This window comes from Syzygium oleosum, unplaced genomic scaffold, assembly GCF_021117445.2.
Source record: "Syzygium oleosum isolate NSW1041296 unplaced genomic scaffold, Sole_v2.1 Sole_v2.34, whole genome shotgun sequence".
Lineage (NCBI taxonomy): Eukaryota > Viridiplantae > Streptophyta > Magnoliopsida > Myrtales > Myrtaceae > Syzygium > Syzygium oleosum.
In genome coordinates, this window is record NW_026607518.1 from 2,021,844 (window position 1) to 2,166,022 (window position 144,179).

The 144,179-nt window shown below is 40.5% G+C and overlaps 10 protein-coding genes and 1 non-coding gene across 11 annotated transcripts; 8 read left to right on the top strand and 3 right to left on the bottom strand.

The window, feature by feature from the left end:
• The first annotated feature begins 31,924 nt into the window (after positions 1 to 31,924).
• Positions 31,925 to 34,097, top strand: LOC115661614 (cold-regulated 413 plasma membrane protein 2-like). Its single transcript, XM_030583843.2, has 4 exons — positions 31,925 to 32,294; positions 33,045 to 33,152; positions 33,238 to 33,308; positions 33,761 to 34,097. Exons 1-4 carry the CDS (start codon positions 32,116 to 32,118, stop codon positions 34,012 to 34,014), a joined length of 612 nt encoding a protein of 203 aa, XP_030439703.1. The 5' UTR covers positions 31,925 to 32,115; the 3' UTR covers positions 34,015 to 34,097.
• Positions 34,098 to 35,064: 967 nt separating this feature from the next.
• Positions 35,065 to 41,226, bottom strand: LOC115661612 (probable CoA ligase CCL6). Its single transcript, XM_030583842.2, has 19 exons — positions 40,853 to 41,226; positions 39,668 to 39,731; positions 39,329 to 39,418; positions 39,168 to 39,224; positions 38,877 to 38,925; positions 38,652 to 38,728; positions 38,530 to 38,566; positions 38,345 to 38,439; positions 38,060 to 38,224; positions 37,715 to 37,825; positions 37,543 to 37,630; positions 37,345 to 37,411; positions 37,184 to 37,259; positions 36,988 to 37,105; positions 36,625 to 36,870; positions 36,345 to 36,484; positions 36,061 to 36,243; positions 35,858 to 35,977; positions 35,065 to 35,410 (listed from the first exon to the last, which is right to left on the bottom strand). The coding sequence occupies exons 1-19, from the start codon at positions 41,005 to 41,007 to the stop codon at positions 35,363 to 35,365; spliced, it is 1,986 nt and encodes a 661-aa protein (XP_030439702.1). The 5' UTR covers positions 41,008 to 41,226; the 3' UTR covers positions 35,065 to 35,362.
• Positions 39,787 to 39,860, top strand: TRNAI-AAU (transfer RNA isoleucine (anticodon AAU)). Its single transcript has one exon. It is a non-coding gene; the product is annotated as a tRNA-Ile (tRNA).
• Positions 41,227 to 61,841: 20,615 nt separating the features above from the next.
• Positions 61,842 to 62,261, top strand: LOC115661627 (uncharacterized). The gene has a single exon (XM_030583855.1). It carries the CDS (start codon positions 61,842 to 61,844, stop codon positions 62,259 to 62,261), a length of 420 nt encoding a protein of 139 aa, XP_030439715.1.
• Positions 62,262 to 70,634: 8,373 nt separating this feature from the next.
• Positions 70,635 to 82,231, top strand: LOC130135549 (uncharacterized). Its single transcript, XM_056305012.1, has 2 exons — positions 70,635 to 71,022; positions 82,224 to 82,231. Exons 1-2 carry the CDS (start codon positions 70,635 to 70,637, stop codon positions 82,229 to 82,231), a joined length of 396 nt encoding a protein of 131 aa, XP_056160987.1.
• A 2,775-nt stretch (positions 82,232 to 85,006) lies between these two features.
• LOC130135550 (uncharacterized) lies at positions 85,007 to 85,504 on the bottom strand. The gene has a single exon (XM_056305013.1). It carries the CDS (start codon positions 85,502 to 85,504, stop codon positions 85,007 to 85,009), a length of 498 nt encoding a protein of 165 aa, XP_056160988.1.
• A 5,281-nt stretch (positions 85,505 to 90,785) lies between these two features.
• Positions 90,786 to 91,274, top strand: LOC130135551 (uncharacterized). Its single transcript, XM_056305014.1, has one exon. It carries the CDS (start codon positions 90,786 to 90,788, stop codon positions 91,272 to 91,274), a length of 489 nt encoding a protein of 162 aa, XP_056160989.1.
• A 5,469-nt stretch (positions 91,275 to 96,743) lies between these two features.
• Positions 96,744 to 97,232, top strand: LOC115662752 (uncharacterized). The gene has a single exon (XM_030584858.2). The coding sequence runs from the start codon at positions 96,744 to 96,746 to the stop codon at positions 97,230 to 97,232; it is 489 nt and encodes a 162-aa protein (XP_030440718.2).
• Positions 97,233 to 101,475: 4,243 nt separating this feature from the next.
• On the top strand, positions 101,476 to 101,964 carry LOC115664251 (uncharacterized). The gene has a single exon (XM_030586201.1). The coding sequence runs from the start codon at positions 101,476 to 101,478 to the stop codon at positions 101,962 to 101,964; it is 489 nt and encodes a 162-aa protein (XP_030442061.1).
• A 21,496-nt stretch (positions 101,965 to 123,460) lies between these two features.
• On the top strand, positions 123,461 to 123,949 carry LOC115664258 (uncharacterized). The gene has a single exon (XM_030586211.2). The coding sequence runs from the start codon at positions 123,461 to 123,463 to the stop codon at positions 123,947 to 123,949; it is 489 nt and encodes a 162-aa protein (XP_030442071.2).
• Positions 123,950 to 129,863: 5,914 nt separating this feature from the next.
• Positions 129,864 to 134,250, bottom strand: LOC115664257 (uncharacterized). Its single transcript, XM_030586210.2, has 11 exons — positions 134,081 to 134,250; positions 133,755 to 133,854; positions 133,061 to 133,186; positions 132,812 to 132,928; positions 132,285 to 132,725; positions 131,641 to 132,050; positions 131,243 to 131,342; positions 131,069 to 131,128; positions 130,900 to 130,986; positions 130,656 to 130,784; positions 129,864 to 130,264 (listed from the first exon to the last, which is right to left on the bottom strand). Exons 3-11 carry the CDS (start codon positions 133,139 to 133,141, stop codon positions 129,971 to 129,973), a joined length of 1,719 nt encoding a protein of 572 aa, XP_030442070.2. The 5' UTR covers positions 133,142 to 133,186; positions 133,755 to 133,854; positions 134,081 to 134,250; the 3' UTR covers positions 129,864 to 129,970.
• Positions 134,251 to 144,179: the final 9,929 nt, after the last annotated feature.

Consider the following 144,179-nt stretch of genomic DNA (forward strand, 5'->3'; position numbering starts at 1 on the left):
ACGGCAACAATCACAAAGAAGGCAACCACAAAACAAGCATCGTAAGGACACAATCAACAGAGTTCTCGCTCTTACCTTTAGTCCTGCCGCACCTGCAATCAACAGTAATAACACGAAACCACCCAGCACTCGCAAGCAAATAACCACGAGATATGGATTAAACACCCCACATGATGCAAACTCAAGCCTATTAACCACAAGCACATAATCTCGAGACATGGATAACGCAATCTATTCATGTGATCAGCGAAGGTCTCCCTAACTAACTACCCCAAAGTCATTGTCCTTATCACTCCAGGTCTCGACCAAACTTGGATCGAGTTAACCTTGCTCTGATACCAATTCAACGGGGATGTCACGCCCCGAACTCCACGAGCGCGCGATCATCCCTCCGTGGTCGTAATGTACGCGACATTCCAGGACTTGTCGCCGACCCAATCGAAACACTAACGAGTAACGCATGCGGAAGCAACCTTGAACTCTCCGTATAACATATAGACAACGGGATAATAGAGAGACAAAGAATACACATCAACAAGACACTTTTATAAACATAACATCGATTACAACACATACATTTGCAAGCCTTCTACGAGGCCATTATCTACGAACCACGCACAATAACAAGGATCGGATGGTTGGTAAGCTTAACTCCTCTACAAAAAAGGGCACTCAAAAGATGGGGTAACTCAACCTATCCTCAATCCCCGTAGTATCCTGGCAGCGTCTCCGGATCAATCACGGTCGCGGGTCTGAAATGGTTTGGTTATGCAACCATGAGAACACTTCTCAATAAGTAACTACCTAAGCCTCGCTTAGGCCAAAGCGTACTTCCGAACAATTCTAAACATGCGATTCAAACAATCAACGTGCCATAAACAATCACAGGCGTCCTTACCTCGCCTTGGCGCATACACAAGCCTTACACGTTAGAATATCGCCATAACATGGCCAATTGCCCATCAAGCACGCGTAAAGTAATTCATGGCATGATCAAGCATAACATGGTTAATAATCCAGATGTGCTCATCAATTAACTCAGGCAAAGCATTCCCCAATGCAAATCGCACTCATTAAGTCCATATTATTAACGACCCCTCGGGCCATCGAACTCCTGTCGGTCTTCTGGCGTAACCAGGCATCGTCCCGCTACTTCGGCGACGGCAACGTTCGGAACCCCCGCCCAGACGGCATTCCACAAAGGAGCATCAATCCGGCCTCCACCGCGATCGGCAACGTCTAGAACCCCTGCCTAGACGGCATCCGAACCCCCGTCGGGCATCGTCTAGAACCCCCGCCTAGACGGAACGTGTCGTGACCATGCACACACCTCAGCAATCATTACCAATTCTTATCTTTATAAATTAGTCCAATGTCAACTAAATCCGTCAAAACGCCATGATAACACCGAATAATTCTCGAGAGAGAGAAAAATCGAGAATATATAAAATCGGGCCCAAACTGGGCAGTTGCGCAGTGAAAGAAATCCGTTTAAAATAAATAGTAAACCAATTCCAAAAATTATGAAATTTTGGATATGTCGTATAAAACATCTTGATAAACATTTTCCATGAAGAACTCGAAATCCAGTTCCAACTGTAAACACCTCTTTTTGTCACTTGAAGTCAGACGAAATTCAACCTGTCCGATCAGGCCGCCTGACCATAAAAATGCATCTCATCCAGTACCCAAATCACTTTGGAAAGCCTTGAAATTTTTATATGTCATAGAAACGAATGTTCTTAACAATTTTGGTGAAGAAAGTTTGTTGAAAAGAGGTCTGGAAAAATTTATAGAAAATCGGAAAGACCAGAAGGTCGGGTGAACAGTAAATCCGGCGGACTGAATTCGGTCCCAAAAATGAACTTACGAACGGCATTAAATGATCTCCAAAAATTTCAGATTTAATATATGTCATACTACAAGATGTCATGAGCAACTTTCATGAAAAACACTTCGTCAAATTCGGCCCACACAAGTCACAGTAAAAATAGTAAAATCCAGCGACGCGGCAGCAACTTTACCGGAAATCAACCAACAAGCACCACCAAGCAAACCAAGCACAACCAGCCACTAAACCAACTATCCACAGCCCTTAAACCATCCCTAACATGTCCATTAGTCACCCCTTAGCCTAGTCAAGGGTTAGGAAGCCACTTACACTTAGCTTAAGCAAGAAAACCCGGAAGAAAAGGCAGCGAAGCAACTCCGGCGGTGAGCCGAGCTCACGGTGGTTGAACGGCGTGGGCTGTGGTGGTCGGCGAGGGCGTGCAGCGGGATGAAATGGAGAAGCAAGAAGCCGAAGCCAAAGGAAGCAAAATCAAAATGAAGGAGCCGAAGAAGCAAAGAAGAAATAGAAGGGAAGAAGAAGTAGCAGGAGCAGCAATTGAAGGACAGAAGCAGCAGCAACGTGGGGCAGAAATGAAGCAGAAACAGCAGCAGGCGTGGAGGTGGTCAGCAAAGCAGCAGCAAGGGACAGCAGAAAGCAATAATTGAGCAGCAAGGGAATGAGTGGAAGTCAGTCACAGCAGAGGGAAAGCAGAAGCAGCAGCAGCAAGCAACGTAGGAGCAAAAGCAGTCAACCAACATGATCAACAAGAGCAGAAGTCAGCAGAACAGAGGCATGGCAGCAGTAAAGCAGAGGTAGCAGCAACGTGGGGGTTAGCAGCAACGTGGGGAGTCAGCTGAAGCATGGGGAAGTGATGATGGCTGGTGGAGTTGGTGGAAGAAGTCAGCAGCAGCAGCAGCAAAGGTAGAAACAACGTGGGGGAGGGCAGCGGGGAAAGAGGAGGAAGTCAGCGGCGTGGGGCAGCGGCGACGTGGGGGAGGAGAGAGAGAGAGAGAAGAGAGAGAAAGTCAAACGCACTTGAGTGCGATCCGACGATCCTCATTCAAATCCGAAAACGATTCAACGGCCCACGAAAAACCCTAATTATAAATTAGGAAGAAGGCCAAAAGATAATAACTTGGTTCCAATTTTTCAATTTTTTTTGTTGATTTTCCAAAATTTTTAAAAATTTTATTTTGTATTTTCCTAATTTTCGGCATTTTTATGAATTTTTTGAAAATTTTTGGATTTTTCTAAATTTTCTGTATTTTTTTTTGAATTTCTAAAAAAATTCTAATTTTTTATGATTTTTTTATGATTTTCTATTTTTTTTCGATTTTTTTTATTTTTGATTTTTTATTTGATTTTTGGATTTTTTTTTATTTTATTTTTATTTTTTTTATGTTTTTTTGAATTTTCCCGCCGGGGAAAACAAACAGGACCGGTCCAGTTCGACCCAGTTCTGCCTGACCGAACCGGGCGTTGCTGGCGCCGGTCACCCCCTCCGGCGGGCACGGCACGCCAAAACGGTGCCGTTTTGCCCTATGTTCATTGGGACATTTTCACAAACAGGTGATGTGCACAATTTCCAGTTTAGGGTTCTCAAGGCCGCGACTTTGGGCTCACCGTCGGTGACCTTTCGGCGACCTTTTGACCTTTCTGATTGATCCACGATGAAGTCCATATATTCTATTTTCAACCAAACATATTCGGAACGCCGGCGGACGTTCACCGGCTGGCGAAAGATTCGGTCAAAAAACCTAATTTGCAAACTAAACAAACCTATTTCTTAGACATTCAAATCAACATATCGATCGCCCTAACCGTCTAACTCGAATCTAATGGTTATCAAAACATCAAACAAGGTTAAAGGATGCTAACTTGGTTGGCCTATGGCCACGGTGAAGCTCCGGCGAGGACCTCTGAGCTCCGGCGAGGAGGTTTCAATACATGGCCGACTCGGTTTATGCCATTTTTCATCCACAAATGCAATCAAATAACATAAAGCATGATTAGAAACATGTTTTTTGACATCAAAACGCTCGAAATCGGCAAAGAAATCGCTTGAACATTCACTTTTAACTAAAACTCAATTCTGGAAATTTTGTAAAAACCGTGACGATAAGCGATCTTTACCTGCTTCATTCGACGTCCAAATGAAATTTTTGAACTGATCTCCGCCACAAGGATTGTTCCCTGACACCTATACTTCCTCCCAGTGGTCTTGGATTCGCCGGAATAGGTCTGGACTGGTCGGACGGGGCTCGATTTCAGGCGTTCCCGATCAGCCTTCCTCTGGTTCACCCGAGGAGGAGATCCTTCTCGACGGTCGATTTGCCGGTGCTGTTCAATCGACCGGCGCCGATCACTCAACCTGGGGATCTCCACTCCTCTCTCTCTCTGGACTTCGCACTGTTTGTCTCTCTTTCTCTCTCTTCTCCCTCTTCGAAATTTCGTCGAACAGGTTCTCTTCTCCTTCTTCAGTTTTTCTCATTTTTTGTTGATTGATTTTCCGCTCAAATTCAGTTGGAACCGAATTCCAATCGGTTGGGGTCGTTAAACGGTGCCAGCTGGACATTTTCCAACTGGCACAATCAATCAAAACGTGCTCAAATAACTAGAAATGATCGATGAAGTCCCGGGTTTGAGTCAGTTTTTCTGGGTTTATAGCGGGTTGGGTTAACCGGGTGAAGAAGATGCACTGTTCGAGTCGGGTCGGGTCGGATCGACCCGCCCGACCCGGCAGTTCCGATTTTATATAAATTTGCAAATTAAGCCCGATTTCGACCAAATCTTCGAAATTTGACCCCAAAATTGAATTTCCCATCACATTTTGAACCTAAACATATGTTTTTCCCCAATTTTTTACATAACCATGTCCAAAATTTTCCAAATTTCATATCCGGGTTATTCGGATTTTTCTCAATTCGACGTCCTAATGACCTAATTAGGCAAAACCAATGACAAAATTGAACTACTCAGGTCTAATTAACCCTAGAAATGATAGTCTCATATTTCGACAACTTCATTTTGGGCACGATTCCCAATTTGGGTTCAAAATTCTTAATTTTCAATCAAATTTTGGGGATTTTTTATTTTTATGTCAAATTATGCAATTGGACTGACCATTATGCAATTCAAGGTCCCAGAATCAATTGTTGTGAAGAAACTATGATTTAAAAATGACTAGAAAAACTTTAATTTCATTTTTGGTTCAATTCGGGTTTAATTTTGCCCAATTTTGGGAAAAACATATACCCGATTGAGATTTTCGAAAATTGACAATGTATTTATGAAATTGGATTTAAAAGAAGACTAATGACTATTTTTATGGAATTTTCTGATTCCATTTACTATTTTCCTTGATTTTCTTGCTTATTTTGACTAAAAGAAATTAAGAAAAAATGCAGAAAAATGCTAAAAAATTATTTTTTTTGGTTTAGAAATAGGTTTCTAGGCTTGGCCAAGATCCCTAGACCTAATTTTGAAATTTTTGAAAATATGACAAAAATGAGCTAAAAATTAGATGTCAACAGCTGCCCCTCTTTGAGATTGAGGTCGTTAGAGGTTGATCTCAAAGATAAGATGACACCTAAATTTTTTGTCGACTCACTAAACAAGATAAAATGGAAATTTCACAACAACTGATTAGGGTCTTTGCTTTTGAAATTCGTGATCTAATCCAAAAGTTCTCTTTTTGGAACACATTTTGAAAGATTCTTAATGATTGAGAGAGAGAAACTTACCTGTTTGTGAGAGTTTCTTTGTTGCTCATCCAAGGGCATGAATTGATAGAAGTGATGATTATGTTGATTATTCTGATTTCGCAATTTAAGGACGAACTCACGGACCATGAACGCCCGCGGCTCTTCGCCTTAGGACTTGAATTTGTCTAGTGGTTCCTCACGAGTAGGACTTTGGATTTGCCTAGGGGCTCCTCGCCTATAGGACTTCGTGCCTAGGGGCCCCTCGCCTATAGGACTTTGAATTTGCCTAGTGACTCCTCGTCAAATAGGACTTTGGAATTTGCCTAGTGACTCCTCGTCAAATTGGACTTTGGATTGCCTATTGACTCCTCGTCAAATAAGACTTTGGAATTTGCCTAGGGGCTCATTGCCAGTAGGACTTTGAAATTGCCTAGTGACCCCTCGTCAAATAGGACTTTGGGATTTGCCTAGTGACTCCTTGACAAATAGGACTTTGGAATTGCCTAGTGGCTCCTCGCCAAATAGGACTTTGGAATTGCCTAGTGACTCCTCATCAAATAGGACTTTGGAATTGCCTAGTGGCTCCTCGCCAAATAGGACTTTGAAATTGCCTAGTGGCTCCTCGCAAAATAGGACTTTGGAATTGCCTAGTGGCTCCTCGCCAAATAGGACTTTTGTAATAGTTTTCTGAAGCTACGGTTTGCGATCACTTACGGAGGGTCAATTCTCCGAGGCTACGAATCTGTGATCACTCAGAAGAACTATAACGAGGTCATGCTTTAGGCCCAAAAAGTCATCCAAAGCTACAGGTTGCGAACACTTAGAGGGTGATGGCTCCGAAGCTACAAACCTGCGAACACTTGGCAAGACCATAAAAATCACCATGAATAGGCCATTCCATGGGCCAAAAAAAAGTCATCCAAAGCTACAAGTTGCGAACACTCGGAGGGTGACAGCTCCGAAGCAACAACCTGCGAACACTAGGCAAGACTATAAAAATCACCATATTCAAAGCTGCAAAATCGCGATCACTCATGAGAATCATCACTCAGAGGCTACGAAGTGCAATTTGCTTTAGAATACCTATTTTGCCTAGTGGCTCCTCGCCAAATAGGTCTTTGGATGAGGCCATGCTTTGGGCCAAAAAGTTATCCAAGGCTACAGGTTGCGAACACTCGGAAGGTGATAGCTCCGAAGCTACAGACCTGCAATCACTTGAGAAAACTGTAAAGATCACCATATTCAAAGCTGCAAAATCGCGATCACTCATGAGAATCATCACTCAGAGGCTACGAAGTGCAATTTGCTTTGGAATATTTGTTAAAAAAACAATGCGATTTTAAGGATAATTTCACGAAACTTTTGTATGGTTTTTTAGCTAACCAAAAACTATCTTGAAACGTGGTTTTTTTTAGATTACCACAAACTTTTTGAAAACTTGATTTTAAGTTGACTAAAAACTATTTGAAACCTGATTTTGAAATATGCATTCTTTGTATTAAATGCATTTCAGGCAATCAAATTTTCTTTTAAAGGAAGTATTTGAGCAAAATGCTTGCAAACTTTCAAGAAATGCTTGAAATAATCATTTGGAAGACCTTCATTAGAAAGGATTTGTTTCAATCTATGAATTTGGTCTTTTCTTCATTTGATTGAAAGGGGACTGATTTGATATCCCTCAATTTTATCTCTCTTAACCAATCCTTAGGTGTTCGGAGATATTCGCAATGTATACAATCCGATTGATCCGATAAGGTCTTTCAAAAGGTTGTGATGTTGGCTTGGTCAATGGCTATTCAAAGGATAGGCATTCTGAGGCCAAGAAAAGGATTTCATCGTATCTGACTTCGGGTCTACAAGTTAAGAACCTCGAGGATAAGATAAGACAATATTGCATACACTTCTTTGAGTGATGACCTCTTGTCATGAAATCATATTTTCACTCTCAACATCCCAATCTGAAGAGTCTTTGGGGAGAGGTTGTAATGTTAATATTGGGTATGCTCAAAAGGCTCAATTGTTTTTGAATTCAGGGTTTTTGTGATCTTCTTGGCATCACCACCCTTTTTCTTTGTCCACTGGGGATCTTTTCTTATCATGAACACAAAAGTCCCTTAAACTTTCACCGAGATCTTTTTCAATCACTGATTTGTTGTGACTTTCGATTTTTCACATCTTTTGCTTTGCTTTTGACTTGACTTTTGTCATTCTTTCTTTTGAATGTTTTTCTTTCTTTTCTTTTGCTCATTTTTCTGGGCATTGGCCTTGCTTTTACTAGGTACACTGCTTTTTCATGCCCCAGACTCCTTTGTCCTTGATCTTTTTGCATTCTAAGGACTCTGTGTTATGCCCTTTTCCTTTCTATTTATTAAAGTGGATCATATGCTCATGCTCCAGTGCGAAGAGATGATCACCAACTTGGGGTTCTGAAATGAATATTCAGGCTCAATTGGGCTTTGTCAAAGGTAATGTGTTTGGGTATAAGAAATGAAGTGCTCTTCTTTCTCTTGGGATATCGTGAGCTTCCATACAAATTCACACAAAGTTATCACAAAAAGATTGATGCCAGAGTATGCAATAAAGTCTTTCTTAATCCTATTCTCCATAGCTATCAATCCACAAATCTCTTGATTTGCCCCAATGTGAGGTGGTTCTTAACAGGGTTATTTTGGGGAAAACTTTTTCCACTATTTTGGCTCAAATTTGATTTGCAAGGGATAAGCATGTGTTTGGGATAGTGAAATGATTGCCTTTCATCATTTCAATCCATGTAATCATTGTGAATATCCCCTATTTCCTTCGGATGAGTTTTTCTCACTCATTTCAACACTTTGACTTTGAGTGTATAGGGGACGTGTTTGGATATGGCTTACCTTTCATCATTTGAAGGTCTTTCATTTGATTTTATCCAAACTTTTTCTCTGAAATTTTTCATGACTTTCGTCAAAACTTCCTTTTTAAGGAATTCTGATGCATAATGCATGCTCAAAGAATGTGTATTTCAAAACTTTTGTTTAAAGCACTTTTGAGGTAATCTTTGAAACAATCTTTCATGTTAATCCGTTTGGGGAAAAAAAGTTTCATTTTTCCAGAAAATTAACATCTTCGAGACCCAAATTTATGAGTTAGGGATACTTACCTGATCGGCTTGCCAGGATCCCTGCAAAAGTTAAAGCACAATATCAAAATAGGTTCTTGTTTTGTTCATTTCAATTTGAAACGATACAACCAACCTCTTGATTGTTCTGATTTGAATATCCACGAAGGATTGTTTCTTCGATCTCTTGTTTTGATTTCTCCCACTTGGGGAGGTTGAATTTCTTTTCGTAAGAATGAACTTTTTAGGGTTCGAATTCATGAGTTCGGGATACTTACCTGATCGGTTTGATGAGATCCCTGTAAAATTAAAACCCAGTGTTAACATTGGTTCAAGCATTGTTCATTTCAGATTGAAACGATACAACCAACCTCTTGTTCGTCTTGTCTTGATCATTCATGAAAGATTATCTCTTTTGATCTCTTCTCCCAGTTTCCTTGGGGATGATAAAAGGGAAAAGTACGTTAGAAAGCAACATTGAAAAAAGTGAATTTGTGAATGACACTTCCCTTTTTATTTTCCAACTCCATTGAAGGATTTTAGAAGTCTTGAGTCATCTCAGATTTCCTTTTGACATATCCTGCAAAATGAACGAACATGTTCTATGGAATGCATGATATGCACATGTTATAAAGGGTGTCAATCTTGTTTTTTGAAATGTTCAACTTCATTTCATTAGTAGAACATCTTGACAGCATTTGGAATGAATTTGATACATGAGGCTTTATGAAAAACCATTTTGAAAAATTATTTTGAAATCAGTTTTGAAAGGACCAAGAGGATAGAGCTAGTCCTCATATCCTTGGACATCATTGCTCTCAAAACCGTTTTCACAATTAGGAGTTATATAGAAATCCAAAACCTCACGCCTCACGAGTGAAAACGATATTCATCATCGGTTTGGTTTTGTTTCCATATGTCCTTAACAAAACATCAAACACTTTTATGGAATTGAAAAGCATGATCACAACTATACTGACAAGAATGAAAATTGCAACTAAGCCGAAATTGCAAACAACATCAATATGAAGCAGAAAAATTGTAAAAACAACAATAAGGAAAGGATTCAAGAGAATCTTCCTACTCCAGTGCGTAGATGTCTTCGTCTTCAGTTATAACGACGCTGATAACGTCCTCTTCAAATAAACCCAACAAGATAGACTCTGCTTCTGCATGTAAATTTTCTTCTGAAAGCAGTTTGGGAGGCCCAGGAAAGTTTTCTCTGATATGAATCTGATGATAGGGTAACTCTCTAGCCTTACCCTTCCACATTGATGGATTAATAGTTCGATCACTTCGGCTTCTATGGCCTCCATGATTCTTTTGACCTTGGCCTCGGCCTCCATGGTGATTACTAGTGACTTCATACCCCACTTCATACTTTTTCTTTGTGCCAAATGGGATAATGGGTTCTTTAATTCCTTGCGCTTTTGTCCTAAGTCCACCATCAAGGTTGAATCCATATTGGCATAATACTTTTCCAGACATAATAGACAATGCCGAAAGTTCCGGAGACTTCATGACGCTACCAGCGGGAATTTGTATCATAGAAATCATCTCAAAGGAATGATAGCTGGGCTCTTCTTTTATCTCAGGCTCGACATAAGGTATGGCACTTTCCTTGTAAGTGGTGAAGTCCGTCTCCCCGTGCACGGTAATCATTTTACCATTAATAACAAATCTAACTTTTTGATGAAGACTAGAAGGAATGGCACTAGCCATATGAATCCAAGGTCTCCCCAATAGTAGGTTGAAAGTCCTTGGAATGTCTACCACTTGAAAATTGATCAGGAAAGGCACAGGGCCTATATTTACTTCCAGCTCGATGTCATCGATAACATCTTTCTTCATTCCATCGAATGAACGTACAGTCACCTTTGAAGGCTTGACGAACTCTTCATTAATTCCTAAACGATGCAGCGTGCTTAATGGACACAAATTAAGTGCGGAGCCATTATCAATCAGCACGCGAGATACTTCCTTGCCCCGGCATTTGACGGCAATATATAAGGCCTTGTTATGTGAACGGCCATCCATTGGAAAATCTTTGTCAGAAAAAGCTACCTGATTTTTCAAAAGAATAGCCCTAAAGAAATCTTCTAGTTGCACCTCGTTGATCATTTTGGGAACATGTACTTCATTAAGAAGCTTCATAAGCACCATCTTGTGGCTTTCTGAGGTTTTGAAAAGATCCAGTAATGAAATTTGTGCTGGCATCTTCCTCAATTACTCAATTACCTCATATTCACTTGTCCTCATGACTGACAACAACTGCTTGATATCTTCTTCAGTTACTCCTTTCTTTTCGTGCTCACCTTCTTTTGGGACATAACATCTTTCCGATCTAGTTATTGCATCAACTTCTTTAGACGTGTAGTCCCATGGTACACATTTGGTATCAAATTTCTCCTTTGGAGGCAAAGTAATGATCACAGGTTGAACATCTTTCTCTTCGATCTTTAGTTGACCAATTGAGAGCTCAATGGTAATTGGTTCAACATGATCTTTCTCTTCATCAAGCCTATCCACTTCATCAAGATTAATCAATAGTGGTGTAATCATGGACACCATGCTTTTGTCAACTTCAATAGTATCCATTCCACCCTAACCGTCAGGCACGATATTTTCATCTTTGGATGCCCATGAAGATGGTGTGTATTTGACACAGTAGTTATACCGGCCACTGTCTTGTCCCAGATAATCCACAATTTCGTCTTGTTTTCGTGCTTTGCGAACAAATCGTCTGTCTCCTTGGCGAGCCTTTTTCTTCATTTTCTCGTCTTGATCTTCTTTCTCCTCAAGACTTAATTTGTTGATTGGGATTTCATCTATGCCTCCCCATCCATCAGGCACAATAGTTTCGTTTTTAAACGCCCAAGGTGGAGGTGTGTACTTAGCACGGAAGTTGTATTTTCCACTGTCTTGACCAAGGAGGTCTACAGTATCACCTTGCTCAAGTGATGCTTGGGTAAATCGTCTTTCACCCCGCCGAATCCTTTCTTTTTGCTCTTCAAATTGATCCACTTCATCACTGGATGGAGTCTCATTTTGTCTGCTGAGCTCATCGTCCATGCCACCCCAATCATCGGGCACAATCACTTCACTTTTAAAAGCCCACGGTGGTGGAGTATACTTTACTTGGAAGTTGTATTTGCTAGAATCTTCTCTCAAGTTGTCTATAATTTCCCCTTTTAAGAATGCGTCACGACGAAAGCGAGCATCTCCTTGTCGAGCAGTCTTTAATTTGGCCTCATATTCATCATCATCATTAGGCCTTATTATTTCTCCTTCTGTAAGGACCATATTTACCACATTGTGCTCAGGAAGAAGGTTCTGATGCACATTTGGCTCTGGCTCTTGAAAACTTAATATCTTCTTATTTATGAGTTGCTGAACTTTGTATTTCAAGACTATACAATTGTCCACATCGTGTCCTCTTTCTCCCATATGATATGTGCAAGTCTTTGACTCATCGTACCAGGGGAACTTTGCAGGATTATCTCTTGGAACTTCTTTGGCCACCAAATGCCTTTCCAACAGCATCGGTAGTAATTTCGATAGGGGCCGTGGCAACGGAGTGAATTGCCTTACGGGTCTTTTCTTCGGCTCAAACTGTTTTGGATTTCTCCAAGGGACGTTATACTGTTTTGGGAATGAAGCCTGATTAACATTGGGGCTAGATGTCATAGCCACGTCACGTACAGGTTCTTTATCCTTTCTTCCAGGGTCTCCGTGCTGTCACTTCTTGAGATTTCTTTCCTTCAATGTCCATTCGATTCTTTCACCGACCTTCACCAACATGGTGAATGTTTGGCAGCCCGATATATGCAGCTTGTCGTAATACTCAGTTGGTAACGACTTCAAGAAGAGTTCAATAAGCTCATCCTCACTTATGGCTGGTTTAACTTGTGAGGCTACAGCTTTCCACCTTTGAGCATAGGCTCTAAATCCTTCGCTTCTCCGTTTCTCGGTTCTGACTAAGTCCTCCCGGGTTGGGAGTACCACTCATGGTATACCACTCTCGACATTGAATTTGTATTGGTATACCACTCTCCCGCCAAATGATCCCATTCGGTAAAATCTTCTATGTCGAGAGTGGTATACCATGCCAGGGCTGCTCCCTTCAAACTATCTTGAAATGTGCTGATAAGAAGTGGCATGTTGTCTGAATATCTTTCCATCTTGCGGAGATAATATTTCAAATGACTTTTAGGACAGCCAGTTCCATCTACTTGCTCATGAACTCCGGTTCTTTGTAATTTTCTGGAACAACCACCTTCGCATATGGCGAGAACTTGTCGAACCTTTGAAGCTCATAGCCCTGACTTGCTAGGCATTCTTCAATTTTGGCCAACTTGGCCTCTTCTTCATCCTTTGTTTTGGATGCTTTCTTGGTTTGATCATCCTCTTCCAAATTCACTATTTCAGGCATAGTCTTTGGACGATTTTCTTGAACCGGTTCTTTGTTTCTGACTGGGTCTTCAACTGGTGTTTCAGTAGCATTTGAAGTTCCTACATTTGGAGTAGTAGGATAAGACCCTTGAGATACGAGAATAAAGGCCTTCATTTTCGCCATCATGGTAGCCATTTGCATCATCTGGTTCTCCACTTCAGCTAGTTGAGTGCAAATTTCTTCCTCGGCCATTTTAATTTGTAAACGGGTTCGGGGTCTTTTGCCTTCCGTTGCTAGAAAACCTGTCTTCATGAGAACCGTCGGGATATTAGAATTGGTGAAATGAATATGAAAACCCACATTCTTTTAATTGTATGGTTTCTTGTGATTAACAAGGATAAGAACTTTTACACAAGCCCTAGCCTTGCATAAAACTTCTCATCAATGTTTTTCTCAAGCGATCATACCATTCAAAGAATTGTAATCCATAGTGATCCTTCTTTTTAATCATGTCTTTGAATTTATCCAAACGGATTTTGAAAAATGAGTATTTCATATAAAATCCAAGATTGCTTTACAAAATGATTTTAAACTCGAATGGGAATTCTAAATCATCCAAGTCTAGGTTTCTTGCTAACTAAGGTAGCTTCCGCCCCGTGATAATCCTTCCATTCTTTGATTTGAGATTCCCATTCTTCGACATCGATCAAGACTTCTTCGGGGATGTAAGGCTCAACTCCAGGCATGTGTGGGACAATGTATTCTAGGATATACTCCTCCTCGGGATCTGTTATAATGCTCAATGGAACGTATGGCTCCACATGAATTGGTTGTTTACTTTCCATCCACTTGATGTATTCCTTAGATGCCATATAATCTCCATGTCTCCTTCCAAGTTCTTTGGCCATTCTACTACTTGTGAAGGTGAATTATCCAAAGAAAGGATAATTTTGTGAACCTTGGCTTGAAGGTCTTTCTTCTCTTCTTCGGGTATAATTCCACTTGGGATGTCAAAGGCAAACTCCTCAGGGTTCCATGCCGGTGGGACTTGTTGAAGCATCCCAAATTGTCTGACAACTCTCAAGGGACAATAGGCGGCTCCTCCATTCAGCTCGAGTAATGGTATCGCATTCCCTTCTTGACTTATAATCCTTGCCTTGCTAATCTTTGGCCAATTGATCCGCCATTGGATTTGATTGGAAGTTAAGGCTCTAATGAAATTGGCACAATCTAAGAAAGATTGTTTGGGCAATTTATGTTGAATACCAAGGTATCGTTCTATGGGATTTATCGTTGGGCAAATCTCACGAATACTCATGGAATGACACCATGGTCGAATATGTGAAATGAACCATAGAGATAGGAGACCCGTAGAAGCTTGAAAGATTCCCTTCCCATGATTTTGGTATGTGTTTAAGGAGATGACGGTTTGGGCAAGAAGCATATTAGAAAAATCCCATTTAAGACATGCTCGTCTAGCGATCACAGCCACTAAAGGGTCTAATCCCGCTCTAGATACGGGGAATAGAACGAAGCCAAAGAAGGCTAGAATGAAAAGCCGAGCCGAAGTGTTTCCCATTTCCCTAGGAAGTTTGGAAAAATTGGCTATTAGAAAAGATAATGGAAATCTACCCGTGTTTGACTTGATTAACTTTTCGATTTTGGAAGTTTTGAGGTTAAGGAATTCTGCAAGAATGCTTATGGGATTAAGTCCAACGGGTGGCTCTATGACCCTAGGCTTGGAATCAATTCCAATGGCGGCTTGATATTCTTTCAAAGTCGGTGTCAATTCATACTCTCCAAATTGGAAAGTGGCAGTGGAAACTTCCCAAAAATGCGCCAATGCTTGGATCAAACTAACTTGATGTTCCACATGGATTAAGTCTAGAAGGTATCCCAACCTATCTTAGACATAAACTCGGTTATCATTTGTCATGTCCTTCCACCAAGCCATGAGCTCTTTTCGTAGAATGGGAACCACCTGAATGTCTAGTTTTCCCATCGAACCTAATTATGCAAAAAAGTTCATTATTAATCACCATGGATTACACATCAATTTTAAATGCCCCCATTTTAATTATATGTCCTTTTATGGAAAAAAAATGGAGGTAAAGTACATTTGCATACTTATGACGTAATACAAATGCCACTTCTAATCCATTTATGCCTTAAAAGAGCATATACTTGAAAATGTGAATAAACCAATGTTTAATGCAAATGCCTTTTGTCATGCTCCACTTTGACCATAAAGTCCTATCCTATGGTTTACAACTTCGAATACATCGAAAATAGACTTTTGGCAAATGGGATTGTACGTGTCACATCTTGAGCATTTAATCTACTTGAATTACATTGAAAATCACCATGGACCTATACATTCCATCTAGAAATGAAACATATGACCAAATGGAGCATGTCACCCTATTCATTCATTCTAGTATAAAAAGGCATTTTGATCAATCATGAGATCACATCTCAGTAAGTACACCCCTAAACCCCACCTAGGCTATCACGTACCTCCAGATAATTACATAAACACAATCACACAAATCAAATCATCACATAGCAGGCATATCACATGCAATCACAATCGAGTATAAATCTCATGACATGCACTCATTCCATTCTCATTATCTCGTTTCCACATGCCTCGCCAGTGACCCGCGTTACAGTACACACCTCAGGTACACTGCGACCTCTTTCCACAACACTTCCGGGCCCGAGTAAACGTACACGCCTCAGGCCATGTTTCTTGCCTGCGTTGAAGTACACGCCTCAGGCTCAACATCTACCACCTACTGCGCAACCCGCGTTGAAGTACACGCCTCAGGCTGGCAGTCTTCCGGTAATACCGAGCATCATTCCGCGTAAACGAACACCCCTCAGGACGGAACAATTTCCACAAACACATGTCATACCACATTTCTTTCTTACTCGTGCACATGCTCAACAAGCATTTACCACACTCAACTGGTCAATCACATGTGGCCCATACACGCATCAATTACACACAATCCATGCTCACTCAGCATTTGACATGGCCAATTTTAACAATTAAATCAGTCTGGCCCAAGCGTGCACCCAACAGGCATATTTCAATCATTTAACCACACAACCACGCACTCAATTTAATCACCACAATTCAGTCATAGATCAAACACGCATTAAACACATGATTTGCCATTTTTCTCCAACCAAATGGCGTCAAATCAGTTCCGGTCCTTCACGACACTTTCTCACCATTAATTACCGGTTCTAAAAATCCAATTTGCGTCCCGATCGGCCCATCAGAGCCCACTGTTGTCCTCAAATATTCCACCAAAAATTTCCAAATTCAATCCTAAGGCCCGCCACATAATTCCTCTCCTAAATCATGCAAATTCGCACATAATTTAAACCCGATTTCACTCAAAAATCACCCGTCGATACCCGAAGTCCTAAATTGGGTTTAGAGCACGACTTACCGAGTTCTAGACTCACGTGGCTAGAACGGAAAGCGGCGGCACTTAATCGGGAATGGCGGCGAGCGGCGGCGCGGCTTGGCGGCGAGAACGGCGACGGCGGGGGCGCGGCTTGCCTTGGCCGAGACCCACGGCCACACGGGGAGAGAGAGGGAGAGAGAGAACGGTGGGTGAGGGCTGGTGGTGGTGCGGCGGCGTGGACGGCGCGGCACGGCGGCGGTCCGGCGGGCGCACGGACGGCGGCGATCGGCGAGGGGAGGGACGGTCGGCCGGAGGGGAAGAGCTCACGGTGGGGGAGGGGGGAATTTTCGGTGGGGAGAGAGAGAAATGGAGGACAGAGAATGGTCATTTGGACCTAAATAGTGTAATTTGACCCAAAGTGGCAAATTACCAAAATGCCCTTCTCTCACATTTTGATCCAACGGTCCAGATTCGATCTAATCTTGAAATCGACGGCCCAGATCGAATCTTACCAAAAATATCCAAGGGTAATCTTGTAATTTCTCAAAAAGTCCAAGGGCAAAATTGTCTTTTCCAAATTTGAGGGCAAAATGACCAAAATGCCCTTTGCCCATAAAACTAACCCTTTATTAATTCCCAAGGGTAAAATGGTCACTTTCTCCGTTTCTCGTCGAAATCGAACTTTTCTGAAAAATCCGAAGAAATCCAGAGTTGTACGTTCCAATTACAACGTCGTCCAAAGGCCCTGCCGTGACTTTCCAAATTTTCTTATGCTCGATTTGGTCTCTAATCAATATTCAAATTATATATATAACGTAACTTGAGCGTTTCTCAGACTAACGGGTGGCTTTTGGGAAATTCACCTGTACAACCCGTGACTGATACTAAATCGAGTCACGTGCAATTTATTCAGACCGTAACGACTTCGGTTGTCATTAAAATCGCGGGGATCAATTACTAGATCCGAGGGGTACGATCGTTCGGTATAGGTTCAGGATAATTCATCAAGTCATTTCGTGGTCCGGCGGAATCACCCGCGATCCATTACTATGACAGTGGCGAACTAACCCCTAACTATCCTTGGATCGGCCAACAGTGGTTCAAAATATTACCTCGACGATTTCATGGTCGAAAGTCAATTCACGATCGAATTTTCTTTAGTCGTACGAATTTAGATCCCTTACTAGCCTTTCCCTAACGGTTAGTATCCCAGGAATGATCAGTTCCGGGTGAGAACTAACTACAAGTACATTAATAAAATAATTCATTTCATAAATCCCAAGTGAGCAAAATTGCGGAATGTCACAGTGTGTGCGAAAAGTGTAGTGCTAAAGCAATTTAAAGGCAAGCACAACAATTTATAACCAAATAGCACTTCTAAAATTTGATGGAATCACATTCAATCTCAACACCATCCTGCAAAACAAAGGTAAGCACAGACTACACCCCTTATACCTCCCACCTGCATCACCATTTAACACGTCATTAGTGGAACGTACCTGTGATCCTTGCGAGCACAAATACATGCATATCGTTCTATTTTAGGCTTAAGTCCACTTAGAAACCCAAGGTTCCCGAGCGGAGTCGTCAAGCCTGTCGCGCCACGCTCTCGCGTGCTAGAATGGAGGTATTTTTCTACACGGGTCTCTCCCAAACCATACCTCACGTGACAGCGGGGTTTATTTGATCTAAACTTGAACTTGGAGTCGCCACTAGTCATTTACGGTAGGTTGACTAGAAACCTAATTGAGGTACGGGAGAAGTACCACAATCCTACGAACCACAGATTCTGAATAAGGGACTTGGTTACATTAACGGTCTCAAATTGAGATCATTAACGCCCTTTTGGTACCTAAGAACGATATGGCATGTCTAACGCGTCACACGGATTCCTAAGGTCAATTCACTAATCTAATCATGAACAAACAATTAAGCACCCCAAGAATTAAATGTGAAATCAACGGCAAATCAATCATAGCAACCCAAATTTAGCCATTAAAAATGAAAATCAAGTAAAACACCCAAACCTTAATGAAGCTCTAATAACTTGTTCATTTCATGATTTACACATTTTTAGGGTTTTAGGGTTTTTTAGGGGTTTTGATCCTTAAATTTGGAATTTTTCAAAAATGCCACTCAGGCACTTCCAAAAATTCAAATTTCAATTTTTATGATTGGCCACGATGATTTTGGACCTTTCTGTGAATTTTCAAATTTTTTGAAAATTTTTTATTTTTTATTTTTCGGAAAATTTTTTTAAATCGAGAACTGATTTTTTTTATGATTTTCTGGAAATTTTATGAATTTTCCAATTTTTCAATTTTTTATTGATTTTCCAAAAATTTTTAAAATTTTTTTTTGTATTTTCTGAATTTTCGGAATTTTTATGAATTTTCTGAAATTTTTTGGATTTTTCTGTAATTTTCTTTTGAATTTCTAAAAAAATTCTAAATTTTTTATGATTTTTTTTTATGATTTTCTAATTTTTTTCGATTTTTCTGATTTTTTTTATTTTTTATTTGATTTTCGGATTTTTTTTTTTGAATTTTCCCGCCGGGGAAAACGAACCGGACCTGTCTAGTTCGACCCGGTTCGGCCTGACCGAACCGGGCGTCGCTGGCGCCGGCGCCGGTCACCCCCTCCGGCGGGCAGGGAACGCCAAAACGGCGCCGTTTTGCCCTATGTTCATTGGAGCATTTTCACAAACAGGTGGTGTGCACAATTTCCAGTTCAGGGTTCTCGAGGCCGCGACTTTGGGCTCACCGTCGGCGACCTTCCGGCGACCTTTTGACCTTTCTGATTTGATCCACGATGAAGTCCATATATTCTATTTTCAATCAAACATATTCGGAACGCCGGCGGACGTTCACCGGCCGGCGAAAGATTCGGTCAAAAAACCTAATTTGCAAACTAATCAAACCTATTTCTTAGACATTCAAATCAACATATCGATCGCCGTAACCGTCTAACTCGAATCTAATGGTTATCAAAACATCAAACAAGGTTAAAGGATGCTAACTTGGTTGGCCTATGGCCACGGTGAAGCTCCGGCGAGGACCTCTGAGCTTCGGCGAGGAGGTTTCAATACATGGCCGACTCGGTTTATGCCATTTTTCATCCACAAATGCAATCAAATAACATAAAACATGATTAGAAACATGTTTTTTGACATCAAAACGCTCGAAATCGGCAAAGAAATCGCTTGAACATTCACTTTTAACTAAAACTCAATTCTGGAAATTTTGTAAAAACCATGGCGATAAGCGATCTTTACCTGCTTCGTTCGATGTCCAAATGAAATTTTTGAACTGATCTCCGCCACAAGGATTGTTCCCTGACACCTATACTTCCTCCCGATGGTCTTGGATTCGCCGGAATAGGTCTGGACTGGTCGGACGGGGCTTGGTTTCAGGCGTTCCCGATCAGCCTTCCTCTTGTTCACCCGAGGAGGAGATCCTTCTCGATGGTCGATTTGCCGGCGCTGTTCAATCGATCGGCGCCAATCACTCAACCTGGGGATCTCCACTCCTCTCTCTCTCCCTGGATTTCGCATTGTTTCTCTCTCTTTCTCTCTCTTCTCCCTCTTCGGAATTTCGTCGAATGGGTTCTCTTCTCCTTCTTCAGTTTTTCTCATTTTTTGTTGATTTATTTCCCGCTCAAATTCAGTTGGAACTGAATTCCAATCGGTTGGGGTCGTTAACCAGTGCCAGCTGGACATTTTCCAAGCTGGCACAATCGATCAAAACGTGCTCAAATAACTAGAAATGATCGATGAAATCCCGGGTTTGAGTCGGTTTTTCTGGATTTATAGCGGGTTGGGTTAACCGGGTGAAGAAGATGCACTGTTCGGGTCGAGTCGGGTCGGATCGACCCGCCCGACCCGGCAGTTCCGATTTTATATAAATTTGCAAATTAAGCCCGATTTTGACCAAATCTTCGAAATTCGACCCCAAAATTGAATTTCCCATCACATTTTGAACCTAAACATATGTTTTTCCCCAATTTTTTTTATAACCATGTCCAAAATTTTCCAAATTTCATATCCGGATTATTCGGATTTTTCTTAATTCGACGTCCTAATGACCTGATTAGGCAAAACCAATTACAAAATTGAACTACTCAGGTCTATTTAACCCTAGAAATGATAGTCTCATATTTCGACAATTTCATTTTGGGCACGATTCCCAATTTGGGTTCAAAATTCGTAATTTTCAATCAAATTTTGGGGATTTTTTTTATTTTTATGTCAAATTATGCAATTGGACCGACCATTATGCAATTCAAGGTCCCAAAATCAATTGTTGTGAAGACACTATGATTTAAAAATGACTAGAAAAACTTTAATTTCATTTTTGGTTCAATTCGGGTTTAATTTTGCCCAATTTTGGGAAAAACATATACCCGATTGAGATTTTCTAAAATTTACAATGTATTTGTGAAATTGGATTTAAAAGAAGACTAATGACTATTTTTATGGAATTTTCTGATTCCATTTACTATTTTTCTTGATTTTCTTGCTTATTTTGACTACAAGAAATTAAGAAAAAATGAAGAAAAATGCTAAAAAATTATTTTTATGGTTTAGAAATAGGTTTCTAGGCTTGGCCAAGATCCCTAGACCTAATTTTGAAAATTTTGAAAATATGACAAAAATGAGCTAAAAATTAGGTGTCAACAGCAGCAAAGGCAGAAACAACGTGGGGGAGGGCAGCGGGGAAAGAGGAGGAAGTCAGCGGCGACGTGGGGGAGGAGAGAGAGAGAGAGAAGAGAGAGAAAGTCAAATGCACTTGAGTGCGATCCGACGATCCTCATTCAAATCCGAAAACGATCCAACGGCCCACGAAAAACCCTAATTATAAATTAGGAAGAAGGCCAAAAGATAATAACTAAAACACACTATGAGAGAGGTCTACTAATCCAAATTCGCACCCGGTCCAAATTTCACTTTTCACTTATCCCGGGCAATTTTGACGCTGGCCACAATAATATCGACACCGTCCAATTAAATTCGTCACGACACTCCGAGAAATTCGACACCAAAGTTCGGACTCTAAATAACGGCCAAATTCGATCGAGTGCGATTCTAGCAAAATCTCTAATTTTAAAAAAAAATAACCCAAGAGTAATCAGTTCTGGGCGAGATTTTATTATAAGCGCACTGACGAATTACACGTTTTATAAATCCCAAAAATGGGTCGAAATTCGAAATGTCACAATTACCAATTTGAATAAACCATACAAAATCAAAATAATGAATTAGGCATTATGTTCACTAGATTATTCTTATATGGACAACGTCCAAGAACAGATGACTAGAATATATCACTAAAGGCCTCTTATTCTATTCCTTCCTAAGGTCCGGAATTGCACCCTTAAAGCTTCTCTTACTATAAGCTATCCAATTGTCGGTGGTGCCGCGGTGGTGCTATGAGATGGCGATTTATCATATGGAAGAATAGATCCACAGGTCTATTGATTGACCTTAGATGTGACCAATTAAGAAAAGAGTATTCCAAAGTGCCGAACGAAGTTCCCCAAAAAGGGAAGTCGTGTTTATATTATGCACGATTATAAAATAAGAAGCGATTTGGTAATGATTATATAATGAGTGTCAAAATCAATACTCCTTGATATGACTAAACTCTTAGATGTGATAAAACTAAACTGCCTACTTCATTAAAATATAAAGCCCTCCTAGATAAGAGCCTAAAACTAACTAATTCATGAAAAAAAAAGTGTCCTTAAATTAATACTCTTGGGCGCAAGTCTAAACTATCCACACCACAAAACTCCTTGGCACCAAATGAAGCCGCCTAAAAGTCGAAGTCAAATTGAAATCTCCTTGACATGAGCCTAAGTTGTCCTCATCATGAAATTTCTTGGTACGAGATGAATTGTCTTAAGTCAAATAGAATAGCCCGTCAAACGGGTGGGTCGGGTCGAAAATGGTCCAATCCAAATTGATCCATTTATGGTATATTTGGTTCAGCATTTGAAATGAGCTTTGGGGCTCTAAAGTCCCTTGAGCAAATGCAAAGATTGTTTGACAAATTTTTTGGCAAATTTTGGGAAGATACAATTGCATTTCCAAAGCGCTCCAAGGGCCTTTGGCTGAATGGAGGGATGGAGGAGCCTTGGGAAGTTGCATTTTTGGGATGCAATTGGCTAGTTTAATGAAAATGTCAAAACTTCCAATTTTACCCTCATTTATCACCGTAATTCCATTTTTGCCCCTTTTTAAACAAAACCCTGAAGAGTGTCTTCTCTTTTTCTCTCGGGATAAATCGCTCTGCCTTCTCTTCGCTCAAGAATCGCTCAAGCGACTGTTGCCCTCGAGCTCACCTCCCTCACGCATGCCCCCGAGCTCTCTTCCCTCACGCTCTTCCCTCACGCCCGCCCTCGAGCTCTCTTCCCTCACACTCGCCCTCAAGCTCACGCTTCCCTCAAGCCAACACTCAAGCTCTCTTCCCCCACGCTCTTCCCTCACGCCCGCCTTCGAGGTCACGCTTCCCTCTCGCCCGCCCTCGAGCTCTCTTTCCTTCGAGCTCCATCCCTCACGCCGCGCTTGCCTCTCTTCCCAGGTAAAATTTTCTGATCTTATTAAGCACGAAGGTTATTTTGTACAAAATTATGTTGGTATTGCAGATCTGGCTTAGTTTTTAGCAGTATTGGCAATTTTTGTTTTTTTGATTTAGCGATGTCACTTTGATTTGTGGTTTTGCGATTACCAGTCTACTTGCTGCTTAGCCTTTGCTTCGGTTTGAGTCCAGTGATTTTTTGTTTTAATGTTCTGCCCTTCATAGCTGTGAGAAATTTATGGCAGCTTCTTAAAGAATCGTATGTATCATAAAGGTAAAATATAAAAAGCAGAGGAATTTTAGTGCATACGTCATGTTTTTCCTCTAAATATCTTTTGCTAATTGGTTTATCTTTATCTTTGTAAACAATAATTGAAGCTAGGTGAGGTTATTGGTAGTATGCTGCTTTGATGAGTAAGCACCATATGCTGACCAGCGGCGTGCCATGATTCCTTCAGCAAAAGTCAATAAAAAAGCCCAAATATACATCATTCATGGCTATGCTTTACTACTTTAATCTCTATCTCACATTGGTCCAAGTCAGCTACTTTCTCTAGTTGATTCAAGCTGTTATAAATTCGCATTGTTTCGTCTTTATAGACAATTTACTAGCTGTTTTCAGAGCTAGTTTTTCCTTTTCTTCCACCTACATTGCCAACCGTGTTGTCTCTTGTTTTAGCTTTTCATTCTCTGAAATTTTTCTGTTCTTGTTGGGCATGAAAGTTTTCTTGTACAAATTTGCGTTGGTAATTGCAGGTCTCACTTATTTTTTAGCTACATTGGCAATCTTTGTGTGTGATTTCGCAATGTCACTTTTATCTCCTACTTTAGCCTTGTTAACTATTAGCTCTTTGCATAATCTTGATTATGGAATTTAAAATAGAAGTTATTTATTGATTGTAGAAACATTTTTACGTGAGAAACATTTTGTATGTTTTCTAATAGATCATGTGTACATGTTTTCTGATTGGGTGTGCTATGCGCGGCTATGCTATTGCTAAGGGTTGTCTCTCAATTTCAGCAAGCCTGTCATACTTGTTCATTTTCATATTACTAGAAGATGGCAAGTTCAACCAAGGAAAAGGCATATTGGACTGCCGAAGATGTGGAAACATTTTGTTAGTTGTGCATTGAACAAAAGGCAATCGTCCTGCAACCAACAAGAGGGACGGATGGACAGTCATAATTACTAAGTTCGACGAATTAAGGGGCAAAAAGTATGATAAAACTCAAATGAAGAGTAAGTGGGATAATATTAAGAAAGAATGGAAAAGATGGAGGACATTGGTTTACAGTAAAACAGGAGTAGAATGGGATTCAAGAAAGAAAACCATTAATGAGAGTGATGAATGGTGGGAGACTAAAATTCAGGTATTTATTATTTCTTTTTTTACTATTCCGTTAAGTTCTTATCTTCAATGATACAACTTACTCAAATGATCTATTATAATAGGCCAATCCTAGGGTGAAGGTTTTTAGGACGAGAGGCATACCTCCTAATCTTGAAGTGTTGTTAGAAAGAATATTTAGAGATACAGTTGCTACCAGAGGAATCACATGGAATCCTACTCAAGGTTTATGTATTGATGAGGATGTTGAGACTACACAACTTGATATCGATGATGTTGCAGGATCTACTGATAATAATTTGGAGTGTCATGAGGGTGAATAAATTGCAAAACCAATTGTAACTCAGAGCCGTAAAAGAGCAGAGCAAACTTCAACAAGGCAAGCTCGAGGGAAGAAAGAAAATAGATTGAGCCCAGCACGACAGCTTAGAAACCAAATTAACAAGCTATGTTTCATTGTTGAAAGTAGGAACGCTGCCCTTGCTACAGCTCAAGCAAATGAGGGATTCGGTCCTTACAAGGACCTTATAGCAATATTGGATAGCATACCTGAGATTGCACAAGATAAAAAGTTATACTTTTTTGCAATCAAACATTTTAAGGAAAAGAAAGACAATAGGCAGGTCTTCATGAGCTTGATGAGTGATGTACTAAAGTCAAGTATCTCAAACTTGAGTTGGAAGAGCTTAGTCATAGCTAGGATGCCATAACATCTTTTTTTAACTTTTTGGTATGCTACTTTGTTCTCGTGTGAGATCTCTAGTTGCATTACGTGTGAACCCAATTTCTATAAATGTTTTAATGCGAGTGTGGTGTTCTCTTTATGTGGTTGAGTTTGTACATATTTGATTGGTGATGTTGTTTCTCTTGATGGATGGTCAAGTTTATAAATTGTTTTTCTTGCTCTAACTCAATATTTTGCTACGTAAAGCAGATATGGATGATTCTCCTGAAAGGAAAAATCGTGAAAATGAGGAAAATGAATTATGGGATGTTCTCTCAATCGCTCAAGCTTCAGATGTTTATCAGGCAATGAACCTTTACAAACAACCTTGCATGACCTCGTCATATACAGGTTATGAATGATTGAGAGAGTTGATGGCCAAAGATGTTAATCCGATAAGGTACTATCATATGTTTAGAATGCATAGGGTTGTATTTAATAATTTAACGCGTGAGTTAGTAACACGATATGGTCTTAAAGGATCTGGGAATATTGATGTTGCAGAAATGGTTGGAATGTTTCTTTATATATTGGGACATGGTATAGGTAACAGGTTAGTACAAGAGCATTTTCATCGCTCCATAAGTAGGCACTTTAGCTTAGTTTTAGATAAAATATGTGACATGGAAAAAGATTTGATCCAACCAACCGATCACCAATATAAGGAAGTTCCAAAGAAAATCAAGAAAGATCGACGATTTTATCCATATTTTAAGGTAAGTTACAATTGTACAATAAAAACGAAAAACGAAATGTAAATCAAGTAATATTTGTGTTGTTTGTTTTAGGATTACATTGGAGCTATGGATGATACACATATCCCAACGGTGAAACCTATGTACGATCAAATTCGTTTTATTGGTCGAAAAGGAAAGACAACTCAAAATGTGTTGGTTGTACGTAATTTTAACATGGAATTTGTCTATGTTTGTGCTAGTTGGGAGGGACAAGCTCATAATATCCGTATCTTTTATGATGGCATTGGAAGACGTGATGCACAATTTCCTCATCCTCTTCTAGGTTCGTTAATTAATGGTTATGTACATCCATATGTATCTATGTGGCATCTATTAATTAAATTTACATTATATTTGTGTAGGTAAATATTATTTAGTAGATGTTGGATATACAAATCCCACAGATTATTTGGGGCGGCCATATAAAGAAATTAGATATCATTTGCCAGAGTTTCGGCATGGTCTTGCACCTCCAGGATATCGAGAAGTATTCAACCGTGCCCATTCCTCACTACGTTCAGAAATTGAGCGAGCATTTGGCGTATTAAAATGAAGTAGAAGATTCTAACTATCATGCCAAGTTATCCATATGAAAAGCAAGTGCAAATTGTTATAGCGATAATGGCTTTACACAATTTTATACGAAGAAATGCGGTGACTGATATGGATTTTGAAAAAGCAAATCTAGATCCCAAGTATGGATATTCAGGTGATCATGATGCTATAAATGAGGGGGGAAGTACTTCAAATGATAATGCATCTCCTGACATGGCATGTTTACGTGATAAAATAGCCTTGAGTTTGAGTAATAGTTGAAGAGCTTTGTAATATTTATGGACAACTTATTTCTTTCATCAAGACATATGTGATCATGTTTATTATAATGAAAATTACTCTTTTTAATTGAGAAAGATCCACTTTCATGTGATTTTTTTATCTATAAATTTGTTAATATATTTCTTTTACATTATTCTCAATGCGAAAATATAAAAGTTACGTCATTATTTTTATTTAATTTTAAACTAATTAAAGTTAAAAAACTTAAATTGGCATAGCAAACAATTTTCCAAATATACGTTTACCAAACGGCATTTCCCCGAAAGTTGCATTCCAAAGTACTTTTCAATTACAGTTTACCAAACAGTATTTGCATTTCACCAAATCCTTTTCCTCTAAAGGCCTTTGCATTTTCCCAAAGGCTTTTCTCAAAAGCCGAACCAAACAGTCCCTAATCCATTTGGACCAATTTTCATGTAATACAAATTTAGTGATCCATACTCAATCTATACTCGATCCAACTCATATTGCTAAAATCCATACCCAAACTAAAGCGAGAGCACAAAATCGAGTGAAGGCGAGAGAGAGTGAAGAGTGCATCATAGAGGCGGGTTAGAAATAAATTGTGGACCCATTTAACACCCATATTATTTTGGGCTTTACCATTTTAAACTCATTTACTGAATATAACTAATCCATTTAATAACTCAGCCCATCAAATATGGGTTAAGAAATGGGTTTATAACACATTTTGACATGTCTAAATAGAAGTCTCCTTGACACGACTCTAACTGTCCATCGCACGAAATTCCTTGGTATAAAGTCAAAATGCCTTAGGTTCAAGACAAATTTGAAGACTCTTCGATTACAAGTTTAAATCTGACCACATCCTAAATTATTTCCTTGGCACGAAGCTAAAGCTGCCCAAAAAGTTCAAGATTATTTTAAGAATCATAGACACGAGTCTAAATTGTCTCCAGCATGAATACCTCAGATAACAAAGTTCATGTCATGAAGCTCTTGATGGCACGATTTAATATGTGGATGGTCGGAACAAAAAATTCAAGCCATGTCTCTTGCAATGGACATGACTTGAATTTGGGGCATCTGTACAGACTGAATCTTGTTAGCCTATGATCAAAAGCCCATCAAGTTCATCTTAGTAGCAAATTATATAGTGCTACTATAACATTCATATTGGCAGTTTGAGAGGGGATTCAGAAATTTCCATCCACGCGAGCTTGACATAATCGTTCTATTCAAATAGGCAATGTGTTATAAATTGCTAATTGGCTGATCAAATGCATAGAAGAAAAATGAGTTAATTATAAAAATTGAATTGACGTTCATCCAAATCAAATTTGAAATGGATTGGATGTTTGTTTCAATTGAAAATCAGGCTCTTAGATGTAGAATCGTAGAAAATATTGAATCGACTGATCATGTTCAAGACTGAATAAGCCAATCAAGTTCAGATACGTGAATCAAAGCTCCTCCCCTCCTCTTTATAAATAGAAGGCTCTTCCGTTTAGGCTCCGTTTGTTTCACAGAAAATAAGCAATTTAAAAAATATTTTCCTAAAAATGATCATTTGTATCCATTAAAATAATTAGCCAAAAAAATATTTTCATTATTGACAATAATTTATATCTAATTATTTTCGTGGATGATATAAATAGTTTTTGTATGTTAATTTTTATAAATCATATAAGCGATCATTTTTAGGATAATATTTTACAAATCATTTATTTTTCGTGAAATAAATGGAGCCTATTTCAAGATAAATAGACAAGGACTTATCGAAACTCTGCGTAATTCTGTCACGAAGTTCTTGGAGACCGAAGATTTTTCAGGAAAGAGAAGCCTCGTCAAATTTTAGGTCATCAAAGCCTTTCAAATTTTAGATCACCAAGATCTCGACATTGGATCGTCAAGATCACAACCAAGAAATTCCATCATCAAGGCTTTGATCATCTTCTATCCAAGATTGCGCCACGAAGGCCATCAGATTATCTTTATAATATTTAAAGAAAAGAGTCAGAGAGATCATTCATTTCATTTTGAAAACTTGGAGATTGTAGCCATCTTTAAATTAATGCAAATTTTTTGACCAAAAAAAAAATTAATGCAAATTCAATACACTTCTGTTTGCTTTGATTTCATATTGCAGATTTATTTGAGTACAGTATTCCATCACGGTTATCAAATAGACTTTGCTTTGGTCATTCGAACCTCTTTGTTTTCGTTCCAATTTGCAGAAGGAATAACAAAAGCAAAAATTGTTTTCTGTCATAACTTCAATTCTAGATCTAGTTCCCTTCTATTGTTTTAAAAATTATTCTAGGAATGTCGCTAAATGTTCTTTTTTTTTTCCGGGTTGTTATTAATTTCTATTTCCCAAATCCAATGAAAATATAACCTGAAAAAATTTCATGAACGAAACAACTCTCCAGTCGTCAGAAATATATTACCCTTTCAAAAAAGGAATTGTGCATTAATCGTCGCAACAGATCTCCTCCTTTTGTTAGAAAGGTATTTACATGAGGGTCAAACAGTTGATATAGTGTCCTGATCAATCACGTTACCAGCGGGATATGCTTATCCTTCATCGCGCCGCTTAAATTTTGAAAACCCTCTTTTCTAATTAACTTGCTAACGCGACTGACATGTGATGAGACCGTTGCATGCAATCGCTCCTTCCTCCAAGCATAGTTTTTTTCTTTTGCTGTTGGGATATTGATAAAAATTATTCCCGAATTTTTAATTTGTTCAATATAATTTTTGGACTTTAACTTAATGTGCAATGTGATCCTTGAATTTTTAATTTGTTCAATGTGGTCCATGGACTTTCGGAACATGCTCAACTTAGTCTCTAAATAATATGAAAATGTTCAATATTGTCATTCCATTAATTCAAGTTTAGGGACAACATTGAACATTTTCATATAATTCAAAGATTAAATTAGACATGTACCAAAAGTTTAGGGACCACATTGAACAAATTAAAAGTTTAGAGACATAGTGGGCTAAAGTTCAGGGATTACATAGAACAAATTAAAAATTTATAAATCACATTACATATTGGGTCAAAGTCTAGAGGCCGTTTGTGTCATTTTTCCTTTGTTGTTGATCCTACTCTCTTCCTCCCTAACATATTCATTTAGAAGCCTAAAAAACGAAGAGAGAAAGAAGATGAACTCCTTTACAAGCATAATCTAAAAAGGGAAAAATTATCCAAAAAGTCATAAATTTATTGCATTTTTGCCAATTTAGTCATAAATATTTTACATTTTGTCAATTGAGTCCGTCCGAACTATTTTGGTTGGAAGTCGCTGATGTGGACGCCAACCGTTCTATATGACACAACTGGCGTTGACGTGAATAATTTTTAATAAATATTTTTATATTTTTCGATTTATTTATTTTTCTTTTCTTTTCTTTTTTTTACACCTCTGACTGGTGGGGTCGCTGGCCACATGCGTGGTCTGGGCGAGGGCAGGGCCACGAGCCTCTCGCTTGTGACCAGCTAGGTGTTGCAACCCGTGCCTAGATCTCTCTCTCTCTCTCTCTCTCTCTCTCTCTCTCTCTCCACACTTGGGAAGACGATGAGTTCGTCTTCAATGGTGTCGAAGACGAAGAGTCGAGGGCCGACACCCTCACTAGATTCAGACGAGGGCTGCCAACCCCTCGCCCAGATCTAGGCGAGTGTCAATGCCTGGATTTGGGCAAGGGCGCGGAGGCCCTTGCTCGTGGCCGGCGGCAGGGCCGTGACGTCCTTGCCTGGACCAAGCGAGGATCACTGGTCCTTGCTTGTGGCTGACAATGGTTGTAGAGATGTAAAGAAAAGAAAAGAAAAGAAAAGGAAAATTCGAAAAAAAATTATTAAATATATTATTAAAAAAATTAATTTACGCCATCGTCGATTGTGTCGCGTAGGAAGGCTGGCGTCCACGTCAGCAATATCTGGTCAAAATTAATCAAATGAACTGAATTGACAAAAAATGAAAAGTGTTAATACTTAATTGACAAAATTATAATATTTAGGACTGATTTGATAAAAATATAATAAATTCGAAAATTTTAATACGATATTCCCACCTAAAAAGTTAAATTGGACATCATTATGTTTAATTATTTATATATAAACAAAGCTGTCCACAGAATCTGCCTAGTAAACGACAAACATCCGAAAATATCGTAATAATATGGGTTAATACCACGAAAAACCCTAAACTGGTACACTTGTGACACATTTACCCCAAACTATTTTTTTGACCATAAAAAACCCCAAACTAGTACACCTGTGACAATTTACCCCGAACATACCACAAAAAACCCCAAACTGGTACACAAGTGACAATTTTACCCCGAACTAATTTTTAATATTATTTTTTTATTTTTTTGAATTTTTGAATTTTTTATTTTATTTTCTTTTCTTGTTTTTTCCTTCACCTTCAACCTCTGGCCGGTCGCCGGTCCGGCGACCGGCCAGAGGCGGAAGCCGGCGAGGGCCGCCCTCGCCGGATCTGGCGAGGGCGACCCTCGCCTGCGTCGAGCGAGGGCCATCCTCGCCTGCCCAGGGCGAGGGCGACCCTCGCCTGCCCAGGGCGAGGGCGACCCTCGCCTGCGTCGGGCAAGGGTCTCCCTTACCCTGGGCTCCCGAGGCTTACGTGGGTGACTGTATTGAGTAAGGATTTTTTGGCTGACGCGAGCGAAATTCCGCCCGATACCAGTGAGGGTCGCCCTTGCCGAATCTGGCGAGGGCGACCCTCGCCTACGTCGGGCGAGGGTCTCCCTTACCCTGGGCGGGAGAGGACGGCCCTCGCCCGACGCCGGCGAGGGCCGCCCTCGCCGGTTTCCGCCTCTGGCGGGTCGCCGGACCGGCGATCGGCCAGAGTTTGAAAATAAAAAAAAGAAAAGAAAAGAATAAAAAATAAATAAAAATTCGAAAAAAATAAAAAAATAATATTAAAATTTTAATTCAGGGTAAAATTGTCACATATGTACCAGTTTGGGGTTTTTTGTGGTAAGTTCAGGGTAAAATTGTCACAGGTGTACCAGTTTGGGGTTTTTGGTGGTCAAAAAAATAGTTCAAGGTAAAATTGTCACAGGTGTACCAGTTTGAGATTTTTTATGGTCAAAAAAATAATTTTAGGTAAATGTGTCACATGTATACAAGTTTAGGGTTTTTCGTGGTATTAACCGTAATAATATCACCACCGACGTGCGACGCCGCTTCAAATCAAACGAGTCCACGTGGCATCCCCTCATTCAATCGTCTTCCCCACCACGATACACGATGCGCCCACAGCTTCGCTGTCCCTGACCACCCCCCCTGACCCCGCGCTCCGCAAATCAAGAATCGCACAGATCGATACCGACACCTCCCGAAGAAATCTCTACCCCCTTCGCTTCTCCCGACCTGTTCTTCGATCTCGGAGGAATCGTGGGTCGCGGCCGGATTCCGACGATCGTTGAGAAAAGTGCGGGCTTTTGGAGGACCATGGGCAAGTACGGGTACTTGAAGATGAGGACGGATGGGGGAGGAGCGAGCGGTCAGATCGGCTCCGATCTGCAGGAGCTCGGCGCCGCCGCGAGGAAGCTGGTGAACCACGCGATCAGGCTGGGGAGCCTGGGGTTCGGGACCACGTTTCTTGAATGGGTGGCTTCGTTTGCCGCGATGTGAGAGCCCGAAATTCCGTTTGCCTCTCTGTTTCTCCTCCATGATTGGAAATGTTGGTGGTGTCGTGAAGTTATGTGTTAATTTTGGCATGTGCTTGCTCAACGGCCGTGATTTGTTGTTGTTGCATGTGGTAGATGATAACCTTTTTTCCGGTTGTTCTTTTTATAACTGAGCTCAGTATGCAGGTCTTTGGATAGTAAATTGTGCTCTGTTTTTGTCCTGTTTCGTTTATTTGTCATTTTGGGTTTTGTCATTCCGTGTCGAATTCGCCGGTCTGATTTCTGAAGTGAAAGTGTATCAGATGTTATGTGAAGTGTTGGTTCATTTCTCTGAGCTTTTTTAACTGCTTTGCACAAATGGAGCTTGGACATTGGTTCTTTAATTTATTCTGTGAATTGTTGCAGCTGACCTCGACACTGAGCTTGCTGCAGATTTTGCTTAATGTTTGAGAGATCATGTGTGGATTTGATAGATGTATAAAATCCCACATGAACTTTTTGTATATGAATGTAGTGGAACTTCCTTGTGAAGTTTTATGGGATGGAATTTTGTCTACCCGGGCATCATAGCTTCAGCCTATCTACCTGGCAGAAGCAGCACGCCGAGTTTTCGTTATATGAATTCGGGTCGGAAGCCAAAATTGAAGTGGAAAATGAGAGTAGATACAGTGAGCACGAGTTTTGTACTTGAAACTGATATGACAATTTCGGAAGCTAATGGAAGTGGTCTTTTGGTTTTCGTTCGTGCAGTTATTTGTTGGTCCTGGATCGAACAAATTGGAGAACGAATATTCTCACGGCATTGTTGATCCCATACATATTCTTTAGTCTTCCTTCATTGGTGTTCAACGTGTTCAGGTGACTACAGAACTTTACAAAACCATTGTCTTCTGTCTGAATTTTAATCTTCTTGAATTAACTTGTCATTTTCTGTCTTGTGCAGGGGAGATGTAGGAAAGTGGATTGCCTTTGTTGCTATTATACTGCGACTGTTTTTTCCTCGGCATTTCCCAGGTATTGTTTTCTTTTCCACAAAGTTACACCTTTCATGTTGGGCATATTTGTTGAAGTGTTTACCGGTGCTTTTGCTAATGCCGCCAGCAATTTGTTTATCTAAACTTTTAAATACACTCTGCATCCTATGTCGGATGAAACAAGGCAATGTGTATTTTCTTTTCACACTCAATTCAGTTAATAGATTCTTTCGTTTCCTTAAGACAACTTTTTATATTGTATTATCCGTGGACATACTGAAATCATATACTCTTGCTAACCAAAAATAGACTGTCTTATAAGAATGAACTTTTAGGTTGATGAGAGAGTAATCTGCGGATGATACAGTAACTGGCGTGCTTCGTAACAGTGCTCATCTTTATTTTCTTGCTGTTACATCAGTATATTTGAGTATCCAACTCAGGCTATTCACTTTCATAATTGCTGTTCCCTGTCATATTTTTTGGCTGCAGACTGGCTGGAAATGCCAGCTGCTCTGATTCTATTGATAGTGGTGGCTCCAAGCTTATTTGCAAGCACCCTCAGAGGAAGCTCGATTGGAGTGTTGATATGTCTTCTTATCGCATGTTATCTTCTACAAGAGCACATCCGAGCAGCTGGTGGCTTTAGAAACTCGTTTACACAGCCGCACGGCATTTCAAACACCATCGGAATACTCGTCTTGCTGGTTTTCCCTGTGTGGGGGTTGGTAGTTTATTTTCTATAGCCAGTTTCAGATGGCCGGTATTGTTTTGTCAGTGTGAATCCATATTGCTTCTTTCATTGTTTGTGAAGATATTGATTCATGCAGACTTGCTTAAGACTCAAACCAATCAAGTGAATGCGAGTTATTTTTCCGATCTTGGTTTTGCTTTCGCTGTGAGAGCTTGGTGTGCAAACAATGATTCTTGCTCACTAATGTGAGGATTGAACCTTTTCTCCTTAAAAGTTCCTGCTCCTGTAGGTATTGTGGACAAACGATATCTGCACACTGGAGGGTCGATTCCGAGATCATTCAGCATCTTCTTCGGTAACTGGTGCTTCCATATGGTAACTTTATGTGCCGATTTGTGAAGTAAACTTTTACCTTTTGTGTTTTAGCAAAACCGAGTAGATAGCGAAATGAGTCGCGGATGGATACTAAACTCAGAAAAAAAATTTCTCTGAGTTGTCTTTTGTGCACAAAATTTACTTAGTGAGTTTTCTTTAGTCCCCGTCTTTGCTCTATTAACCCTGACTATTCTTGACTTAGTTTCCTTCTTCACTTCACTCTCTGCTTTTCTAATTTCCTCCTCCCTTTCTCTTCATCCTTCAAATTCACCTCACAGACCGACAGGTCAAAGAGCTACGAGTCATAACCGGGTTTTCTAGTGGCTTCAATCCCGATTTGTGAGGTAAAACCACACAAATGTTCAATGCTTGATCACTCGCATTGGTCGGCGCTGATGATCAAATTGTTCAATACGTGATTGTTTCTGCTGTTTGGTCGGGTTGTCGTTCTCCAAATTGATATAAGATGAGAGAGAAAAGGAATTTGACCCGGATCGTAGCACTTCACATCAATCTGTTGTAATCTGCGCATTGCAGAGGAGGCCAGGAGTGATGTGCTCTTTGAATCGATTTGAGTCTCTTCCCTTTCAGCAGCACAGAACATAAATCAAATGGTCCCCCGACGGAACCACTTTACGTTGATGCCTTGTCCGAGATCTCCTGATTTCTTGGCAATTATCGAGTAGAAGGGAAAACGAATTCACTAATCTCCAATGCAGAGCGAGAATTATATGTAAAACTAGGAGGACTTCATGTTATTAAGAGAGTAACAAATGAAAAATAGATCTTGTTTGCTCCTCCCTAGCATCAAAGTATCTTATAAGCATTTATCGAGCGGTTGAATATTAACACATGCAAGTACAGATGAAGTTGTGAAGATGAGGGATCGATGAACGAGCCTTTGTGATAATTCGCTCGCAACCTCGATCGATTCTTCAGGAAAGAAACAATCTAAATGTAGTTTTAAGCAGATGGCCAATGCTGTGTATGTGGACTTATGGAGCCATGCCCTCCAATAGCGGCTCTTACACTTTGTTTGCTTTTGCTTCAGAGTAGAGCTGGTCAATACAGTCCTACAGGAAACAAATAGCAGAAGAACACTCAGGTTTAGTGCAGTCGTTTGCAGTTTTGAGACTTAAAAAGTGTAATGTGCAAGACCACCTTAAAAAGATCTAGGTGAAAGTTAGTACCACCCAAGATTATTAGTTTCGCCCAGAACCCAGTGCTCGGTACTGCTTAATGTCGTTATAAGTAACGTGATGCTCTTGTTAATGCATTACTTTCCTAAATAACATTAATGAACTTGAGGCAGGAAAAAACCTGCGTGCTTGTGATCGAGCAGACTATAAGATGCAGATGTGATAAGGTCGAGAAAATCTCGTGGAACTGCAAGAATTTTGCTTATTTGTCGCATACAGATTCCCTTTTTACAAAATTGGAGGTGATCATGAAATAGAGTTATCGGTAGCAATCTCAGGTCAGCTATCTTAGGAAACAAGCTAAGAGGCTAGAATGAGTACCTTGTAGTATTTGAGCAACTGCGGGCGCTTCAGTTTGAAGGTCGGAGTGATCAGATCTCTCTCCATGTCAAAGAGGTTAGGCTCCAAGTGGACCGCTTTCAGCATCTCGAAACCTCGAAGCTGCACAGAGAATTTCGAGTCAGACGGCAAAATGCAATGTCGTGCTTTCGCATTTTGCAAGAGATGGGAATTTATCTGCTTACTTTGTGCTTCTGGCCGGTGCTGTTTAGCTCGTCCAACACGTACTTCTTCGCCTTGAGATTTTGGCACAGCGAATGGAAATCCCCCGTGACACCTTGGTTTGCCGCCCAGTCCTCGAGGGCCTTCCTATCGGGGACCACTACGGCCACAAGGAAGGACTCGAAGCTGTTCCCGTATACCCAAATCTGTTGCAGAAAACGTGGGAAGAAACATAAAATTCATAAAATCAGAAGAAAATGTTTGGCCTGTGTCTGCTCTACTTCATATGAACTGGCAAGAGGCATACCGAAGTCACAAGAGGGCAACGCTGATACACGCTCTCGACATTCTCTACAGCGACATATTCACCTTGAGAAAGCTTAAATATGTTCTTTTTCCGATCGATGATCTTCATTGCCCCGTTTGGCTGCCACTCACCAATGTCCCCTGCAAAACATGTGATTTGCAAGAACAAACAATCCTTTCTTTAATACTAAGTGATGGTTGAAATCAGTTTGGTAAGAACGGATTTGGGATATGTCTACTCCAAATTATAGCTGCAATTCAGAAATATTCGATTCGTTTACCTGTGTGAAACCAGCCATCAACAATGACATCGTTGGTGAGGTCTTGGCGCTTGTGGTAACCGGAGAACAATGTTGTTCCTCTCAGACAAATCTCTCCACGAGGTGTGCTCGAAAGCGCATCATACCCCATATCAGGCACAGACTCCAGCCTCGCTTCAATCGACGGCATGGGGACGCCGACCGTTCCCATCATCGAGAACACATCGCCTACGGATGTGAAGCACCCGCCACAACTTTCCGTAAGACCTGAGAGAGAAAAATGCCAGTGAAAGAAAGAAATGAAGTCAAATTACCGAAGTTTCGACCAAAGGGTAACTAAAATCTCGACAAAGGTTGTTATGAAACAAATATAACCAACCGTACCATAGCCTTGCGATAATGTGGAGCAGCTGGTGACCCGCAAAAATTCTTCAACATGCTTTGGCAATGGTGCTGCACCAGATGACAGGACACGAACTCTCCCTCCCAACGCTAGTTTTGTCTATGACAATTGGAAACCGATAAGAGTAGAAATTAATGTTCACTGAAAAAGAGATTAACGAGGGATAAATAAGCTAACCTTTTCAAAGACCAGTCGGTCCATGAGAGGCGCGGCTTTATCCTGCGGGAATCCCTTCTCTAGATTCGCTAACTTGCTGTCGATAAGCGATCATTAGACATAGTTATACATGAGATAAAAGGGTAGAACTCAGAAGGATGACGTGGAATCAGGAGACGTACTAGTCATATGCGTACTGGAACAACTTTTTCCGTATCACTCCGCTTGATGAAACTTTAGCAAGTATGCCTTTGAAAAAGAACAAACAAGGATTGAAAGGGTTGACAGTAAACATTGACTAATCGTAATCGCTATCCTTTCGCTAGCGACAGAATTCTCAATTTTATCGAATTAGCGACTCGGGGTAGCAAGCGAATTACCAGTATAGATTCGGTCATAGACTCTGGGAACCCCGCAAAAGATGGTCGGCTTCAGTTCTTGTAGGTCCTCTACCAAAAACCTGACATCCTAAGAAATGAAATCGGAAGGAGTAAGTAGAGAACTCGTAGAAACAGAATGATGTATTGATAAGGGATGGCCGAGTGATCTTACGCCTCGCCAAAATCCTATACAAGAAGCTCTGTAGATGCAGTAAGTTTCCATCGTCAGGTCGTAAATATGAGCCAGAGGAAGGAACGAGAAAAATGTATCCTCTTCCGAGAACTGTAATACAGGAACTTCATGTCACATTAAAGCTACTTCCAAGTCAAGAAAACTTCTCTAGCTCTTGCAAAAACGTATGAACACAAGCAAACACAAAGTGGGAAGAAGTAAAGCCCTAGCCTTGCATCCATTTGTAAGCGTTGCTTATATTTACACTCAAATGATCATCAAATGCTCGTCCACGAGCAACAGAATGCGTTATTTAATTCGCAGAGAACGCGCTTGAATATTTACCACTCTGTCTGTTCGGAAGAGTAGCTTGTCAATCGACAGTACTTGTGCCATGAGAGCCTCGTTGGTGATGATGACCCCTTTCGGATCTCCAGTTGTTCCGCTCGTGTACATTATCGTGCAGACATCGGTCCTCTTCTTTGGAGGCAGTTCACAATCTGCATTTTCCTGTGGTCGGGATCAAGCATGATGGACCATTGGAGCTTGTTAATCAACATACCAGTAATTTGGTCTTACACTCACTCAGAAGTACGGACATATCTATTGAGGAAACGCATCGCCTCTTACCAGCTGCGAGAACTCCTTCCAGGTAAAGCAAGAGACTCCTAGTTCCTCTGCTTGTGCCTCCTGTGCACTTGCAACATCTCCGAAGCTGACAATAGCTGAACAAGGATGACATACACTTAGTTTCTAACCCCTAAATCTTCCATTAACTCTGCACTTAAGGCGTATGCTTAGAGCACAATACGTACTTTTTAAACACGGACATTTGGGAAGGCACGAGAGAATCTGCATAGATAGAGATCTACCGTGTAAAGCAAGCGAACAGAGAAACAGAATTAACTAACGAGTCGGTACTGAAAGGGAAACTCACGGATTGAATCTTGTTTTCCTGCACGAAAGCGATCGAGACTTCTGCATGATTTATGATGAATTCGACCGCGTTGGGACCTGTTATGTGCAAGGCTCAGCCGATAAAGCTTATCTTTGATCAGTTCATAAAGAAGAGCTAAAAATCTAGCAGAATGAGCATCAGAGAAATAGACATCTTGACCTTAAACGAAGTCTATTCTAGAATTAAGAGAAACTCATATCTTACCGAGAGTGTCGTAGAGCGGTACGTATGTCACCGCGTGGGCGCTACAGGCCTGCCAAACCAAACCGAACAAAACCGATTAGCGCAGCCCTAAAGCTCGAAATACTTGCTCAGCAGGTAATAACTTTCGGTTTCTGCATTGAATTTTCTCCATAAACATGATAAATAAACCGAGAAACAAACTGTAAGACTTCTGCAATGGAGAGTGACTGTGTGCTGTATTGCCACGGCAAAACGCGGAATTTGATATAATTAGGTCAAGAGCGGAAGCGAGCGAGCGAGCTGTATTCATACCTCCATGGCAATGATCCATTCTGGGCAATTCGATCCGTATATGCCGCAACGGTCGCCCTGTATCAATAAAACTCATCACATTTCCCTCCATCAAGGAGAAACTGATCACGAATCCCTCCGTCTTATCTACTCGGGTAGTTCGCGAGCACATATGTACTTACAGGATTGACGCCGCAACTCCTGATCGCCGAACCCACGCGGACCGCCGAGCTGTAGACCTCTTGGTACGTATGCCACACATAAGGACCAACCTGCATATATTCAATCAGAGCTTATACCATCTCAGAGAGTGGCTACCACATGACATGTCACCATTGTCCCATTTTTTAGTCGCTTTTGATAGGTGATCAAATCTTCCATCTTGTGTCAAACTTTATTAAGCTTGTTGTGACAAGAAATTTGGAATTCATGGGATTTTTCTCGGACCAAGCTAGAAAATCACATTGCCCCAATAAACATTCATGACGATAAACACTAATGAGAGAGAGAGAGAGATGCACCTTCGAATCCACGACCTGACGACGACCCAGCATTCTGCAGTCGGGCTTTGTCTTAGCGGTATCACTGTCATGACCAACAAAAATTAAATCTAGATTACGATCAACATATTCTCAAAATTGGCCTATTAGCTCAGTTGGTTAGAGCGTCGTGCTAATAACGCGAAGGTCGCAGGTTCGAGACCTGCATGGGCCATTCGACGATTTTATATATTTTTTCTATTATATCATTTTCTCTTACGACAGCCATAATATCATTTCAGCTACCCTTCGCGGAGTTTGCCCCCACCATGTGCTCACCATTAATTTTTCATTTTTCCTATCAATTTTACTTTCCTTTTCGATCGAATTTCGATCTTGAGCCTTCTTAAATTATTTCATTTTACCCAAAATAAGAAAAGAGTAAAAGATTCATCTTTGATGTCTGCGCCAGGATAAGATGACCTACTATAATAATATGTCCCAATCACTCATCGGAAGTGTCGATGTGGTCAGCTTGAACTAATCACAGGTGCAAAATCTGATCACATGTGTCGGGTACATTTTCTTGTTGTGAGTCATTGTATAAAAAGAATTTAGCATATATGAGATCATGGCAAAAGAAAAGATTAGTATCAATATGATTATAGTTTGGTAAGTATACGGAGGCATAACAAGAACTTCCAAATAAAATTTGAGAGAGGCAATCCTCACGGCCATTTCTTTTCCATTCGCCTATGGCAATGGAAATAACTGTAAAAGAATTAAAACTTATGTAAAATGGAGAAAATAAAGTTTAATTAAATCAATGTTTCCCATGTATAGTATCATTTCATTTCTCAAAGTTACTTCTAATTTATGTCGTTGGGTCTCGAATCCAAAGACAGATGGTATGGCGAGCGGCAAGTATAGTATCGGTTTCAATCCCCCCCTCCGCCGTGACAGGTCGAGGCTACTCGGGTTAAGCCGGTGATCTAGCACGAATGAAACCAACATTTTGCATTGAATCGACTCATCGCGATCGGTGACGGCTAGATCGAGCTCACGGGCTATCGCCCTTCTTGACCGTGCGCGATATCTTGGTGCGGTTTTTATCAAATACATAATATAACCTATGAAATTTCCTAAAACAGAAATGCCAAGAAATGCAGGTGTTCCGTTTGAACTAGATTTCTACGTCTCCCGCCGGTTAGAGAGAGAGAGAGAGACCTGAAGAACTGCCATGGAGACTCCATGCCGGGCTCCAACCCGACAAGGCCATCTTCGGCGTAAATGCCTCGGTAAACCGGCCCTGCCGACGGCCTTCCGTTGGCGCCTTCCTTTCCTTCTTCCACCTTGACCGTGTACACCGCCACCTCCTGCATTCTCGGAAACCTTCCGCCGCGCCTCTCGGCTTCTCGATCTTCTTGACTCACCGACGGACGACTCGACTTGACTCGCTCGCTCTTCAATCTCTCAAGACTCTCTCTGAACCAGGGCTCAAGAAAATCAATAATGCGCCTCTTTATATGAAATGGGGGCAATCTTGCTTGTGATGGAGAGCTTTCTTTCTTGACTTAAAGAGAGAGAGAGAGGATGGAGATAGATAGGGTTGGTTGAGCTGAAGCAATTAAGTCTCAAGAATTTAAAGAACACAGCGAGAGAGAGAGAGAAGAAAGGAGGGCAAAAACTATTAATTCCCAGCTACTTTAACAGCGGGAATCAATGGCATTTGTCGACCCTGCTTGTTCATGTCCATCTCTGTACTAGAGAGAAAGAGAGAGAGAAAGCAGCTGCCAATTTATTGCGTTGATGTCCTCATCAAGTTTGTGTTTGCATACATGCCCCCGAGGTTCGCTATATTAGCCAAGGTGGCCCTTCGCCAATTTCTTTATCTGTTGAAATTTTTGAAGGACTTCGTAAACGCCTGCTGGTCAGAGCGTGTGCCTGTGCATGTATATTATACGGTGGGGGCTGGCTGTCAATTCGAGCCTTGCGGAATTGTTAAAAGCTAGCATTTGCAGGTGGATTGGCATTAAATGAAGATTTTCATACGTATATGTACACATTAATACGTTTTATGGACTTTTTTTTATGCCCTAAATGTTCTCTCTAAACATGCCCCACAAATGAAAATATAGGTCTAATGTTAGTTGCGATGAGAGAGACCGGGAAGAAAAAGCTCCGGGTAGACAGACATCCATGATGCAATATAGGAAGATGTTTGTGGTTGAAAACGACTCACTCCGACAAGTCATTAGATGATGAGACGACGTGACAAGTTCGTGCGTCCATTTCATGTGATTTGTAGCGGTCTTAGAACTTTGATTTGATAAAGTTTATTGATCTCTTCTAATAAGAACCATAACACCGCAAGTACCTGAATCATTACTCATTTTACAATCATAATCAAGTATCTTAACTTTTAAACTTGACTCAATGCGAATCTGTCATTAAATTGCGAATGAAAATGCCAATTCGAAAGTAAACCATTAAATAGCCTTTAATTATCCCTATTGAAATTCGATGTGACCTCTTGAGATGATGCCATGTCACAGAAATTTATCGAACGGTTAAGATTGTTCATGACAGCACTATCCCTCCTTCCTCATCACCCAACACCTAAATAGAGATATGACACAAATTTTGTTAAATAAGCGTGTCGCATTGGCAATTGTGCTTAACATTTGCTGAATAAGAGAGTCATGTCATTAAAAACGCATCAGATGGAAATTTTAATTAATGGAGGCCTCACGTTAAGCCAAATTTTAAAAGTTGAGATTCTTGGTTTAGCAAAGAGATTGTTTAGGTGCTCGATTGTACAACGGACAAAAGTTCAAATATTTGTGACGCGATTTCCCCTTTCTAACACACTAGGTATATTTATAAGAAATCGATCCTTACAAAGTATATAAAGTATCACTTGGGTCGTTTTGGACCAATTTAATTAGGACCATGCATTAACAATTAGGAAATTAAACATGATCAATCGAGATAACAAAAGAAGAATCATTGCTGGAAAACTGGTGGTGGATATATAAAGCCAATTAGGGATGGCATTGGTAAGTAAATGACCTTTGACCTTCCGGAGGAAGATATAAGTGCAAGCATATGTTAGTTCCAACGATGCGGTCCATTGGTTGGCACAACTAGCGCACTCAATTCTTAGACCTTTAGCTCTCTTTATATCTCCTGCACAATCATCGATAGGTCAACCACCGAAGATCTTCAAGCTCTAGCTGTATCAAGAAACATAGGGGTTGGTTTACCTGAATACCCATCCCCCTCTTTTGCTCTCTGACATAGGTATATAGATAGTACACAAATGAAGTACTCAATATTGGACCCACAAGACCACCGGGCGTGACAGTCTAGCGATAAAGAGCTTATAACCGTCTTTCATAAGAGCACAAGTTTGAGCAACATTGTGAGTGAATTTCCGGAAAGATTGTATCTTCGGCGTTTGCTACCTCATGTGAACAAAAACTTCCTGATTTCTGGTATGCCGGTAGGTATGGGTGAATTGAGTAGTTATGACTCAAATCAAATAAAGGTTAATAGCTCCTTGCCTAGATCTACAAAGGCTGCAATGCTCACCTGTGGTTGACGACCTTTGCCAACCACCGGCGAGGCCGCGGACCGGCGGAGGGAAATAAGAGAAAAAGAAAAAAGAAAAAGGAAAAAAAAAAGAAAAGGGGAAAAAAGAACAAAATCAAAAAAATATTTTAAAATTGCAAAAATTGTTTACGTCAACAATGTCCGGCCATAATTGGTCGGATGTACTACATTGGTAAATCGTCAAAAGGTTTAGGACTGAATTACCACCAGTACAATAGGTTGAAGACTTTATTGGTAATTTTCCCCTAAATTTGCACATTTTAACCCAAATTTTAGTACTCAAATACATTTTCAGCAACGATTTAGGACTCGATTGAATCAATATAAAGATTTTGGACTCAATTGCATTCCATCCATAAAGTTTAGGACTTATCATGCAATTATTCCGGAAAAAGGAACCAAAGCTTTATGAACACATGAATCATCCAAATCTTATCCCATTAGTCAATTCTATCAAGGATTGACGGAATGATCCGTCCAGAGCAATTTCAAGCGATCTTATCTAGAACCCTGTAATTTAATAAATAGGTAAAAACAATTTGACCGAGAAAAAGAGACGAACCAGTCTGCCCACTTCAATTTCTTTGTGCAGGCCCTTGACATGTACCCATGCCAATTTCAGACAAATGGCCTACCGATCAAACCAGAAAGACGGTCAACATGTATATAAAATCAAGCTAATCCCCACGCGTGCATAGGAGAAAATCTAACATTATTGGATCTTAGCTGTTTTTCTAATAGAAGAGCTAGCAGACGTGTATATGCATTGCGTGTGCGCGCAAGAAATGGACATTTGAATGAATTAAAATTAAAAATTATTTTGTCATGAAGTGGTTGAATCATTATATAATGAAAATACCTATTGATTAAAATGCACAACCCTAAGAAATTTGCATAAATGTGTGGTGAGAGAAAAGTATTTCAAGAGTTAAACATTTTTAAGGTTGGTTTGTCTAGGTTAGAAAATATCCAAATTTTTAAAATTGAAATAAATGAAATTATGAACTCACGCATTTATCCATGAACACAATATATGTGAAGTAAGTTATTAAGGGTAATTGGGGAAAAAATATTTGATCATTATTGCATTGGATTCAATGTCCTACAGCACAATTCAAGTGAAAGTGCCATGATATTCATGTCTGTTTTTCTATATTTATCAAGATATTATGGAATAACTACAAAATGGTCCTTGTACGATTGCCCATGTCAAACTTTGATTCTTATACTTTATCTTATGACACATTTGATCTTTAAATTAATCTGCGATCACGATTTTGGGACGAATTCCAAAATCGATGGGAAATGCCACCTAAGCACCAAAGATGTACACATGGCGCTAAAGTGCAATAAATAAATTTATAATGGAGAGGAGATAACAATAATGATCCCTGTACTATTGCTTCTATTCAATTTCGGTGGAAAAATTACCAAGCATAGTCATGAACCTAATATATTCTTGTCAATTCAGTCATAAACTTTTAATTATGTCAATTAAGTTTTAAACCTTCTCACGTTTTGCCAATTGAGTCCATCGGGCCAATTTTGACAAGAAGTCGCTAACGTGGATGCTAACTATCCTACATGATACAGCTGGCACTAATGTGGAAAATTTTAAATAATATTTTAATATTTTCTGATTTTTTTTATTAATTTTCATTTTTTTCTTTGCATTTTCCTTTTTTTTTTCTCTGTTCCTTCTTCACTTATTCTTTTAGTGCGCCATGCAACCATTCTCCGCCCGGAATAGATTCCGGTCGAAATGATTCTTTTTATCTCGTGCCCTGAACCGATTCTAAGCATTTCAGGCATTTAGAACACCAAAATTTCTATTCCCGAAATAAGTAAAGAACGTAAACGCGTTTGTAGAATCTGCATAAAATTTCTTTTTATTAATAATATTTTAATAACATTTTAAATATTTTAATATTTCTTTCTTTTCTTTTTTTCTTCTCCTCCTTCTTGGCCATGGCCGGTAAAATATTTTTTTATAAATATATTGTTTATTTTTTATAAATATTTTTTATTAATAATATTTTAATAAAAAATATATTTATTGAAAATATATTTTTTATTTTTTTGCCATGGTTGTCAGCGTAGGGTAAATATTTTTTTTATTAATATTTTTTTATTGAAAATATTTTTTTATTTTTTCGCCATGGCCGGTCGTCCGCCATGGCCTAAAATTTTTTTAGTAATAATAATTTTTTTATTTTTTTTCTCCATGGCCTGGTGCCGGCCATGGCCTAGAATTTTTTTTTATTAATAATATTTTTTATTTTTTTCTCCATGGTTTGATCGCTGGCCATGGCCGGTAAATTTTTTTTATTAATAATATTTTTTATTAAAATATTTTAATCTGCTGATACGGCGAGGTGGCCCTCACGCCGGACATTATTTTCTATTATAAAAACAAGAAAAAGAAGAAGAAAAAAACTCGATTCTCATTTTTGTTCCTTAATCAAGAAGCTACTTTTTTTTATTCTTGATTCTCGCTGGCCTAAGCGATTCCGGCACAAATTTGCAAGAATTTGTGCCTGAATAAAAAAATTAAACAAACGGATTTCTATTCCCAAACCGATTCTGAACAAAAGAACGTAATCAAACACTATTTGCAAGTTGCTGCATGCGCAACCTTACCGTGGTTGGCAAGGATCATCGGGCCCTCGCCTGCCGCTAGAGGTGGTAAATGGGTCAAGAACCCATATATTAACCCATATTTAATAATTGTGGGTTATAAATGGGTTGGATTTAGTTTTAAAAATAGACTTAAATGGGTTATTAATGGGTCGCTTATTAACTTAATGGATCTTAAATGGGTATCAAATGGGTCATAAATGGATTTACCCAATAAGCTTAAGTGAAATTTTCAATTTTTTTTTAATTTTTTGATTTTTATAATTTTTATATTCTTTTTCTTTTTTTCTTTTCCTTTTTCCTTTTCTTTTTTTTCTTTTTTCTTCTTCCCCTGCCCGTGGCTGGCCATAGCGATGGCCTAAGGCACTCCAACCAACTACACTTAGGGACGAGCTTGCCCGGCCTCTAGCGAGCCTCGAGAGGCTGGCGCCGGCCTTGGCCTCACTGACGCAAGCTCGGCGAGACTCAAGCTCGCTAGGAGGCCGGCGAGGCCTTGGCCTCACCCAAAGGCAAGCTTGTCCCTCGCCTCGTGGCCGGTCACTGGTTGGGGAAAAAGAAAAAAAAAAAAAAAAAAGAAAAGAAAAAAGGAAAAGAAAAATATTTAAAATATGATTTTTTTAAAATAAAAAAATAAAATATTAAAATGAGTGCTTAGAGGAAAATATGATTTTTCATAACAAACGACGGAAAATATTTTTTAGTTCATTTCCAGGTTTCAACAAAATATCGGAAAATATTGTTATTTTCCTAAAAACATTTTCCAGAAATGTTATATTTTCTGCGAAACAAACGGAGCCTTAATTTTTTTTAAAAGATTTGTATTGCATGATGATGTTGTAGCAATGCAAATTTTTAAAATAATTATCAGAAATAAGCTTTCCTATATTTAGTTAAATGGATCGAGTCGGGTATGGGTCGGGTCGGGTATAAGTCAAGATTTTTGCCTTGCGATAAATGGATCGAAAACAGGTTAAATGGGTTAAGTTGGGTCGGACCATTTATGACCCGATCCAAACCCGACGCCACCCACCCATTTAACAGGTCTACTTGCTGCTGGGCAAGGCCATCACGGCTTTGAGCGAAGGCCACGAGCCCTTGCTGGCCATTGGGCGAGGCCAGCGAGTCCTAGGCAACTGCAGTGAGGGCTCGCGCCCCTCACTTAGATCTGGGTAAGGGCTGCAGCTCTCACCAGCAGTCAGAGAGGGGTGCCCCTTGCCCAGCGGTTGGCGAGGGGCACCCCTTGCCCAGTGGGCGGCTAGGTTGCCACGTGCTAGCCGGCGGCTCCTGCAGGCCCTTAACAATAAAGAAAAAAAAGAAAAGAAAAATTAATAAAAATTTCAAAAAAATTTGCGTTATGGTTAGTCATGCCACGTAGGATGGCCGGGTCACATGTGTCATTATTATTGGTTATTAAATTGGCCGAATAGACTGAATTGACAAAACGTGAAAAGGTTTAGAACTCAATTGGGACATTGAAAAAGTTTAAAATTGAATTAGCAAAAGTGCAATATGTTGAGAACTTTTTAGTAATTTCCAATTTCGGTCCACGCACTTTTTACTTTTCAAATGTTAGTCCCCAAACTAACCTTGGATCCTGTTTTTTGGACGAATTTAACATTTTTCCATCCAAATGTAAATGAAAAACGCTAACAAAGTGCTTTAAACTAACATAACTGAATTAGCAAAAATGTAATACGTTGAGAACTTTTTTAGTAATTTCCCAATTTCGGTCCACGCACGTTTTTACTTTTCAAATGTTAGTCCCCAAACTAACCTTGGATCCTGTTTTTTGTTTTTTGGACGAATTTAACATTTTTCCATCCAAATGTAAGTGAAAAGCGCTAACAAAGTGCTTTGAACTTACATGTTGCGTCAGACATGTTATAGTTACTGCAAAACTTAGGGCACGAATGATCCACGAATAGATTTTTGGCAAGAAATAGAAAAATCTATTTCCTTATTACCGATGTGAGTTTCTGAACAATTTGATGACGCCGATAATCTATTACATAAAATTTCTCTTCCGTAATAGTAAATTCATTTTATAACATTATTATAGACAAAATTTTTCCCTCTTAAGCTCTTCTCCATTCATCAACGGTCGGCAACCAATGAGGGTGGCCATTGGGTGAGGTTGGCGAGTCCTAGCCAATTGCAGTAAGGGCTCACGTAATTATGGGTGCGGGTCGGGTTTGTCTGGGTCATAAATGGTCCGACCCAAATTGACCCATTAATTGGCGTTTATGACCCATTTATTCATAGTGTAAATATCCCGACCCATACCCGACTCTAACCCACATACCCAACTCATAGGCCCTTAACAACAAAGAAATAAAACACTTTTATATTTAACCTAATCTAGGAATACTTGTTTCTTATGATTTTTTTAAATTATCGCTAAAACATTTTATGCAATACAAAGCTAGTGAAAAATTTTATAATTTTTTTTAAAATTAATCTGTTGTTTGTGAAAATGCGACATTTTTAAAATATTTTCCATAAAGTCATTATCCATGAAAATAAAAAATTATGACGTTTTATGAAACTTGAAAATAAACTAGAAAATATTTTTCGATATTTGGTATATAAAATCTGATTTGATTTTACTTTGTGCATTCATTTTAATAATATTAATATTTTTTATTTTTTAAATCGTAATTTTAATTATTTTTTCTTTTCCTTTATTTTTGCCGATCGCGGCCGCCCACGCGTCGCCATTACATTTCAAATGTTAGTCCCCAAACTAACCTTGGATCCTGTTTTTTGTTTTTTGGACGAATTTAACATTTTTCCATCCAAATGTAAGTGAAAAGCGCTAACAAAGTGCTTTGAACTTACATGTTGCGTCAGACATGTTATAGTTACTGCAAAACTTAGGGCACGAATGATCCACGAATAGATTTTTGGCAAATCGGGCGAGCCTCGAGGCTTGCGGCGATCGCGATGAGGCTCGAGCCTCGCCCGAGGCCGGTGAGCTCGAGCCGCCGGCCTCCGGCGAGGTCGCCCGCCCGGTGGTCGGTCACCGTGGTCGACCACCGTCGAAATTAAAAAAAAAAAAGAAAAAAAGAAAGAAAAGAAAAATAAAATTAAAAGAAAAAGAGAAAAATAAAAATAATTAAATTTCGATTTTTTTAAACATCTTTATAAAAAGAGAGAGTGTGGATGGGTCTAGTGGGTGGGTTGGACATGGGTCCAAACTCAACCCATTTAGACCAATTTATCTTTAAGCTTTAAAATTTAAAACCCATTTAATGTTGACTCTTTAAAATTAAAGTGGCCCATATATTTAACCCATTTATTTTTAAATGGGTCATATATGGGTTTAAGACCCATTTTGACACCTCTAGCGGGTGGCCAAAAAGGGTGGCGGTGGGCGGTGGCCAAGTGTGGCGGGCGGTGGGAGGCGAGGGTGAGCAATGGAAAGAGTTATTATTTCTCTTTTTGTTCAAGAAATAGAAAAGTATACAATTTTTACTTTTCATTTCTGTTCCAAACTATTTTTGGACTAAAAATTTGTTCCAAAAATAGAAAAATGAAATTGCGTTACCAAATAGATTTCTGTTCTAAACCTGTTCCCGGGAGCCAAAAAAAAAAAACAGATAAACAGAATAGTTATCATGTGTGCCGTTAATGACCTCGTAAAAGTTTTCTATGAATGGTCAACATGTTACAACTTTTTCATCATCTCAATGGTTCTTTACTCGCAAGGGTTCTGCACACTTTTGAAGTTAGATTAACAATCAGATCCGTTCGTAGCGTAGATGAAGTACTAATGCACTCCTAATAAGGTGAATGTTTACTTATGCATCACCGTAAACTCGTTGCAACCTATCGGCGAAATTGAGACCAATTAAAAGGAACTCTACTTCATATGACCGTGTCTTTTCTTATGTTAAATTGTCCTCTTTCCCTTGTTTACAAGCTAAACGTACCTAACCGCTCTATTCCAGGGAGAATGATCCAAGTTGCATTAACGAAGATGACGAACAATAAGAACAAACCTAATGAGGTTGCTGCAGGGAGTAGTTTTAAGGTTTTGTATCACATGAGCATACCTAGTGGTACTTAGACATAATTTATCGAGAGCTCTTTTTAAGATGCCATTCGAAGAAAGTTTGCAGCTTCTCAGTGCACTATTTCCCTCTTGTTATCTTTAATCAATGCCTTAAAATTCGAGACATACCCTGTAAATATGCTTAACAAGTGCTTTGGGACTAATTTTTAACGAGATTCGAATACAAAAACTACTTGCTTGAACTAGTCTATGTCGAAAGTTCAAATGAGATTGTGACACAAAGCTTTCTAGAAAGCTTTGTCTTAGTCCCAGGGAATAAGAAACAACAACCCAATATTGGTTGTGTCATCTTCCTGTCAGGACAAACAGAATTTGAGAACAGAGACAGGACAATTTATTTTGGTTTGATGGCAAATATCTGAGGATACAACAAGACAATCCTATTTTGGTTTGAGCGAAGGCTGCCTTCCAAATATTTTAAATTCTTAACTTTTGTTTTCTCTCTTTTTGGAGTTTAGGGCTACTTCCATTCATCAGCATTAGCAACAATATAGTTGCAGTCACACACAACAGCACTTTGTTAAAAAAAAAGTTTCTTTTCAGACTTTTTTTTAATGTGATAATCTAAGAACGAATCTTAGAGAATCATTGAGGCTATGTCACAAGACAGCGGTGAAAATAAATAGAAAAGCCCAAGACATGTTAAAAAGAGAGGTTTCAATTGTCTCACCATCCAACGAATTAGGCCTATATGCCGCATCACTTGTGTACACTCAACCGACGCCGGGTTATGTCCTCGTCCAAAGAGCTCTTGTCCATTGATAAAGCGATGAACTAAGGAAAAAATTGAGAAGAAAGGACACAAGGACACAACTCCATTCAATGGGCCATATGTATGGACATGTATCAGGGCTAATGGAGCCTTCTCATGGTTTGTTAGCTTTTAACTTCTGATAATTTCTTCAATTTCTCTCTATTTGGGTTTGGAGGTGAGTTCTATTTTTGGTTTATCACTTTTTTGTAAGTTTTGTTACCCACATATCACGTCGTTTTAGCCCCCAAAACATTTAAAATCACATATACTAACATTAACATGTAAAACCATACACAATTTTGATAATTTTCCGAAGTTTATTTTTTGTTTGTCGTTGTTCAGATTTCGAAAGCAAACTCACGAGCAGAATTAAAAAAAAAAAAAACACTTAAAAGTACAGTAGAAGTTCCCGAGTGGTGATCGAAATATTTTGGGCTAGACCGGCCCACTAGTCAAAGGACTCAAAGCCCCTTGATATCTTTAACTTCTTGCTCTTTCTTCTCTGCTACCTGTTCGCTTCGCGGTCTTAGAAAAATTCTAACCTTATCTAATTCTCTCTCTCTATATATATTAGCATTCTGGTTTCTTTAATTCCTACGAGTGTGCAAGAGACGGCTTTTTATTAATGTATGAGAGAATTGAAAAAAAACGAGAAAAATACGGTTCGGATGGACTTGATCCATGGTTTTTTGTTGATTTCCGGTGACAGATGGTTGAGAGGATGGGGGGAGAGAGAGGACCACTGGAAGAAGTGAGTACGAACGGTACTTACACAACTTCCGACTAAGCGACTCGAAAGAAAGCAATTTGGAGACCTCATCCATATCTCCGGGGAACATAGGTGTGATTGGCCGAGCGACGTAACCTGAATGTTCAGGTTCATTTCTTGATTTGTTGCTTGCTGCGAATTGATTGTTGTTCCATGCTCTGGCTTCAAGCTACGCTTAGCGGAAAACGGAACAACGATATTAGTTTCATCTGGGGGGTATGGAACCTTTACCTGTAGTCGTGTGACCATATCTTTTTGGGATCGCCGAAACCTTCAAGTTTGAGCCTCACTGGAATCTCCTTGCAAAATAAGATTAAGATGATTAGCACCAAGAATTCGAGAAAACATAATTGAAAGACAGAATTTTGGAATGAGTTACCTTTGTTGAAATGAGCAAATGAAGGACCTATTTACAGTGAAATTTCGGAAACAAAGGGGTATGATGCATCTCAAAAGGGGAATGATGCATAGGATAAGCGAAAATGTTGTGAAAGGGCCAAAAAATAATGGACAAGACTGGATGCGTGCCAAAACCGGGCTTTGAAAAGCCCGGCATGCCCGAAACGAACTGGGAACCGCCCAGGCCCGCGCAGCCATGAGGAAAGGTCACATACGGGCGGGTTGGGCCGGTCACACCTAGAGGTGTCAAAATGGGTCTTAAACCCATATATGACCCATTTAAAAATAAATGGGTCATATATGGATAACTTTAATTTTAAAGAGTCAACCTTAAATGGGTTTTAAATTTTAAAACTTAAAGATAAATAGGTCTAAATGGGTTGAGTTTGGAACCCATGTCCAACTCACCCACTAGACCCATCCACACACTCTCTCCCTCTTTACAAAAATGTTTAAAAAAATCGAAATTTAATTATTTTTATTTTTTCTCTTTTTCTTTTATCTTTTATTTTTTCTTTTCTCTTCTTTTTTTTTTTTTTTAATTTCGGCTGGTGGTCGGCCACGGCGACCGGGGCAGGACGACCTCGCCGGAGGCCGGCGAAGCTTGGCCTCGAGGCTCGAGCCTCGCCGATCTGGCGAGCCTCGAGCTCGCCCGATCCCGACGACCTCGAGGCTCGCCCGATCCCGGTGAGGCCAAGGCCTCGCCTACCTGTGGCGAGGCTCCAGCCTCGCCGATCTGGCGAGACTCGAGCTCGCCAGCCTCAGGCGAGCTCGACCTCGCCGGATCTGGCAAGGTGGAGCCTCGCCCGAGGCCGGCGAGACTCGAGCTCGCCAGCCTCGGACGAGGTCGAGCTCGCCTAAGGCTGGCGAGCTCGACCTTCGCCGACCTCGGTCGAGGCTCCACCTCGCCAGATCCGGCGAGGTCGAGCTCGCCTGAGGCCGGCGAGCTCGAGTCTCGCCAGATCGGCGAGGCTGGAGCCTCACCTGTGGTCGTGGCCGGCCACGACGGCCGGTGATCGGCCAAAAATAAAGGAAAAAGAAAAAAAAATAATTAAAAATAATTAAAAATAATTAAAAATTCGATTTAAAAAATAAAAAAATATTAATATTATTAAAATGAATGCACAAAGTAAATCAAATCAGATTTTATATACCAAATATCGAAAAATATTTTCTAGTTTATTTTCAGGTTTCAGCCAAACATCAGAATTTTTTTTTATTTTCTTGAATAATGACTTTATGGAAAATATTTTCTAGAAATGTCGCATTTTTCGTAAAACAAACAAAACTCAATTTTAAAAAAAATTATAAAAAAATTTCACCAGCTTTGTATTATATAAAATGTTTTAGCAGTATAATTTAAAAAAAATCATAAGAAACAAGTATTCCTAGATTAGGTTAAATATAAAAGTGTTTTAGCAATATGGGTCGGGTCGGGTATGTGTTGGGTATGGGTCGGGATATTTACACTATGAATAAATGGGTCATAAACGGGTTAATGGGTCAATTTGGGTCGGACCATTTATGACCCGATCCAAACCCGACTCGACCCACCCGTTTAACAGGTCTAGTCACACCTCTTATGGCCTGGCGTTGAACAGGATATGTGGTGCATGCCCGATTGGTCGGCGATTGCTGCCGGGCAGCTGCCGACTTCATTTTGTTCTACAGGTCGATTGAGGCTCAGACCAAATTTTAGGGGACAAGAGCGGATTGTTCGAAAAAGCAGAACGAACCATCACAATTTGGGTCCACGGGGACCACTAGAGAAGGAATTGAAAATCACCATTAGAAGACGCGGCAAAAGACAACGTAGTGCTTCCTCTTTTCTGCAAAACTCTTTTGTGGTATTTTGGTTTCTTCAATCTTGGATCTCAACATGTCATTAAAATGCTTCATCTGGACCTCGGGACGTTAAGAAGCTAGGGACCGGGTTAGACAAAAATACTGTCCCAACATGGAGTAAGGACGTGCAGGTATCGGCATATTAAAATAAGAAACGTATCTGTAAAGCCCGTCCCGATTAGAGGGGACATGCCGCGAAGGCCTCCAGTGACGATGAACTCCTGGGCAATCAATCATCAACCACCGCCCCACTAGAGAAGGAATTGAAAATCACCATTAGAAAAGCGACAAAAGACAACGTAGTGCTTCCTCTTTTTCTGTAGACTTTTTTGGTGTTTCTTTTGGTTTGTCCAATCAGTTTACAAGTAAGGGTGGGAACTCAGTGGCTTCCCGGAACGAAACCTTAAAACGAGTCCGAGACTCAGTGTCATGTCGTGAAAAACGTGAGCCAAGTGACGACGAAATCCTTTTTTGATCTGCCTCCGTTTTCTCTCCTTCCACATTCAGACGACAATGGCGACTGACTTAATTTACGCTCCTAATCTTGTCATGGGAATTGTCCCATCAGCCTTGAATCTATTATACGGATGCCAATCCAGTTATAAATTTTTTAATTTTTCCAATCGAGTCTTAGACCTTTGTGCAAAATTTCGATGAGGTAATGGTATGCCACGTAGGATGACCGGCGATAATTGTACCGCCACATCGATCCTCGCGAGGGTCGCCCAGGCCGCGAGGGTCGAGCCCTCACCAGATCCAGCGAGGTGACCCTTGCCTGTGGCCAGTCGCGGACCTTCACCAAAGTACTGGCCACAGGATAAGGGAAAGAAAAGAAAGAAAAAGAAAGGGAAAAAAGAAAAAAAATAGAGGAAAAGGAAAAATATTTTAAATATTCATTAAAAAAATAAAAAAAATATTAAAAAAATATCCATGTTAGTGCTGGCGTCGACGTCAGCAATTTTCGGCTTAAATTAGTCGAATGGACTGAATTGGCATCAATGTGAAAAAGTTTAAAACTAAATTGATTAACGTTTACAAAATGCGGCGCCTCTCTTGGCTGCCACAAAGTGCAATATGTGGCACTTCAGTTGTTGACCAAGACCATGCAAGCGGCAGGGAAGAGGGAAAAACCGAGAATTTAGCCTTCGAGGCTCGCCTCTCTCCGGTGAGGTCGCAATGGCGAGGCCCGACTCGGACGTGAGGCGAGTCGCCGACAGGCGAGGCTCGCTCCGGCAAGGCCGCCTGCAAGGCGAGGTCGAAGTTGTTGACCAAGGAGGGACAAAAAGTGGAAAAAAAGAAAAAAAGGAAAAAATAAATATTCAAAAAATGAAATATCAAGCGGCAGGGTCAAAGACCGGAAAGACTAAATGACACAAAACAAAAGGTTTAGAAAACCAATTTAAAAGGTTTAGGACTTAATTGGCACCAAAAAAGGTTTAGGACTAAATTGGCCTGCACCAATAATGCAAAAATTTGGACTTTTTCACGTTATCTTCCTTTCTTCTCGGCAGTACCCAGACCCTCTCCCTCCGTTCTGTCCTTTTTCGCGTACAACATCGCGATCTCACACTGTTCCATCCCGCCGGTGACTCCCTTGCTCAGCCAGCCCTCGCGCCGTCACATGGCTCACATCGTTTCATTCGTGCCGCAGCTCAACACTTGGCTCGTCTCGGATCGCGGGAGGCCAGCCAATAACCGAAAGTGCATGAATGTGTTGTTGAGGTGCTGGTTGCTAAAATGCGTGCGTGCTCGAGGTTGAATGACACCAAAACTAGGCGGAATCCGTAGACGTTGCAGAAGTCAGATTCGGTCACGGATCGACACACGGTTTTTGCCAAATTTATACAATATTGTGTGGTACGAATTTGTTGGGGCTTTCTTCACGAAAGTTGCACCTTATTCTTTGTTATATAACATACCTTAATTCTGAATTTTTCGGACTTCATATGACTATATTATATTTGATAAACACACGATTTTTAAGTCAATTTTTCAAAAACCGGTACTGACCTTTACACGATTATGATTTTCTACAAAATTTTCGGCAAGGAATTTAGACAAGTGTTGTTGACACCTAAATTTTGACGATCCAGTCAGTCGTTCGTTGCATAAAAAATTGGGGATCGATCCCAGTCCCTAGACAAAAAATTAGTTAAATTGGATATAGATTAGAAGCACTTGAATTTGTATTTAGGCTCATATAGTTGCATTTGCATTGGACCGGCGGCGGATGGACTCGAGTGAACTGCTCTGAACTTACTAAAATTGGACTAAGCCCGCGTTCAAGAAAATTTTTGGCCAAGCCCATGAACATTATAAGAGCTAAAATTTTCATTGGAAAATGTCGAGTTGGAAAATATTGGTTTGTTAATCTTGATATTATCACGATTCAAATTGAATGAATTGATATTATCACAGAGATATTGCAATATTTTCTTTGAATCAAAATAGGAAATAATTGCAAGCAAAAAACCTAAACTTTGCCTATAAATACATTCACTGAGGATTCTCTCAGGAGGAGGCACCCAATTCATACACACGGCCACAAGAAAGAGAGAGAGAAGCAGAGGAGTCGTGTGGCCATTAGAGAGAAATCGTGAGGGGAGCTTCACAATTTCACAATTTACGACAGCGAAGCACAACACATTCAAGAGGCCAAAGAAGGAAAACGTAGAGAAAGGGGGGAGCTGCACCACATCCTCTGAGACGTTTTCAACATGCAGCAAATACCAAAAGGAGAAGACGTTCACGAAAACTCCTTCGCCCAACGCCAGCAGCAAACTTCCAGGTGGCGAGCAGCTTCCCGGGTGTCGTTGTAACGTCAATCTTGCAGCCTTACTGCATCAGTCACGAGCTTCTTTCCCATCGACACCAGCTCAACGGCAGACCGACGAATCCCAGTTTGGTGGTTTCAGTGATCATCGAGCTATACTGGTCCTTTCTTTTGCAGGTTTCCTTGGAGAGATTCTCTACCGTGACGGCAAATTGTTGCACCCCACGTCGAGTCCGTAGTGATTTACGTTGCCGTGCGCCTTTGAGATTGAAAGCCAGCCCCTTTTCGCTGCTACTATTGCCTACGGCCACCGCCAAGTCTCTACGGTGGTGTTATCCAATCCCTCGACGGTTCTCCATGGCGATTCCTCCCCGACGATCCTGTTCAGTTCCGAGACATTCCCATACCGTGAGTCGGTCCGTCGCCCCTCTCGTGATTCTATTTTGCAGGTGACGGGCCAAAAATCCCTGACGATCCTTGAGCGACCTCGTCGCCACTGCCATTACCACCGCTTTTCTACCACCGTCGGTCGTCCCGTGATCCGCAAACCCAATCCGGCATTAAGCTCGAATTTGGAAGTTATCCGTAAATTAGGTAAGAAACTTTATCCGATATCATTTCAAATATTTAAATTCCTAATTGGAGTGATTTTGTTGTCTTTGGTTGGTTAGTAGATATATTTGAATGATGCATGGCATATTCGCAAGATTCCAAAAAATACACTAAGTTAGGAAATTCCTAACTTAACAACGTATCGAGACGACTATCCGATCTCAATCATGAGATACGATACTCGGTGGCACGGAAAATCTCTATCTTATCCATAACCATTTGGATACGATAATAGATTTTATTTTGTTCTCAAATTCAAACGACTAGCCTTCCATCAATATCCATAACCACATGGATATGATCGTCGGTTTATATCGTTTCCTTAATTCAAAGATAGTAAAACAAATCTTGCGGATTGCGTGAATTGTTTGAATGCGGTTGTAATCTTTGTTTAATTGTTTTTTTTAATAAAGAAAATCCAAAAATATGTTAGTTAGGATTTAAATTAGAGGTTTTGCATGTGTAGGGAACCCTAAATGTATCTAGAAGATAGGATAATTATTTAATTTAAATTAGTACTTGAGATAATTTATTTCCTAGTTTAAATTAGGTATTATTCTAATCCTAATAGATTATTTAGGTTATTTTTAGATTCCGAATTTCCATGAAAATTCCAAAAAGAATGAGTTACTTTAGGATAGATTAGGATAGATTGCATTATTAACTTGAGTAACTTTTAATTTCGAATTTTAATAAAAAAATATCAAAAAAAAAGAAGTTGTTAAATTGCATGTTATTTTAGGCATTTTTTTATTCTGAATTTCATTGGAAAAATACCAAAAATAAATCATTTGTCCGTCACTAGAATTAGATCACGTCGACGCATGACATATAGTTCGCATGCTAGGTTGCATTAATCGCATGTCATTTTTGCACGTCATTGCATATAGGTTAGTTTGCATTTTAATAAAGCGCAAACCCTAAAAAACACCTCGAGTGCATTATTTTGTTAATTAGAAATCATATTAGGATTGTCTGTGTGATTTTTTACTAATAATGCAGATGCTTGCGTTGCATTAAAGTACGTCATTCTCCTAATCTTGCAATCTATTTATTGCTTTCTTGGGTGTCAAATTGGTGGTTTGCGCGCCCGCATGAACACCTCGCATGTTAGTGATTAGGTAATAAAATTGATCCAGACTGCCTGCATAAATATTTTTGAAAAGAAAAGGTACCGAAAGGGCGTTAGACTAGATCTAGCGTAACCAAGTCCCCGAGCTTAGAATCTCTGGTTCGTAGGAATAAAACATATCTCCCTATGTTTTATTTAGGTTTCTAATCAACCTACCACAAATACATTAGTGGCGACTCCAAGCATGAAAACTTTTGCATGTTAAAAACTTAAACCGTAAGTTGCGAATTGGTAGGGCTTGGGAGGGCCCGAGTTAGGCTTAGTCTTAATAATCCATTAGCTTAAGAAATTTAGGTCGCGACAAGTGTTCTTCATGAAAGTTGTAGATTACATCTTAAACTATAACATATAAAGTTTCCATGATTTTTAGATCTCATTGAACCTGTGATATGTCTATCTTTCTGTCCGTTTGAGTTCTGGAGTTAAATTACTGTTTTCAGGTTTGTCCGAATTGTTGGGAATTGTAGAAGCCAAACTGGGTTTCGAGTTCTTCATGAGAAATGTTCCTCTAGGTCTCGTCTATGTTGTGTTAAAATTTCGTAATTTTGAAGCTGATTTACTTAGGTAATGATAGCGATTTCTGAAGGCGTGCAAATTGCCTTTATGGGGCAATTTTGGGATTCTGGATGAAATTCCTTTTTTTAACTTGTCTTTTAAGATTTGTATTGCCGACTAATGATTTTTATACCATTTATATGATTTATAAGTGGATGCAGGTTGGTTAGTTCTCTGAACTCAAGTTGTTTCCTTAGCATTAGCAAAGTGAATGATATTTTAAATTGAATTATTGAATTGCTGCACCATGAGTGTGACTGTTCCGTCAATCCCCCTGACGTCAATACCCTAGGAGTTGGGATGCCTGGAGGGGTAATTGTGTTCCTCCATATGCCTGGGGGTAACTGGGTCCCATATGACCTCATGATCTAGGAGGGGTGCGAGATACCTGAGGGGGTAACTGGGTTCCCTCGGATGCCTGGGGGTGTAACACGGTTCCCCATATGTCCTCGCGATGCTGTGTGGGTGCGAGATGCCTGGGGCGGGGTAACGGGGTTCCTTGGAAGATGGTGCCAGCTAAGTTTTGAATCAAAAGTGATTATTAGTATTGCTACATTTCACTTGCGTTATTGGTTTACAGACCCTAAGATGTCTTCCTTTTTATACCAACTTACTAGTTTGGTTTTGAAGAAGGTTCTTCGACAAGTTGATTTTAAAAATGATTTCATATATTTTATATTTGGAGTTTTCCTTGCATGTGCAGTGATAGGTTTATATTGTATAGACTGGTAAACATTTTACTTGCTCAGTTTATGCTCATTGGTTGTCAACTGTCCTCTTTCAGATTAGTAGTCATGCTGATTCTGCCTGCCTCCACCTCGATTAGCTATGGTGTCCCTGTCGATTTCTCCAATCATATTACTGAGTTTGTGGATCTTGATTTCCCGAAGGTTGTTTTTGTGAAGTGCATTTGCGTTCTGATCGTAGACATAGGATCCCCAGGGGGTCCAGTGCTCTTGGGTTTCGTAGCAATGTACACCCGAGTTGGAGGGCGACTGGTGGGACCTCTCCCACATTCGGGAGATTACGAAGCTGACGATGGTAGTAGCGGGGTAGAGTGAGACGGGGACTGGAGGATGGTGGAGTAGCATTTTTGGAGACCAGGCAGTGATTTTTGGACATACTATGGATGATGGACAGGTGACATTGTATATATGTGCTTACAGGTTGGGAGGATATGACTGATGGAGCTTTTAGTGTAGCCAGGGACAGCAGGACCCTTTTTGTTCCCCAATGTACCCCGACCTATGTCGCCTAAATTCATAAATAAGAAATGAAAATGAGATTGTCTGGTTCATATCTCCTGCGTGTGTTCCTTGAATTTTATATGTCATGGGTTGTTCTTTGACCATACACGCTTCTGCATGCATAAAAAGTGAAAGAATACATTAACTGCGTTAGAGATGACGTACTGGGGACGCCACATTCGACCTCGCAGCTTCTGGCGAGGGCTCAAACCTCGTCAGATGCTAGGCAAGACACGACCTCGCCGGATTTGGCGAGATGGGGCCTCACCCATGGCCTGGCGAGGTTGAGCCTCACCCATGGCCGGCGAGGCTCAACCCTCACCAGATCCGACGAGGTCGTGTCTCGCCCAACCGCTGGCAAGGCTAAGCCTCCCCAGCGATTGCGGGGTCATGGCTTTCGACCTTGTCAGATGGCCGCAAGGGTAGCCTCACGCTGGGTTAGGCGAGGCTCGCCCTCGTGGCCTCTGGCGAGGGCTCGAGCCTCGCCGAGATTATGCCTCACCTAGCCACTAGCAAAGCTCGAGCTGGCAAGGCTCGAGCCCTCGCCTAGCCTTGCCAGAGGCCGCAAGGTTGCAGCCTTCGACCTTGCGGCCACCGGCGAGGGCGAGGGACCTCGCCGACACTAGCCTTCAACCAGTCACCTGAAGAAGAAAGGGAAAGAAAAAAAAATGAAAAAGAAAGAAAAGAAAATAATTTTTTTAAAAAAATAAATAAAATGCGAAAAATATTATTAAAAGTTATCACATCATCGCCGGCATCCACGTCAGCAGTATCCAGCCAAAATTATACGAAATGATTGAATTGACATAAAGACAAAAGGTTTAGGACTGAATTCACACCAAAAGAAATTTCGGATTAAATTGACACTAATACAATTAATTTAAGACTTTTATGACAATTTTCCTTCAAAATCTCTATCCATTTTAATTGCATTTCTATACCCCATCCCGAAAGGGGAGGGTGGTACAATCATATATGCTTAGAACGGTCTTGAGCTAAAGAGGCGACACTGAAGATGACATCATCGAGGGAAACACTTGTAAGAAAGATGAGTACTTGCACGTTACTTCCTTGAACAATGAACTTTCGTTGTAGTCATTGCGCTTTCCTTTTGGATAAACAATAATTATTACTTCAAATTGGACTAACTCATCTTCTTGACCAAAATAATCTCTGATAATTTTTGTTTAGCATCATCACTTATGCAATCTTTCTATTTTCTTTCAACTTCATTAACCATGTAATAGGGATTATATTGATAGAAGAAAAATGAGCAAACCATTTTCAGGTAACATTTAACAACTAAACAGACGGAAAAACTGGCAATTGCCAATAAAAATAAAAATTCTAAAAGGTAATCCGTAATTTTCCAAAGATCGGGGGCCATTGGGCAACGGTGACAAAGTTGGAGGAGTTCATCAGTAACATTTGAAAGTTCAAAAGTTTTTGCAATTTTGAGGTATTATATTAATAAGTGTCCTTTGATGAAAGCACCTGGCAATTCTTTAAGACAATTTCCTAGATTAATGGGGCCAACGTGGGAACTGAGCAACATGCTACCAATCACTATCATGGATTAAGACAGGCATTATGCAAGTCTCATTTATGGACACTTGTAATTCATAAACACGTCCGTCGTCCATGTTACTGTTCATATTTCCGCTGATGAGGGTCTAAAGTTGGTCACACGTCCATCCAAAACTATCAAACACGCGTTAATTCCCCCCCTTTAAATACAAACCTTAAGCAAGCATATTCTCCAAACAAACACTAATCTCTCTCTCTCTCCCTCTCTCATATAGAATGGGAAACTGTGCAGCTTCTCAAAACACAAGAAATGGTGGCCTTGCCATGACCACCCATCACCATAACTGGTCATCATCATCTCCCCCATCCACGCTCAAGGTCATTCACATGGACGGGAGACTGCAAGAGTTCACTCAAGACATCAAGGCTTCTCACCTCCTCTCCCAGAACCCTAACTGCTTCCTCTGCAGCTCAGACTCCATGTTCATCGACTCCATAGTCCCTCAAATCCACGAAGAAGAAGACATCTGTTTGGGCCAACTCTATTTCCTCTTGCCTCTCTCTATGTCCCGAGTCCCGCTCTCTTTCCGAGAGCTGTGCATGCTCGCCATCAAGGCCAGTGCCGTGCTCGAGAGCAGCTCGAGTTTGAGGAGAAGGAAGGACAGAGTTTCGTCAGGGGCAGGTCGTCGGAGATGAGGTCAAGCTCCGACCGGGTTCGACGCAATGAGATTGGACTTGGCTTAGAGCGGCTGAAAGATTGAGTTGTGAAAGTTCAGCCTATGAGATGAAGCGAGAACCGAATAGATGACAGGAGGAAGAGCTTGAGCAAAATGCTATAAGCTCTTTTGTTTTGCTTTGTTTTTTGTTTTGTTTTTTGAGCTACTTCTTTCGGTTGTCCTAAAATTATCAAGTCTTTTTAGTGAAACTTGAATTACGTCTCAATGTTTCAGCCCAACTACAATTACTTCTATTATTATCATCATCATCATCATGGTCATCATCATCCTCGTCATTATTATTATGTCACAATCATCACAGTTATCATCAGAATCATTCTTGGACGGGAAAGAAAAAAACGTTGCATGTATGAAAAGAAGAAAAAAAATACTAAACCTTCTATGCTATATAGCCCATGATAAGAAATGGGGGTACAAAAAGGTTCGAAAAAATATATGATTTGATCCATAATAGAGGGAATCAAAAAAAAAAAAAACTTTCTTTCTCAGTCCATTCACGTGGAGAATTACTTTTTACTTTAGCTAACTATAACCCAGGAGACCACTTGTGCTATGATAATTGAATATTAAACTCTTGTCCAATTAAGTTTAAAGTGCGAAAATATGATTTGACAATCGTAATATTAGCTATTAAATATTTATGTACAGTTAAAACTGTAAACATTCAAGAAGAGTTATTTTATAAACCTACTTGCGGATGATATTAGATAGAGAGCTGTGCTGTTTTCTTAACTTTGAGCTATCTTATTTGTCACTCGAGTCCAAAAGTCTCACGTATAATTTAAGTGAAATATCACCTCACATTAAGTGGCGATTTTCAGGCAATACTATTAAAAATCACAAACTAGTATGCCGTAACATATTTACATCAAATTAATTTTCATCTAATGAAAAAATCAAACCGGTACCCTCGACCCAAATCTACCTTCCGTTTCCATACAATATTCTATTAAAATGCATACGTGTCAATATACGTGTATTTTCCATGTCGGATATGTCATTCTTTACATGACCGTCTTGCAGTTGTCAATCCATTCAGATTTGGCTTTCTCCTCATATGCACTTTAAGAGATGGCATATTTGGGTCAGTAGTACCGGTTTGAGATTTTTTGCGGAATGAAAATTACTAAAGGTGAATGAATCATGGGATACAAGTTTAAGATTTTTTGTGAGATGAAAATTAATTTTGGGGTGCCGGTTTGGAATTTGTTATGGTATTGGTCCAAACATATATATCAATTATTTTTCAGCTTTTTATGATTGTTTTTTCACTTTAAACGAAACAAAGTCAAGCGCGATAAGCTTTGGTCCAAGGCATGCTAGGCTGAGAAATTCCTTAGGTTTTTCGTTGCTGGGTGCTTTTAGACCTTTCTCTTTTTGGCCGGAAATGCTTCTACACCTAAATGATGTCTGTCCACGCGGTCTTTATAAGTTTGGTACCGTAGATTCAATGTCGTGTGGGACTCTATACCTAAATCTAGCATTTTGGTATTAGTAAAAGCTCAAGTAGAGGGCAGCGAGGGGCACGAGGAAGTAATTAAAATGATTGTTTGGCTGCCTTAAAGAATGCAAAAAGACATATCTAGATCCTAATATTAATTTAATGGGGACTTTGGTGATCGCCGGCCATAAAATTCTAAACCTTTAGGTCGGTTCATTACACAAATTTTGAACATGAATTTTACAAAGAAGTGTGGATTTTATGTTAAGGCAATTGGGTTTTGCGAGGGACCGCGGCTAGGCTAACAGTCACTGTTATTCTTGACAATAGCGGAGAATGTCCAGCTACATATCCCAAATTTAGCAAGAGAGGCAACCGAGAGTTCAACTATGGTCCTTTTCATCTTATTTTAGCCAATTTTTTCTGCCTAATAATTTAGCTTGGATTACATGCAAATAACTTTGTAACTCAAACTTTTATTAGAATGTCCAATCCAAAAGTTTAAACTAATAGGTGAAGGAAAATTGCATGTGTAGAAAGAGCACATAAGTCCCGTAGGCAAACGATGTGTGACACTTTTAACATTTCCACTCATGTGCGGGCTATTATCACGACTAATACGTGGAATTTGATGAACAGGGTGCCACACGCGTGTAATAAACTAGGATAGAACCTAGCTCTAATGTTATGTTAGAACATCCAATCCAGAATATACACAATCAAAGGGAGATACAGATAATCTCATAGGTATGTGCACAATCACAAGAGATATGGAGAATCAAGAGAACTATCCTAATTAACTCTATCAACTTTAAACCAAAAAACAAAACAAAAAACAAAATTAGACATATCTCTTACAGATAGCGCTATTATAAAAAATGAAAAGTAAAACATAAATTACGTGCCTATTTTATGTCAATCAAATAGTTCTCATTATGACAATAATATATATAGATGAAATTTACGCAGAATTTTTTTTCAGTAGAAATGTGCTATAACTACTGGAGGCAATTCTTATTCATGGTTCCACAGTGTTAAGTTAATTTCACAATTAGGTAGGCCAATTAAAGCATACCTATCGTAATTGATCATGTAGGAATGGCAAATTAAAATAGAACACGTTGATTATCTGGTAAATAATGCGGCATAATCCACATGCCTTATCTCATTAAATAATACATGTGGGTCTTTTCAACTAGTGAGTGGTCCGCTACTCATGACATGTTTGATATAATATTAAACTCGTATATAGTCTCCAAACCAAAAGTTATATAATATATAAGAATATTACATAAAATTCCATGGAGTTGGGTACAGGTGAAAACGGGACATGCTAAATCTTATGCATATTGTAGAATTTTAGCGTGTTGTCTGTCAAATATTATTAGAAAAGAAACTTGTTTTTGAAATTTTCAAATAAATAATAGAGTGAAAAACATCACATATAAATTGCTTACAACAATTCCCGCATAGAAAAAATTACCTAATCAGTTCTAAACTTATCGTATGAATACCAATCCAAATTTAAATTTTTCAATTTCGTCAAGTTGGTTTAAACCTTTGCGTGATATTTCAAGATAGTCATTCTGGTTAATTTTGTTCAGAGTCACTATCGTAGCGATCTGCTCATCAATGGCTGTCTTATGCGATTTTCGATAAAAATTAGTCGAAATAACTATATTGAAATTTCGTATGGTGATTTAGGATTAAATTGGAAAAATTGAAAAATTTAAGACTCCATTAACATCCATACAGTATATTTAGGGTTGATTGGACAAGTAGCCTCAAGTTTGTTGACAGGTAGTAAGGAAAAGAAATCGAATAAAAGAATTTTTCAGAGAGAGATTACTCCCAATAATCGTAGTCGTACCAGCAATATATGGCCTACTTTTTAAAGAAGGCAAAGACTTCGACCATGACCAGATCGAGGGTCTTCTTATTCTTATCCGATCCACTTTTAGAATACACGTTAGACTAAGTCAAAAAGTTTCCGCACATGTCTTAGGATAAGCAGACCACGAATCATAAAACTTGTCACAAAAATTTAATTAATTTTTAAATTTTTTAAAAAGTGTAATTAAATTTTAAAGTCTATAAAATTAATAAAATCAAGTCTTTTCATTAACTCCGTTTAATATGACTAGGGAAAAAAGTTTCTATGATTTTTTATTATTTTTTTCTCTTTTACATGGCGCCGACATGCTAAGACATGAAGGATTAGGCTAAATCGACATCACTTAGAGCAAATCTCATTTTCTGACCCAAAATTTACTTAATTAGATTAAAAAGATAAGCTAAATTTAAAATAAATAAATAAAAAAAGGAGGAAGGAAGGTAAACCAAGCGAGGGATTGGAGGGCCCACATCGTTGCCACCCCACCATCGCCGAAAAGGGCCAGCAATGGTGGGACGATGGCTGGTAGTGGCCGGCCGCCCTCAGAGACCGATGGTAGGCCCTTGCTTGACTTTCCTTCCTTCTTTTTTTTTTTTTTTTTTTTTCTAATTTAGCTTTTATTTTTTTACTCTAATTCAAATAAAATTTGGGTTAAAATTGGACCAAAACGGCATTGATTTAGCTTTATCCTTCTTGTTTTAGTCACGCCAGCACCACATAAAAAAGAGAAAAAATAATAAAAAAAACGAACTCAATAATCTTCGTTAACCAAGTTAAACGGAATTAACGGAAGGTTTTGATTGCATCAATTTAACAAGTTTTAGGATTTGATTGCACTTTTCAAAAATTTTAGTCCTCAACAATATTCGTGACAAGTCTTAGGGCTTCCGGTGTGCTCATCCCTATATTCTAAGTTCCCTCAGCAGTACTACGTAAGAATTGTGCACGTCATCAAAGTCTAGATTTTCAAAGTTGGTCATGCATGGGTTGCTTCCTGGGAATTGCGCTGCAAAGACCTTCTAGCAACCTTTGAGCGTCAAAAGGAAAAGACTTGGGGATGTGGGTCTTTGTCAGGCCGTCCACTGTCGCTCTGTATCCTGTTCTTCGTTTCATTGTCCATGAGAATCCGAGTAAACTACATCTTTCTTTGCTTTTTTGGGCCACGCCGAGTAATAAAGTCGTTCATTCGTCAATCCAAAACTCTCAAACACGCCTTCAGATAGAATAACCCTCCTCAGTGGAGTTCTCCCCCTATCCCCATGGTGATAGTTGACTTCCAAGCCCTAACTACCTTCAGCCCCCTCTTCAATCCATCTTAGATCTCCTTTTTGCCCGTAAGAAATTTCCCACAACCCCGTAATCCCACTCCTCCTCTCCGTCTCACCCCAGCAAAGTGTGCCCTAACCAAAACCTCACCAATCGAAGTCAAGGGTGCAGCTTGGCGCGTGAAGTCCTCCACCTTCTTAAGCATGCCCCCGCGGTGATGGAAGGTAACTCCCCCTCCTAGTGTAAGGGAGCAAATTCGGGCCTCTCCACCTTTCGCTTCATTCGTCTGCAAACTGGGAAAAACCACCGATGCTTTGATTTCGTGGAGCAAATAGAAATACTCCAATGCCTACAACCAGATTGAGATGTTGAAAAGAAGGTTAACGACCCTTACAAATAGAAGTAATGGAGAGAGCAGCAAAAGAGAAATGCAGCAAGTCAAAATGCAAATTCAGGACTTGTGGAAGCAGGAAGAGCTTTATTGGGGGATGAGATCGCGGATTAATTGGATCAAATACGGAGATAAAAATACTAAAAACTTCCACGCCACTACAGTTCAACGAAGACGAAGGAACAAAATATCAATGTTGAAAGTAGATAACGCGTGGTGCCGAGACCCCAGTACCCTGAAACAACACATCGCCAGCTACTATAACTCTTTGTACGAAACTGTGGGTACGAGAAACTTCAGCCCTATACTAGACCAGTGCTCCTTTCATGTTCCAGAGGGGATGAACGAGACATTAATGGCACCGGTGTCCATAGAGGAGGTAAAGATGGCGACTTTCCAGCAAGGAGCTACAAAGGCCCCGGGACCCGACGGGATGAATGGCCAGTTCTATCAGCATAATTGGGAGGTTTTACAACACGATCTTCACAAGTTAGTCAGCTCTTTCTTCCAGTATGGCATTCTCGATCCAAAACTCAACAAAACACACATAGTGATTATCCCCAAAGTGTCTAACCCAGAAAGTATCACACAATTCAGATCCATTAGCCTGTGCAACTTCAGCTATAAACTTATTTCAAAGGTGATGGCGAATCGTCTCAAACCCTGGCTCCCAAGCCTAATTGATAAAGAACAGAGCGCCTTTGTTAGTGGGAGGTTCATTCAAGACAACATTTTAATAGTCCAGGAGATTCTACACCAATTGAGAATCAGGGAAAGAAAACGCAAATTCCAGGCCATCCTAAAGCTGAACATGCAAAAAGCATATGATAGAGTAGAATGAGACTTTCTTTATGCAAGCATGTCAAAAATGGGGTTCTGCAAAGAATGGGTGTCCTTGGTAAAACAGTGCATCTCTACTGCTACACTCAGCGTCAAGGTAAATGGGGAGCCTCTACAATATTTCCAGCCATCAAGGGGAATTAGACAAGGAGACCCACTATCTCCTTATTTATTTATAATCTTGGCCAATGTGTTCTCTTCCTTGCTATCAAAGGCAGTGGAGGATGGGACTCTCAAGGGTATCAAAATGAATATGAACTGCCCTACTTTGTCTCACCTTCTATTTGCCGACGATGCCATATTTTTCCTAGACGGGACTATTAGTGAGTGTCAGAATCTAGCAAACCTCTTAAATCAATATTGTTTTGCATCGGGACAAGCCATCAACCTGAATAAATCAGGTATTTTCTGTAGTGCGGGCTGCCCTCAAAGCCTTAAAAACAATCTTGCTTCCGAACTGAGGGTACCAATAATGGAGAAAACCGGGAAATACCTCGGCATCCCATCTGACTGGGGTCATACAAAGAAACAGATGTTTGCTTGGATACTGGCTAGGGTAAATATGAAGCTGGAGGGATGGAAAGAGAAGCTACTATCAAAGGCGGGAAAGGAGATCTTAATCAAAACAGTGATTCAAGCAATCCCACAATACGCAATGTCTATCTTCAAGATCCCAATTTCTGTTTGCAAAGCCATTGAGCAGAAAATCGCTTCATTTTGTTGGAAACAAAATTCATCCAAATCGGGTATTCACTGGAAAAAGTGGGATATTCTTAAAGAAAAGAAAATAGATGGCGGACTAGGCTTCAAGGACCTAGTCACATTCAACAAAGCCATGCTAGGCAAGCAAGCATGGAGACTTGTTCAAGAACCAACTGCGTTATGGAGCCAACTACTTAAAGGAATCTATTTCCCAAATGGATGTCTACGGAAAGCAAAGAAGGGATCTCGGCATCGTGGGGATGGCAAAGTCTGCTAATGGGAAGGGATGCCATCAGTTCTAATGTAAAATGGATGGTGGGGAATGGAGAGAATATCAATATTAGAGAGGATAGATGGCTGGATCAGAATCTCTTAGGAGGTCCAACAAATCGAGAAGACCCTCAAACAGTTGCGGAATTGATCAACCAAAGTACAAGAACCTGGAATGCAAATCAACTATAAAGATTGTTTCAGGAGGACGTAGTAAGCGAAATTCTAGCCACACATATTCAACCAGCCCCGGAAAGCGATAAGCAGATTTGGAATGGAAGTACATCGGGGGAATACACTGTCAGTAATGGATACTCAAGACTTCGAGCCTCCACAAGCAAGCAAAATACAGAACAAGCTTCTACATCATATCAGCAGCCCCGCTCTCTGTGGTCCAAGATATGGAAAATTCAGACCGAACCTAAAATTCGCTTCTTTATGTGGGGTGTGTGCCGGAATGCTCTACCTACAATAGAGAATTTATACAAGAGAAAGGCGATTACTGACCCGCTTTGCCCAATTTGTCGTCAAGTCCCAGAGACGCTTGAGCATATTTTCATCCTTTGTGACTGGACAAAGCAGATCTGGTCTGATCAGAGACTAAAGATTGAAGTTTCACCAACAAACGTAACTAGAATAGACAAGTGGTTAGGGGAAATACTCACTGGTGGTAACCCGCCCTATCGAGAATTGATCGCAGCAGTTCTTTGGCAGATCTGGAAGGCCAGAAATGCCCAAGTGTTCCAGTGGAGGAGCCCAAATCCGGGAGTTATAGTGGACGATGCAATTAACCTGTGCAGATTCTACCGCATGCAGAACTTCCCAGAATGCATTGCCTGGTCGGAGAAGCTTTTGACAGAAAACTGGACACAACCAGAAATAGGGCAGTGGAAATTCAACGTAGACGGCTCGTGGATTGAAGGTAAAACAGAGGGATCAGTGAGTGGTATCTGCAGAGACTATAGGGGATTGATAATTACAGGATTTGCTAAGTGGGTGGCTACTGGATCTGCTCTAGAAGTGGAAGGAAAAGCAATGCTGGAAGCGTTCTGCTGTCTGTGTGAGGAGGCTGTGAAGGAGGGCAAAATCGCAGAGAAGATTTCTATCTTCACAGACAATGTTGCCACTGTGACGTTTTCTGCCCAACCGGCCCTCAGCCCATGGGCTCTAAGAAAACTTTTTGAGGATTGCAATTTTCATCTAAACCTTTCGCAAGGTATTTCTCTAGCCCATTGTTCACGTGAAGCTAATCATGTCGCAGACTGGATCGCCAAGTCCCATCGTAAAGGGACACTCCCCTCTAACTGGTTGTACAAACTCCCCCAATCTCTCTGGGACTTATTATGTAATGACACTAGTCATCTTCACTTGTGTAATCCGTCGTTAAATGAATGAAACGGTATTTGCTTTCGACCAAAAAAAAAAAACACACCTTCATTACCCCAATAAATACCCACCCATATCCAACACTTTTGGCCAAACAAACAGCAATCTCTCTCTCTCTCTCTCTCTCTCTCTCTCATACAGAATGGGCAACTGTGCAGCTCCTCAGATCACCAGAAATGGTGGCCTTCCCATGACCACCCATCACCAGAGCTGGTCATCATCATCTCCATCCACGGTCAAGCTCATTCACATGGACGGAAGGCTGCAAGAGTTCACTCAAACCATGAAGGCTTCTCACCTCCTCTCCCAAAACCTTGACTGCTTCCTCTGCAGCTCAGAGTCCATGTTCATTGACACCATAGTCCCTCAAATTCATGAAGAAGAAGACCTCTGTTTGGACCAACTCTATTTCCTCTTGCCTCTCTCCATGTCCCGAGTCCCGCTCTCTTTCCGAGAGCTCTGCTTGCTCGCCATCAAGGCCAGCGCCGTGCTCGAGACCAGCTCGAGTTCGAGTAGAACGAAGGATGGAGGTCCATCAGTGGCAGCTCATCGGAGACGGTGTCGAGCTCCCACCAGGTTCGACGCCCCGAGACTAGAATCACTACAAAAAAAACACCGGATTAGCGACGAAATTTGCGACGGAAAATTTGGAAAAATCGATTTGCGACGAATTTTGCGACGGAAAAAATTCCGTCGCTACTAGATCGTCGCAAAACTTTGCAACGGAAAATTTAAAAGTTCGTCGCAAAATTGCGACGAACATAAATTCGACGCAAATTAGCCACGAATACAATCCGTCGCAAATATTTCGTCGCAAATTTGCGACGAACTCTATCCGTCGCAAAATTCGTTGCAAATTTCGTGGAAAATTCGTCGCAAATTTCGTCTGAAATTCGTCGCAAAAATTCGTCGCAAAATTCGTTGCAAATTTCGTCGCAAATTCGTCGCAAAATTAGCAACGAATACAATCCGTCGCAAATTTGCGACGAACCGTCGCAAAATTCGTCGCAAATTACATCGCAAATTTCGTCGCAATTTCGTCGCAAAATTCGTCGCAAAGTTCGTCGCAAAAATTCGTTGAAAAATGTACTCGTCGCAAATTAGCGACGAACTGTAATGATCGCAAAATTCAGCTTAAAATATTCGTCGCTATGTTTACATCATTTCAGCCATAAATTCTTGTCCATAACAAACAAAGGAGACAATGACATATAATTGAAACAGAAAAACGAACAAACCATAAATTCTGACAAACAAGCCACAATGACATATAATTGAAACAAATAACTGAAGGAAAGTTACAGAGTCTGACATGATGCTATTGGATATTCAATCTTACAATACATTCAAAACATGAACTAAGAGACGGGACAACCATAGAAGACGCAGAAAAATCATACACAAGAAGACGCAGCTTTGATACGATGGCAGGACACCAAAAGTAGTCACTTTTGTCGAGACCTGAGGAAATGTCGATACATAAATCAGTCTAGAATATAAAAGAAGCGTTTATGCATGGATGTGGAACTAGGTGTAAAATAACAAGAGGGTTAACAAAAATACGTTTCAGGACGAACATAAATATTCTTACTTATGAATATGAGTGAAATTATGAAAAACCAAGATTATGAAGCAAGCTTACCTCGGATTTTGAGAATTTTAACTAGAAAGACTAGAGAAAATCATCATCATCATCATCATCATCATTCTCGGCATCAATGTGTTGGTCATCATTGTGCCCATCACCTACTGAATTGGCTGGAGGTACAGGAGGATCGTCATAGCGATTGAGGTTAAGGTGTTGCATAACGAGTCTCATTTGTTGTTCTAAGTTATTTATTTGTTCGTCCTTATGAACAAGTAAATTATTCAGACGATGCACTTCTTGGGTCAATTGCTCGTCTTGTCGTGGCCTCCTTCGACCAGTCGTAATGGATGATAAACTTCCAGGATTATTCGGCATGTACATCCTTGACAACGATCCCATCCCAAATATTTTCCCTTTTTTCACCCCACCCGTTGCCTCCATCCATAATGCCATATTATCAACTGGTGGCCCAGACTCAGGACAATCATCACTACCACTAGCACTGCTCATTAAAAGTTCATCATATTTTTCCTACATTAATAATATAGATGAAAATAAAATCACTATATATATATCTACCACAAATATTGAAAGCATTCACGGTTTTCATTATAGTTTACATATAAGCCAAAGTATAACCTTACATACCTTAACAGCTTTTGCTCGATCGCCAGTCCATGTCTTATCTTTCTTTTGAAATGTGCGTTCAAATGTAGCTGCAAATGTGGGTTCCGTCCCCAATTCTTGTGCCTACAAAATGTAAACATGAGTAATTGAATTAAATTAACTTATAACTCATTTAACAGACTTACCAGTCGTTTGCGATGCTCCGCAATGTTGATAGAACCCCCAGCATATGTGGCTGACCCATCACTAGAGCTAGAAGATCGATTCTTCTTATTCTGCTCACAGAGTTGCCGACTCTGTTCAGATGCCCAAAATCTGTTAATTGCCGCCCAATTGTCAGCTGTAAAGAAAGACGGCTTCACTTGCTTGATCTTCGCTCTATTCATGACATTTCGCATAAAATCACTGTTTTTCTTATCGAAAATTCTTCTCACTTCATTGTCTTCCGCTTCCTCCCACTTGAACTTCCGCTGCAATGAATAAAAACACAAATTGAAAGTTATTATGATGATCACATATCCATAACCATGCACCAGACAAATATAGACAGATTTTGTAAAGTTCATGTCGGGGAAAATATCTGGTCCTTTAGGTATCGAAAACTACAGAGTTGTTCTGGTCCCTTTACATCATTCTTGACCATCAATATACTACACCAAACTTAATTGGTGAGAAAATAAAATATGTAAAACTTACCTTGAACTCATTCCACCACATTTCTTTCACTTCTTATGGAACACTTCTATAATTAATATACTCTCCTATCCAAAAGTTTCTTACTATTTTGTTCAATTCCCTCATAACAGACAGAGCATCCGTGAATCTGCAATCATACGGATATTGTGCAACATCGACAGTTCAGTTGACATCAATATCTAAAGCCCTAAATATTACATATACTAAAATAAAAATGAAGTACTTACGAATCTCCAAATGGGCATATGAAGAATTGGTTATCTTCTTGACCTGTGTTTCCGTCAATATTCGATTGTTCCGCCGAATAATGGGGTGGAACGGAAGGAGAGAGAGCTAAAGGAGATTGAACTGGAGGAGATTCAGTTCGCATGTGGCCAAGTCCCATAACATGTTGTTGAGTATTGGAGGAAGGGCCAACGTGTCCATATTGTGATGGACCATATTGTGGTTGAGGGTTAGATGACGGGACAGGGGAAGAGGAAAGGGCCGGGGACGAGGACGAGGAAGATGCTTGTCTTCTATACGAATGACCTCCACGTTTATACTGACAAGTAAGAAGGTTATGCGAATATATAAAGAACTATTGACACGTATTACGGATACATAATGATGTACATGACGAAGCTTACCATTTTGATGGAAAGACTGAGAAAATGTTTCCTTGAAATGAGCAAATGTCGAGTGCTTATGACGTGTAATTTCCTACGAACAAATATACTATGAATCCCATTCATTTGATATGAAACATCAATATATGAGCACGATATGGATGGCCACAGGTATCAAACATCACTATATGAATCGCATTCATTTTGATTAAAATTTTTTTGATCACGTACAAAAATTTAAATTTCACTGAAAGTGGGTGGCTACAGGTATTCTAAGTCATTTTGTAAAGTTTTGTAAGAGAAAAATTGTTATTATTGTTAAATTTTTTTTGGGACCTAAAAAAAATAAATTTCACTAAAAGTTGGTGGCCACCGATATTCTAAGACATTCTGTAAAGTTTTGAAATTTAAAAATTTGTAGAATTTTTAAATTATTATTTTTTAATATAAAATTTTTCCCGTGAAATAAAAAAAATTTTCCATACTAAAATTGGGTGGCCACAGGTAGTATAAGCTATTAGGTAAAGTTTCCAAAATTTTTGTCCTTCTTTATTTTAAATATTTTTAGGGCACATTAAAAAAATTAAATATAACTAAAAGTGGATGGCCACAGGTATTATAAGCCATTCCGTGAAGTTGTGAAATTTTTTAAATTCTAATTTTTTTTGGCCACCTAAAAAAATTTAAATTTCACTGCAAGTTGATGGCCACATGTTTTCTAGGCAATTCTATGCAGTTTTGAAATTTTATATTATATTTTTTTAATTTTTTTTTCACATAAAAAAATAAAAATTTCCCTCACAATGGGTGACCACATTTATTTTAAGCCATTTTATAAGGTTATGAAAATTTTTAATATTTAATATTTTTTGTCCTGGAACGTTAGAAACTCTAAATTTCACTCAAAATGGGTGGTCACTATTAATTTTTGCTATTTTGTGATATTATGAAATTTTAGTTTTTTAAAAATTTTAAAAAACTTTTACGGTCAAATTTCATATTTGTTGTCAACATATACCATTTTTTTAATTTTCCGTAATTTTACATGATTTTTTTATAGAATTGTTCAATTTTCAAGCATTTTCTGTGAAAACGCTTAATCAATCACCCTATCGTCATTTAACGCTTAATCATCCACATAATAGACAAATTAACCAGTCGACCATCGATCAAAACCACATGCAATCCTGAAATCGACCCGTAACTTAGCCAACGAAAAGTGATCATAAATAATCTCTAAACAAGTCCGACTAATTACCTAATTATACTAACTAGGGTTTAGGGAGTTGCTTACTTGGTTCAAGGACAACAAAAACCGGCCGATCGAACAGTTGCAGTCCCGACGCGGGCGTGGGCCCAAATGGTGACTAGTCGGCCAGGTGCTCGGCCACGACCGGGCAAACGACGGCGGAACTGCGGCAATGTGGCGTCGAGCGCGCAAGGCGACGGCGACGGCGGCGGACGCAGGCGGCTGGGCATGTTTCACAGACGTACGGCAAATGGCGACTAGAAAGCGGGTGGTCGGGCCGTATCGATGCGCAGGCGAGGCGGCGCCTGCCGCCAAAGCGGCCGGAGTGGTGACTGGGCGTATGGCGGTGGGCGTGTGCTCCGGCGAGGCCGCACCCAAGCGGGGCTACTGGGCAAGAGCCTCTACTGGCCGATGGTGGGCGGCGACGGCGACGGCGGCGACCGTGGGTGGACAGTGGGCGGCTCCTCGGCGGGCGGGCGAGGGCGGCGAGGGCCGGGCGGCGACGGCGGTTGGTCTCGTTGGTCGGCGGCGCGAGGCTTCGGGCCGCTGCTGACGCGGCGAGTGGCGGCCGATGTGGGGCGAGCGGCGCAGCGGCCGGCGTGTGACGGGCGGGGGCTGCGGGGCGGGCGGCCCGCGACCGGCGACAATTGGGGAGGCGTGGAGGCAGGCTGCGAGGCTGGGCGGCGATGGCGGAGCGCGCGACCGGCGGGGTGGGGAGCTTGACGGGCGCGGGGCTTGGGCGGCTGGCCCGGCGAACATCGACGGGCGGGGGGGCACTACGGGGCGATCGGCGACGGAGCGAGGCGGGGGCTAGCAGGGGGCGGCCGCGAGGTTGGGCGGCGACGGCGACGGCGGCGGGGGAGCAGCGCAGATCGGGCTTGGGCGGCGTCGGGGAAAGGGGTAATAATATCGCTATTTCCGACGGAAATTGGAGTTTCGTCGCAAATTTGCGATGGACTTCGAATGTCCGTCGCAAATTTTCCACCGACAAAAAATTTCCGACGGAAAAAAAAATCCGTCGCAAGTAACGTAAAAAAAAATCCGTTCGCAAATTTCGAACCGCAAAAATTCCCTCGCAAAATTTGCGACGAATCAGTATAGTCGGTCGCAAATTTGCGACGGATCAGTATAGTCCGTCGCAAAATTTGCGACGGATAGGTTGAGTTCCGTCGCAAATTCCAAAATTTGCGACGGACATAATTTAATGCTTCGCAAATTTGCGACGGACTATACTAATCCGTCGCAAATTTGCGACGGAACTCCACTTTCCGTCGCAAATTTGCGACGGATTAAATTATGTCCGTCGCAAATTTTCGATCGACAAAAAATTTACGACGTAAAAAAAAATCCGTGGCAACTTTGCGACGGAAATAAACATCCGTCGCAAATTATCCGTCGCAAATTTGCGACGGATTAAATTATCCGTCGCAAATTTCAAACGATAAAATTTCCCTCCCAAAATTTGCGAAAATTTGCGACGGAATATACAGGTCCGTCGCAAATATGGACATATTACATATCGTTGTAAATTTGTGACGTCTTTTTTTCGGTCAAAAATTTAGCATCTCATTTATTTGGGTCTTTTTGTCGGTCCAAATTTTTGGCATCTCTAATTTTGCAATGGAAATTAGAATATCGGAAATTTTAGGGCACATTAATAATATTTGACTTGTCGGCATTTAGGGACAAAATTTCGGATGATCAATTAAAATAAAAAGAATAATCGACAATAACAATAATAAAAAAGCACAATAACAATAATAACAAGAACAATAATGATAACAACCAAAATAGCACTTGTAGCGTTAATAATTACACATCTATAGTGTTTTGTGACAAAAATTTTAATATTCATCTTCGTCTTCGTCTTCGTCCTCGTCTTCGTCATCTGTCTGAAAATCAGATTCTGAATATTCTTGTACATTTAATTCGCAAATTTCAGTTGGATCCACATCTATCATTGCTCCACACGGATCTCGTAAAGTTGGTATGTTATATTCCTCAATTTCAACCGTGTTACACACTTCCTCTTGTTGGTAGGCTCTATCCTTCCAGTGTTCCTCGATTTTCCTCCGTGCTTTGATTTTACATACAGCCCACCAATCAGCTTTGTCACGTTTCAAACTAGGATATGATGCATAACATACTTGAATTGCTTGTTGTGCCAAGACAAATGGTTCATACTTCATATACCTTTTCTTGTGATTTATTTCAACCAAATTGAACTTCGTATGCACCTTCATTCCTTTGACCGGGTCGAACCACGTGCACTTAAATAACACAACCCGCATCATTAATGGTTCAGGGTACTCTATCTCTATGATTTCATCCAACAAGCCATAAAAATCATCTTCTGAACTGCTACCATTGGATGACCGAACAGACACATCACTATTCATTGTGGATTTTCCCATTCCATATTCTTGAGTATGAAAATTATATCCATTTATGAAATATGCTGGCCAACTTCGAACTCTTAACTGTGGACCCCATGACAGATGATATAGCAATCCTTGCCCTCCAATTTCATCATAATTACTGTGAACCTAAGGTTACACATGCAAAGTCAATAATTTATATTATACTAAATGATGTATATAATTTTAATAACTTGGTTTTGGTCCATAGGCAACTTACATATGTCTTGAACCATGCTGCAAATTGTTCATCGCACAAACGGTCAAACTCATTTGGTTGTAGTCCAAACATTTCATATTGGAAAATCCTAATATTAAAAATCATATAAATATTAGCAAATATTTGACACACAAAACATATATTTGCAAATTTACACTTACTTGAAGTATGGCTCGACTTCTGGGCAGTTCGGTAAAATATAAGTACGAGCTACATGAAATTCTTCGCCTGATAAGTAACGAAACTGACATGCGCCGCTTGGTCGATTCAGATAATTGAAAATAGAGAACGCTGTGCAATTGGGATCAATGGGGCCCTCATCATTTCTGCCTGCTCTCCGTCTCTTGCACTGAACTTGCGGCTCAAAATAGTATGATGCAAATGTTGTCACTTCTTCCACAATATATGCATTACAAATTGAAGCTTCAACACGTGCCTTATTCTTCACTTTTTTCTTCAAATGATATAAGAATCTAGTTGAAATAGAAAGAAGCTTATCGGAACATATTATATGATAAACTAATTTGAACTGTATTTTAAAAAAAACATTACCTCTCAAATGGATACATCCATCGAAATTGGACGGGACCTGCAACTTTGGCTTCATAAGGCAAGTGAACTAAGAGATGCTCCATCGAATCAAAAAACGCTGGAGGAAATATCCTTTCTAAGTTGCAAAGAATAATTGGAATATTTCTCTCTAGTTTTTCCATGTGCGATGCTTTTAACACTGTCGAGCAAATATCATGGAGGAAATTGCTTAACTCTGTAATGGCGCCCCATACAAAGTTCGATAGAACTTCCTTCAAAGCTATTGAAATTAGTCTTTCCATTAGAATGTGACAATCATGACTCTTCAAACCTGTGAACTTGCATTCATTCAAATCAACACATCTCCCGAGATTCGAAGCATATCCATCAGGAAACCGCACAGATTTCAACCATTGACAAACAACTCGCCTCTGCTGCTTATCCAATGTATAAACTGCTTTTGGTTTTGGTCCCCTGCTGCTTGCATCCACAGCTAGTATTGGCCGATCGCAAATATCTCTCATATCTTTTCTTGCGTTCAAGTTGTCGTTTGTTTTTCCGGCAACATCCATCACAGTATTTATGACATTGTCGAAAACATTCTTTTCTATGTGCATGACGTCAAGATTATGATGAATAAGATGAGCCTTCCAATATGGTAGATCCCAAAATATACTGCGTTTTGTCCACTTATGTGTACTTCCGTACGCAAAAATCGTGCCGTGCGGGTTCTCAACAACAGTTGGAAAGTCCTGCACACGCTCCCAAATTTGATCGCTGGTCAACCTCATTGGTGGACGCGTTCTTTCAGTCCTATTCTTGGTGAACTCTTTCTTATTCCTTCTGAAAGGATGACTTGGCGGTAAAAATTGTCTGTGACAGTCAAAATAGCAGGGCTTCTTTCCATGTTTTAATCTAAATGACTTTGACCTCTCCAAACATATCGGACATCCTAAGATCCCAGCTGTACTCCATCCAGATAACATTCCGTAAGCTGGAAAGTCATTTATCGTCCAAAGAAGGGCAGCCTTCATTACAAATGTTTGATCGGTAGAAACGTCATACGTAGGGACACCTTCAACCCATAGCCATTGTAACTCCTCAATCAATGGTTGCATATAAACATCTATCAACTTTTTCGGATTTTGCGGCCCTGTCACGATCAATGTCAAAAACATATAAGGTGTCTTCATGCACATACCAGGTGGAAGATTGTACGGCGTTAAGATAACTGGCCAACATGAATAACTTTTTCCTGTTTTCCCAAATGGAGCAAATCCATCGGCACAGAGACCTAACCTGATGTTCCGAGGCTCCATCGCAAACTCAGGGTATGTTCTATCAAAATGTTGCCATGCCTCCGCATCTGAAGGATGACACATTAGACCCTCTTCTGTTTCATGATTTGCATGCCAAGTCATGTGTTCAGCAGTGGCTTTAGACGCATAAAGCCTTTGCAATCTGGGGATTAAGGGCAGATAAAACATTTGCTTGCATGGTCTACTCTTCTGATTACGACCCGGCCTTCTGTTAATCTTGGACCTAGGTTGGCTACAGAATTTGCAAGATTATGCATTTTCATCATCTCTCCAATATATCATACAACCCCTACTACATACATCAATCCTTACAACCGGAAGACCTAAGTTATCCACTAGCTTTTTCATATCATAAAAATCACTTGGCATGATGTTATCACGAGGCAATGATTCCCGCATTACTTCAACAAAAGAGTTGAAGCAATCCACAGACACATTATGCTCTGCCTTAATATTTAATAGTCGGGCTGTCACCGATAACTTAGTGTGGTCCTCACAACCTGGCCATAAAGGTTCATCTGCTGCTTTCAACACATACCGGAACTGATTAGATTGAAAAGTTTTATTATAGACATTCTCATCAAAACCCGTTACTCCTATATCTTTCAATTGTGAAGCATGACTAGTACCCACTTGTTCACGTATAGGAGTAAAACTAGTACTTGCATGATTTGATTCTGTGACAAAATTATAACTAGCTGGATCAATCACCATCCTCTCGTATGGGTTCAATTGCTCATAATAGCCACATTCTTCCTTAACTGAAAATTGGTCACTTCTTCCATATCCTTCATCAGATATAAATGGTTCACCATGGGAAGTCCAATTATAATAGTTCGGACTAAACCCAAATCTAGTAAGGTGTTCTCTAACTTGATCACACACAAGAAATTTACCATTACCGCACTTTTTACACGGACACCTTAACTTATTTCCATCCATGAACTCATATTTACTACTAGCAAAATCTAAAAATAGTTCCAACCCAGTACGAAACTCATTTGTCAATCCTTGACGTCCAGGTAAGTTCTTATTATATATCAAAGCCCTTTCTCTTTGCATTGTGTCTGTATTAAAATAAAAAATTATGGTAAAATATTTAAAATATCATATCTATTGTTCTTAATTAAAATCATAAAATTTTTGAAATTATAATTTTTGTTATTCACGCAACAATTAATATGAAATTGCAAAAATAGAAAAAATTACCATGTAAAGAAGACTTACCCAAATATTTGATTGAAATATTGATAGGAGAAAGTGGTCAATTTGATGAGAATTGCAACGTCCACTTGGATTGCGAGACCTTCAATTAGACACATACCCAAAAAGAATAATCACTGAAGAATCATTTTTTAATAATTTTTAATGTGCGATGGAAATGGAATTCATCCGTCGCAAATTTGCGACGGAATCAAGGATCCGTCGCAAATTTACGACGGATTTCCTTTATTCCGTCGCAAATTTGCGACGGATTGCCTTTATTCCGTCGCAAATTTGCGACGAATATCCTTGATTCCGTCGCAAATTTGCGACGGAATTTTCACTTATTCGTCGCAAATTTGCGACGGAAATGGCCGTTCTGCCTCATCCAAAGGCCGGCGAGGTGTCCACGGTCGTTCAACCGGTGATGCAGATACGAAAAAAAAACAAACATAAACATATATAAAATAAAAGAAATTACAATTCAACGATGAATAGTCATGGAGCTAGCTAATGATACTTACCGGTACAAAAGCTTCACCGAGATTAATATATGCGTGTGCGAATTTTGCTGATTTCAGACATATGAAAGAGGGAGAAAAGCGAGAGAGAGCGAGAGAGAGCGAGAGAGAGAGATAGGGCTGGAATATCACGGGTTAATAAACTACAAATTTGCGACGGACGTGCGTTTTCGTCGCAAATTTGCGACGGATTTGGCGACGGTTTTTTTTTTCGTCGGAAATTTGCGACGAAAATTTTGCGACGGATTTATTTTCCATTGCAAATTTGCGACGAACTTATTTCCGTTGCAAATTTGCGACGGTTTTTTTTTCCGTCGCAAATTTGCGACGAACTTTTTTCCGTCGCAAATTTGCGACGGAATTAGCGACGGTTTTTTATTTTCGTCGCAAATTTGTGACGGAATTTGCGACGTATAAAAATTCCGTCGCAAATTAGCGACGATTTATTTCCGTCGCAAATTTGCGACGAAAAATATAATCCGTCGCAAATTTCGTCGCAAATAATTTCCATCGCAAATTACATGTTTTTTTGTAGTGAATTGGGTCAGAGGAGCCGAAGAATTGAGTTGTGAAAGTGCATGAGTATGAGATGAAGTGGGAATCGAATAGATGACCGAACGAATAGCTTGAAGAATATGCTAGAAACTCTTTTTCTGTTTTCTCTGTCTTTGTGTGAACAACTCTGTCCTTTGGTTGTTCTAAAATTAACTACTCTTTTAAGTGAGACTTAATATATGTGTCATTGTTTTTAGATTTGTGATCGGTCTGGTTATGAGTAGCCCAATTATAATTCTTTCAATTATTAAATATCGTCATCGTCATCATTCACAATCATCATAACTATTATTATTATTATTATTATCATAATTTAAAGTAGCTTTATTTAGTTAAGTAATAATAAAAGCCAGCAATATTTAATCTCATCAAAGGAAAAGAGTCAAAATTCTTATAGGGGCCTCAACGGCATGTTCCCATCCTTTAAGACAGACTCCATGAACGTATTTCTTATTTTAACTTGTCGATGCCCGTACACTTTGTATCCACAATTTCTACCGTATCTTTTTCTTCTCTAGCGAGACGGATTACCCTCTGAAATATTTACATTCCGGTAATCCTGAGATCCGGACGAAAACCAAGATGAAGTATTTTAATGACTTGCTTAGGTCCTAGTTAAGTAATCATAGAAGCTAGAAATATATTTCATGATAAGGACATGAGAGGTGTAAAAGCGTGCGAAGAATAATACTTAATTGGGGGAAAATTGTCAAAAAAGTCATAAACGTGTTACACTTTTGCCAATTTAGTCCCAAACATTTTCACTTCTTGCCAATTAAATCCTAAACATTTTCACTTCTTGCCAATTGAGTCCATCGAGCCAATTTTGGCCGACCGGTGCTAATGTGGCTGCCGACAGGCGCTGGCCATTTGGTCAACGTTGATGTGGCAATTTTTAAATATTTTTTTGAATTTTTTAATCTTTTTTCTTTTTTTTATGCCCTTCTTCCTTCTGGCTAGTCCGGCGATTTGCCAGAGGCACAGGTTGGCGAGGTCAACCTCACCGACCTCTGGCAAAGATCGCCCTCGACGGCCACTGGCAATGGCGAGCTTCGTCCGTCACTGCCAGGACGACCTCGCCGCCGCTGGGTGAGGTGAAACCCAGCAAGGGCGAGGTGAGGCCCAACGACGGCGAGGTCGGCCTCGCCTTGGCTGGGCGAGGTCGACTTGGCAGCGGCGGGCGAGGCTCGCCCTCACCAGTGGTCGGCGGGGGCAAGGTCGGCCTGGCAGCAGCGACAAGGCTCGCCCTCGCTAGTGGTTGACGGGGGCGAGATTCGCCAGAGGCGACGCGGTCGACCTCGCCGGCCTGCACCTCTAGCCGATCGTTGGTTGCCGAATAGTCTAGAGGGAAGAAGGCAGACACTACAAAAAAACTGGGATTTTGCCACGAAAATTTGTGACGAAAAATTTTTCGTCGCAAATTTCCGACGAAATTAGCGACGAAACACTTTTCGTGGCAAATTTCCGACGATTTTTGCGACGAAATATTTTTCGTCACAAATTTCCGACGATTTTTGCGACGAAAACTTTTTCGTCGCTAATTTCCGACGATTTTGGCGATGAAAAATTTTTCGTCGCTAATTTCCGACGAATTTTGCCACGAATTTAAAGTTTCCGGGCAATTATTGCACTATGTACTATTTTCGTGGCAAAATTCGTGGGAAATTTCCCACGAATTTTGCCACGAAATTCAAACACCCAGTATGATGGCTTTTTTTTTTAATTTCGTGGCAAAATTTGTGGGAAATTTCCCACGAATTTTGCCACGAAATTCAAACACCCCTTATGTTGGTGGCTTTTTTTAAATTCGTGGCAAAATTCGTCGGAAATTTCCGACGAATTTGGCCACGAAATTTAAATATACGGTATGTTGGCGTCTTTTTTAAATTCGTGGCAAAATTCGTTGGAAATTTCCGACAAATTTTGCCACGAATTTAAAGTTTCGTCGGAAAATTATTGCACCGTGTTCTATTTTCGTGGTAAAATTCGTGGGAAATTTCCCATGAATTTTGCCACGAAATTCAAACACCCCTTATGTTGGTTCGTGGCAAAATTCGTCGGAAATTTCCGACGAATTTTGCCACGAAATTTAAATATGCGGTATGTTGGCGTATTTTTTAAATTCGTGGCAAAATTCGTTGGAAATTTCCGACGAATTTTGCCACGAATTTAAAGTTTCGTCAGAAAATTATTGCACCGTGTACTATTTTCGTGGCAAAATTCGTGGGAAATTTCCCATGAATTTTGCCACGAAATTCAAACACCCCTTATGTTGGTTCGTGGCAAAATTCGTCGGAAATTTCCGACGAATTTTGCCACGAAATTTAAATATGCGGTATGTTGGCGTATTTTTTAAATTCGTGGCAAAATTCGTTGAAAATTTCCGACGAATTTTGCCACGAATTTAAAGTTTCGTCGGAAAATTATTGCACCGTGTACTATTTTCGTGGCAAAATTTCGTGGGAAATTTCCCACGAATTTTGCCACGAAATTCAAACACCCTTTATGTTGGCGGCTTTTTTTAAATTCGTGGCAAAATTCGTCGGAAATTAAATATGCGGTATGTTGGCGTCATTTTTAAATTCGTGGCAAAATTCGTTGAAAATTTCCGACGAATTTTGCCACAAATTTAAAGTTTCGTCAGAAAATTATTGCACCGTGTACTATTTTCGTGGCAAAATTCGTGGGAAATTTCCCACGAATTTTGCCACGAAATTCAAACACCCCTTATGTTGGTTCGTGGCAAAATTCGTCGGAAATTTCCGACGAATTTTGCCACGAAATTTAAATATGCGGTATGTTGGTGTATTTTTTAAATTCGTGGCAAAATTCGTTGGAAATTTCCGACGAATTTTGCCACGAATTTAAAGTTTCGTTGGAAAATTATTGCACCGTGTACTATTTTCGTGGCAAAATTCGTGGGAAATTTCCCACGAATTTTGCCATGAAATTCAAACGCCCCTTATGTTGGCGGCTTTTTTTAAATTCGTGCACCCTCCTCCATAGCTTCTTCCTCATTCAAAAAAATCTCACCTAAAACCCTAGGCGACAACCGGACCCCCGAAACCCCCCGGCCATCGGAGCTCCTCCTCGCTCGAGCTGCAGCTTCCCCATGGAGTAGAATCAGGAGACGCTCCAGTTCCTCTCCCAGTGCTTCCTCCACACCCTCTCCCCCTCCCCCGCCCCTCGTCGCCAAGCCGAGTCCTCCTTTGCCGACGCCGCCGACCGCCCCAGCTACGCCCTCGCCGTCCTCCGCCTTGTTGCCGTGCCCTCCGTCGACGAGCAGATCCGCCAGGCCGCCGCCTTTAACTTCAAGAACCACCTCCGCGCCCGCTGGAACTCCTCGCCTACCCCCCACGATGCCGCCGCCGCCCCGGCCGCCTCCTCGACCCCGATCCCCGATGCCGAGAAGGAGCAAATCAAGGCCCTCATCGTCCCCCTGATGCTGTCCTCGTCGGCCCGTATCCAGACCACCCATGGTGCGATTCCGGCCGGGGGAGGGGGGGGGTCGCAGCTGCGATTCCCGGCGGGGGGGTCGCGGCCGCGATTCCGGCGGGGGGGTCGCGGCCGCGATTCCGGTCGGGGGGGGTCGCGGCCGTGATTCCGGCATGGGGGTCGCGGCCACGATTCCGGCGAAAATTCAAATTTATCAACGAAAATTCAAATTTACCAACGAAAATTCAAATTTTCGTCATCAAAATTTGCGAAAAAAAAATTTCCGACGAATTTTTTTGTTCGTGGCAAAATACCGGGTTTTTCAATTTCGTGGCAAAATTCGTGGGAAATTTTTCACAAATTTTGCCACGAAATTGAAAAAAGCCGCCTATGCCGAAAATTTTAATTTCGTGGCAAAATTCGTGGGAAACTTCCCATGAATTTTGCCACGACTCTGTTTTCGTGGCAAATTACCAACGAAAAATTAAAAAAAAATTTCGCAAAAAATTTCCGACGCCGAATTAGCAATGAATTTTTTTTCGTCGCTAATTCGTCGGAAATTCGTTTTGTCACGAATTTTACCACGAAAATTACCGACGAATTTTGCCACGATTTTTGCAACGAATAATTAGCGACGAATTTTCCAACGAACTTTCCAACGAATTTTGCGACGAATTTTGAGACGAAAAAATTTCGTCCCAAATTACCAACGAAAATTTAAATTTTTTGTCGCAAAAATTTGCTACGACGAATTACCAACGAATTTTTGTTAGTCGCTAATTTCGTTGGAAATTCGTTTTCCAACGAATTTTGCAAAATTTTTCGTTGGAAAATTCGTGGCAAAACCCTTGTTTTTTTGTAGTGAGAGAAAGAAAAGAAAGAAAAGAAAGAAAATATTTAAAAATTATTTAAAAATGTCACGTCAGTACTGGCCGGCCAAAATTGCCTGGATAGAGTCAATTAGCAAGAAGTGAAAAAGGTTTATGATTGAATTGACAAAAGTATAATAGGTTTATGACTTTTTGGACAATTTTCCCACTTAATTGGTATTGAAAAGATCTCGTGATATTCCATTTCTTGAGCTTTTTATATAGCCAAGAAGAGGGAATTTCTCACTTTTATATGCGGTGCTTAATTTTTGTTAAAATGAAAAGGATATTGCATGTAGCAGAAAAGGAAAAGAGCTACTAATCTTTCTTATGCTATATGGCCCATGATAAGGAATGGGTTTACACAGAGGTTGGGAATAAAGAATGATTGGCCGATAAAAGAGGAAATTAAAAAATAAGTACTTATATGCTCAGTTGGATTCACGTGAAGAATTAATGTTTACTATAGCTAATTATAACCTAGGAGACCACAAGTGCTATGATAATCGATTGTTAAATTAGTACCTAATTAAGTTTAAAGGGCAATGATTTAATTAGACAATCATACTGAATTAGATCTCAAATTTAGACTTACAGTAGCAAATGCAAAAGTTAAGCATCATATGTTAGTCCTATTAACCACCTTCTTTTTTATTACTATGACGGTTGATGAATGTTTTTTTCCCTTGATTTAATGCTTGATAGAATAAATTGTAGCCTTATTGGGAGATAGATAAGCACATTTTATTGAAATCACACAATTATTGGCTATTTAACTGTATTTCTGTATTCGACAAAAAAAAATGTATTTCTGTAAAGTAAAAAATGTACACGTTCAAGAAAAGCTAATTTAATTAACTCACTTGTGGATGATATTAGATAGAGACCTGCGTTGTTTCCTTCACTTTTGGGCGTTGAGCTCTCTCGTTTGTCATTTTAGGAGTCATGAACAAGTGTACAAATTAGTAAGTTGGAAATTTTTAAAAGGGTTAATACCATGAAAAACTCAAACTAGTACGCCTAAGACAAATTTACCCCAAACTAATATTTTGACCACGCAAAACCCAGAATTAGTACACTTGTGACAAATTTATCAAAAACTGATACATTTGTGACAAATTTACCCTCTATTAGTTTCCGTTAAATTGAATTAATATAACGAAAAACCACAAACTAGTACACATGTAACAAATAGAGAGTAAAGCCCCATATTGGTACACCCATCAACTAACACGTGTCATCTAAGTCAATAATTTGACGATAAAATTTAACGGAATCTAACGGAGGGTAAATTTATCACAGGTGTACCAGTTTGTGGTTTTTCGTGATAAAAAAATTAGTTTGTAATAAGTTTGTCACAAACATACCGATTTAAAGTTTTTCGTGATATTAAGCCTTGTGAAAAGGAAGTATTCTGTCTACATTGCAATAATAATGGTATGCTACTTCGTTCAACTTTTCTATATGTATAGTTATTTTAAAGTATCCCACGTCATTTAACTTATCTACGGGATTTATATACTTTTTATATACTCGTGGTCTCTCTCTATCTATAAGCTTCAGTTTTTAGGTTAAACTTTTGAATATTGGATTAGAGCTAGGTTCTTGCCCAATTTATTTAGAATGTGAGGCCATCTCGTTTGTCTAATTCCACATGTAATGTCATCTCCCCATATTTTTCATGTTTCCTGTTTTTTTTTTTTTGCGCAAGCCCAAAAGTTAACATAGAATTTAGGTGAAATACTACTTCTATGAATGGGGCGATTATCCCAAGATATATATATATATATATATATATATATATATATATATATATATATATCAATTGCTTTTTTAGTTTTATTGTTTTTTCACTTTGAACGAAACAAAGTCAAGCGTGATAAGCTTCGGTCCATGGCATGCTATGCTGAGAAATTGCTTAAATCTTTCATTGTGGGGTGCTTCTACACCTTTTTCTTTTCGGCCAGAAATGCGACTAGACCTAAAAAGAAGACACTTTCTTTTTCAGTTTGGCACCGTAAATTTAACGTCGTGTGGAATCTATATCTACTATCTAGAATTGGGTATTGGTATATACTCAACTAAAAGGCAACGAAGGCACGAGGACGTGCTAAATTTAGGATAGTGTGGCTGCTTGTAACAAAGCAAAATGAAAAATTCTAATGCGGACTAGTTGATCACCGGCCAAAAAAAATTCAAAAATTTAGGTCAGTTCATTAGGGAAATTTTGCATATGAATTATACAAAAAAGTGTACACAATCGGTTGATATTTTATTGATTAATTACCCCTTATATAAATAAAAATAATGCCTTAGTAAAGACTCCAGTCCTAATTAGCAGTAGATGAAAACTAGGTCGAAGCAATGCTAGAGCAATTGTGCCATTTTAAGGTTAATAAAGTCCGGGAGCTTGTGCCGAGACCAAAAGATCATCACATGATAGGAACCAAATATTCTCTACAATTATTGACCAAAAGAGCATGATCTTCTTCATGAATCTTCGTCTTGTCCAGAGTTGCTTTGCCTGATGTGATTTTTCTCATATCAATCGAATTTCCTTAACAAAAAAGCGAATCACGTATTATGTATTTTATTGATTAATTACCCCTTATATAAATAAAAATAATGCCCTAGTAAAGACTCCGTTTCTAATTAGCAATAAATGAAAACTAGGTGGAAGCAATGCTAGAGGAATTGTGCCATTTTAAGGTTAATAAGGTCCGAGAGCTTCTGCCGAGACCAAAAGATCATAACATGATAAGAACAAAATATTCTCCGCAAATATCGATCAAAAGAGCACGATGTTCTTTATGAATCTTCGTTTTGTCCAGAGTTGCTTTGCCTGTTGTGATTTTCTCATATCAATCAAACTTCCTTAACAAAAAAGCGAATCGCGTGTTGGAATTTCATTCGATAGTTTCAGCCCGTCATGTCTAGCATATCCCGCTTCACGAATAAAGATCGCTAAGAAAATTTAATTTAAGGCCATGCTAGGAAGAACGAAAAAAAAGGTCCAGAACATAAATATTTCCTGCCTAATTAATCGTAACCATGTTGTAAGGCAACGCAAGACTTCATGTACACGTTGGACGATGTCAAAAGTGCCCCTATTATAAGTTTTCCAAGCAGAACTACGTCATAATCGTCCACGTCATCGGTCAAAGTCTACTAGATTTTCAGCGTGGGTCCCGCATATTGGTTGCTTCCTAGGAATTGCACCGCATGGGAAAGAACTTGGGATGTGATTCTTGTCATGTCGTTGTCGTCCACTACGGCTTTTGTGTCGTGTTTTTTAATTTCATTGAACATGTTCATCCCGGTGAATCACTTCATCTTTCTTGACTTTTTGGGCAATGCCGAGCAATAATGGAGAAAAATATTGAATGACTCGCAAGCATTATGTCATCTACAGTGAATTGTGATTTTTCTTCGTCAGCGTATGCTTGCGCATTTGAAATGACTTGACCATTTTGTATTTCTATCGAATTATCATCGCGGGATCACTATGTGATAAAGAATTTAGCGGATTCAATAAAGTGAACCGTTGGTGTCTGTGCCTTAATTCAGAAAATCAACACCATCCTTCTACTTTCTTTTTTATTCAAAATCATCCAAGTGCTTTTAAAATTGTCTTCCTGATCGATTCTGTGATAGAATTTGCTGACGTGATGTTAATATCATAAAAATTTGCTGATATCCTTTAACGATGTTAAAATTTTGTTGATTTGAAATATTTTGTACTTTTATCTTCAATTTTCTCCCTCTTTCTCCTTGTGGCTATCATCATTAATCATCTTCTTCTTCAACCTAAACCCTTCCAAATTCAAACCAAAATCAAAAAAATCTAACAACCCCACCAATACAAATCCTTGATCAGCCATAGACTCTAGACGATATGACCAATTAAGCTCAACGAAACTCGAAGTTTAGGAAGGTAATATGTAATTTTCCCAAAGTAAGGGGTTAGTGGGCAACAGGTGCCAAAAGTTGGGAGGGGATAATTTGTAACTTTTCAAAGTTTAAAAATACGAAACTTTTTGTTAGGTCTAGGGCGGAAACTATTATGTTTAGAGTTTTCGATCAAAACACTTGGCACTGCTTTTCATAATACAATTTCTTATATTGGCGGGGCCGATGTCGGAAATGCGCAATATGTAACCAATCACTCTAATAATTCTCATTTTATGGCACATGCGTAATTAATAAACACGTCCATGTATGACAATTGACATGCAACTGATTATATATGACACCGATGAGGGTCAAAAAGTTTTTTTTTTTTTTTTTTTGGTAAGGTGATGAGGGTCAAAAAGTTGGTCATACTTTAATCCAAAATTCTCAGACACGCCACAATTCCCTTATTAAATACCTACACATTTCCAAACACTTTTGGCCAAACAAACAGCAATCTCTCTCTGTCTCTCTCTCTCTCTCTCTCTCTCTCGCACATACAGAATGGGCAACTGTGCAGCTCCTCAGATCACCAGAAATGGTGGCCTTCCCATGACCACCCATCACCAGGGCTGGTCATCATCATCTCCATCCACGGTCAAGCTCATTAACATGGACGGAAGGCTGCAAGAGTTCACTCAAACCATGAAGGCTTCTCACCTCCTCTCCCAAAACCCTGACTGCTTCCTCTGCAGCTCAGAGTCCATGTTCATTGACACCATAGTCCCTCAAATTCATGAAGAAGAAGACCTCTGTTTGGGCCAACTCTATTTCCTCTTGCCTCTCTCCATGTCCCGAGTCCCGCTCTCTTTCCGAGAGCTCTGCTTGCTCGCCATCAAGGCCAGCGCCGTGCTCGAGAGCAGCTCGAGTTCGAGGAGAACGAAGGATGGAGGTCCATCAGTGGTGGCTCGTCGGAGACGGTGTCGAGCTCCCACCGGGTTCGACGCCACGAGACTAGAATTGGGTCAGAGGAGCCAAAGAATTGAGTTGTGAAAGTGCATGAGTATGAGATGATGTGGGAATCGAATAGATGACCGAACGAATAGCTTGAAGAATATGCTAGAAACTCTTTTTCTTTTTTCTGTCTTTGTGTGAACAACTCTTTTCTTTGGTTGTTCTAAAATTAACTACTCTTTTAAGTGAGACTTAATATATGTCATTGTTTTTAGATTTGTGATCGGTCTGATTATGAGTAGCCCAATTATAATTCTTTCAATTATTAAATATCGTCATCGTCATCATTCACAATCATCATAACTATTATTATTATTATTATTATTATTATTATTTAAAGTAGCTTTATTTAGTTAAATAATAATAAAAGCCAGCAATATTTAATCTCATCAAAGGAAAAGAGTCGAAATTCTTATAGGGGCCTCCACGGCATGTTCCCATCCTTTGAGACAGACTCCATGGACGTGTTTCTTATTTTAACTTGTCGATGCCCGTACACTTTGTATCCACAATTTCCACCATATCTTTTTCTTCCCTAGCGAGACGGATTACCCTCTGAAATATTTACATTCCGGTAATCCTGAGATCCGGACGAAAACCAAGATGAAGTATTTTAATGACTTGCTTATGTCCTAATTAAGTAATAAGGACATGAGAGGTGTAAAAGCGTGCGAAGAATAATACTTAATTGGGGGAAAATTGTCAAAAAAGTCATAAACGTGTTACACTTTTGCCAATTCAATCATAAACCTTTTAAGTTTGTCAATTCAGTCCCAAACCTTTTCATTTATTGCAAATTTAGTCCTAAACATTTTCACTTCTTGCCAATTGAGTCCATCCGGCCAGCCGGCGCTAACGTGGCTGCCTGTAGGCGCCGGCCGTTCGGGCAACGCTGACGTGGCAATTTTTAAATTTTTTTTCGATTTTTTTAATCTTTTTTTATGCCCTTCTTCCCTCTAGCTGGTCCGACGATCGGCCGGAGGTGTAGGCCGGTGAGGTCGACCTCGCCAACCTCTAGCAAAGCTCGCCCTCGCTGACCACTGGCGAGGGTGAACCTCATTCATCGCTACTAGGCCGACCTTGCCTAGCCAAGGCGAGGCCGACCTCGCCGCCTTTGGGTGAGGTGAAACCCAGCGATGGCGAGGTCGGCCTTGCCTTGGCTAGGCGAGGTCGGCTTGGCAGCGGTAGGTGAGGCTCGCCCTCGCTAGCAGTCGGCGGGGGCGAGGTCGGCCTGGCAGCGGCGACAAGGCTCGCCCTCGCCAGCGGCCAACGGGGGCGAGATTCGCCAGAGGCGGCGAGGTCGACCTTGCCGGCCTGCATCTCTGGCCGGTCGCCGGTTGCCGAACCGGCCAGAGGGAAGAAGGCAGAAAAAGAAAAGAAAAAAATATTAAAAAATTTGAAAAAAAATATTTAAAAATGTTGCGTCAGCGCCGGCCAGCCAAAATTGGCCGGATAGACTCAATTAGCAAGAAATGAAAAGGTTTAGGACTGAATTGGTAAACTTAAAAGGTTTAGAATTGAATTGGCAAAAGTGCAATAGGTTTAGGACTTTTTGGATAGTTTTCCCACTTAATTGGTGTTGAAAATATCTCGTGATATTCCATTTCTTGAGCTTTTTATATAGCCAAGAAGAGGGAATTTCTCACTTTTATATGTGGTGCGTAATTTTTGTTAAAATGAAAAGGATATTGCAAGTAGCAGAAAAGGAAAAGAGCTACTAATCTTTCTTATGCTATATGGCCCATGATAAGGAATGGGTTTACACAGAGGTTGGGAATAAAGAATGATTGGCCGATAAAAGAGGAAATTAAAAAATAAGTACTTCTGTGCTCAGTTGGATTCATGTGAAGAATTAATGTTTACTATAGCTAATTATAACCTAGGAGACCACAAGTGCTATGATAATCGATTGTTAAATTAGTACCTAATTAAGTTTAAAGGGCAATGATTTAATTAGACAATCATACTGAATTAGATCTCAAATTTAGACTTACAGTAGCAAATGCAAAAGTTAAGCATCATATGTTAGTCCTATTAACCACCTTCTTTTTTATTACTACGACGGTTGATGAATGTTTTTTTCCCTTGATTTAATGCTTGATAGAATAAATTGTAGCCTTATTGGGAGATAGATAAGCACATTTTATTGAAATCACACAATTATTGGCTATTTAACTGTATTTCTGTATTCGACAAAAAAAAACTGTATTTCTGTAAAGTAAAAAATGTACACGTTCAAGAAAAGCTAATTTAATTAACTCACTTGTGGATGATATTAGATAGAGACCTGCGTTGTTTCCTTCACTTTTGGGCGTTGAGCTCTCTCGTTTGTCATTTTAGGAGTCATGAACAAGTGTACAAATTAGTAAGTTGGAAATTTTTAAAAGGGTTAATACCATGGAAAATTCAAACTAGTACGCCTATGACAAATTTATCCCAAACTAATATTTTGACCAAAAAAAACCCAGAACCGGTACATTTGTGACAAATTTATTTAAAAACTAGTACATTTGTGATAAATTTACCCTCTATTAGTTTTCATTAAATTGAATTGATATAACGAAAAATCACAAAATCTAGTACACATGTAACAAATAGAGCGTAAAGCCCCAAACTGGTACACCCATCAACTAACACGTGCCATCTAAGTCAATAATTTGACAATAAAATTTAACAGAATCTAACTGAGGGTAAATTTATCACAGGTGTACCAGTTTGAGGTTTTTCGTGGTAAAAAAATTAGTTTGTAATAAGTTTATCACAAACATATCGATTTAAAGTTTTTCGTGGTATTAAGCCTTGTGAAAAAGAAGTATTCTGTCTACATTGCAATAATAATGGTGTGCTATTTCGTTCAACTTTTCTACATATATAGTTATTTTTAAAGTATCCCACATCATTTAACTGATCTACGGGATTTATATACTTTTTATATACTCGCGGTCTCCTTCTATCTATATATTGTTTTTTCACTTTGAACGAAACAAAGTCAAGCGTGATAAGCTTCGGTCCATGGCATGCTATGCTGAGAAATTGCTTAAATCTTTCATTGTGGGGTGCTTCTACACCTTTTTCTTTTCGGCCAGAAATGCGACTAGACCTAAAAAGAAGACGCTTTCTTTTTCAGTTTGGCACCGTAAATTTAACGTCGTGTGGAATCTATATCTACCATCTAGAATTGGGTATTGATATATACTCAACTAAAAGGCAACGAGGGCACGAGGACGTGCTAAATTTAGGATAGTGTGGCTGCTTGTAACAAAGCAAAATGAAAAATTCTAATGGGGACTAGTTGATCACCGGCCAAAAAACATTTCAAAAATTTAGGTCAGTTCATTAGGGAAATTTTGCATATGAATTATACAAACAAGTGTACCCAATCGGTCGATATTTTACTGATTAATTACCCCCTATATAAATAAAAATAATGCCCTAGTAAAGACTCCGGTCCTAATTAGTAGTAGATGAAAACTAGGTCGAAGCAATGCTAGAGCAATTGTGCCATTTTAAGGCTAATAAAGTCCGGGAGCTTGTGCCGAGACCAAAAGATCATCACGTGATAGGAATCAAATATTCTCTGCAATTATTGACCAAAAGAGCATGATGTTCTTCATGAATCTTCGTCTTGTCCAGAGTTGCTTTGCCTGATGTGATTTTTCTCATATCAATCGAATTTCCTTAACAAAAAGCAAATCACATATGAGATATTTTATTGATTAATTACCTCTTATATAAATAAAAATAATGCCCCAATAAAGACTCCGTTTCTAATTAGCAATAGATGAAAACTAGGTGGAAGCAATGCAAGAGCAATTGTGCCATTTTAAGGTTAATAAAGTCTGAGAGCTTCTGCCGAGACCAAAAGATCATAACATGATAAGAACCAAATATTCTCCACAAATATCGACCAAAAGAGCATGATATTCTTTATGAATCTTCGTTTTGTCCAGAGTTGCTTTGCCTGTTGTGATTTTCTCATATCAATCAAATTTCCTTAACAAACAAACGAATCGCGTGTTGGAATTTCATTCGATAATTTCAACCCGTCATGTCTAGAATATCCCGCATCACGAATAAAGATCGTTGACAAAATTTAATTTAAGGCCATGCTAAGAAGAACGAAACAAAAGGTCCAGAGCATAAATATTTCCTGCCTAATTAATCGTAGTCATGTTGTAAGGCAACGCAAGACTTCATGTGCACGTTGGACCATGACAAAAGTGCTCCTATTATAAGTTTTCCAGGCAGAACTACGTGAGAGTCGTCCACGTCATCGGTCAAAGTCTACTAGATTTTCAGCGTGGGTCCCGCATATTGGTTGCTTCCTAGGAATTGCACTGCATGGAAAAGAACTTGGGATGTGATTCTTGTCATGTCGTTGTCGTCCACTACGGCTTTTGTGTCGTGTTTTTCATTTCATTGAACATGTTCATCCCGGTGAATCACTTCATCTTTCTCGACTTTTTGGGCGATGCCGAGCAATAATGGAGAAAAATATTGAATGACTCGCAAGCATTATGTCATCTACAGTGACTTGTGATTTTTCTTCGTCAGCGTATGTTTGCGCATTTGAAATGACTTGACCATTTTGTATTCTATCGAATTACCATCGCGGGATCACCATGTGAGAAAGAATTTAGCGGATTCAATAAAGTGAACCGTTGGTGTCTGTGCCTTAATTCAGAAAATCAACACCATCCTTCTACTTTCTTTTTTATTCAAAATCATCCAAGTGCTTTTAAAATTGTCATCCTGATCGATTCTGTGACGGAATTTGCTGACGTGATGTTAATATCATAGGAATTTGCTGATATCCTTTAACGATGTTAGAATTTTGTTGATTTGAAATATTTTGTACTTTTATCTTCAATGTTCTCCCTTTTTCTCCTTGCGGCTATCATCATTAATCATCTTCTTCTTCAACCTGAACCCTTCCAAATTCAAACCAAAATCAAAAAAATCTAACATCCCCACCAATACAAATCCTTGATCAGCCATAGACTCCAGACGATATGGCTAAGCTCAACGAAACTCGAAGTTTAGGAAGGTAATATGTAATTTTCCCAAAGTAAGTGGTTAGTGGGCAACAGTTGCCAAAAGTTGGGAGGGGATAATTTGTAACTTTTCAAAGTTTAAAAATACGAAACTTTTGTTAGGTCTAGGGCGGAAACTATTATGTTTAGAGTTTTTGATCAAAACACTTGGCACTGCTTTTCATAATAAAATTTCTTATATTGGCGGGGCCGATGTCGGAAATGCGCAATATGCAACCAATCACTCTAATAATTCTCATTTTATGGCACATGCGTAATTAATAAACACGTCCATGTATGACAATTGACATGCAACTGATTATATATGACACCGATGAGGGTCAAAAAGTTGGTCATACTTTAATCCAAAATTCTCAAACACGCCACAATTCCCTTATTAAATACCTGCCCATTTCCAAACATATTCGCCAAACATACACTCTCTCTCTCTCTCTCTCTCTCTCTCTCCCATAGAATGGGCAACTGTGCAGCTCCTCAGATCACCAGAAATGGCGGCCTTCCCATGACCACCCATCACCAGGGCTGGTCATCATCATCTCCATCCACGGTCAAGCTCATTCACATGGACGGAAGGCTGCAAGAGTTCACTCAAACCGTGAAGGCTTCTCACCTCCTCTCCCAAAACCCTAACTGCTTCCTCTGCAGCTCAGAGTCCATGTTCATTGACACCATAGTCCCTCAAATTCATGAAGAAGAAGACCTCTGTTTGGGCCAACTCTATTTCCTCTTGCCTCTCTCCATGTCCCGAGTCCCGCTCTCTTTCCGAGAGCTCTGCTTGCTCGCCATCAAGGCCAGCGCCGTGCTCGAGAGCAGCTCGAGTTCGAGGAGAACGAAGGATGGAGGTCCATCAGTGGCGGCTCATCGGAGACGGTGTCGAGCTCCCACCGGGTTCGACGCCCCGAGACTAGAATTGGGTCAGAGGAGCCCAAGAATTGAGTTGTGAAAGTGCATGAGTATGAGATGATGTGGGAATCGAATAGACGACCGAACGGCTTGAAGAATATGCTAGAAACTCTTTTTCTTTTTTCTTTGTCTTTGTGTGAACAACTCTTTTCTTTGGTTGTTCTAAAATTAACTACTCTTTTAAGTGAGACTTAATATATGTGTCATTGTTTTTAGATTTGTGATCGGTCTGATTATGAGTAGCCCAATTATAATTCTTTCAATTATCAAATATCGTCATCGTCATCATTCACAATCATCATAACTATTATTATTATTATTATTATTATTCAAAGTAGCTTTATTTGGTTAAGTATGATAGAAGCCAGAAATATATGTCGTGATAAGGACATGAGACTGTAAATGCGTGCGAAGAATAGGACTTCATTGGCGTTGAAAAGATCTCATGATATTCTATGTCTTGAGGTTTTTATATAGCCTGGACTACGGAGACGATGGAATTTCTTCACTTTTACATGTGGTGCTTAATTTTTGTTATAATAAAAAATTTATGGAATAAGTGCACTGAAATCTTAAAATTTGTAACAAAAGTGCAGTTGAGTCTTAAAATTTACAAAAAATACAACCAAGTTTTAAAACTTGTCAAATTTGTGCAATCAAATTTTTCTGTTAATTTTGTGCGATCAATCTTTATTATTATGTCACAATCATCATAATTATCACTGATATTATTATTTTAATACGAAGTAGCTTTATGTCGTGATAAGGACATGAGAGATGTAAAAGCGTGCGAAGAATAGTACTTAATTAGTGTTGCAAAGATCTCATGATATTATATTTCTTGAGGCTTTTATACAGCCTAGACAAGGCAATTTCTTCACTTTTATATGTGGTGCTCAATTTTTGTTTGTTCTTGGGAGGGAAAGAAAAAGACATTGCATGTACCAAAAGAAGAAAAAAAATACTAAACTTTCTATGCTACATAGCCCACGATAAGGAATGGAGGTACAAAAAGGTTCGAAAAGCTAAATGATTTGATCCATAAAAGAGGGAATCAAAAGAAAAAGAAACTTTGATGCTCAGTCCATGGAGAATTATTTTTTACTATAGCTAATTATAAGCTAGGAGACCACTAGTGCTATGATAATCGATTGTTAAATTAGCTAGTACCAAATTAAGTTTAAAGCGTGACGGTCTGATTAAACAATTGTACTGAAGTAGATCTCAAATTTAGACTTACAACAGCAAATGGAAAAAGTTAGCCATCATATGTTAGTCCTGTTAACCACCTTCTTTTTTTATTACTACGACGGTTGATGAATGTTTTTTTACCTTGATTTAATCCTTAATAGAATAAATTGTAACCTTATTGGGAGACGGATAAGCACATTTTTGAAATCACACAATTATTAGCTATTTAAATGTATTTCTGTATTCGAAAAAAAAACTGTATTTCTGTAAAGTAAAAATGTACATGTTCAAGAAGAGCTAATTTAATTAACCTACCTGTGGATGATATTAGCCGGAGACCTATGTTGTTTCCTTCACTTTTGGCCGTTTAGCTCTCTCGTTTGTCATTTCATAAGTCCTGAGCAAGTGTACAAATCAGGAAGTTGGAAATTTTGAAAAAGAGGTATTCTGTCTACATTGCAATAATAACTGTTGGCTACTTCGTTCCACTTTTCTATATGTATATTTATTGTTAAAGTATCCCGCATCATTTAACTTATTTACGGGATTTATATGTTTTTATATACACGTGGTCTTTCTCCATCTACAAGCTTAAGCTTTCAAGTTAAACCTTCGAACATGGTATTAGAACTAAGTTTTGTCCTAATTTATTTCGCTTATAATTTATTATAAGTTATAACGCCCCCAAGTTTGTCGAATTCCACATGTAATGTCGTCTCCCCATATTTTTCATGCTTCATTTTTATTATAACGGCCCCACGTTTGCGCGAGTCCAAAAGTCTATGCTAGAATTTAGGTGAGATATCACTTTTATGAATGTGGCGATTTTCCATATATATATATATTTCTTTTTTATTATTATTATTTTTTTCACTTTGAACGAAACAAAGTCAAGCGTGATAAGCTTCGGTCCATGGCATGCCATGCTGAGAAATTGCTTAAATCGTTCATTGTGGGGTGCTTCTACACCTTTTTCTTTTCGGCCAGAAATGCTACTAGACCTAAAAAGAAGAAGCTTTCTTTTTCAGTTTGGCACCGTAAATTTAACGTCGTGTGGAATCTATATCTACTATCTAGAATTGGGTATTTGTATATACTCAACTAATAGGCAACCAACAAGGCCGCGAGGACGTTCTGAATCAAGGATTGTGCGGCTGCCTGTAATAAAGCAAAATGAAAAATTCTAATGGGGACTAGTTGATCACCGGCCACAAAAAATTTCAAAAATTTAGGTCAGTTCATTAGGGAAATTTTGCATATGAATTTTACAAAGAAGTGTACACAATTGGTCGATATTTTTATTGATTAATTACCCCTTATATAAATAAAATTAATGCCCTAGTCAAGACTGTAGTTCTAATTAGCAGTAGATGAAAACTGAGTCGAAGCAATGCTAGAGGAATTGTGCCATTTTAAGGTTAATAAAGTCCGGGAGCTTGTGCCGAGACCAAAAGATCATCATGTGATAGGAACCAAATATTCTCCGCAAATATCGACCAAAAGAGCATGATGTTCTTCATGAATTTTCGTTTTGTCCAGAGTTGCTTTGCTTGATGTGATTCTCTCATATCAATCGAATTTCTTTAACAAAAAAGCGAATCACGTGTTGGAATTTCACTCGATAATTCTAGCCCGTCATGTCTAGCATATCCCGCGTCACTAATAAAGATCGCTGAGAAAATTTAATTTAAGGCCATGCTAGGAAGAACGAAAAAAAAAGTCGAGAACATAAATATTTCCTGCCTAATTAATCGTAGTCGTGTTGCAAGGCAACGCAAGACTTCATGTACCCGTTGGACCGTGTCAAAGTGCCCCTATTATAAGCTTTCCAAGCAGAACTACGTCAGAATTCTCCTGAATTGTCCACGTCATCGGTCAAAGTCTACTAGATTTTCAGCGTGGGTCCCGCATATTGGTTGCTTCCTAGGAATTGCACTGCATGGGAAAGAACTTGGAATGTGATTCTTGTCATGACGTTGTCGTCCACTACGGCTTTTGTGTCGTGCTTTATCTTTCACTCGCACACGAGAATCCGAGTGAATCACTTTATCTTCCTTTACTTTATGGGCAATGCCAAAGCAATAATGGAGAAAACTATTGACTTGACTGGGAAACATCTTGTCATCTTCGGTGAATTATGAATTTTCTTCATCGGCATATATTTGCGCATTTGAAATGACTTGGCAATTTTATCGAATTGCCATAGCGGGGTTAGTATGCATGAAAGAATTTAGCGTATTCAATAAGGTGAATTGTTAGTGTCCGTGCCTTAATTCAGAAATCAAAACCATCCTTCTACTTTTTATTTATTTATTTAAAATCATCTTAGTGCTTTTTAAAATTGTCATTGTGATTGGTTTTGTGACGAAATTTGCTAACGCGACCGTAACATCGTTAGAAATCTGCTGATATCCTTTGACACTGTTAGAATTTTGTTGATTTGGATTTTTTGTACTTTTTTTTTTCGATGTTCTCCCTCTCTCTCTTCCTTTGCAACAATCGTCATTAATCATCTTCTTCTTCGACCCAAACCCCCACCAAATTCAATCCAAAACCCAAAAAATCTAACATCCCCACCGATACAAATCCCCGATCGGCCATGACTCGAGACGTCATGGCTAAGCTTAACAAAACTCAAAGTTTAGGAAGGTACTTTGTAATTTTCTAAAGTTAGGGGCTAGTGGCCAACAAGGTGCCAAAAAGTTGGAGGAGATAATCTGTAACTTCTCAAAGTTTAAGATTACGCAACTTTCGTTAGGTTTAGGGCTGATTGTAGGTAATTATCCCCAAAACTATTGTGTTTAGAGTCTTCGATCAAAACACTGACATTACTTTTTTAAGGACAATTTCTTATATTGGCGGGGCCGATGTAGGAATTGCGCAATATGCAACCAATCACTTTAATAATTCTCATTTAGGGCACATGGCTAACTATTTATATATTACATCCTTGAGGTTCAAAAGTTGGTCACACGTCAATCAAAAATTCTCAAACAAGCCTTAATTCCTCTATAAAATACCTACCCAAATCAAACATATTCGCCAAACAAACAACAAGCTCTCTCTCTCTCTCTCTCTCTCCCGCATACAGAATGGGCAACTGTGCAGCTCCTCAGATCACCAGAAATGGTGGCCTTGCCATGACAACCCATCACCATAGCTGGTCATCATCATCTCCATCCACGCTCAAGCTGATTCACATGGACGGAAGGCTGCAAGAGTTCACTCAAACCATGAAGGCCTCTCACCTCCTCTCCCAAAACCCTGACTGCTTCCTCTGCAGCTCAGAGTCCATGTTCATTGACTCCACAGTCCCTCAGATTCACGAAGAAGAAGACCTCCATTTGGGCCAACTCTATTTCTTCTTGCCTCTCTCCATGTCCCGAGCCCCGCTCTCTCTCCAAGAGCTCTGCTTGCTCGCCATCAAGGCCAGCGCCGTGCTCGAGAGCAGCTCAAGTTCGAGGAGAACGAAGGATGGAGGTTCGTCAGTGGCGGGTAATCGGAGATGGTGCCGAGCTCCGACCGGGTTCGACACCACGAGATTGGAATTGGGCCAGAGCAGCCGAAGGATTGAGTTGTGAAAAAGTGTATGCGTATGGGATGAAGTGGGAATTGATCACATGACAGAAGGCAGAGGTTGAAGAGTGTGCTATAAACTCTCTTTTTTTTTTTTTTGTGCACAACTCCTATTTGGTTGTCTTAAAAGCAACAACCCTTTTTAGTGGGACTTGATATACGTCTCATTGTTTCTAGATTTGTGATCTGATTATAATTAGCCTAATCATAATTCCTTTTGTTATTATCATCGTATAATTATTATTTCACAATCATCCTTATGACACAATTAATACTATAAATTATCATTATTATTATTTGCTTTATTTTGTCAAGTAATGAAAGGAATAGAAGGTCCTTCAAGGATTAATAGAAAGCGAAGTTGTGCCACTAAGAGCAATGATAAGTTTGCAGTGCTTTCGAAGCAAAATGGAGAGGTTGAGGTTGCTTCGGTAATAAATAAATAAAAAATTGAGTCAAAATCAACTAGATATTGCTGAGCTCTACAAAGAAGTGATGGGTATCAAAAGTTTTGATTAAGCCACCCTTGCATATGCCTTCGATTATTTAGTGGACAATGAGAGTTGCAAAAGCATTGCTAGGCGGAAGAAATTATGGCTTGAAGACTTCTTGAATAAAAGAGAAAGTGGATATTGACATAGAGGAGAAAAATGAAGAAATTGACACTCTTTTGATCAAGCATTAGACTTTGTATATTAGTTATGAAAGATAAGACTCTTTGATTACTTGTAGTAGCTATCTAAATATATCTCTTTGTGACACAATTTATCCAAATGTTTAATGTGAAGATGGAGTCATATGTGCTAGAACCTACAACAAATGTTTGGTTCAAGTGCTGCATGGGATATTGTGAGGATAAAAAGTAATAAAGACGAATTTTTTTTCTTATCTGTTTGTTTTTTGAGCTGGACGCTACTCCTGGACTAGAAAAGGCGAGAGGCACACAATTGTAATTGGGAAAAGTACCAAAAAAGTCCTAAATCTATTGCATTGGTATCAATTCATTTCTAAACTTTTCAATTGGACCAATTTAGTCCTAAACCTTTTCGCATTGGTACCAATTCAGTCTATCCGGCCAATTTAGGCCGGAAATCGTTGACATGAACGCCGGTGGTCCTACGTGGCACTGTTGGCGCTGACGTGGACAATTTTTGTAATTTTTTAAATAATTTTTTCAGATTTTTTAAATAATTTTTTCTTTTTTTTTCTCTTTTCTTTTTTTTTTTTTTTTTAGAAACTGGTGGCAGGCGAGGGACGCGACGCCCTCGTCTAGTCTGGGCGAGGGCATCGCCGCCCCTTGCCTGGATCTGGGTGAGGGCACAACAGCTCTCGCCCGTGGCCGGTGAAGGCGTGGGGGCCCTTACCCAGACCAAACAAGGATCGCCAGCGACCTCGCTGGCCACTAGTTTCTAAAAAAAGAGAAAAAATATTTAAAAAATCTGAAAAAATTATTAAAAAATTACAAAAATTATCCATGTCAGTGCCAGCGGTGCCACGTAGAACCGCCGGAATCCACGTCAGCGATTCCCTGTCTAAATTGGCCGGATGGATTGAATTGATACGAATGCGAAAAGGTTTAGGACTAAATTGATCCAATTGAAAAGTTTACGACTGAATTGGTAACAATACAATATATTTAGGACTTTTTTGTTACTTTTCCCCATTGTAATTTGTCCATTCAAATGTTAATGAGTTGGAACAACTTCAAAGTAATCCATGAGATTCAAATAATATTTCAATCGAGATCTAAAAACTCGAAAACTTTTTCGGTCACACTTTTCAACATACTACCAATGGGAAAAGTACCAAAAAAGTCATAAACCTATTGTATTGATACCAATTCAGTCCGAAACCTTTCAATTGGACCAATTTAGTCATAAACCTTTTCACATTAGTACCAATTCAGTCTATCCGGCCAATTTAGGCTAAAAATCGCCGACGTGGATGGTGGCGGTCCTATGTGGCTCCGCTGGTACTAACATGGACAAATTTTATAATTTGTTAATAATTTCTTCTAATTTTTTTAATGTTTCTTTTTCTTTATTTTTTTCTTTTCCGAGAAGTGGTTGGCTGGCGACATCGCCAGCCATAGGCTAGTCTGGGCAAAGGCTCCCACACCCTCGCCCAAATCCAGGCAAGAGCCGAAACCCTCGTCTGTTGGCTGGTGAGGGCGCAGCGGCCCTTGGATATGGGCGAGGGCATCGGCCCTTACTTGTGGTCGGGGAGGGCACGATGGCCCTTGCCCGTGGTCGGCAAGGGCGTAAGGGCCCTTGCCCAGGCCATGCGAGGGTCGCCGGCCCTTGCCTGTGGCTGGCAATGGTCCTGGGAAAGGAAATTTTGTATATGAATTTTGTAAACAAGTGTGAATTTTATTTTGAGATAGTGCCATTAGGCTAAGTGTCAGCATTATTCTTGAGAATAACGGACAACGTCCAACCATATTCCAAATTTAGTAAAGAGGGGCAACCGAGATTTCAAGTTTGGTCTCTTTTTGTCTTATTTCAACCAATTTTTTTTGCTTAAAAATTTAGTTTAAGTTACTTGCAAATTATTTTGTAACACTTACCTTAATTAAAAAAAAATTAGACAGATTTGATATTGATAGTACTACTATAAAAGAACTCCCGCTTGCCCAAAAAAATGAAACGTAAAACGCAAATTACGTGCCTATTTATGTCAATCAAATCTTGAGAAAGTTCAAATAAGAGCTTGAAGTGAAGTCATTTTCTCAAAATAAAAAGCCTCAAAGTGGATATTATCTCAAATAAGAGCCTAAAGTGGCTAATTAGTCTCGAATAAACCTATCAAAATGAATCATAAACCCATATATAAGTAAATTAGTCATAAATGGGTTAGTTATATTCATTAAATAGGTCATAAATTGGTATTAAATGGGTCGTAAATAGATCATAAATAGATTTACAACTCATTTAAACTCAACTCATTTCTCTCGCCTTCACTCTCTTGCACTCATTCACTCTGTACTCTTATCTCAGTTTGTATATGAGTTTTCCTAGATTGAGTTAAATATGAAAGTGTTTTAGTAATATGGGTGGTCGGGTCGGGTCGGGTCGGGTATGGATCATTAGATTTTCATTACATGGAAATGGGTCAAAACGGGTTAAATGGATCTATTTGGATCGGACCATTTTTGACCCGACCCAAACCCGACCCGACCTACCTATTTGATAGGTCTAGTCTCGAATAAGGTCCTCAGCTCGCCGGTATGACTTGAGACATTTTCGTCCTCACCTTCTTCCTCCTTCACTCTCCATTCTTCACTTTCGGCAGTCTCTCTCTTCCTCTTGATATTGATTGTTCCCTCACTTATTATAGCGCCACGCACATGCAAGAGAGCTCTCTTCTTCTAACTATAGCCGATGCAAACCAGTGAGCTGCCTCTCCTGGAGTTTCAATTTTCATCAGCTTCTTCATTTTGCTCGGTAGGGATTCTACTGAGGGAATCACACAGTTGCAATGTCAGCAATCCGAGCGCCTTGTGTTTGATCGAATGCCTTCCACAAGAGAATGCAACAAACTCCATAGCCTCCACATTGCGCAACCTCTTCCTTGCTCCAATTTGCATCAGCTCGTTCAGTCTTCTATCTTGTAAAGAAATTGTGTTTTTCTGTTTTTGTATTTCTCATCTTCTCTTGTATTGTACAAGTGTATTGTATATATAGATATTACAAGAGCCCTAAATTAGGGATGATTGAGTATGATTAAGGTAAGTAGAGATTATGGGAGCAATATTCTGAAATTAGATACAAGAGATAAGATTGTTAACTAGGAATGTTATCACCCTCCCGCAAGCGAAGCATTGTCAACAATGTGAAGCTTGGACCGCAAAAGACGAACTTGTGCTGATGACAGTCCTTTGGTGAAGATGTCCGCGATTTGATCACAGGTGTTGATGTAATGGATGTCAAGTAACTGGCGACCCACTAGTTCACGAACATAGTGATAATCTATTTCAATGTGTTTAGTGCGACTATGAAAATGGGATTCCGAGTTAGGGCAATGGTAGAGATATTGTCGCACCACAATACAGGAGCGCGGGGAAGCGAGATCCGTAGTTCTCGGAGAAGAGAGAAGAGCCATTGAATTTCAACGGCTGTTTGAGCAAGACAACGATACTCGGCCTCTGTAGAAGAACGGGCAACAGTAGGTTGCTTCTTTGCACTCTAGGAAACAGGGTTGGCTCCGAGAAATAAACAATAGCCACTAATAGAGCGACGATCATCGGGACTGTCGGCCCAATCAGCGTCACAATAGGCATGTAAAGAAATAAGACCAGGCTGAAGTTGCATGCCATAAGAGATTGTGCCTTTCAAGTATCGAAGGATACGCTTTATAGCTCGCCAATGGTGTTCTTCGTGTTCTTTAAGAAATTGACAAGCCTGGTTAACAGCGTAGTTAACGTCAGGACGACTGAGAGTAACGTATTGAAGTGCTCCAACCACAATCCTGTATAGAGTAGGATCTGAGACAGGGTCACTGCATGAATGACCGAGTTTATCTGAGGTAGCAGGGCTGGAAACAGGCTTGCAGTCCAGCATATTTGTGCAATATAAGAGGTCATGAATGTACTTTGCCTGATTAAGGAAGATGTGATAGAGGTTTCGTCGAACGAGTTGAACACCGAAGAAATAAGTCAAAGGGCCTAAGTCCTTCATCTTGAATGAGTGGCGAAGTTCCTCAATGATAGCAGAGATAGCGGTGGAATCATTTCCTGTTAAAATAATGTCGTCAACATATGATAATAGATAGATAATGGTAGAGCCATGATTGTAAATGAAGAGCGACGGATCCGAGATAGTGGTTGAAAAACCAATGTCTTTGAGCCGAGCTGTGAATTTTTCGAACCAAGTGCGAGGTGCTTGTCGTAGGCCATAGATGGATTTGTGCATTAAGCAAACAGAATGAGGAGCAGCAGGATCAACATAGCCTAGTGGTTGAGCCATATATTCAGTTTCCTGGAGATCGACGTGTAAAAATACACATTCGACATCAAGTTGTTGAATCACCCATCCATAAGTGACAGCCAGCGTGAGAATGACCCGAATAGTAGTATGCTTTACGACATGACTAAAAGTGTCCACAAAGTCAATGCCAGGCTGTTGGTGAAATCATTTCGCTACAAGGCGAGCTTTGTAGCGACTGATGGTGCCGTCTGGGTTATCTTTTATCCGGTGAACCCATTTGCAGCCCACGACGTTCATGGTTCGATTAAATGGCACAAGCGACCAGGTGTGTTATTCCTGTAAGGAATTAAATTCTTCATCCATAGCTTTTCGCCATTCATGTGATTTGGAAGCTTGAGTGTAGCACGTTGGCTCCAAGCGAAGAGAAGAAGTAAGAGCAATGGGGTAACGAGCAGTAAAGGTTTTTGGTTTGAAAATACCATGTTGAGAACGTGTGATCATGGGATGAGTGCGGGTGGGAGGTGGTGGGGGAGGGGGTGGTATGGTGGTAGGTGGTATAGGGGAAGGTAAAGGGGGAGATGGGGGGTCATCTATAGGGATGTCACGCCCCGAACCCCAACGGGCTCGCGACACCCCTCGATGGTCAATCATTGAACGCGACGTCCCGGGACGTCGCCGACCCAAACGAAACACCCAACGATAAAGGCAAGCTGAAGCGAAATTAAAACAACCTGAGACAATAAAATATGACAAAGGGATAGCACAAAACAATAATTCCAAATACACAACATCAAAAGGGAATAGTGGTGGGGTATCCTACTTTTATACAAAAGAGGGGCACACAAAATATGGGGTAACTTGACCCGTCCTCCATCCCCGAGATACCCTGGTGTCGTCTCCAATCAATCACGGGTCGCAGATCTGAAAATGGTTATATAATAACCGTGAGAACGAGTCTCAATAAGCAACCCCCTATACCCCACATAGGCCAATGCGTACCTGCACAAGTCGTACATGCAATCTACCCGATTACATATATATAATTCACATAAATGGACTTACCTCTCCATCCAACCACATGCCCACACCGCATTAGTCAAATCGTAATAATGCAATAATAGTCAATGACACATCAAAATCATTTGAGCGCCATACACACGTACGTTCATCCAATTCAACCCAAACACATTTCACATGCGCATCCATCCAACTTTCACACGACCCGGGTCAACACCCCACAGTCGCCCTCCGATCAATCCGGCTCGTCCCTGTCAACACCCCACGGGACCTTTCAAAAACAAGCTTTCACATGACCCGGTCAACACCCCACGTGGCCGCCTCCGATCAATCCGGGCTCTGTCCCGGTCAACACCCAGGACCTTTCTTACTTTCACACGACCCGGTCAACACCCCTTGAGTCCAGCCCTCCGATCAATCCGGGCTCGTCCCGGTCAACACCCCACATGACATTTCTTACTTTCACACGACCCGGTCAACACCCCTGGTCGCCCCTCCGATCAATCGGCTCGTCCCGAGTCAACACCCCACGGGACCTTTCAAAAACAAACTTTCACACGACCCGGTCAACACCCCGTGTCCTTTCTCACAACCCGGGTCACACCCTCGGTTGGGCCCTCCGATCGATCCGGGCTTTTCTCATGCACATGCACCATAATACAAAATTCACCATGCTCTTAGTCATATAAATCAATTTCAATCACCACCCTTTCACTAATGTCAATCTCGCACGCCACATGCTCAACTCAATTCATGCTCCCCACATCGGTCCACCGACCAGACATTCATGTCGGCACATTCAATTAATCCAATTCACCCACAAGCGCCACGACAATTCGGTCGGGCATATTTATCTCGATCAATCACTAAATTAGCCGCACAATTATCGCCACAATAATTCACCAATTAAGCACAATCGTCTAATTAGCCCACGCATAATTAAAGTCCTAAGCCGGTACTAAACACATCCTAAACAAGTCTAAAAATACCCAAAGTACTAGGTAGGGTTTAGGAAGTCACTTACTTGGTTTTGGCCCGGAGAAAATGGCTCGGGCCTAAATGGCCCGGGTGAACAGTGTCTCACTCTCACGGGCAAGGGGCGCGACGGCGCGGGGCTCGGCCATGGCGCTCGGCCATGGGCACATGCCTCGGCCACGAGCACAAGGCGCGGCACGGGCACGGGCACGGCGGCGGCACGGCACGCGCGAGCACGGGCACGGGCGCGGCACGCGGGCCGCGCGGCAGGCACGGCACGGCGCGGGCACGGGCGCGGTACGGGGCACCGGCGCGGCGGCAGCGGGGCCGGGCGTGGGCAACGGGCGGGTGTGGGACGCGGCTGGTCAAGGTCCGTGGCCGGGAGCTAGGGCGGGGCGCGGAGGGGGTGAGAGAAACGAGAGGGAAGGAGAGGAAGAGGAGAGGGGCGAGGGGAGCGGGACGGCGGAGCTCGGCCATTAGAGGGAGGGGGAGGGAGAAGAAGGGGTTGGCGGCTGGTTCGCGGCGTCGCGGGCGGGGCGGTGGCGGGCGACACGCGAGCCGGGCGGCGCCGGGGGTGGCGAGAGCGGCGGTAAGCTTGCGGCTGCTGCGCACCTCGCGGCAAGCGGCGGGGGCGGGTAGCGAGCGCGGGGGGGTTGCGGGCGGAGGTGGCGGGCGGCACGACGCGACGGCGGGCTCGGCGGCGGTCGGGCGAAGCCGGGGAGACGGTCGGGCCGAAAAGGAAGAAGAAGAAGAAGAAGAAGAGAAAGAAGAAGAGAAAGGAAGAGAGAGAGAGGAGAGAGAGAGTGTGTCAGGGGGAAAGGGGGTTGGTCGCTGGGAGTGGGCGTGGACGGGACTCATGCAGGGGAGACGTGCGGCGAAGAAAAGAAAGGAGAGAGAGAGAGAGAGAGAGAGAGAGAAACGTGCGCGGGGAGGGGACGGGCGGCGCGGCGAGAGGAGAGAGGAGAGAGAAAGAGAGAAAAAGTTAATATTTATCCTCGAGCGCGAATCAACGGACACGGTTCAAACTAAATATCGATTTAACGGTCACGATTCAAATATTAAATGCAATCCGATGACCCAAATTCAAAACCGAAAGCGATCTACCGGTCCAAAATAAGCCTCGCATATAAAAAGGGACAAAGGCCGAATTAATTAAATCAAACTATAGCGAGGGAGGTCTACTAGTCCAAATTCGCACCCGGTCAAAAACTCCTATTTTTCCATTGTTCTGACAATCTCAACAGCTGGCTACGATAATATTGACACCGTCCAATTTATTTTGTCCCGAAACTCCCGGAAATTGACTGCCAAGTTCGGGGTCTAAATAACGGCCAAATCCGATCGAGTGCGATTCTAGCAAAATTTCTATTTTTTAAAAACAAGAACCCAAGAGTGATCGGTTCCGGGCGAAATTCTATTATAAGCGCACCGACGAATTACACGTTTTATAAACCCCAAAAATGGGCCAAAATCCGAATGTCACAATTCTTCCCTCTTACAAAAATTTCCCTCGAAATTTACAATTCAACCCAACTATTCAAACAAATGGGGTATGCGGTGTCGCATCAACTCTTCACTTTCCCACATCGCACTTTGATCTGCTTTTAATCGATCTACTGAATCAACTTGGGACCCGTGATACTCCTCTTACCCACTTCATCCCAATAAACCGGTATTCTCGCAACCCCGCCATACAATGCCCTAAATGGTGCCATTCTAAAACTCGCTGATAGCTATTGTTATAGGCAAACTCAACCAAGAACAACTATTCCTCCCAGCTACCTTTAAAATCCAATATGCATACCCGTAGCATGCCCTCCAGTATGAATTGTCCTTTCAGATCGGCCATATGTCTAAGGATGATAGGCCAAGCTAATTTGCAACTTTGTTCCTAATGCCATACAAAGACTTATCCAAAAGCGGCAATGAATTTAGGATCCCGGTTTGAAGTGATTGTCGCTGGCACTCCGTGCGGACGGACTATTTGTCGCACGTGAATCTCGGCATACTTTTCCAAGGCGAAGTTCTTTCGTACCGGCAGAAAATGCGCTAACTTTGTCGATTGATCGACTACTATTCAAATCGAATCATGACCCCTTTGACTTCTCGGTAATCCCAATACAAAGTTCATCGTGATGTGTTCCCATTTCCACTGGAAATTTCCAATGGCTGCAACATTCCACCCGGCTTGCAATGTTGTGACTTCACTTGTTGGCATGTTAGATACTCGGTCACGTGCTTGGCTACATCTACTTTCATGCCTTCCATCAATAATGCTACCATAGGTCCCTGATACATTTTCGCGCTACCCGGGTAAATACGTAATTACTATGGTGAGCTTTTGACAAAATCCCCTCCTTAAGCTCGGCATCACAGGTACACTCAACCGTCTACGGAACTTCAGTATTCCATCCTCGGATACCGAAAATCCAATTTCCTTTTGTGGCATCCTTACTCAGAATCTTTTGAATCTCTGCGGGTCCGTCGATCGTAAAGCATTAATCTTAGTTTGGATCTCCGGTTCAATCCTCAATACGACAAGTAGACTTGAAAACATGGCTCACTTCAAACTTAAACTCGAATCTCGGACTCATTCCAACAAGGTTCATTCTTTGACCATCATATGCGCAATGCTCGATTTCCAACTCGGTGCATCCGCTACCTTATTAGCCTTTCCGGGGTGATATAAAATATCGCGATCGTAGTCTTTAAAGAGTTCCATCCAAGGACGCCGTCTCGTGCTAAGTTCTTTTGAGAAAACCGATACCTTTAAACTTGATAATCTGTATAAATCTAAAATTTCTCCCTACACGAGTAATGCCTCCAAATCTTAAGGACAAATATAATTACGGTCAATTCCAAGTCATGCATCGGATAGTTCAGCTCATACGGTCTCAATTGACGCGATGCATATACCACCACTTTCCCGTGTTGCATTAGCACGCATCCCGATTCTCCTAACGACGCGTCACCTGTAATTCTCAAATCCTCCCGAACTTGACGAGATCGCTAACACCGGCACGGTCGTCAACCTCTGTTTCAATTCTTGGAAGCACCTTTTGCACTCATCCGTCTATTCAAACCTCGTCTCCTTCTTTAACAACCATGCCAACGGCGTAGCTAGTGCCGAAAACCCTTCCATGAAGCGCCTATAATAGCCTGCTAGACCCAAGAGCTCCGAACCTCGGTTGCGACGTCGGCCTCGGCCAATTCGTGACGGCTTCAATCTTTGTCGAATCCACTACAATCCCTTCCCAAGTATCGCATGTCCTAAGAACGCCACTCAATGAAGCCAGAATCGCACTTATTAAACTTAGAATAGAGTGCGTGTTCCCTTAAAGTCCATAGATCTCTTTTCCAAATGTAACTTATGCTTAGCGGGACTCGGGAGTATACCAAGATATCGTCTATGAACACGATTACAAACTAATCCGAAATTCCTTAAATACCCGATTCATTAAATCCATAAAGGTGCGGGGGCATTAGTGAATCCAAACGGCATCACCGTACTCACTGGTGCCCATTTCTCGTCCTGAATACCGTCTCGGCACACCCTCTTCCTTAATTCTCAATTGGGGATAGCCGGTCCTCAAGTCGATCTTTGAAAATATCGACGCCTCCCCCGTCTCGATCAAATAGGTCATCTATCCTTGGCAACGGGTACTTATTCTTAATGGTCGCTTTGATTCAGCTGTCTATAATCAATGCACAACCTCAACGACCCATCCTTCTTCCTCACGAATAATACTTGGCGTTTCCCCATGGAGACGCATCCGGACGAATGAAACCTTTATCCAATAACTCTTGTATTTAAACCTTTAATTCCTTCAATTACGACGACATCTTATAAGGCGCTTTCGAGATCGGTTCCGTCTCTAGGGCTAACTCAATCACAACCCCACTTCTCTATCAGGGCAATCCGGCAATTCCTAAGGAAAGACATCGGGAAATTGCACACCATGGCTATGTCCTATAGTCTTGGCTCCTTAACCAACGAGTTAATCATAATATAGTTATCTTTCTACGCCTCAATGACAAAACTCAATCCATCCAATTTCAATCCAACGGTCTCCCAAAAACAATCGCTCCTGTTCTTTACAAAATCTGAAATTTCCAAGCGATAACTCATTCATCCAAATTTTTGTCGAAGGATATTATCGGTAATTCCAAAATACAAAAACCGATTGCGTCAATTTACCATGAGTAATTATACATCTTCCATGACCATTCGAATCTAAAATTTCCAAAAAGCACTTCTAATACACCCAATATCCTTACACATCGTACTTAAACCACTAAGGCGGGTCCTCCGCTTCCTTCCCAACCACAACTTACACTTTTCCTTACGCCCGTAGTCAATTTTAATTATTCGGTGGAGCAGCTCCCGCTTGATGTCCTACTCGTGGTTGCCACGGTTGTATCGGCGGCCTAACCGATTGATTGGCTGAACGGCTCCAAATTGATTTCCATTCCGGCGGCGGCAAGTAGTGCGGCGACCCCACTGCCTGTTATTGGGGCATTTCCTAAACTCGATGGCCCATTCCGCCACATCCGAAACACGATCCGCCCTTGTTTGGACAAGGTCCATTCCGTGTCTTCCTCCCATAGCCTACCCGGGCGTTACAGTAACGGTTTGGCTTTCCGATATTCCTCCGAACGGGAGGGACAAAGCGACTATTTTCACACGCCATGGGTCTTTTCCCAAATTGACGGTCGTCCCTAGCCAGGGCATACCGTGATCCGGCGGCGGCCCGATCCGTTTGATCTCGCTCAATTGCTCGAGCCCTTTCATATATCTCATTGTAGCCCTCAAGTTCAACGAAATCATCCGATGCGAAGGTCCGGCTTCGACCCATCCCGGAACCTCCTCGCTTTGTCCATCTGGGTCCTCCACCATCCTTGGGGCAAATTTGGACGATCCGCGAACTCGGCCTCATCGATCTACCGATCTCGACCTTGGCGGAGCCCCATAAATTCTGCTAATTTGCTCCTCGGGCACTTTCCGAGAAATACTTACCATTGAAGGTCTCGGTAAAAAAAATGGTCAATTCGGGCGGCACGGCTGGGAATACTTGACCTCTGGTGGCCCTCCACCAATCACTTGCATTATTCAAGGCGGTAGGTCGCTAGCGTTACCTTCTCTTCCTCGGTACACCTCAAGACGCCTCAAAAGCTTTCGTAGCTCTTCAACCCATCTTGGTGCGGCCTGGGTCGCCTCTCCCATCAAACTTTGGGGGTTTCAACCTCGAAATTGTTCGACCGGGTTTGGACATTGGCCTCGATTGCATTTACTCGCCTTTGGATCGGGATTTCCACCAACCACATTATTCCCCGACCTCCATTATTCCCAATAATCTCGGGCAGTTGCAGCCGGAGCTGCAGCACTTCTTTTCCTCGTCTGTCTATTCGATAGTATTCCCGCTTCCTCGAGCGCCCTCCGATTTCATCCACCCTAGGATCCTCCATAACTCCAGCTAACGGGGCTACGCGACCTCGACCTCGACCTCGACCTCTACCTCGACCTCGACTGCTCATCTTACCGATTCTCACAAATGCTCACCTGCTAAATTCCATCAAGGAATTAGAGACCTAGGCCAACTATACTAGTCTAAGCCCTAGGCAAGTGAATCACAACAACAATTCACTTAGCAAGGGCAAACAATCATCCATGACACCAAATCACAACCACAATTCACAAAAGGGCAGCAAGTCACCAACATCACTCAATCACAACCAACGGGTTTCACGCACTTACCTCAAGTCTGACGCACCTGCATTTCACATATCATTGCATATAATCGCTCAAAGAATCATAATCACACTGGCTGGGGTACGCATGGCACACGAGTCTCCCTAACCGGCTACCCCAAAGTCATCGCTCCTTATCACTCCAGGCTTCGACCACTTGGATCAAGTGACCTTGCTACGATACCAAATCAACGGGGATGTCACGCCCGAACCCCAACGGCTCGCGACACCCTCGATGGTCAATCATTGAACGCGACGTCCCGGGACGCGTCGCCGACCCAAACGAAACACCCAACGATAAAGGCAAGCGGAAGCGAAATTAAAACAACCTGATAATAAAATATGACAAAGGGATAGCACAAAACAATAATTCCAAATACACAACATCAAAAGGGAATAGTGGTGGGGTATCCTACTTGCATATACAAAAGAGGGGCACACAAAATATGGGGTAACTTGACCCGTCCTCCATCCCCGAGATACCCCGGTGTCGTCTCCAATCAATCACGGTCGCAGATCTGAAAATGGTTATATAATAACCGTGAGAACGAGTCTCAATAAGCAACCCCTATACCCCACATAGGCCAATGCGTACCCGGACAAGTCGTACATGCAATCTACCCGATTACATATATATAATTCACATAAATGGACTTACCTCTCCATCCAACCACATGCCCACACTTGCACATTAGTCAAATCGTAATAATGCAATAATAGTCAATGACACATCAAAATCATTTGAGCGCCATACACACGTACGTTCATCCAATTCAACCCAAACACATTTCACATGCGCATCCATCCAACTTTCACACGACCCGGTCAACACCCCACTGTGTCAGCCCTCCGATCAATCCGGCTCGTCCCGGTCAACACCCTGCGGGACCTTTCAAAAACAAGCTTTCACATGACCCGGTCAACACCCCATGTGTCCGCCCTCCGATCAATCCGGCTCGTCCCGGTCAACACCCCAGGACCTTTTCTTACTTTCACACGACCCGGTCAACACCCTACTGTGTCGCCCTCCGATCAATCCGGCTCGTCCCGGTCAACACCCCACATGACCTTTCTTACTTTCACACGACCGAGGTCAACACCCTGCGTGTCCGCCCTCCGATCAATCCGGGCTCGTCCCGGTCAACACCCCAGGACCTTTCAAAAACAAACTTTCACACGACCCGGTCAACACCCCATGTGTCCTTTCTCACAACCCGGTCAACACCCCACGAGTTGGCGGCCTCCGATCGATCCGGGCTTTTCTCATGCACATGCACCATAATACAAAATTCACCATGCTCTTAGTCATATAAATCAATTTCAATCACCACCCTTTCACTAATGTCAATCTCGCACGCCACATCGTCAACTCAATTCATGCTCCCCACATGGTCCACCGACCCGACATTCATGTCGGCACATTCAATTAATCCAATTCACCCACGCCACGACAATTCGATCAGGCATATTTATCTCGATCAATCACTAAATTAGCCGCACAATTATCGCCACAATAATTCACCAATTAAGACAATCGTCTAATTAGCCCACGCATAATTAAAGTCCTAAGTTCGGTACTAAACACATCCTAAACAAGTCTAAAAATACCCAAAGTACTAGGTAGGGTTTAGGAAGTCACTTACTTGGTTTTGGCCCGGAGAAAATCGGCTCGGGCCTAAAATGGCCCGGGTGAACAAAGTGTCTCACTCAAGACGGCAAGGGCGCTGACGAAGCGGGGCTCGGCCATGGCGCTCGGCCATGGCGCATGCCTCGGCCACGAGGCACAAGGCGCGGCACGGCACGAGGCACGGCGGCGGCGGCACTTGCACGACAGCGCGGCGGGCACGGCACGGGCGCGGCAACAGAGCGGCGCGGCACAGGCGCTGCGGCAATGCGGCACGGCACGGGCGCGGCAACTTGAGCGCGGCGGCGGTAGTACGGCACGCGCGCGGCGCGGGCACGGGCACGGGCGTGGGCAACGGGCGCGGGTGTGGGCACGCGGCTTGGTCAAGGTCCGAACGGCGGCGGGGCTAGGCCGGCCGGTCGAGCACGGGCTGGCGGCGGCGGCGCAGTGGCTGGCGGCAGACGGGCAAGGCGAGCGGCGTCTTTGAGGAGAGGAGAGGCTCGGAAGTGAGAGAAAAGAGGACGAGAGAACGAGAGGGAAGAAGGAGGAGAGGAGAGAGGGAGGGAGGAGAGGAGCGAGGAGAGCGGCGGCGGCGGCGGCCGGCGACGTGTCGGCTAGTTGATTACGGGGCGCGGCGAAAGCGCTCGGCTCGGCGGGTAACTGGGCCCCAGCGAGGAGACCGGGGGAGGAGAAGCAAGGGGTTGGCGGTGGTCTCGCGGCGTCGACGGGGGCGGAGGCGGTGGGCTGGCGACGCTTAGCCGGCGAGCCTGGGCGGCGCCGGGGGTGGCCAGTAAGGCGGCAAGCTCGTTGCAGCTGCGCACCTCGCGGGCAAGCCGGCGAGGGCGATCGGGGCGGCCGGGCGAAGCAGCGCGACAGCGGCGGAGCTTGCGGGCGACGCTGGGCAGTGGCGGCACGACGCGACGGCGGCTCTCGGCGGCGGTCGGCGAGCGAGAAGCCGGAACGGACGGAGATGCGGGCGGAAAAGGAAGAAGAAGAAGAAGAAGAGAAAGAAGAAGAGAAAGGAAGAGGAGAGAGGAGAGAGAGTGTGTCGAAGGGGGGAAAGGGGTTGGTCCGCTTTGGGAGTGGGCGTGGAGCGGGACTCATGCGAGAGGAGACGTGCGGCCGAGAAGAAAAGAAAGGGAGAGAGAGAGAGAGAGAGAGAGAGAGAAGCGTGCGCGGGGGAGGGACGGGCGGCGCGGCGGGAGGAGAGAGGAGAGAGAAAGAGAGAAAAAGTTAATATTTATCCTCGAGCGCGAATCAACGGACACGGTTCAAACTAAATATCGATTTAACGGTCACGATTCAAATATTAAATGCAATCCGATGACCCAAATTCAAAACCGAAAGCGATCTACCGGTCCAAAATAAGCCTCGCATATAAAAAGGGACAAAGGCCGAATTAATTAAATCAAACTATAGCGAGGAGGTCTACTAGTCCAAATTCGCACCCGGTCAAAAACTCCTATTTTTCCATTGTTCCTGACAATCTCAACGCGGCTACGATAATATTGACACCGTCCAATTTATTTTGTCCCGAAACTCCCGGAAATTGACCGCAAGTTCGGGGTCTAAATAACGGCCAAATCCGATCGAGTGCGATTCTAGCAAAATTTCTATTTTTAAAAACAAGAACCCAAGAGTGATCGGTTCCCTGCGAAATTCTATTATAAGCGCACGACGAATTACACGTTTTATAAACCCCAAAAATGGGCCAAAATCCGGAATGTCACAATCTATAGTTAGCGGAGCGGAGGCGGCACCGTCGGTGGGGCTGATGGTGGGCTCAACCCATGCGGTATCCGTAGGGGTGGAGGTTGATGGTAGCCAGATGGAGATAGGACCAAGTGAGGGCAAAGGGGTAGGACATGGTGGAGAGTTAGAGTTTGTGATAAACGGGTAAACAGATTCGTCAAATTTGACGTGACGAGATATGTAAACTCGGTGACTTTGCATGTCATAGTAGCAATACCCTTTATGAAAGGTACTATTGCCTAGAAAACAACACGAAGAAGAGTGGAACTCCAATTTGTTAGAATAACAGGCACGGAGCTAGGGATAACAAAGGCATCCAAAGGCTCGTAAATGAGAATAATCAGGAATTTGTTGAAACAATTGTTGATATGGGGAAATTTGAGAAATAATAGGCATGCGGTTGATGAGATATATAGCCGTATTGAAGGCTTCAAACCAAAAGCAAGACGGCATGCCAGCTTGAGCTAGAAGAGCGAGACCAGTTTCAACTACGTGGCGATGTTTCCGCTCAACGACACCATTTTGTTCAGGCGTATGTGGGCAGGAAAATTGATGACGAATGCCATGAGTATGAAAATAAGATTCAAGTGCATCACTAGTGAATTCGCCACCAGCATCGGAGCGGAAAAATTTAATTCGATGGTTAAATTGATTTTCAATTTGCGGTTTGAAAGCCAAAAAAATTTCGTTAAAATCAGATTTATGGCGCATAGGGAATATCCAGCTGTAACGAGAGAAATCATCAACAAACATTACATAGTAGGAAAATTTTGAAATTGAAGATACTGGGGCTGGTCCCCATACATCACAATGAATCAGTTCAAGTGGAAATTGAGTGCGTGTGTGAGACAACGAAAAGGGTAACTTGCAACTTTTGCCTAACTGACATGCAGAACAGAGAGAGTTGTCACGCTTATTTAATATTTGAAGTTGTTTAAAAATAAGATTTTGAATAGCTGCAGAAGGGTGGCTGAGACGATGATGCCAGGTGGAGGAGTTAATGTGAGAAGAAAATGAAACTTGAGGTTTGAAGCAAGGTTTGGGGAACCGCATAGGATAAAGCCCATTCTCAGTCCAACCGTGGTGTAGAATTTGCCCCGTTAGCTTGTCCTTCACAACAAATTGAGAATCATCAAATAGAAAATAGCAATTGTTGTCTTTAGCAAAACGACTAACTGAAATTAAATTGGTAGATGCTAGAGGACAACGAAGTATATTAGTTAATTGCATGGAAGAAACGGGATGTGAGAGAGAAGTGGAACCAACATGAGTAATAGACAAACCTTGGCCATTTCCAACTTGAACTTCATCAGAACCACTATAGGGAGCGGAGATGGAGAGATAACCCAGATCGACTGTAATATGATGGCTAGCCCCAGTAATAGTATACCAAGTGCCATCGTTAGTAGGTGGTGCAATAGCCATGGCAGCAAGTTTTTCAGGAGGATTATGACCGTGGTATGCATAGTTCGTGCAATGATAGCAGTCAATGGCACTATGGCTGTGTTTTTTGCAGATCTGACAGATCAGGCGACCAATATTCAGTTGACGACCTTGAGGTCGAAATGATGGAGTAGGGAGAAGTTCGGCTTGATTGGAATGACCCATGCTGCGTCCCTTATAACCGATGCCACCCCTATAGGAACGAGGTGTGAATGAGTGCTGCCCAGGAGAGAGAGTTCGAGGTTGTTGGTTTGCAACGAAGGCAGAAGTAGTTTTGGCTATTGAATCATCAGTGATGCTCAGTTCTTCAGAGAGTAGGAGATTGTGTAAATCTTCAATGGTGATGGAAGTTTGATGAGCACGAACATGAACAGAGGATGCAAAGGAGCGGTAAGCAGCAGGCAATCAATCGAGAATGCAAATTAGGAGATCATCATCACTTACTGGGGATTCGCAAATTGCGAGTTTATCAACTAAAGTTTTGAATTGTTGGAGATATTCTTGCATGGTGAGGTTGCCCTTCTTGAGGTGATGTAATTGTCTTTTGAGAGACATTACATGAGCAGGAGTGAGAGAGGCATAGCGACGAGCGAGGACATCCCACGCGGCTTTTGCAGAAGTAGTGCCAACGACATATGGAAGTGCAGATTCAGAGAGAGTAGCGTTGATTCATGAGAGTAGCATCTGATCTTTTTCGATCCATGTCTTGTAATTTTCATCAGTTGAAGCAGGCGCTTGGGAGGTTCCATCAATGTAAGACATGAGGTTGTGGCCTTTGAGAATTGGTTCGAAAAGAGAGCGCCAGAGAAGATAATTCGAGCTGTTCAGTTTGATGGGTATCAAGTTGGATATGTTTGAGATAACGAGTGATGGAGATACGAGAGATGAAGACGACTGAGATGATGGATTAGGGCTTGTCGACATTTTCTTTGGGAAGAAGGAAGAGGATGAGGAATGAGATGAGAAAGAAACTTCAAGATCGTAAGGCGGATTATGCCAAATGCGGCTTTGATACCATGAAGAAATTGTGTTTTTCTGTTTTTGTATTTCTCATCTTCTCTTGTATTGTACAAGTGTATTGTATATATAGATATTACAAGAGCCCTAAATTAGGGATGATTGAGGATGATTAAGGTAAGTAGAGATTATGGGAGCAATATTCTTAAATTAGATACAAGAGATAAGATTGCTGACTAGGAACGTTATCATCTTGTATCCTCTGTTTGATTCCCTTTCTTGTGTATCTCGTTGCTTAACGTCTCGAATCTTTCGTCCGTGAGTGTCATGAATAGTTGGGGTCGTCGCTTGATGGATGGTTGGGACAGTCTTGAATCCTTCATCCATTACTTGACAAAAAATGCGTGCTTGATTGCTATCCTCAGTGTTTGCAAGGTGAAAGAGGACAACATGGCTTGGATGTAGAAGAAGATGAAGGCTACGTTTGGTTCAACAAAGAGGCTTTAGGCCTTCAAGCCCCTTTGGGAAATTTGGGGGAATTAGTTCGCTTTCTCAAAGGGTTTTATTCCAAATGCTAGCCTTGGGAAAGCAAAAAGTTCATGGCAGGTTTCTACCTGCCTTGAGATTTCAGCATTTTCGAAATGTTGAAACCATGAATTAATTAAATTTGGCCAGTTTCCTTTTTTGTCATCAAAATTTATTAGAAGTCCAATTTTGCCCATTTTAAAATACAAAACCCTCCTTCTCTCTCGAGATTGCTCCTTGTTTGTGACTACTCCTCACTTTCTCGCGACTGCTCCTCGCTCTCTCCTTCACTCATGACAGCTCCTTGCTCCCTTGCGACTGCTTTGCTCGATTGCTCTCTCTCCCTCGTGACTGCTCATCGCTATGTCCTTCGCTTGCCGGTGAAAATTTGGTCGGCTGACAAGCTCGGGTCCTTATTTGAGATTAAATGGCCACTTCAGGCCCTTATTTTAATTTTTCCCTCAAATTTTTGTAATAATGTAAATCACATAAATAGTTGAATTATTACGGTTCGACAGTGTGTTCATGGTTCATGGTTCGACGGTGTGTTAAGTTAATTCACAATTAAATAGGTCAACAAATCAGACCAAAAAAAAAAAATAGGCCAACAAAATCATATGGCTACCGAAATCAATCGTGTTGGAATGATCGATCGGAATGTGACACATTGATTATCTAGTAAATAATGCGGGCACAATTCGAATGCCCAATCTTATTAAGCAATGCTTACAGGTCGCTCCAACTAGTGTGTGATCAGCTGCTCGTGACATGTTTGTTATAATATTCAATTTGCGAAAAATCTCCAAACACAAAAATCAAATGATATTTTGGAACACCACATAAAATTTCAATAGAATAGGTTCGGCGGGTCAAAAACGGACAGTCTTGCATTAGATGCGTACAGCAGAATTTTGTTGTGTTTTCATATTGCGTCGGAAATTTCTAAAGAACTAGAACTAGTTTTGAAAATTTTCAATAAATCAAAGGTTCCCACTCTAGCGTAAACGTTGGACCAAATAAAAAATGTGCCAATGGTTTTAAGTTCCCACAGCATTACTACGTGAGAATTGTCCACGTCATCAGTCAAAGTCTAGAATTTCAAGGTTGGCCATCATGCAGCATTGGTTGCCTCCCGGGAATTGCACTGCATGGACTTTCCGGCAAACCTATGGGCGTTCAAAGGAAAGACTTGGGATGTGTGAGTCTTGCAATGTCGTGCGTTGATTCTTTGAACATCAATTTTTCTTCATTAGCATATCCTTGGGTATTTCAAAAGACTTGACAATTATATATTTTATCGAATTGCCCCCAAGCGTGTATAATGTACCCGTAAGGTTTGAGCGGATTTAATGAGGTGAAATAGTTCAATTGGTTCCTGTACTTTAACCCAAAAATCAAAACCATCCATTTACTCTCTCCTTCTTTTGTTCAAAACTATCCTTGTACATTTTAAAATTGTCATCCTAGTCGTTTGGTAACGGAATTTGCTGACGTAACATTCACACTGTTAGAGATAGTTGAAAATAATATTGCGAAAGAGAGAATCGAGGAATTTTAGTATATTTTGATATATTATAATGAAGATTACATTAGCCTATTTATAGGCTTTATGGGATGACAATCTAAGGAAATCAAACAAGATATGCATAATCAAAAGAGATATAGAAAATCAGAGGAAATATCCTAAACATCCCCAGAAGATTTCTAAATATCTCCAACAGATTCAATGATATCCTTCAACGCGGTTACAATTTTGTTGATTTGGATCCTCTCTTTTTTTTCAATGTTCTCCCCCTTCCCTCGCAACCATCATCATCTCCTCCTCCTCCTCCTCCTCTTCTTCTTCCTCGACCTAAACCCCTCCAAATCCAAACCGAAAAACCCACAAAATCTAACATCCCCACCCATACAAAACCTCAATCAGCCATAGCCACGAGCTCGAAGAAACTTCAAGCGCCATGGCTAACCTCAACGAAGGTCAAAGTTTAAGAAGCTAATATGTAATTTTCCAAAGTTCGGGGCTATTGGGCTACAGGTCCCGTAGTTGGAGGAGATAATCTGTAACCTTTCAAAGTTTAAGAGTTATCGTGCAACTTCCGTAAAATTTAGGGGGGATTTTGGGTAATGATCCCAAAATGCATCGCATTGGGTGTCTTATGATCAAAGCACTTGGCACTGCTTTTTTGAAGAGAATTTCTTATATTGGAAGGCCTATGTTTTATTTTTTATCGGGTGGGAGGCCTGTGTTGGAATTGCACAATATGCAACTAAACACTCTAATAATCATGGATTTTATATAATTCTCATTTTTGGCACATGTGTGATCGATGTACATGTCCATGTACGACGTGACCGATTATATATTATACCTTTGAGGGTCAAAAATTGGTCACCCGTCAGTCCAAAATTCTGAAACACGCCTTAATTCCCCTATTAAATATTTACCCATCAAACATATTCGCCAAACATACACCATGCTCTCTCTCTCTCTCTCTCTCTCTCTCTCTCTCTCTCTCTCTCTCTCTCTCTCATAGAATGGGCAACTGTGCAGCTTCTCAGATCACAAGAAATGGTGGCCTTGCCATGACCTCCCATCACCATAACTGGTCATCATCTCCTCCACCCAAGCTCGAGCTCATTCACATGGACGGAAGACTGGAAGAGTTCACTCAAACCGTGAAGGCCTCTCACCTCCTCTCCCAAAACCCTGACTGCTTCCTCTGCAGCTCAGAGTCCATGTTCATTGACTCCATAGTCCCTCAGATTCACGAAGAAGAAGACCTCCATTTGGGCCAACTCTATTTCCTCTTGCCTCTCTCCATGTCCCAAGCCCCGCTGTCTCTCCGAGAGCTCTGCTTGCTTGCCATCAAGGCTAGCGCCGTGCTCGAAAGCGGCTCAAGTTTGAGGAGAAGGAAGGATGGAGTTTCGTCGGTGGCGGGTAATCGGAGACGGTGCCAAGCTCCAACCAGGTTCGGCACCATGAGATTGGAATCGGGTCAGAGCAGACGAAGCATTGAGTTGTGAAAATGCATGCGTACGAGATGAAGTGGGAATCAAATAGACCACAGAAAGAAGAGCTTGAAGAATGTGCTATAAAATCTTCTTTTTTTTTTTTGTGCACAACCCCTTTTTGGTTGTCTAAAAATTAACATCTCTTTTTTGTGAGACTTGATATACCTTTCATTGTTTCTAGATTTGTGATCAATCTGATTATTATTAGCCTAATTATAATTTCTTTTATTATTATCGTCGTCCTCATCATTCTTATTGTTATTATTTCACAATCATCATTATGGTAAGAATAATTATTATAGAATAATGATTAATATTGCTATCTTAATTTAAATTTGCTTTACCTGGTTAAGTAACGGTCGAAGCAAACAAATATGTCGTGATAAGGACATGAGAGCTGTAAAAGCGTGCGAAGAATACCATTTAATTGGTCTTGAAAGGATCTTGTGTCATTCCACTTCTTGAGCTCTTTTTAAATGTGGTGCTTAATCTTTTGTTTGTAATTGGGCGGAACTAAAAAGAAAAAGATATAGCATGTAGCAAAAGAAGGAAAAAAAAAGTTACTAAACTTTTTATGCTACATGGGCCATGACAGGAAATGGGGGTACAAAAAGTTAGGGAATAATGAATGATTTGGCCAAGAACAGGAAATTAAAAATAAACACTTCGATCCGCAATTGATTCGTATGGAGAATTGATGTTTACTGTAGCTAATTTTAACCTAGGCGACGGCCAGTGTTATGATAATCGACTATTGAATTAATATCTAATTAAGTTCAAAGTGTGACGGTATGATTAGACAATCGTACGGAAGTAAGATATCAAATTTAGACTCCCAATGAGAAATGCAAAACTTGCTCATCATTTGTTAGTTTTATCGACCACTTTCTTACGGCGGTTGATGAATGTTTTTCTCACCTGATTATGTAATAAGCACATCCGTAAAATCACACAATTATTAGCTATTCAACTGTATTTCTGTCTCGACTAGTAAAAAACGACTGTATTTGTGTAAAAATGTACATGTTCAAGAAGAGCTATTATTTAACCTACTTGTGGATGATATTAGGTAGAGAGCTATGTTGTTTTTGTAGGGTTCCTCTAGTGCTAAAAACGCAGCGGAATCTATAAATCGAAACCCTAGACAGGATCCATGCGTATATTGAAATCTAAACAGAAGTTCGACACGTACCTTTTGCAGATCGAAAGTAAATTGACAATCGATTGTGTCTGGATTAGCGCCCCAAGTGTTGCGTCTCTACCGGTATCCACACACACGAACGGAAGTCTCCAACGATCCAAGTGCTAGCTAAAGATCTTGGACTTCTTTTTTCTGATCGCCTTTGATCTTCGAGACTCTCTCAAAGATCTCTGAACAGAGAACGATTCTCTTCGTATTCTCTTGGAGGTGTTTTTCTCTTTCTTAGGGTTTTTTTTTGTCACCCACACACTATATATATATGTCCTCATTATCTACGCGAATTAAAAGAAGTGGGGCCGAGCGATTTGGGCCCGCCAAACTGTCCACTTTCAATCGTACGTTTAATCGTTATCTCATAACGTGCACAACCGCGTAGATAAGTTGAATAGAGAATAAATTAAAATCTACTTCTTATTTTAAGTAGATCCCGGCGCACAGAAAATATTAACTCAGTTCGCTATTGTGTGCGACCTTGTAGGTTCACTAAACATTAGCAGTGTGCTTAAAACCTTTTTTGGCTCACAAGTCATAAGCGGTCTCTAGCAAGACATTATGACTACCTAAGTATAGTGAAGGTTAATTTTCCGACACAACCTAATCCACAACTAATATTAGAGTATCAACCTTGATTGATTCTTAGGGCAGATCACTAACATTTTTCTTAACTTTTGGCCATTGAGCTACTTGTGTTGTCACTCACGAGCCATGAACAAGTGCACAAATTAGTAAGTTGAAAATTTTGCAAAAGGAGAGTTCAATGTGCATGATTCACTTCCACATTGCTTATATACATAAAGAGCATATAAAATCAGTGTATATATCTATATAAAATAGCTTTTCAGTTTTCAATGATAGTTACGTCACTTTGAACGAAACAAAGTCAAGCGTGATAGCCTTTGGTCCATGGCGTGCTAAAAATGAGAAATTGCTTAGGTTATTCATTTACGGGTGCTTCTAGACCTTTCTCTTTTTGGCCAGAAATGCTTGCAGACCTAACAAAACCAAGCCATGTCGGCACAAGCTTTGTTTTGTCAGTTTGGCACCGTTTAACGTCATGTGAACTCTATATCTAAATCTAGCATTTGGTATTAGCATAAAGTCGATGACATAATCAATGATTGTGCGGCTGCCTAAAATAACGCAAAACGACATGTCTAGATCTCAGTATAGATTTGATGGGGACTAGTTGATCACCGGCCATAAAATTTCCCAAAACTTCGGGCCGGTTCAACGAGACAATTTTTGCATATGAATTTTGCAAACGAGTGTGAATATTTTTTTTGAGATAATTGGGTGGTTTTTGCGATGGTGCGCCGCTAGGCCAACGGTCAGCGTTATTCTCGAGAGTAACGGAGGACGTCCGGCCACATATCCCAAATTTACTAAGTCGTACCATGCAATTCCTAGGCCCTGCTCTTTTCAGAAGGCGAGACTTCGTGGTGAGATCAACGGTCTTCCTCTTATTCTTACCCGACCCATTATAATGTAAAACGTTGGACCAAGTCAAAAAGTGTCCATACATACATACATATATATATATATATATATATATATGTATATGTATTATAAGTTCCCACAGCAGTTACACGTGAGAATTGACCACGTAATCAGTCAAAGTCTAGATTTTCAACGTTGGTCATCATGTAGCATGAGCATTGGTTGCTTCCTGGGAATTGCAGTGCATGGAAAGGTTTGGTACGCGAGTCTTGTCATGTCGTCCACTATGGCGTGATTCGTGGTACAATTTGAGTGAATTGCTTTTGTCTTTTTTGGGGGGCCATGCCGAGAAATAACGGAGAAAATGTCGAGTGATTGGCCATTAAGAACACTGCCTTTCCTACGCTGAATCGAATCCAAGATTTTCGAGCAAGACGAGGCTAAGTGGTGCACGACGGTATAGATTCTTTGGCGGAGAGTGGAAGACGGTGGCTAAATTCAGAAAAAGAATTCTAAAAAAATCGCATTAGTTGTGTCACGTGAGATGACCGGTGTCCACATCGGCAGTTTTTGGCTAAAATAGAACGGCAAAGGTTGATGACGGAGGTTGGCAGCACGACTAATGACGGTGACTTGGGGAGAGACTAGAAGAGAAAGAGAAGATAGTGAGAGGGGGAGAGTTTCTGGCTGTACTTCTGTGTATCTAGTGCACAAAGTAGATACGATTGGAGTAGGAGATGGCAAATCTGTATCCAATATGTTTGCATTAGTCACCTAAGGTGTATTTTCCTTCATGCCATTGAAGTGTACTTACTCTAGAAAGTTTTCTGACTGGTGGGTCACAAATATGGCCAGAACTCACACTTTTTTTTTCAATGAAATTTGTATGTTGATGATACCTATAGTTGTAACCTAGTAATCATGAGTCTTGTTTGAGGATATGTCATTTGATGGCCCCGTTCCCGTAAAAAGCACAAACTTTAACTTGGGTTCCAATTTTAATCTATTTTTTTTATCTCATAAAAAAACATCAACTTGAGATCGAGTCCAAATTCTAATTAAAACTTTTCTTTTATCTGATAAAATTGCACAAACTTCAATTCGAGTGCAAATTTTAGTCGAAAAATTTTTTGTAAGATAAAAAAGGAACTAACTCGGTTGCCAATCTAGCGCCCGTCAAGTTATCGTACAATGATACCGTTAAATAATCGACATGTCATTTCATGTGTACTTGGCGACTCACAGTCATTGCCGCCACCAGAATTTGAATAGTTTCAAATGAAGCAAGGGGAGGAATCGTGACCATTTAAGTTTAAATTTTGGTGACAAAAATCAATATGGACAAGAAGAAATGACTTATCCAGGGCAAACAAGGTGTGGATGAGCAGTTCACCAGATCCAAGCATGTCCAGAAACTAAGAAAAATGAAACTTTGAACTCGTGATCGGTGGAGTTAGGATAAGGACATCATAAGTGCCATAATTTTTGTATAATGCTCATTTGAGTGCCAAAACTTTTAAATTGACTACTTGAGTACAATTTTTGAATAATGCTCATTTGATTGCCAAAACTTTTAAATTGACTATTTAAGTACCATAGCTTCTAAAAATACGTTCATGTAAGTGCCACAACTTTCAATTAATCACTTGTGGTGAACTTTTTTAAAATTTTATGGCACTCAAGCGATTGATTGAAAAGTAACATGGTACTCAAGTGGTCGGGAAAAAAAAACTATAATACTCAAGTAAGCTCCATACATAAGTTATGAAATTGAAGTGATTGACAAAAAATTTAGGGCACTCAAGTGTGTGTCATATGAAAATTATGGCAATATCTTTTCCCACGATTTGGGAATTCTCAAATAAAGGAAGCTCTTGAATTGTGTGTGATCCTCCCACATTAACACAACTGTGAGCCGCCAAGTACATAAGAAATAGCACATCGCATCTTTAGAGACATCATTGGATGGAAACTTGTTAGGGACCATATTTGGGTACCAATTGAAAGTTGGCGCCTCTTCACGAGAAAAAAAAAAGAATTTCGGGCCAGATTAGGACCTAAGCTAAAGTTTGTGCTTTTATGAGATAAAAAAAGTTAGGGCCGGATTTCCAACCTGGAGCTAAAGCTGGTACTTCAAAGGAAATTGGGCCGTCGTTTAACTCACACTTGGGCTCCCTCGTGGGCTTTCTCCGAACTTGTGATGTTTAACAATCACCAAAGGTTTTCTCCTCAGCAGTGCATTCCCTTCCTAAATTTTTCCAAACACAAGAAAAAAGGTGACCAAGAGGCAACAAAGCTGTACAAAAGCCCAAGGGCTAGCAATTGCACTGCAATGAAGGCCTGATCTGGCTTCTGTATCGAATCAAGATTCTTCATAGTCAAGGTAACAAAGTCTCTCCAGGTTTGAAGCTTCAACAAAGAATTTGAGCGACCTTTTCATGATGCTTAGTCCCATCCTATGATGTGGACTCTGCATAAGACACTGCTCAGAGTAAAATACTAAGCCTCTGCTCGCCTTTAGTATCTCGGACTGTTTGTGTCTTACAAACATCTCTGAATCAGTTCATGTAGATCCTCGGTGTACCTTGATATAGTTTACTGAGTTCCTGTAGTAGTGATTTTAAATGACCTTTACTTTCGCAACCTTCAAAGTCCTGTCGATGCAAGTGATGTAAAAGAAGTGCCCTTGCTTGATTTTCTTAAGTGACGATGGCATATTTTGGCATTGCCCAACTTCATCAATAGTGCAGGTGTACCTATTCACGGCACCAATTGCACAAGGCTCACTGAAACAATTACACAGTTATCTATTATTCATCTCGTCTTCCGTATGCTTGCCTTGGATAAGGTTCGCTGAAAGAATAACCGTGAAAGTCTGCATCATTTGTAGCGCATTATTTGACCTGACTGAACCAGTTCATTGATCTCAGTCAGCTGCAGCTAATCTATAAGAATTGATCTTCCCTTTGGACCAACACTATCATCATCAATCTAAGTTCAAGCTAGCAGATCTTCTATATAGGCATTTGTGCAGTTTCATAAGGTTTGGAATTAAGATCGAAAAAAAAGAAATTTCAGAACGAACGTGTGTTAAAGTGATGATAGAAGTCTCTCTCATAAATCGATGCACACTATTCCAGAGTTTGTGTGGTACAAACAGTCTTAAAATTCCAAGGTAACACATCTTTAAGGTCGCTGATTGGCTTCTACATGGCAATTGGGGACACACCGCACATGATGATTTGGAATGACAGCTCAATCACAACTGCAGTATTTTCTTGAACGATAGAACTGGCTTTTATAAAATAGTGAAGAGGGAAATGCTTAAGCTGTGATTCATCTGTCATTCAAAGCAATGACCTCATTACTTAGCATAAGAAGTCTCTTAAGATTTGCTATGCTAACTCGCTCGAGAAAAGATACTGAAAGTCGAAGTTTTGAGTTGTCCATTCGAAGCTCTTCCAAGACTTGTTGTGAAACTGTTGGAAGCTATTTACATGAAAATCTGGCAAGCAATGGTTGAGGATCATCAGCAGGTTGGCCGCGCTCAAACCCGAGCTCTTGGTGTAAGTATCGACAAGTTTTGGTAGGATGATCCTTTTCTTAAACAATCTGAAGTTTGATCGGAGGTACTCTTCCTTTGCGACTTTCAGCTCCTGAAACACTTTGTCAGACCTGAACATGCGAACCTGGAAAAGACATAAATGTAATCCAGAATCAACATGGTCAAGAGAAAGTTAAATGCTTAACCTCGTTACATATACAAGTTTAAGAAAGAAAATCGATTTGTGGGAATTATGAGCCAGCTCCGTATTAAGTAAATCAATGAAGAAATTGAATCAAGTAATATTTTTCAGTAAAATGACAAACTGGAACCTGGAATCGTGTCTAATTGGTTTTTGAGATGCTTGAATCTTTCTCTACATAAACCTATTGATAATACTCGCGGGAATAAGCTTAAATTTGTGAGTGATAACTAATTCAAAGCCTTATACAATTGTTGACACTTGTGTCGGCGCAGAGGCTATCAAGATCTATAATTGTTAAAATTTGAACAAAAATATAAAGGCAGGACGTTACTGCAGGATCAGAGCGGCTTCCCAAACAGAGTGCAAAATGTAAGAGTGGTTCGGGATGGTCGATCTCATATGCTTTCGGCAGACTATCGACTTTAAATTTCTGCTTGGATGGCAATAGTAACCGCAGCCACTACAGGCAACAAAGGCATTGAGTTAAAAACATATGAAATGAAGCTACCATGCTTTTCAGCTGAGGCAAAAGAATGCAAACAATTAGCAGAGTCCAGAGCAGTTGAATGACCAACCTTTCCCGGACAAAGCAGCCTGCATTGCAAAATACTGTTTTGAATTGTGTCTACGCTTATGGTGTGCCCTCCAATGTTATATGCAGCCTGCATAACACAAAAGTTAGGGGAACAAAATTGATAATCCTTCTGCATATTCATTAATGTTGTCAGGTTGGAAGTTAGAAACCTTGAGTAGCAGAGACATCCTCTTCAGTTTGTTTTGCGGAATGCCATGAGCCAAAAATGCCTGTAGTTTAGAGCACGAGACATTAGTATTGCGTTTTATGTTCTGGGATGTGAGTATGGATGAAATGAAAGCAAGAACTATGATGCTAAAAAAGACAGAGGAAGAGAACTTCACATGCATCACTAGGGCATTGTGCACATTAATCCAAAAGGCGAGCTTCTCCTCATGATTCAGCTTACTGGGATTGACTCGTCGCAATTGATGTACGATTGACCTAAAATCGAGCTTACAATTTGGTAAGATTCATCATATGTGAAGAAAGTATAGCAATGCAATGTCCATAAATGCATCTTTTGTTGCATATATATTAGTGACAAGCCCAAAAACACTTGAAGTCTATTCCTATAAGTAACTTGAATGGCTTACTACAGAAGGGCATCTTTACATAACAGATGAGGAGTCTGACGTTAGACTGCTTAAAATTGGAAAAAATCAACAAATAGGCCACCAACCAACGGCTGATAAAATATTTTCGCCAAGAAATTGGAACATCAAAATTGAGGTTACGTCACCTGTACTTCCGCAGCATGTACTCAATGCTTTTCATCCTTTCAGCATCACTGGAGATTGATTGCACTTTGAGCATAGTACTGTAAGGTCCGCTGAATTCTCTTGAGCCTTCCACGTGAAAAGGGTTACCAAAATGGGAATTGAAGGAGGAATATCTGCAGTGGTGTGAGCTCTGCATGTCACCAAGATCTCCCGAAGGATATTGGTCCACTATGTACGAAGATGGTGAATTTGGAGAGCACAGGAAATAATAGTTTGTCAAAGGTGGCTCGGCCAGCTCACAGTATATTGCTGAGATGGACTTGACCATCTCTACGGATAGCCAGTTTGGCGTCTCTAGGACATGATCAGTTATGCTCGTCCCGAGATAGTCTGCCAAACTAATTGATTTCGAAGTCGTACACGGCACTCGCTAAACAAGCAAAGAAAAGAAAACAGAACATTCACTTGATTAGGAACATCTTATGCCGGTTTCACAAACGATACAGCTTGTATCCGTAAACTGGTAATATCAACATTTCGACATTGTACAAGGATATTTCCGAGTTTTCTCTGTACTCGAAGAATAATCAATCTCGGAGGAATATTAGAAGCACATTAAATCAAAGTTAACTTATATGATAGATGAAGGAAAATAGAAACTTACCTCCAACATGGACAAAGGGAGGGAGTGGTATGAATCTACAACTCTAGCAAATGAATTTTCTGGATGTGAATCTCTGTTTGGATGAGATGAGCGCTGAGATAGTGAGGACTGGCAACGGTGAATACCGACATCTGATAGATTTTTTGGAGCCCAAATGTTCTCTTCTTCTTTCAAAGGACTCCCAATGGACCGACGAGGCAAACAAGGAGGACGCCGACTTAAATGAGAAAAGGAATTCTCTCTCTCCAGTGTACTATTATGTCTGTGAATTGGCGGACTCACTTTCCCATGAGCGATGGAGGTCGACTTGAGCTCATCCTCAGTGAATAAATGTGAAGGTTGTTCATTGAACTTGTTACGATACAAGGTGAGAAGGTACTTTTCCAGGTACGCGACTTCTGATTCTAACACTGCGGTTTCTACAATCAGCTGCTCTGCATCCTGAAATGAAGTCAAGTAAGTAAAAGATACTACAGTACAGAAAGCAGCCCGTTTTCCAAAATAATATAATGGATTAGAGTAGTTACCTTGGGGATTGTCTTTTGAGATGTACCATGGGAGAAATAGGGCCTACGAGTCAATGCCTTCTCTAATGCATTCCGCATCACAAATTGGTCCTGAAGTTGTTCTTGAAGGTGCAGAATCTACAGCACAATCATTGAGACCCGGCAGTTTTGTTAGAGGAACATTCTGGAGTAAGAAGACAACAGACATCCAAAACAGACTAACTGATCGAGCAAAGGGGACGCATTCGATAGCATAACCGAGAAACTTACCTCCTCCTTCAATGATGTTTCAATCTCATGTTGTGAGTCCTTTTTTCCCATGGTTCCAACAGAGCCTCTGAGCTGTCCCATTTTGTTCTGCCTTACCAAGTCTGGTAACCGGCACACCAATTAATGCTGAAACGTAAATTTCAAGGTCAAACTTTCGACATTAGAGAGCTCTACGACAGAGTTATGGAGTAGATGAAGCAATATGAAAAGTGCTGAGTAGATGGCGTTTGGCAGAAGATGTGTTCTTGCCAACATCAGTGTAAGTTCTTACGAAAGGGGATTAGATGATTGTGATAATACTTAGTACAAACACAACTGGGAAGGCTTTGGTTTTTTCTTCTTACTCCCCGCTGGGAAGCCACAGATACAAAGAAAATCACTATTTAAGTGCTGTAACATTAACATAACCAGCAGTAGTAAATTTGGACCCAAATCTCACAGAATCTCTGCAAGTTAATACAAACAGATGTAATTCTTCTTCCTTAGACAAAAGGGCTTATCATTGAGGCAAATGAAAGAAAGCCTCTCGACTGAGCTATATCTGTTAGTACCACTTGGGAGAGTTCTTTTTTTTTTTTTTTTCACTTGGGAGAGTTGACTATGCAAATCAGAAAAAAGAACTTAATCATATAAAATAAGAAACCCATGAACGCATCAAACAGCAGAAACTAGAATTGAAGGAACAAGAACTTACCTTGTTGCTCTGGTTTTCCTCTTCAAACTGTGATGTCCTTGAGGCTTATATGTTTGAAACCAAACTCAACCCCGCCACTTCTTCAATGTCATGCACAACACTTGAGCAAAAAAGAAAAACAAAAAACAAAAGAAGAAAAGTTGGGTTCAGACTAGAGTCCAACCGTTGAAACTTTAACTGAACCAACATTAATTGCAGCAAATACCACCATGAGAAACTGTCAAAGTCCCCAAACAGAGAATACAACAAACGCCTAAGAAACATCCAAACCCAACATTAAATTCACACGGAATAATCTCTGCACACACGAGGGACGTAAAGCACACCACAGCTCGGGTTGAGAAAGACTGGTCACGCCAACAGGTTTTGTAAGAGCCGAATCAATTTGTGTCCTTCTTCATCTGCCAAATTTTGCACCTTGGTTGAATACAAACCTCAGGAGCGATAAAAGAAAAAGGGTTAAACAAATAAATGGGACAGCATGCAATGCGTTGGTGCTCACTCACATCTGATCTGATCTTATAAAGTGATTGAAAAGGAGGAGGCAATTTTTTTGACTAGTCCCTTGTCTTAGAAAGCAATGCCACCTTTGAAAGTATTGAGGCTTTTGGAACTGAAGGTCTTTTTTGCATGCATTAAAAGAAGCAAAACCAGCTCGTGGCTTTTGATCCAGAAAAAGACACTTGTAGAGTCGGGCACTAATTATTTGAAAGTACAAACACACGAAAATTGAAAGGAACAAATCGACAAGAGGCATTGGGGGATACATGTATTGCCGTCTTTGGACATAAGGCAGGCTCTTATCACACTTATCAAGGAGAGTTTGACTTACACAGTTCCCCCATGAAGGAGAAAAGGGGAAAAAAAGTAAAGGATATGTGACACCCCGAGTCATAGGAAGAGACATTGTGGAATAACATTTATGGATGACTCATTTTTTAATGGGCACAATCTTAAACACTCTTTTTTAAGATTCGGCTCACATGGAGAAGGATGGGTCCTTATAAACGGTACCGAACAAGGACTTTGCCTGTTAGATATGTGTTTGATGCAAATTGGGCTCCAAGTGGAAAAGGGTGTAATTGTCAGGGTGGAATAGCTTGGACAAAATCGAGGACATTAGCCATTCTGAATGAAAGAAGCACAGTTCTTATATAGTTTTAGGAATGGTAGCAAGTCAGGGCATTCTCTTTACCTAGAGGGGGTTCGGGATTCTTTGATTATTTGATTAATACCCACGGCAGCCGATCTGGATTGAATTTTGATTTTTCCCGATCTTAATAGGTTTTCAATGGTTTTTGAGTTTTGGATCATGGGACAGGTTTGTCACCCTATTTACAAAACCCTACAATTTTTGGATTAACCTTAAATGTACTTAATGAATAACCGGAATATGATAAGTCATTTCTAAAACTATTCCTTCTCTCTTAAAAAAGTTAAGGTTAATATTTATTAATTTTGTTGACCCTAAAACACAACATTATTATAATCGACTAACAATTCAATCACAACATCGACCAACTGAATCCTAACTTTCATTTTTACGTTGGATTGTCCTGAAATTTCTACAATTCTTATGTTTTGCAGTGTGGAGGTTTCCTAATCAGAGACAATGCACAGGTGATCAATAAATAATTGTGGTAGCGAATTTTAAATGATTTATTATGATATTAAATAATAAAATTGCGGATTTCATGCAATTTACGGATACCCATATACTTTAGTGAACCGGGTTGATGATTTATGTCGAAAACTATGACAGATTTGGGGAATAATCAAGAATCATCAGCTTAGTCACCTTCTCTTAATGCAGCGTTAGTGCATGGTGATTGTGACTTTTAGTGGAACTTACTCATCTGTCCATTTCTCCCTCACGGAGAGACTAAAAAAGTTAACCCAACTTTAATCATATCATCATTAGCTATGTCACTTCACCTAGAAATTTGCATGACCCAACGGATAGACAGAATCCCATCAAGAAATTAATCTTCATCTTTCTCGAACTTTGTAAAATGATTAACCTTAACCTCATACCAACTCTTCCCACCTCCCAACAGGCTAAAATCAGAAAATTATTAAATAAAATTTCCAACCGCAAATGGGACCAAGCTGGTATTGGCTATCCTTTTCTGTGATTAAAAGCAATAATATTATTGATAATGGGGCATTAGAATATTGCATGGGGTTCGCTTATCTTACTTTTGATTCTCATGCCGAATTGCACGCCAAAATCACAGGCTATTTTTAAGCAGAAAGAGTTAGGGTTTGTGGGTCAAGAAAATAAAATACTAGTTGAGGGTGCATCATCACAAAGAAGAATATTTTTCCTAGACGAAACATTTTCCTGGTGTATATCCTAACTGGTCAAGTTAACATTTTAATTTGTATAATTGCATTAGTAAATTCTGTATTTTCAAAAGGAACATTGGTCACTTGCTTGAGGAAGGGTACTGACAAATTCGTCTGGTTCTAAGTTCTCGATAAATACTGCTAAGTTTCTTTTTTTTCCCCAAAAAAAATTGGACAGGTTTAATTAATTTCCTTTGAAGTAGATTCAAAAAGCTTAATCTATTAAATAAATGCTCTCACTCATAGGCTGGACTTTGGCCTAAACCCATAGCGTGGAAATATGTAATTGAGGACTCAAATAGAGGCCTAGAAGATTTAAACTCAAGACTTCCTGCTCTGATACTAAGTTGAGAATTGTGACGAAAAAAATATTACATTTTTCTGTCATTACAATTCTCAGCTTCATGTAAAATTTTGTAGAACCACTGCCAACTATTCTAAGACTTAAACTGTTGGATGAAGGCGTGATTTGATTTTTAAATATTCTAACATTTTTTATGACTCTAATTTGTCGATTTTTATTGGTTGGTAGTATATCAACACTGATAATTAGTCAAAATTATTTATAGATTATGCCTTACATATTAATGCTGGATGTGCTTTTGCAGATAGAGTACACATTGGTTAATGTCAATCATGGATGGTATGTTACTAACATGCAGTCGGCTCAACAATCAACTAGTTACTTGATCCAATGTTGGCAATTGATTTATTAAACTCCAACAACTATCATTTTGGAGTGTTACAAACTCACTCATTTATAGTACGACTGCTTTGATAATATTATTTGTAACAACCCAATCTGATCCATGTGGATCATATCCCCGAAAATAATTAATCAAGGTAGTAATCATTAAGAGATGGATTTCTAGTTATAAATCGAGTAACAAGCCTCTCCCATCTTAATTGGGTTTTAGGTGTCATAATTGCTCTGATTTTTCAAATTAGATGGGTGCAAATTGCAACACACACAAATAGGCATATACATACATATATGTAGAGAGAGAGAGAGAGAGAGAGAGAGAGAGAGAGAGAGAGAGGTGTGAATGATTCTTATAAAGGTAGCATTTCATAAAGGCAAGCAACCTCAAAAGGGCTGAAAGTAAAAAAGGCCAAAGTTGATAGAATTTGTATGATAAGAACTCACTAGCATGGTGGGTATTTTCCTACTACTTTGAAAAATTGGGATACAACCAATTTGGTCCCTTCTGTCTGAGTCAAAAAGGGTTTCACATCAGAAAAGTTTATTGCCTTTTTAAGTTGGGGATGGTGCTGGTTTGTATGGAATTTAAAGGTAGTGAAAGTTACGGCTCCAGCTTCAAGAACATTCACAATCTCTTAACGTCTATAAAAAAACGGTCAGATTATGGCATTTCATTCGCACACATAGATTCCTGTGGAAAATCCATCTGGTTTATACTCAAATATAAAAAGATCATATGGGAGTTGCATCCATAGTGCATATAAAGCAGCATTTAAAATCGAGCTAACATCTCCTCCACTCCTGATTTGAATAAATTTCCTCATCCCTCCTTAATATAGTGGATTCATACCAAACAGTACACACCTTAGTGAATCTTGTCCACATAAACGAAAATCCTAGCAAAACAGACACTCTCTCTGCAATTACTAAGCTGCCATGTCGCTGTAATCGCTGCCACTTCGTAATAGCACCCTCAACCTCAATGGCCGCAACCATCGTTGATCCATTATAGCCATCGACCACCTACCTCTCTCTCTCTCTCTCTAATGTACAATAAAACTGACCTTATCCACTAAGCCGCCACCACCTCACCACCTAGCTGTCACCGCTTTCAAGCTCCATCGATCCTGACATCAACCGCCACGCTGCCGCTTATGCGGAGAAATCCATATAAATCCTGGTAAATGCTTTCTAGATCAACGACGACGCTCGATGTTGATGAGGGCTTCCATTGATCGATGGCGGCCATAACATGCATGCAGAGAGAGAGAGAGAGAGAGAGAGAGAGAGATGGGAGTCAAGTGCACAAACATGGCCAAGGAATCGGAGAGAGATAAGCAGAGAACGAGGAGGGACAGATGGGTGCTAAGGTCTTGTGTGTATGTGTTACAAGATAAAAATCACAAATGGATAATTTTAGGATCTAGTGTTGTACATATGTAATTAGGTACAACATACTTGTTGATAGTAGTTATTATGATTGATTTCTATATTTACAGTGTGTTTCTTTCTATACATATTCTATTTTGCAGGAGGAGGCAGAAAAGAAGAAAAGATGGGTTCGTCAAACTTAGAACAACGACCTCAATTGGTTGTGAAACTAATATGATGTCATTGTTGCACGAAATGGTGCAATGAATAATTTTGTTTCAGAAGGTAATCATTAGGAACTTTTTTTGTTTCGAAAGGTGTGATGCACTAAAGATGTTCTTCCTGTGACCTTACGGGGAGATGCAACATCAGAATATTAGAAATTATTTTTGAAGAGTTACAACCCTTCAAAATTAACACATCCATTCATTTTTTTGGGTCTTTAAAAAGACCAAAGGAAGGCTGAAACGAAAAACTAATGAAAAAAATGTGTATTTGTCTCTTTTGTTTTCTTGTCAACCATACCATATTTCGGTTGAATGTATGCGTTTGAGTTCAAAGTTGAAAAACAAATTGAAGTACATCATTGTGTTCTTATGTAAAGATGTTGCATTCTTTTAATTTCATGTGCATTTTGAGTTTGTAGCTTTCATTCTACAACATGTAAAGCAATCAAAATAGATTTCTTCCTATGAAAGAGGAAGCACTATATATTATAGAGGACAATTCTTATATCCATTATACCTTGTAATTGATGGGTTACACAAAGGAACTATCGCTTCCATTTATTATGAATTAAGGCTCTATTTGTTTCACAGAAAATGAGTGATTTGGAATACTTTTCCTAGAAATGATTACCTGTATTGCATACAAAAATGAACAAACGAAAAATATTTTCATGATGCATGAAAATTTTGAGACATAAAACAATAATAAAAATATTTCTTGTTAACTAATTATTTCAACAGATATAAGCGATTGTTTTTAGAAAAATATTTTCAAAATCATTCATTTTTGGTGAAACAAACGGAGCCTAAAGTTAGTCTATAATTGACATTCTTAACAATGTGTAAGCCACCCATACAGAGTCGGTTGGTGAAAGTTTCTTCCAATTAAAGATGAAAAATATAGGCTTGTGAAAATATGGTAAAAACAGTCGTGAAAGCCATTTCTTGTGATATTTAATTTAAACTGGAAAATAGATTTTTAGGATTTTAATTCAGGAGAAAGTTTCTGTTTTGGACAAAAACTTCATAAAAATTCGAAAGTGCACTCGCTCTGTCTTAGGGGGAAGAACAGCAGAAGTGCCAAAAGTTGTGTACGGAGCTCACTTTGGTGCCAAAAGTTTCAAACGGATCACTTAAGTACCAAAAGTTTACGCCGGCGATCACTTAAGTGCCAAATCGGAGAAAAAACGATCACTTAAGTGCCAACGGCGAGAAATTCCGACCAAATTTAATACGTGATTTTTATATTTAAAATTTAATGACACGTGGCATTTCCACATGTATAATTCAATTTTGTAAATTTTTTTTTCTGATTTTTTTTCTTTTTTCTTTTCTTTCTTCTTCTTCTTCTTCTACCATGGCCGGTGGCCGGAGACCAGCCCACCGGGCCAAGGCCGGCCTCGCGGGCGTCACCTTCCACCGGGCGAGGCCCGACGAGGCGGCGTGGCCGTGGCCTCGGCGAGGGCCGGCCTCGCCGGATCTAACGAGGCGAGCCTCGCCAAGGCCACGGCGGCCTCGCCGAGTCGTCGCCCTTCCTCCGGGCGAGGCCCGGCGAGGTCGCTGTGGCCTCGGCGAGGGCCGGCCTCGCCGGATCTGGCGAGGCGAACCGTCCCCGGGGCTCGCCTCGCCAGATCCAGGTGAGGCAGAGGCCGCCTCGCCTCGGAGAGGAAGGCGACGCCCGGAGAGGCCGGCCATCGGAAATAAGAAGAAAGAAAAGAAAAAAAAGAAAAGAAAGGAAAAAAGAAAGAAAAGGAAAAAAAAAAGAAAAGAAATGCCACATCAACCTCCGGTGAGTCACATCAGCTTGAGAAATTAATAAAAAAAATGCCACGTCGGATTTCCGGCGATGTGGCATTTAAGTGATCGTTTTTCTCAACTTTTGGCACTTAAGTGATCCGTTTGAAACTTTTATCACCAAAGTGAGCTCCGTACACAACTTTTGGCACTTCTGCTGTTCTTCCCCCCTCTGTCTTATATTACAAGATAAATTGTTGCATCCATGTTTTAGTGGGAAAAGTGTCAAAAAAATCTTAAACCTTTTGCATTGGTGCCAATTTAGTCATAAACCTTTTTTTGACGCCAATTCAGTCCTAAACCTTTTGCATTGGTGCCAATTGAGTCCTAAACCTTTTTTTGGTGCCAATTCAGTCCTAAACCTTTTGCATTGATACAAATTCAGTCCTAAACCTTTTGCATTAGTGCTAATTCAGTCCTAGACCTTTTTTTAGTGCCAATTCAGTCCTAAATCTTTTGCATTGGTGCCAATTCAGTTCTAAACCTTTTGCATTGGTGTCAATTCAGTCATTCGAAACGTGAATAGCTATTAATCGGAAGGACTGAATTGGTACAAATGCAAAATGTTTAGGACTAAATTGGCACAAATACAAAATGTTTAGGATTGAATTGGCACCAAAAAAAGATTTAGGACTGAATTGGCACCAATGCAAAAGGTTTAGGACTGAATTGACACAAAAAAAGGTTTAGGATTGAATTGGCAAAAAAAAAAAAGATTTTGGACTGAATTGACACAAATGCAAAAGGTTTAGGACTTTTTTGCCACTTTTCTCCTTTGCGCTTCAATATTCAAATCTCCCTTCAAAAGTTCAAAAATGAACTTGAAATTATTCTCGTTTGACCTTCCATCGTGACCAATCCTCGTTTATAGTTGTTCTTGTCGTTATGATATTGTCAAAGTTTATACCACTTTCTTTAAAATCTGAGTAAAGAAAGTTTTACATTTTCAATTTACTAAATTCATAATATAACAATCAATGCTTGAACATTTTCCTAACTTTAGTAAATCTGCTTCACAATAACATTCCTGTAATCCCTTTGATACGATTCTCTTTTTTTAGAGGAGAAGGACACTAGAAGTGCCAAAAGTTATGTATGGCGTTTACTTTAGTGTTAAAAGTTTGTTTCGGATCACTTAAGTACCATTTTTTAAAAAAAACGATCACTTAAGTGCCAAATCCGATCTGTATTGCCAAAAATCTGACGTGGCAATATTTTATTAATTTCTTGGTCATACGTGGCTCGCTTGTGTGCCCAGTCAGCATATAACTCATAAACGACATTGTCTACAAGTTGTAAATAGTGATCGTTTGAGTACCAAATTTTGTTTAAAGTGATCACTTCAGTTCTAGTTGTTGTTAAAAAACGATCACTTCAGTGCTAGTTAAATTGTGCGATGTTGTTTTGGATGTCTACGTGGACTGAATTTTTTAAAAAAATATGTCAAGTTATATTAAAAAATGTACTTATAAATGCCACGTAATCAATTTGGCTGGAATTGGTACTTAAGTGATCGCTTTTTTTCCGATTTGGCACTTAAGTGATCCAAAAAAACTTTTTGCACTAAAGTGATCGCCGTACATAACTTTTGGCACTTCTAGTGTTCTTCTCCCCTTTTTTCAGCTATGTGTACACTACAAACCCACTTTTCTCATTTGGGTTATAATAGGGTCAAGTTGATTCGATATAATGGAAGTTTGAGCTCTATTTGACCAGCATACTTGATACTCAAAACCCAACTCGATCTCGATTGAGTATCGACCTTTCTGCCCGACCTCGACTCAACCAGAAAATCAAGATACTCGAGCTCGGCTTGATTTGATTGGGTTACAATCCATTTATAAAGGAAACGGAGCACGAGCTCGATCTCAAAACGTGTTCAGATAATGTGGTTATATTAAGCGATCTTGAGGATGTCCGTGTCTATCTTAGCTAATAAATAACTTTAAAAAACTAATATAAACTTGATTAGTTAGGCTGGATTAAGCTCTCGAATAAGTTGATTCGGTTTCATGTTACTGTTCATATAATAAGACCGATCTATCGAATTAGCTTATGAAGTGGCGTGACGGAGGTTAATTGCTAAATCGATTCACTTAGCTGAACATATTATCATCATCAACCCGGCCTTCGAACTCGAATTAACTATGCTTTGAGAGAGAGAGAGAGAGAGAGAGAGAGAGAGAGAGAGAGAGTTCTTAGATTTGGCAAGATGCCAATCGTCAATGCCAATCGTCAACCATCCATGCATGGTGATCGCTGCAGAGAGGTAGACCATGTCAGTGGAAGCAAGATAGAAATCTTTTGAAGTTTCTTCTCTCTCTCTCTCGATCTCGAGCAAGTCAATCGCAGTTTTCCTGGGAAACTGACAGACATGCTTCTTTCAAGAAAACTCGAGTTGCATTAATTATTTTCTTCAACCAAAAAAGGACAGAGATTCTACAGACTCCAAAGCAACATCTGATTTAGCGCCCAAGGAAGCTCACTGTTTATTTCAATTCGAGTCTAATCCGCTTGGGAGACCATCTAGAGTCAAACCATCCCTCGAAACATAAAGTTACATTGTTATATGTTTCTTTTAAGATCTTTGCTTCTTGGCCAGAGTATATCTTAAATTTTGCTTGAAAGGAAATCTATTAATGCTGTCGAACTCATTAAGCAATCTTTATAATTGTTACATAATTCTAGAACGTGTATATACGAAACATATTCTCACGCTACATACATCGCTTCTATATTTGTTGGCTTCCAATTGTCACGTGAACGTGAAATGATTGTTGCTTTCCCAATGTCTTGGTATACAATAATCTATGTCCAAGTTTTTACTTTGACCAATATTTGATACATTATCATTTACTACAAGCTCGCAATAATTTTTCAAGGGTTTTGGAACAGGTGGTGATAAACCCATGATCAAAATGATCAGTACAACAAATCCTTATTCAACTCTGTGTTGGAGAGCAATGGTTTGTATGAAAGAAATACATTTTCCAAAACTTAAGTGAGAAACTGTGGGTAGCCAAGAAAATGAAGAAAGATCATCAGGAAGTTCGATTATGGTCACACCTCTATCCCATGGCTGCATTGAGACAAAACCCTAGTTTAATGAACTTATACTATGATGGAAAAGAGAAGTTGATTTGCAAAGATCGAAGTTGCAGAGATTTTTTAGAAACCGTGTGGAAGAATCTTTTGCGTTGAGATTAGTAAGGAGGGAGCTCCAAGATTTGGGAAACCCTAGAAGAGACAGATTCTGAAGAGTGAAGTTTCCAAAGGTTTAGTCAATGCCAATGATATGGACAAAAAGGCTTTCTTTTGTCCTTTGTTTTTTTCTCCTCTTAGGTTTTCCACCCATTAGCGGCCCTCAACGCCACTTGCCCATTAGATTAAGGCTAAATGTTATATTTTATTCTTTTATTTTAGGCATAGTGATTGTAGCTGATATTGTCAGACATCCATAATAAATTATGTCTCTCTGAGATTGTAACTGGTGGATGTTTTCCTTATTTTGGTTTCCCTTTGCCATGATCTGATTCAATTTTGAGGCCATAATTTCCCTCCCTTAACATTAGAGGTGTCAAATAGATGGATCAGATCGAATTTGGACGGGCTGAAAATGGGTTCAACTTCAATTGACTCATTCACATCCTATATAATTGTAATAAGACATACCCAGTCCGATCCGTACATACTCAAGTTGATCCAAATGACCTAATTTGAATGCATTAGTTAAACCTGTTCTCTTTTTTCTAATTTCACCATATTAATTATAGAGGAAGGTGCCTTTTTGAAGTGGAGAGTGTCTTTTAGATAGTGCGGGAGCAACTTGCCCTCACCATTATTCTTGATTAAATGGGTTAAAGGTGAATTTCTTTTCGAACCCAGTAGAACCCATCATCAATTGGGCTTTGTTTTATTAAATCCATTCCAAGTTATATATCAAATCTTAGCCAGCCCATGTATTACTTAACTCATTAATAT

What these genes read in the sequence shown, in the direction of transcription:
- LOC115661627 (XM_030583855.1), top strand. Translation starts at nt 61,842, where the DNA reads ATGGGAAACTGTGCAGCTTCTCAAAACACAAGAAATGGTGGCCTTGCC.
- LOC130135550 (XM_056305013.1), bottom strand. Translation starts at nt 85,504, where the DNA reads ATGGGTGGTCTGGATACGGGCCGACGAGGACAGCATCAGGGGGACGAT.
- LOC115662752 (XM_030584858.2), top strand. Translation starts at nt 96,744, where the DNA reads ATGGGCAACTGTGCAGCTCCTCAGATCACCAGAAATGGCGGCCTTCCC.
- LOC115661612 (XM_030583842.2), bottom strand. Translation starts at nt 41,007, where the DNA reads ATGCAGGAGGTGGCGGTGTACACGGTCAAGGTGGAAGAAGGAAAGGAA. An exon ending in ACCGCTCTACGACACTCTCG is followed by an intron (nt 38,729 to 38,876) that starts GTAAGATATGAG and finishes TGCACATAACAG; the next exon opens with GTCCCAACGCGGTCGAATTC. An exon ending in CACATTATCGCAAGGCTATG is followed by an intron (nt 36,871 to 36,987) that starts GTACGGTTGGTT and finishes TTTCTCTCTCAG; the next exon opens with GTCTTACGGAAAGTTGTGGC.
- LOC115664257 (XM_030586210.2), bottom strand. Translation starts at nt 133,141, where the DNA reads ATGGGACAGCTCAGAGGCTCTGTTGGAACCATGGGAAAAAAGGACTCA. An exon ending in TACATGCTGCGGAAGTACAG is followed by an intron (nt 131,343 to 131,640) that starts GTGACGTAACCT and finishes GCTCGATTTTAG; the next exon opens with GTCAATCGTACATCAATTGC. An exon ending in ACAATGCCCTAGTGATGCAT is followed by an intron (nt 131,129 to 131,242) that starts GTGAAGTTCTCT and finishes TCTAAACTACAG; the next exon opens with GCATTTTTGGCTCATGGCAT.
- LOC130135551 (XM_056305014.1), top strand. Translation starts at nt 90,786, where the DNA reads ATGGGCAACTGTGCAGCTCCTCAGATCACCAGAAATGGTGGCCTTCCC.
- LOC115664251 (XM_030586201.1), top strand. Translation starts at nt 101,476, where the DNA reads ATGGGCAACTGTGCAGCTCCTCAGATCACCAGAAATGGTGGCCTTGCC.
- LOC130135549 (XM_056305012.1), top strand. Translation starts at nt 70,635, where the DNA reads ATGGGCAACTGTGCAGCTCCTCAGATCACCAGAAATGGTGGCCTTCCC.
- LOC115661614 (XM_030583843.2), top strand. Translation starts at nt 32,116, where the DNA reads ATGGGCAAGTACGGGTACTTGAAGATGAGGACGGATGGGGGAGGAGCG. An exon ending in GTGGCTTCGTTTGCCGCGAT is followed by an intron (nt 32,295 to 33,044) that starts GTGAGAGCCCGA and finishes TCGTTCGTGCAG; the next exon opens with TTATTTGTTGGTCCTGGATC. An exon ending in TTTTCCTCGGCATTTCCCAG is followed by an intron (nt 33,309 to 33,760) that starts GTATTGTTTTCT and finishes TTTTGGCTGCAG; the next exon opens with ACTGGCTGGAAATGCCAGCT.
- LOC115664258 (XM_030586211.2), top strand. Translation starts at nt 123,461, where the DNA reads ATGGGCAACTGTGCAGCTTCTCAGATCACAAGAAATGGTGGCCTTGCC.